Source organism: Pollachius pollachius (assembly GCF_949987615.1).
Source record: "Pollachius pollachius genome assembly, chromosome: 15".
Taxonomy (NCBI): domain Eukaryota; kingdom Metazoa; phylum Chordata; class Actinopteri; order Gadiformes; family Gadidae; genus Pollachius; species Pollachius pollachius.
In genome coordinates, this window is record NC_136948.1 from 12,120,327 (window position 1) to 12,264,505 (window position 144,179).

At 47.3% G+C, this 144,179-nt stretch overlaps 2 protein-coding genes and 1 long non-coding RNA gene across 7 annotated transcripts; all 3 read right to left on the minus strand.

Annotated features, from left to right (window-relative positions):
- Positions 1-5,214: 5,214 nt before the first annotated feature.
- Positions 5,215-84,268, minus strand: kif26ab (kinesin family member 26Ab). 4 transcript variants are annotated; one of them, XM_079752374.1, is made up of 16 exons: positions 84,097-84,268; positions 81,627-81,881; positions 50,999-51,517; positions 45,233-45,462; positions 23,547-23,730; positions 19,767-19,982; positions 18,194-18,287; positions 17,095-17,360; positions 15,756-15,939; positions 14,205-14,364; positions 13,797-13,959; positions 9,562-12,823; positions 8,822-9,015; positions 7,869-7,892; positions 7,510-7,660; positions 5,215-7,382 (listed from the first exon to the last, which is right to left on the minus strand). In XM_079752374.1, exons 1-16 carry the CDS (start codon positions 84,229-84,231, stop codon positions 7,195-7,197), a joined length of 6,225 nt encoding a protein of 2,074 aa, XP_079608500.1. In that variant the 5' UTR covers positions 84,232-84,268; the 3' UTR covers positions 5,215-7,194. The 4 variants fall into 4 exon arrangements, with proteins under 4 accessions (XP_079608500.1, XP_079608501.1, XP_079608503.1 ...); XM_079752375.1 differs by lacking the exon at positions 84,097-84,268 and adding an exon at positions 82,089-82,278; XM_079752377.1 differs by lacking the exons at positions 45,233-45,462; positions 50,999-51,517; positions 81,627-81,881; positions 84,097-84,268 and adding an exon at positions 39,996-40,103.
- Positions 84,269-87,191: 2,923 nt separating this feature from the next.
- On the minus strand, positions 87,192-110,576 carry aspg (asparaginase homolog). Its single transcript, XM_079751784.1, has 17 exons — positions 110,379-110,576; positions 107,907-108,036; positions 105,518-105,629; positions 105,089-105,214; positions 104,312-104,395; positions 103,566-103,692; positions 103,341-103,453; positions 99,977-100,162; positions 99,527-99,640; positions 99,189-99,308; positions 92,554-92,649; positions 91,284-91,447; positions 90,108-90,194; positions 89,478-89,577; positions 89,068-89,133; positions 88,809-88,850; positions 87,192-88,245 (listed from the first exon to the last, which is right to left on the minus strand). The coding sequence occupies exons 1-16, from the start codon at positions 110,545-110,547 to the stop codon at positions 88,830-88,832; spliced, it is 1,815 nt and encodes a 604-aa protein (XP_079607910.1). The 5' UTR covers positions 110,548-110,576; the 3' UTR covers positions 87,192-88,245; positions 88,809-88,829.
- LOC307086542 lies at positions 92,663-99,165 on the minus strand. Of its 2 annotated transcripts, XR_013812441.1 has the most exons (4): positions 95,682-99,165; positions 94,955-95,084; positions 94,265-94,612; positions 92,663-94,175 (listed from the first exon to the last, which is right to left on the minus strand). It is a non-coding gene; the product is annotated as an uncharacterized lncRNA (long non-coding RNA). The 2 variants fall into 2 exon arrangements; XR_013812442.1 differs by having other exon boundaries at positions 94,955-99,165.
- Positions 110,577-144,179: the final 33,603 nt, after the last annotated feature.

The following is a 144,179-nucleotide window of genomic DNA, read 5'->3' on the forward strand; positions in this document are numbered from 1 at the left end:
CACAAAGCACCCGCCTTTTAAAAGTGCCTCGCAGCGACAGCGCGTTCAGTGACTTACATTCTAGCAGATAAAAGCACGTTATTCACTAACAAGCAATCTTGGCACGTTTTTATCTTCAATGTGACCTTGCCTTGTCCCGTCTCTAGTACGAACGAAGGGACATAACCCTTTATACATTTCAGAAAGTGTCTGGTTTTTTTAAATGGCTCATAAAACTGCTTTAGAACTGGCTATTGTAAGGTTGAAATACAACGGTACTCAGTCAACATGTTGAGCACATTGCTCCTTTTGTATAGCAAACAAATCAAATGTTTCAAATGACCCTTGTGAATAGTTATTCAACTGAACAAAGATAAATCTAATTCACATGAAGCAAAGGAAATCATACAAACAAATTGTTTATTTTCTTGCTGGTCCTCAGAAAATACTGGTATTGTTTGAAACAATACCACTGGTTTCCAAAGGCCCAACAAGAAAATAAACTACACAAGTTAATAGATGACAAAATAATTGACAAAAGTACACGACAAAACTACAAAGTAACATAATTCAAGATCAGAAGAATCATGTCCATTTGACATAATGCCCAGATGATGTCATGTCAATAAAGAACCAGTGACAATCACCACCTTGGTATTCATTCCCTCAAAATACTTGAACCTGATTTAGTTGTCTTTACTAGAATATCAGGCGGAAACCTGTTGCCTTAAACTATTAATTTTCGCACACGGTAGGTCAAGTTGCGTTAACATAGAACTTTAATTGTATCCAGTAGATGTATGAAGTTTACATTTGTAGTCTTTACTTAAAATCATTACTTGACTTTATCAGTAACTATTTTAAGTTAAACATACATATCATGACTTATTGCTACTTAAAATTATTTGATAATATAATAAATATATTTTCATCAAATTCAATTATACTATTTTGAGATTAGTGTATCAAAACCATTATATTTCAACAACATTGTATGAAAGGGAAGATACTGACCATTTAAATGTTCTTCTTTGTTGACCAAATATTTCAAGGCAACACTTTAAATGTGACAAACCTTATCACCAAAATACAAGTAATAAGACATTAGAACTACTGGTATAAATTCAAACTTGTTCTGAGAAAGAATATAAATGCACAGCTCTTCCACTATTAATTCAACGACTTTAAAGTTAACACCAAGCTAACATTAGCCACACGCACTTGTAAACACCGTGCTAACCTTATAAACTGAACCGACAGAAAATGAAAAAAACGAATGTAGCACTTAAACACTAAACTTACTTAAGCGTAAGTTTAGTTACTTACCCCCTGTTGTTTTCAGAGTTTTGAATGCGCCCCTCTCCGTCTTCTTCTGTTAAGCTACAGTCTGCATCCCAAATCACAGTTTTTATTTTGACTTGTAGGCTACAACAGGTGATTTCACTGATTGGCCCAACTATTGTGCCAATCAGCAATTAGGCTGGCTTTGCATACTGCATTTGCATCCTGCACTTTTTTTTAGCAAACTGCATTTTCCATACTATGTATTGAGTCAAACTAAACATTTTTTTTGGCATACTACATAGGATGTTAGCATGGGTATTGGAACGCAGGGACAGTCTGTCTGTGGTTGGCATCATATGAGGAGCATTACTGATTTGAGTGGGCCCCTCTCCTCCCTTACAGAGATGTAACCTACTAAGTTATCTCTACTTCATGATCCTTGCACTGTATATTTCAGCAGAATAGTGCAAACATATATCTCGAGTGAGTAATGAGAATGTTTTTTGATAAAACATGAAATAATTAGTAACGAAAACTCAAAGTTGAATGATGTCCAAATCTGGGTTTTGTCATTGACGCATCACTTCCATGGATTATCTTCCTCATGCTCGTACGGACCAGAAGAGGTATCAGGTGAAGCCTGGTAGAACAAACTTCCCACTTGTGTGTCTTTAGCCAATGGGCCGTCCCACTGTGGAGGGAGGAGCCCGGGTCCGGGTACTGCGGTCCACCAGATGGTGGCTGCGCAGAGCCAGCTAAGAGCTCGCCTGCTGGTCAATGAAACCTAAGTGTTGCGTGGGCTGTCTGTTATGAATAAATGTCCTCAGACAGGCTAATTAAAAGGGGTCTTTTTCATCACTGCAGGCCATCTGCTGGGGAACACAACCTGATGGAATGACTCCGGAGTCACTCCCACTGTGCAACAACACATCCTATTATCAGCTCGTTTTTTTTTAGTTCAAAAAGAGAGTAAATAAATAAATAAATGTAAGTGTTACTATGGGAGAAATGACATTTTTTATGACTGCTAGTCTTTTGGGTGCAATCCACCGATAGTGAAAATGGCTGGCCCCTTAATAAAGCAAAGACCTGTTCGAATGGGCTGAGTTGTTAACCTAATAAAGTGAGATGCAATCTGACCAACTGATTTAATCAGGCCTGCAGAACCGCCTTTTTTTTAACGCAAATTGTTTAGAACTTTTTTATTTTTTATTCTTAAGATCATGAATATTCATTGCACATTAACTCCCCTACATCAGTATTCTTGTAGCATTTTAAAACACAGTCTCTAAACGAAGCTTTTATGTAAATCATGCGCTATCTACAAGAAAATCTGGACCCAGGGACACCCCAGCAGGACTGGAACAAGGTCAGTGCATATGCTATAGAAAACAGTGCCCCTCATCAGCCTGGGACAAGGTCATCGCATCGTGTTATTGCCAAACACGAAACATTCACGATCGTGGCCTGAACTATTAGCATTTAATAAGTCCACACGGCCGAATCAAGGGCCAAACTCTTTACCGCAGAATACAAGAGCAAACTCGTTTATGTCAGCTCTCTATCTCAAAACTCGAGTGTGACTTTGGCACACACACTAGCCGTTAACTGTTTGCTGTGGACAGAAAGACACACACACACACAAACACGTGCACGCACGCACGCATTCATGACGCACATGTCTACACACACATGCACACACACGCTGATGGGCCATCACATCCCCTTGTGAGGACGGATCCCCTGCGGCTCTGCATTAGTACCCAGGCCACCAGGTCTGCTGGATGACTTTGGAAGGTCCAGGAGATGCTTTGTGCTAATTGGCTAAATGGAGTGGTTGGTTGGGTTCACAATGCCAGAGGAAGGGGGGGGGGGGGGGGTTGCAATTGATATCAATATTGGAATTAATCATCCCTGTCAACGTGTTACAGCAACGCCACCCCATTTCCCCTGCTTCATTTTGCCCCACTGCTTGCTACATTGTTTACAGTAAAGAGGGTTAAATACCAAGCAATAGATCACTTCAGCTGTTTCAAGGATTGCAATTAATTCAGTCCTCCGTAATGAATTGCTCGGTTTGAATTACAGTCTTAAGTGCTATCTCGGCCCAGCGGTCGAGTGCTGGGCTCATATGGCCGCCCATCCAGAACCGTAGGAGGAAAACCCTGTGGTACCCTCCGACTTATAGCTCTCTCTAACACTACCAGCGCGTGCAAACCCTCCACTAATGCAATCCGCTGGGTGGGAGGAAATATCGATAGTTACAGCCCCCTAAAGCAGGGATGCTGAGCCAACATAGAGACCCATGTGGGCCTTACATCTCCCATAGCTTCTCACATAGCTTCTCTTCTACTTTTAATTACAACAAACAAGTAGCAGTGTTGGGTCAGCTTTATGGGGCTTTTTAAAAAAGAGCAAGCTTGGTGAGGGCAGAGTGGTTTCTGCGATGCACAACGACTTCTATTTACAATGTCAACGGTGGTTCAAGGAGGGGCCCTGTTGTAGATTATTCCTGGCACTGCTCCACTGTATATCTGCGCGACGACAGCCAATGACAAATGAAACCGTGCGGAGAGCAGCAAACATGTGTTCCAGCGGAGTACAAGTCAGACCGAAGCCAAAGTGGAATGGAAAAAGAAACAGAGAAAGTACAGGATGCATATTAAATCGATTTGGGATTCGTGTTGAAGCAGAATGGCTGGGTGATGACAGCCATTCATTTAGATTGTGTTTGTGAAACGCAGGAAAACAATCATTCCTGAGAGGCTGGCAGTGTGCTAATAGAGTAGAGGAACATAAATACTAACGCTGAGGAAACTTTCAAGGCAGGAAAAGGGAGGGCGGTGGGGGCGTTGGGAGAATGGCCGCATGGTGGAAGTGTGACTTTCTCTCCCCCAGAACTCATTGCTATTCTCCACCAACAGCAGGCTTCCTGCTAATAGGATGGAAGCCCCGAGGCAACAAGATCTGCCGCAAGACGGAGCAGACCGGTGGGCAAGCAGACCTAGGTACACAATCTCACGCCGCAGCCGCCCGGCCCATGGTCTACCACCCTGTGCCCCGACTTCCGTCCGGCCGGGGAGCCAGGAGGAGCCAAGAAGGGAAGAAACCATGAAGAACGGTGAGGAGCCATCAGAGCTGCCAGAGGTCTTGGGTGACTTGTCACGTGGGCAATTACAGTGTGTGTGCCAAACCTCTGAACGTGGAAGACTCTGAGAATACTAATTCCAATATGATGCCCGCTGGGCAGCTTTGCATGGCATTTAATGAGTTTGGAAAACACACACTCACACATTTGTTGGATCGACTTTGGATATACTTAAGTGTTGTTGGGCTTGAGAACACATTTAGGTTGCATTGATAAACTTGTTCCAGACCTGCTGATTTACCTTTGGAGCATTTGCTAATCGACAAGACCCTTGATCAAGTCATATATTTCGTAAGACAAATATTACCTCCTGTTACTTTAAATGGACTCTGGCTGCAGTTATACCATATTTTAAATACGAGTTATAAAATGTAAAACCGGAGGAGGTAAGAAGTTTTCTTGATTAAACCATCTCAACTACCGAAGGAGAAAGCTCTCCCTTGAAAGATCGAAGTCATTTCGTTCGGACCATAACTCTGTGCTTCCAATAAGAGTCTGCAAAACACGCTAACCTTGACCTAGAACCAGACATATATGCCTGCTGCTTTTCAATTTCCTAAAGTCAGCCTGAAGGTCTAAAAGTGACAACTGTGTGAAAATCATTGTGTGGCTCTACTTTTACGGTATACAAGACAAATATTTCTTCGGTAGCGGTCCTCTGCAGTAAACGTTCTTAGGACTGATCATATCAGAGCCCTCGAGTCATTCGCTCTAATAGCAACAATCCCTTAGCTTTGACACAAACATATTTATCTTTCAAATGGGCAGACAAAAAATATCACACTTTGTGTCATCGTTAAGAAGAGACATTTTATTCACAGGTACTGTAAAACACAAGCTGCCATATCATACATTTATACACAGGATTTGAAAAATCCTATAAAAAACCAATGATATTTGAAAATATGGGTATCGATATGAAATATGACCTTACATACAATAATTTCTTGGAAAAAAAGGTCTCTGTTGGATAATAGTAATTTAATTTTATGAGCTTTACCCTACAATAGTGAAAACAGAGGTTATTATACAAAAATTTGAATGGTAAAATTGGAGTACAACAGTATTAAAAATGATTAAAAAAATCCCAAGCAGCATCTTCAAAGAGGGCCTGAGAAGGTATTACAAAGTAAAGTAAAGAAAAGGAAAAAAAAGGCGACTGTCATAGTTGGAGAAATTTGTACCCATCCAAATACAATAAAATCATTTTGTTATTCTAAATACCCGAATTCCACAGCATCCTTTTTAATTGTATCATTCATCATCATCCATTTGGAGTAAAAGCGGGCAAATTCTAGCAGCTGCAAAGAGCCGATATAATGATTGAGCTCTGCTAAACCTCGACCATCGCAGTTGTTGGTAATGACACATTGCACCATTTCACAGCAATCTCCTTCGACACATTTTTTGGAGTCTTTGATTGAGACACTGAACACGTTAAAACCACCATGAGAAAGAAAATAATTGGGAGGATGTAACTTGCAAGTTGGTGTGCTTCTTCTCACGCTCAGATGGGTGTAATAGGCCGTGACACACTGCTGTCTACATATTCCCATTGAGGTTCATAAGTAGTTAGAGTGAATATAATGGTATGCATAGAACCAAAGATTCAGCACCGCTCCAGAGAGAACACTAGAAAAAGGCCCAGCAGATGCTAATCAATGTTCCTTGTATTGTGAATATAGTCAAAGCAAAACCCGGTCCAGAATCAGTTAGCGGTACAACTGGGCATGCTAACGAGCACTGCTGTGAGCGCAAATGAATTCCCATCGTCAAGGTTAGCTTGCCAACGCGAGCGTTGCTGTTTACTCTAACTGGAAAGTGTGGCAGCAAAGTGAACAGTTAAATCACGTTTAACAACCAACGATGACTGATATGTTTTGGTTTATTCCCACACTTTCAGTTATGAAGAAAACATGGCCGAACCCACGCCTGAGTGACCCCCCCGCCACCTAACTGGTGCTTCAGCTAAGTGCGTCCACAGAGACCCATTGGATCAAGGCAACTGGAGGAGAGAACACATTCACTCCATCCTCGCGAGCCTCCCCAGCCCAGCTGGCAGTGGCTGAGTGATCAACAGCAACTGTAGTCCTTGAAAATATAAACCAGGCCGGTGTAGAAAAAAAGGCTAGAAAACGATAGAACCAGAGATAGAACATAAGGCGCAAGAGGCTGGATGGACATGGAACAAATGCTGACTGAGGTTTGAAACATGAGAAAAGGCAGAGAGAGCAATAGCATTACTGTATCGCCATCTTTTTTTCTTCTTTTTAGATATTTTTTTAACCTAAAAATGAATTTGTACACACAACATAATCATATAAATACACTATACAATGCAATATAAAAACCTTTTTGTTTTGAAAAGGAATATGATCGGAGTTGGATATGCTAATCAGGATACCTGCCCCCCATAAAAAAAAACTAAAAGAAAGACTCAACAACAAGACAAGTAAAGAAGGCACTTCTGGTTTGTTATTCATTGACTTTTGTGTAAATGATGGCCACTCGTTTGCCGTGCGGACAACAGCATTTGTGCACACGTTTCTCTCCATTTACAACACACTATAGAAAACGAGGCACTGCAGCTAAGTTGTTGAAATTCTCTCTTTGTCCATGCAAAGACTCACACGCTGATTGGGAATGGGGGTGCTGCCCTTTTCAAAGCATTCTTTTCATTCCAGTAAGTATCTATTCACTGGCTGCTACATTTCTTCATCCTTCCTCACTTTCTCTTCCTAGCTCCTCCATACCTCCTCCTCCTCCTTCTCCCTCTCCTCTCCTCAGACTCCTACTTCACAGGGACCTTCTCGTACGACCGCCGCCACCGCCGGCGTGCTGATGTCGAAGCACGTCACCATCATCACACGGGCCTTGCATAGGTTGACGCAGAATTCCAGCTCTTCCGTCGCCTCCACCAAGGCCTCCAGGTAGTCTGCGGATTCTTTGTCCAGATCCTGGTCCACCTCGACTATCAAAGCGAAAAGGCGTGAAGGCTGTTTAGTCCCATGCTAGCACTTCATTCAAATCTCCTAATACACACACAGCATGTGGTCAACCTTGTTCTGCACGCACGTTCGAAAGAAGGAGGTACTTACACTCTCCGATCCACTTCCTGGGGTCCATCATTAGCCGTGCCTTTGTGTCCTCCAGCTCCTCCCACAATGCCTCATGTTTTACCCGAAGCTCCTTCACCTGCTGCTGCCTTCTCTCCAGAACCTTCAACTTACTGTTGAAGTATTGCAGGCCCTGAGGGGGGAACACGCACACCGTGAGACGCTGGAGGGGGATGGAGACGGACATGCCTAACCTATCGTTTAGTTTGATTTAGTATTTCCTCGATTCCTGAATATATATTTTTTAACTGAAGCCCATTACGTTGGAGGACGATAAAACTGACCTAGAAACGTACAGTATGACAAATGGAAAATAAAAACCGTAATAATGTCATGCGTACCTTTTCAACATCCTGAAATGGTTGCTGAAAGAGAGAAGAAACAAATTAACATATTTTTCATCTTATTTGCATGTTACAAAATAAACATTCACAAGGAGAGTATAAACAGCATGAGTGTACTGTGTATGAAATATATTTGCACATGATTCTAATCCTAGTTTTGTGATGATGAGTAGGTCTAGGCTAAAGCTGTGCCTTTTCTGAGCCAGTCAACCAGGGATGGCTGGTAAGGACATTGTAAATCCTCATTAGCTAATTGAGAGTGAATCAAACGACGATCCAGGGGGTTTAATATGTCCTCTTAACAAGTCCTTCTCTCACTGCCTGACTTGCCGATGCAGTTAATGGCCCACTGGAGAGGAGCAGGCCATAAAGAGCCAAGCGCCCAGATACGAGCTCTGCTGAACGGCTAACAGGGGCTGGTGGTAGTGGCAGGCGTGCCTTCATCCAACATTTCTCTTTACCACTAAACTTTGCTGTCATTTCTCTCACACTTCTGTTCCCAATCCGTAACCGCCAGTGAGCGCCAGCCACCGGGACACAGCGTTTCAATCCCAATTAGTCCCAGACAGTAATTGCCTGCTGATCTTTCCACATTCCTGGGAAGCTCTGGCAGAATCCCAAGCCTCGAGGTCTGGTCCCAGACACTAACACTAGGATTTGCTACCAGGCAGACTTAAGGTCAGACGTCTGAGACACATTTTTCCTGTCTTGTACTTTAATAAGTTTCTGGGAAGGAGTCAGCGAAGACTTTCCCACAATGTAAGCCATCGTGTCGTATGTGGAGCACGTATGGACTCAATGTCGCACATGTAAAGCATGGACGGGGCTTTGCATTGCAATAGGATGTGTTAAATCCTGAGATAGTGCTTTGGGAGATCTAAAATAACTTTAGACATGTGACGCCCCTGGTCACTCACGGAGAACAAGCCAAAATCGTCCCCTCAGCTCACCTCTGCTATTTCCTCCTGTCTCCGTCTTTGGAGTCTTTCCACATCGTCGATCTCATACACCTTAATCTCAAAGGGTTCCTTCAACGGTCCGGACATAGGAGGTAGATCCACCCACTGGCCCGCCGTGCCAGCCTTCTTCCCAAGGGAAGATGTGTCTGGCATGGGCGCGGGGATAAGCCGTCTCCTTTGGAAGCCTACAGGAACCAAGCACAGCAGACACAGTTATAGAGCAGAAATACAAAAATGGTATTTGCTGGCCACTGTGTGTGAATATGTATCAGCCTCGTTCTGAGTTGTTGAGAGTCGAATGAGGCTCTAGGCGGGCCTGCTGTGGTATGTTGATTACATATTTATAAGGGCTTCATGACTCCTGATTCTCTAGCTCCACAGTATAAACAAATTGAAAAGGTTGGTTTGCTGCAGACAAAAATCTTGCGCTGAAACCAACACTCTATATTCAAGTCAGTGTATTCGATCAAAATATGCAGAATATAATTATATTGCATATCTTGATGAATAAAATTAAGTTAAAATAAAGTAATTCAGCACCTGTGTCTGTCGAATTTCCAATGAGAATGGATGAATTTGTTCAGTGCAGAGTAGCAATGGATCTATTCATTTTGATCTACTCAACAATAACCCATCGACATTGCTGCATAATAATGTAGCAACGGTGTGCTATCAGATAATGTAGGACCTAGATATATACATCAATATATTCAAACAGGTTGCATCCTCACCGTTAGACCTCTTCTTGGGGGGCTTAGAGCTCCTCATTCGGCCCGACGACATCCCACTCTCGCTCATCGAGTCCAGGGCCGAGGAGGCGCTGCCCGTGGCCTCGCTGTCGCGGATCATGCTCTCGTAGCCGCTGCTACCGCCGCTGTGGTAGAAGAGGGCGGTGCGGCCCATTGCCGGAGGGAGCTCCCCGCTCAGCACGCTGCTGTTGTCGCTGCCGTGGCCGCTGCTGTAGCGCTGCGGCCGCCTGGGAGCCGTGATCTTACTGTAGGGGGAGGGCAGCGCGGCGTTGGGGGACTTGTCGTCCCCGACGTTCACCCCGCTGTCATTCCCGCTGTCCGAGTCTCCCGATGCTCGGATGTGCTTGCCCGACGTGGTGCTCGACGCCAGCTCGCTCACCCGGCTGTTGGCGGCCCTGATGGCCTGCTTGGTGCCCATAATGGTGCCCCTTCCAGGCTTGCTGCTGACTGCGGTAGTGGTGGTCCTGGTGGCCGATGTCCTCCCGGATGGAGGAAGGTTAGCGTTGGCACCTTTGGTCACTGGTTGTGCTAATGACTTGGTCGAGGAGCTCAGACCTTTAGAATTGCTGGCAGACAGCGAGCGGGCCTTATTTACATTCGTCACTCCAAACGTCCTGGGGTTAACGCTGGCTTTTGCCTGCCCAGGTTTACCGATCCCTCCGGGGCTTCCGCATGGAGATGGTGGGGAGGTAGCGATGGGAGTGCTTGATGAGCTAGAAATCCCAAAGCGTGGAATAGACCTGCTGGACTTACTGCTGTTGCTACCCAAACTGGCCCCACTGTTTTCCCTACTGAGAGCTGGTCTTGAACCTGATAGGGACAGGTTGTCACACCTCTCCAGAGACATGTGACTGCCGTAATGTAGCCCACTGTCTCCTCTGGGGCCTTTGGCCTTCAGGCTTGAGGTAATTTTGGGGTCAGACTTCAGACTGGAGGTTTTGAAGCTGTTGATGTCTCCCCTGCAGCGGACCTCCAGCTCATCCTCTGAGACCAATGACCGCAATGAAGATCCCATCCCTGCCTCCCCATAGGCTAACCTTAAGGCACTTTGGGGTAACAGAGTCTTGTTCTTCTGGTCAAGACTGGACTTTCGCACCGGAGGGGGAGGAGGGGAAATGCCACCAGGCCTCGGGAGAGCACTGGCTTTCTGTGTGTTTGCCTTGCTGTGTTTCCCGAGAGAGGAATACTTTAGGCTACTGGTAGATCCAGTGATATCCTGTCTCCCCTTGGACTCTGTTGCGGCATGGATGACAGGCACAGTCCCCAAGGTGGTGGCACCTCGCCTGAGCAGAGGCATTTTGCTTGGGGGTTCGGTTTTCCTACTAGCCGACTTCTCACAGCCATCGACCACCCTTTGGGATGAGGTTGAACCCTGGACCTTGGGTGGACGAGGTACGCTGTTGCTGCTGATAGGTGTTTTGCGGGACGGGATGCCACTCGCAGGGTTTTTGATAAACCTGCTGGTGATAGTGGGCTCAGGTAATTGGGGTTCTGAGTGGTTGTCTATGCGATGCCAAGGGTTCTCTTGCCTGGAGTCCTTACCCAGAGCCTCCCTACTACTACTGTGGCTACTGCTATTATGGGAAATGGATGAGGTAGGTTTAATTTTCCTGGGAAGACTGGAGTGGACTGTGGAGGGACCTTGTGAGGGTTCAGAGGAACTAAGAGATTGAGCTTTAGTGATTTTAGACGTGTACTTCGGTGACCCTTTAGCTGACTGAGGAGTTGGAGGACACTTTGTGAGGGATAACTTGCCTGACGCCGCGCTGTCACTGTCAACGTCGGAGAAACTGAAGCCACTGTCGTTGAAGGAGCCCTTGGCCTCTCTGGGGGATGGCTCACAATGGAACATACCAAGAGAGTCCAGGTAAAAGGTTCCCTCAGGTCCTACATGCTTGGCCTGTGGTAGAAAGACATCTGTGGAGTGAGCGCCTTCGCTCTCCACTGTGCACACGCTAACCTCACTCAGCCAGGAGCTGATGGACGAGCCCCTGCTAGCCATGCAAACCATTGTTTCCTCCTGGTAGGGTGAACCCGAATCCGTGTTAACCTCTGACCCTCCGGCAGCTAACGTGTACGCATCAAACTCATCGTTGATGCTGCTGATAATGCTGACAGGCCGGGAGCCAGAGGCCAGGGCCTGCAGGGAACAATCACTGTTGAAGCTGATGATGCTCGAGGGCCGACCCCTGTCTACAATACTGCCGATGGCCAGCTCCTCCACCACAGTGAACACCAGCTCGTCCTCTCCGTTCAGCTCCACCGGCTGCTGCAGGGTGACTGTGGCTCTGAGGATGTCTCGATCCAAGCATCTCTCTCTCAGGGTGGGCCGCATCTGGCAAAGCTCCAATGGTGTCCTACCCATGTGGGAGGTGAACGAATCCCCCTTTTTCCCAGCTTGGTAGCTCATTCCGACAGGAGGCATTCTGGTGCTGCAGCGTTCCTCATTGTCTCTGTGGTCATTTAGCTGGGGAGGAGGTGGAGCTGGCTTTGGCAGAGGCTTCTTGTTGAAGTATACCTTCTCCCTCACTACAGGCTCTGAGACCGCTGCTGCAGCTCCACCCTGTTTGCTCGGGCTTGTTTGATTTCCAGACAACAAGATCTTCTCGCCATCAGCACTGGTCCTACACATACTCTGAACACCTTCGACAGGGATGGATGGCCTTAGGGCATTGTCTGGTTTAGATTTAGGCTCAGGGTTGCTGACTGATGGAGTGGCCACAGCCTTAGGAGACGGTCTGGTTGAGACGCTCTCTTGAGAGGAATCATTAGCAATAATCTTCAAGGGACTATTCCCTGAACCCTCTTTAGGCTTGTCCATCTTGGGGCTGCCCTGGTTCCCCTTGCCTTCCCCAACAAAAGCAGTGGGCTCCTCACTGCCGTCGATGCACTCCAGCCTCTCCTGCAGTTCGGCAAACGTGTTGCATTTGAAAAAGTGGTCTCTGTCGAAAGGGCCGTCTCTCGTAGACCTCCTTCTGTTCAGAGAGGGAATGATTGGAACGAAGGCAGGGGGGCCTTCATTGTCACTCAGCTCCCGGTCTGAGATAGCAGCACCTCCGGGCCCCACGTAAATCACTGTATCACAGGACTGCTCGCTGCTGGAGGAGTATTCCTGGTCACTGAGAAAGGAGGGCAGGTCTGGGTCGAGTGCCACGGTCCGGGGGTGGAAGGGCCTGAGGTGGGGCGGCCGGCGGATCCTGCCCTCCTCACAGGAACTCTCCCCGCCTGAGGAACTGGATGCATACTGCGAAGCAGAGGATAGAAGGGACCTCACTATTTGTTTGCATGTGCATGGGAGATTAGGGTGGATCACATTAGTAAAAAATGTGCAGATCGTTTTTGCAATTAATATTTATCCCAGTCCCTTGTTGGACAAAATCAATTACAAACAGATATAAATTTCTCTGAAATTGAATCAGTCAATATATTCCGAAAGAGTAAAAGTGCACGTCAATAGCCATACAGGAATAATGTCAATAATATGTATTGCGCTGTGAGTGAACTTCATTATAATACTGCCTCCGACCCATACTAAATAAATACATGCTGTCATTCCATCTAATTATTTGAGCCCTATATTTCCCTAATCTGAGGAATGCATTACAGAGATCCTTAGGCAGGAAGTATTGATCACATGATTAGCTGTTGAGGAGTGGGTGGAGAAATTAGAACTAGCCCTGAATTATAGGGCTAATAAACTTTGATTTGAAGAAGCATACATTCATACAATAATGAGCTTCAAGATACAGAGGAAGGAGACATCGAAGAGCGCAATGTCAGTCAATTTAATCAATGTATTGAATTCTCTTTGTGCACGGTAGAGAAACAAATGCTCTTGCAGCCCCATTAATAACATACACAATAACTCTGCATTGGATAATTAAATAAATTGAAAGTTAGGATTACTACAGCATTGCTTCTTGCTAACATTTAAGCACAATAAACCTTGTATTGCGATTCCAGGAACATGTGTTTCAAGACTTTCCATGGAAACTAAAATGGCTGCAGCTTAACTGATATGACACTCGTATCGCTGGTATATCAGTGTTTCACGCACTTTCCATGGAAACTGAAACGGCTGCAGCATAACTGATATGGTACTCATATTGGTGGTATATCAGTGTTTCATGCACTTTCCATGGAAACTGAAACTGCTGCAGCACTCCCCTAATGTGACTAACATGTTTGCTCCGTGTTTAGTAGTTTCCACTGTGTACCTTCGTCTTCTTCTTCCTCATGCGGTGGATGCGGGAGGCCAGCTGGATGGTGTTGAGGGAGTCGGCGTAGTGGGCCGGGGAGTCCGAGATGTGAGCGATCATGGTGGTCCTGCAGTTGATGTTCCCCAGGGATTCCCTGAGCAGCATGGTCAGCTTGCTGTCCCTGGATTGGTGTTCACGCAATAAATATCATGATCAGTTGAGCGATGCTTCAGCGAGTGCAAGGTCATGACAAAAAACTGAAGGGCCCACTCATATCGTATCCGAGATATAATTTGGAACAGCCTTCAAACTGCGTTAGTGGAAGTTAGATGTACGCTTCGAAGGCGTGAGCAGCGACCTTCCAGATAAATCTAGATTACACACAAATATCATGGCAGTAAACAAAAAGGACATTGGTGTTCTTACCTATAAGGTACATGCTTGGCTCCGTTGGCTAGAGCCATGATGACGTTTCCCAGCGCGTTGAGAGACAGACACAGGCCTCCCCCGCAGTCCCGGCTCTTGCTCAGGTCCTTCTCGCAGCTCCCCAGGTCTATGAGGTGCAGCCGGCTCCGCCCACCGGACACTGAGGGGAGAGCAGGAGAGGGCGTGACTTTGGTGCACACTGCATTGGGACAGCTGGAGCTTGGGGGGGCTGGGGGTAACAACCCTGTAAGGTGGGCCTGACTTGTCGGGTAGGATGAGCTCAGGAGTAAGAGATGTAACCTGAGGTTGCTAGTTTGATCCCCAGCTCCTCCTAGCCGAGTGTCGAGTGGTCCCTGAGCAAAACAACTAACCCTAACTGCTCCTGATGAGCTGGCTGTCACCTTGCATGGTTGTAAGTACCTTTGGATAGCCAAAGTGTAGTGAGTAGGGCAGCCTTTAGGGGAGTAGCTCACCCACAGGCGGGGGAGAAGGAGGCAGGAGCCTCGTACGTCATTTAAATAGGGAGAGCTCACAGTCATTGTAGTAAGTCATCGAAGGCTGCTGTCACAGCAGAATGTCTGATGATGGAGTCTAAAAGATTAAAGGGGCTAAAGGTTAAGAAAATAAATTTGTAGCTATACTTTGTTGTGTGCCTGACTAATGTGTCGTTCCACATGACTTGTGAGAAAACAATGAGTTCTGGGGTTTTGCAACAAGAGGAGAAACCATTAAGCTCACATGGGCATGACTTGGAAATTGACTGATTCACACACTTATTACTTTGAGGCAGAAGTGCAACGCATGAACGCCAACAGTTTTCTTTCTTCTGGCAGAAGCCAGAACCCATAAACATTGAACATGGAGACTGGGGAGTTATTTATTTTATTTATACTTATGCTGTCTAGCCCCCAATAAATAACTTTACGGTTATCGGGGCCATAGGAGGCGGGTCACACTTCAAGAGCAATAATAAGAGCTCACTGATCGAGGAATACATGCTGAAACACAATCCATTACACCAAATAAGTGTTCAGAACCAACATTACTGAAAGTGCTTCTGATTATCTACTGGATTAGATCTATAATTAACTGATTACAGAGCACTCTCTTGTGTTCATCATCAAGTCTTATTATTGTTAATAAGAGTAACACGGGCATGGAGTACAAAGACGTATGCCATACAGAGAGCACACAGAGTGTCCATGAATGTTCAGATCCTAATTAAGGGAAACGACAAATCCACATTTACAATGTAAAGCACAAGGACAAACCGGCTGCATAGGGGCCTGTCACCAACAACATAAAAGACGACACAAAGTGGATATCCACTTAGGTAGTCCGCCGTCGCAGGCAGGCAGTCCACTCCCGTGCCTCCACAGGCAAGGACACGGCCTAATGGCACCGAATGGGCCCCCAACGCCATCCCTCCTGCAAGACCCTCCAGAGGATGCTTTAGCTAAAGGTAACCAGCGACTCGAAGCTGCTCTCGTCCTATTGCAGATACAAGGACTCCCGACCGCTAAAGCGGAGCCGACGGGGGACTGTACTCACTGCCTCCCTTGCCGCTCTTCTCCATGCGGTACTGGTACACGTGCAGCGTGAACAGCATGTGGGAGTTACGGCGCTCCTCCTCGCCGGCGTCCGCCCGGTTGGTGCTGCGGGCTTCCATGGCAGCGTCTAGGAGGAAGGCCGCCCTCTCGGCCGTGGGGGCACGGAGCTCGCTCTGGTTCTGGAGCTGTTTGGGGGAGGGGGGTCGAGGGTGGAGGTTAGTGGAGGGACGGAGCAAAGACAAGGAAGATCCTCACGGTGAGTGTGTGTGTGTGTGTGTTAGAAACGTGGCCAGCATTGGATCAGGAAGGCATGAGGCTGGGCAGGATACAGAGGAGGAAGGCTTGGGAGCTGTGGGAGCTGGCTAATTGGAGCCAGCCACACGTTTCTTGCCTGTTATGCATTGGGTCTCATGGGCAATGAAAAGCAACAGATATGCACGCTGGGAGGGGGATTAGGAAGGGGTCTGATTGGGAGCAGGAGGCTGGGGCACGTCCATCACCGCTCCACGGTGAGAGAATGGAGGTGGCAGACAACAAAGACCAAGATGGAGGAGGGTTGGAAGAGGGCGCCCTAAAAGAGACAGCAAAGACCGAGCAGAGAGCTTCAGAGGAGCCCAGCCGTCCTTTGAAGTCCCAGTCCACACGGTTCCTCCCAAAAACAACATCTGACGGCAACACCTGCCAGCGCCTTCAGAACTACGCACCCCCCTGCACCCCCCTCAGAAATACCCCCCCCCAAAAACACCTTCAGCTATTGTGTTTGTGAGGGGCCAGCCCCGACACAGGGGTAGTAAACGCTGATGGATTCTAACAGTAATCATCAGAGTGAGGCTGCAGAGGGAGCCATCAATAGTGGGGATAACGTTGGTGGGGAAAACACAAAGCAAAGGATTACAGCGGCAGGTCGACGCAGGGCACCAGACGGACTGGAGAATGGTGAGATGATGAAAAACAAACACAAAGGCAAAAGGCGAAGACTCTGTGGGCAGGATGATAGACCGCGGTGTGGATCAGATCAATAGGCAGACACAGTAATACATAGACAATAATACAGAGGGAGGAAGGGAGGGAGAGAGAGAGGGAGTGGGAGAGAGAGAGAAACAGAGAAACAGAGAGTGAGAGCGAGAGAGGGAGTGGAAGAGAGAGACTGAGACAGAGAAAGAGACAAAGAGACAAAGAGAGAGAGAGAGAGAGAGAGAGAGAGAGAGAGAGGAGAGAGAGAGAGAGAAGAGGTAGAGGTAGAGAGAAAAAAAGAAAGAAAGAAAGAGAGTGAATGCGCGCAAAAGAGATCAAAGAATCAATGGCAGCACGGCCCTAGGTCCTCCCCGTGTCCCCCTCACCTGAGTGCCACAGATGGGGTCCTCGCTGAGGTTGATCCCGGGGGTCTGGCCGTCCTGCGCGCTGCCTGCAGTGGACACCTCGGACAGCAGGTCCTTTAGCTCCTCGTCCTTCCCGAAGATCTCCACGGCGGAGACGCGCACCGAGAAGCGCGTGGCCGCCTTCTCCTTGCGCTCGGTGATCAGCTTGAAGAGCCAGGAGATGGCGCAGGGCACCACCCCCAGGCTCTGCGCCGAGCCATCCTTGCCCAGCATGGTGTACGTCTTGCCTGGGGACATGATTAGTCGCTGTTAGTGTCTGAGAGCTGGGGAGCAACACAATTACATTTAGGGCATTTAGCAGACGCCTTTATCCAAAGCGACGGTTCAGACACACATTCACACACCGACGCCGGAGGAGGCAACCACGCAAGGCGACAGCTAGCTCGCCAGGAGCAGTTGAGGGTGAGGTGTCTTGCTCAGGGACACCTCGACACTAGTTTGATACCATAGGAGCAAGGGATCGAACTGGCAACCTTCTGGTTACAAGTCACCCCCGCTGTACCTCGTGGGCAGACAACCCCCGTGTGTGTTTGCTTCCTGCTCCGAGTGAAAGGGTCGTGGGAGCAGTATCACAAGCAACAAATACATTGTGCAAAAATGTACAAAACGTGATGAGGTATGAATTTTAAAAGGGTGCACCCAGTAAAAGAAAATCAAAGGGCAGGATGAAACGCACGGGCGGCCTGTCAGGCGGTGAGGAATTACAGCCAATGGCAACGGCAGCAGGAGAACTAGCGGCCGTGGTTAGAGGCCAGGTCAATGACTACCGCTTTAATTACCGACCTGAGCCCCCAAGGCTTGATTCACGATTAACACACACACACACACACACACACACACACACACACACACACACACACACACACACACACATGCACACCCGCACACACACATACACACGACCACCATCCATGTTGCTTTCTTTGACACACACCAGCGCCCACCACTACTAAGCCCATTGTGGACATTGGGAGGTGCCAACAAAGGCTACAGAGAGTTTTCTTTGGCTAACACAAAGACCGCGCTGTGATCTGGGAGTGGGGCGGGGCGGCGGACCTACCCAGCTTGACGTGGCCGAAGCAGAAGATGCAGCCGTCCGCACCGTTCACCACCGACTGGAGCACCTCTGCCACGGTGCCCGAGCAAACCTCCACCTGGAGAAACACACACACACACACACACACACACACACACACACACACACACACACACACACACACACACACACACACACACACACACACACACACACACACACACACACACACACACAGGCGTTACACTCCATCTACACAATGCACCAGGAATAAAGTATTTGCTCTGCTTGGTTAATGACAGCTACTGAAGACAGCTACTGAAGTGTATGCTTTTACGGATTTGGCTAACACGGGTAGGAATTCTCATTATGTCTGCGGTTTTTGTGGGTGCATGTGAAAGTATGTCTTTTGTGTGCTTGCTTGCGTGCGTGCGTGTGTGTGTGTCTGACTGCACTTGCGATAGTTGTTCATATCTGTGTGTGCGCGCAGCTGTGTGATCTTGTGTGTTGCAACACGCGGCTAATGTTTTGCAATCTGTTTGCGCGCCGGGTTCCTCTGGGGGCCAGGGTTTGTGCAGCGGTGGTCTCCTCCTCCCATACATCACACAGCAAACAAGGCCTCTTAGCGCACAACAGCTAGCTGTTAGCCACCAGCGGTGCTCTCCCTGTAGCTCAAGCTAGAAGCTAAGGGCCTGGGCTTCCAGCAGCATCAAGGCCTGCAGGCAGCAGACACTTTCTGGAGGAGCAGGCTGGGCAGCAGTCTCCGTTCATCTCTGAACTCTGCTGCACTCTAGCCCGGTTGATTTTTAAATGTGAGTTGTGCAGCTCTTGGGTTTTATTTTAGCTACTTATATTTTGATTGGATGCCTTGATTGTTTTCAACCTCCCTTGTAAGTTGATTTGTATAAAAGCAAAGTCTGCTGCGTGATTATATGTCAATGTAAAAACAGCTGATGAAAGCCAGAAGAGATTCTGGTGCCCTCATTGGACCAGAGTTGGATAGCCTTAAGTATTCTGTTCCTTCTTTTTTTTACTCAAGACAAACCTATCATATCGGCACATGTTTGTTCTCATACTTATTTTTTGGGATTTATAAAACGCATCATCTCAAACATATTTGACCAAGCAGCCACAACCGAAAGAAGCAACGGTCAACATCCATCGCACTTTTGAAACGCCTACCTCCTAATAGTTTTGGATCCTACTAAACATGGCTTGTCTGAATCAATGGCAGGATTAAGGCTGGCCAGTCCCTACATGTGCTAGCTATAACTGGTATCAATGCAATGTCGTTCCCATGACTTGAAAGCCCAGCTGTTTGACCAACGCTGGGAAAAATGCACCCACCTCCTATTCCCAGAGTTCCCAGAGCACCATGCTCTTCCCCTAAACCCTACGGGCTCAACCACACCAATGGTGAGACCCCCCCTCTGCCCTTCTGAGATTAACACCTTGCTGCCCTTCCCATGGGCCAATGCATGTGTTAGATCAGATCACTTCTAAATATAGCCCTATAGTGTGAGAGTATATATATCCCCAAGACGGGCGTGGATGGGTCCGTATCGCGGAGAGCATGAAGAAACACGCAACGACTTACTTGAGATGCATCCTGGGTAAACACAGCGTCAAAGGCGAATATCTTGGGCACGGCCACGGTGGCGGCGCGGCGGTGGCTGGAGAGGGAGTGGGGGCTGGAGGCGGGGTCGTAGAGGGTCAGCTGCTTCTTCCTGCTGTCCACCTTCAGGAAGGAGCCGGACTCGGAACCAGAGTCGCCTGCCTCCAGGGACGGGCAGATCCGCATCATCACCTTCACCTGGAGACACATGGGGGGGGGGCAGGCTGTCAGAGCAGAGACTTATGCTGATGACGATGATGATGATGATGATGTTGATGATGATGAGGACGATTATGATGATGATGGCGATGAGACTGAGTCTGATGATCATCATCATCATCATCACTTTCACCTGGAGACACAAGGGGGGGAGGGGTGGGGCAGGCTGTCAGATCAAAGACTTATGATGATGATGTTGATGATGAGATGATGATGATCATCATCATCATCATCACTTTCACCCGAAGACAAAGGGAGGGGGGGCATGCTGTCAGATACACAGACATATGATGATGATGATAATGATGAAGATGATGATGACACAATTATGACTATGCTTATATTACTACTGCTACTGTATCATTCTACTAAAAATTTAAATCAATAATTTTGAATATCACTAATATATGTATGGAATAACAAAGCCTCAATAAACCAAAGCAGAGGAAGAAGAATATGAAGGAAAGAAAATGGATCCAACCCAAGGAGAAGTATGGCTCCGCATAACATATCCTGTCCTGAACAACGTGTCAGAGGGGTGACTGATGGCTGCAGTTTCCATGGAAACCTACAGCCCTGCATTGACCAGTGATCCAGCTGGGTCAATACAAAAGCGTAATGGTGTCAGCAAAGGACTACTAAGCCAGGACTGGAATCCGCGGCGGTAAATGGAGGTAGGTGTGTCTCTATCGCTCCGTGCTGCACGATAATCCATGCAGCAGGCTGTTTTCTCTGGAACCGGGGCGACCTATACCAGCATGGGAATGTGAGAGCATATGGGCCCCCTCTTATCCCTCCTACTCACACAACCTCCCTCTCTCCCTCCCTCTATCGATGTCCTTTCCCTCTCTCCCTCCCTCCTTCCTTCTCTTTTCCATCCCTCTCTCCCTCCCTCTCTCTCTTTCCCTTCTTTCTTCCCTCCCTCTATCTCTCCCTCCTCTATCGCTCCATCCCTCCCTCTATCTCTTCTCCCTCTCTCTCTCCCTCCTTCTCCCTCCCTCCCTCCTCCATAGCTCCCTCCCACCTCCATCGCTCCCTCCCTCCCTCTATCTCTCCCCCCTCCATCTCTCGCTCCCTCCTCCTCTCCCTCCTCCATCGCTCCCTCCCTCCTCCTCTCTCTCCCTCTCTCTCTCTCCCTGCTTCCCTCTGTCCCTCCCTCCCTTTATCTCCCCTCCCTCCATCTCTCCCTCCATCCCAACCGCCCTCCCTCCGTCTCCATCTCAGCCTCCCTCCATCCCTCCCTTCCCCTCAATACCCCCCTCACGCTTTATCCCTCCCTTCTTCCTTCCATCTCTCTATCTCCCCCTCTCTCCCTCTCCCCCTCTCTCTGCTTGTGCCTCGAGATCTATGTCGACACAAACACAGTTATAATCGGCCATTGGTATTCTGGTCTTAGCCCAGAGTCTGAAGAAGACCACAAGCTATCGGTCACAGTGCATCATGCCTGAATCATATTAACAGAAACACACAGCTTCCCCCATTTCCTCGGCTCTCCATCAATGCATGACAGTATGAGAATACGTGATATTATCAGTGGTCTCCTATTCATCTTTATAAATCATAGCCAATCTGGTTACCTTTTATACACATAGATATTATAGGTAAAGCCTAGGCTTCGTTTACCAACATATAACTTAGAACGAAAGATATTCCATGAAACATTCAGTTGAAAATGCGATATTTCTGACTGGGCACTTCTGCTCCCAGGCATGGAAAATACCCAACATGCTTCAATTGCAACTAACTCCTCTCCTTCTGACAGAGGGCTGGTTCTCTCTCCCTCTCTCCCTCCCTCCCTCTCTCGTTCAGCCTTTCTTCTTCTCTCCCCTATGTTTTTTTACGCCCACACACACAAAGCTCCAGTCTTCCCCCCAGAATACTGTTTAAATATGGCAACATAATACAGGCTGCAGAACCTCCAGTTCCATGCAGTAGGCAATCAATCCTATGTTTCTCCCTTGCTACAGCATAGGCGCTGCAGTATCACCTGAACTCCCAATTAGCATGACTGACACATACATATGTTGATGGAATTACATTTGCTGTGACATTTAAAGTGGACCTAGAGGCAGCCACACTGCGGGGCCTGCAGAGCCTCACCATGGAGCGAGAGCACATGGGGCCAGGGGGGCTAGCAAGAGTAGCATATATGTTGGCAGAGATTTGATTTCCAGGGAGAGCGAGAGGATTGGCTGAAGCATTTTCACACCTCCGACCTCTCTGTTAATGGGCCCTGTTCCCTTGTTTCTTGAACCACTCCAAATCCATTAGTGGGGCATTTTTACGGCCCGTAACGTGTCTATCGGCTAAGGGAGCAATGGGTCTGGGTCAAGAGTGGCTCCGACCCAGATAGTGGGAAAACAAGAATGTACCAAAGGGTTTTCCTGTGGGAGACGGTCCAGCACAGTCAAAGCTGTGTTGGCAAACGTGTTGGCTTTGGATTTTCTAACGCGGAACTGTTTCTAAAGATAATCTTTGATTGCATGAAGCACGGGAGACCTAATCCGAGCTAGTTAGACTTGGAACAATGCCATGAATCGTAGTATGTTTATTTTATCCTGCCAGATAGACTATCCTATCCTCAGGTGGCTGCCCGAGCAAGCTTTTACGATGTCCGTCTGTCTGTCGGACGTTTACAGTATGCGGCAAAAGGTACAGCCGTCTGGTTTCTCTGGCTACCGAAGCGAGGACTTCCTATCCAGGTGGGACCTCCACTTGTTAGGGGACTTCTGCTACTCTATAAATACAGGACCGCAGCCCAGATAAACAATACCCCATAAAGCTGAGCGGAAGAGCCCTGTGTTTACCCAGCGCCTCCCTCCCTCCCTCCCTCCCTCCCTCCCTCCCTCCCTCCCTCCCTCCCTCCCTCCCTTCCTCCCGCCCGCCTCAGCCCGTAGCGTGCAGATCCACGCAGCATGATTTTTAAACCCTGACGCTGAACTTGTCAACAAATTCAACCGCATTGTGTTGTTCTCGTCCTTTATGCTAAACCGGACCGCTGGTTGCTTAGCACGTAGCACTGGAAGTTCCACAAAACGAGTGAATTCATGACATTCCGGCAGGCTTATCGGACTCCATCTCTTCAGCCCGGACGGGGGGGGGGGGCTGCAGGCTGGTGCGGCGCCATGTAGTGTTCTCCAATTCCAACGAGGTTGGTGTTTGTACGTTGTCTGTATGCGTGTGTGTGTGTGTCTTTGTGTTGCCGTGTCTGCCGATGTGTGAATGCGCGGGTGCAGGCGTGCGCCGTCCATCTGATGATGCTTGTGCCACATGTACTGAACACGCTGTGATACGCATACACTGAGGGGGTGCCCATGCCCTCGATTCATGCACGTACACACAGAAACTCTTTCACACACACACACACACACACACACACACACACACACACACACAAACGCCCACGTACACACTCACGCGTGCACACGAACACGCACACTCACACAGAGTCACACACACATACGCAACGAAGCGCGCATGCACACACACTTGCACTCACACTCGCACTCATACACACAGCCTCGCCGGCGTGTGGCCCCTCACCTTGCCCATCCCGGGGTTCTCTTTGACCTTGGAGACGGCGCGGAGCAGGCATGGGGGCGCGGGGGGCGGGGACACCTGCAGGATGCCGCTGAAGTTGGTGGAGTAGACGGAGGGCTCCTGGGGGTGGAGCAGGGGGGGCTGGTGCTTCTTCCGCTTGGCGGACAAGTTCAGCTTCTGAGCTGCCCTGCAGGTGAGGAGAGGGGGAAACACAAGGGAAACCATGAGGAAAAGATCTACAAAACCAACACCGCCGTCCCGTTAGAGTCTGAGAGCTTACACACGAGATTTGCTAGCAGATATGTCTAGCAGGGGCGTTCTCCACCGAGACCTGATGGAGTTTAAATGTCTGGTGTGACATTTCCAAAGGTGCTGCGCATAGCCTTTGGAAATAACACGATACAACTACAAAAGAGAAAGGTCAATAAGCCCTTTCTATTCTCTGCCCAAGTAAACAAGGCCAGCAGGGGGGCTGATATGGCCTCTACTCCTGGCTATGCCTCTGTATAAAATGAGTTTTCTCCCAGACAAAATGCCTGAGTATTTCTTTTACCCCCGAGCACTGAATGAATCATCTTGTCAACCGCTTTTTCCTTCATCCACCGAAATTGGAGACTTATTCTTGATAGAAAACTTTAGAAAAAATGTCCTCATGCCCTAGTGTTCTCATTGTTCTTATGGGACGCATGTTTGTTAGACTCTTCCATGTACATCTGTACCCCAAAAAGCCTTCAACTGAGGTTGATTCAGCAAATTGCTGATATCACAAATGAAAATTCAGTCAGTCGCAGGTTGAGTGCAAACATTCATATTATTCTGATTCAAATCCTGTTTCATAAGCATGGGTTTCTGTAAGATTATTTTAGCTTTCTCCCACACATCTAAACAAAAACTTCATGAAAGATTCACTTATTAGGTCTTGGTGACAAGTAATACAACTAGGCAATCTGCGCACTGCTGCACAGAAAAACAAAGAGCTCTGGCATTCCAACCGCAGTGTTGTGCTTCTGTAAAGCGCAGGTTGTCATGATAGCAAAACAGTCGACATGCATTCATTCATATTTATCAAACACACGATAAGTATCACAGGCGGGACGGATGAAAGAGGAACAAGCCGCCTCCTTCTGGCCTCTCAACACGCCTGTTGTCAGCTTCTGCTGTTGAGTGGTAATGACAGAATATTTCCCCCGTCGTTCGCCTCAACGGGGCTGGGATAGGTGTGCTCTTGTCCTTTGATCATCCACAGAGAGCAGGCGTGGGGAAAGGTGGGCGTCTCACCTGAGGCTCGTATGATCATATGATCATATGAACCGTACACAGCATCATCTCATGGTATGTATGTGGGATCTGACTTAGTAAGGTCCTCTAAATGAGTGGTTACACCACACATCCAGCTTTATATTAAGAGATTGAAATATGATTCTGCTGCTGTTTTCGCCGGCGGGCGTCGGAGCTGTTTGTGCAGGGGAACATTCTGGGTCACTGGGCCACATGATGAATAGCACCCGTCCCAGCCTCACTCTTTCCCAGGGACCTAGCCAAACGCCTCTCTGTGTGACCCCCTGCCGACAGACCCCCGCTGAGAGAGTGCCTGGCCAGAGATATGGCTTTGCCCCGGCTGGATTACCGTCCCTGCAGCAGCCCGTTTGGGAAGCCAAGGCCGGGGCCGGGAGAGTGATTTCTCTCCTGGAAACCCAAACGCTCCAGAATGGCGTTCAGTCAAGCAGTCAGGAGGCGGGAGAGTCTCAGGTGAGACAAAGGAGCCCTTGTCAACATGATGGGGGGATGGGGGGAGGTCTGGCAGCGAGAATGAGAGAAAGATGGAGCCCGCAGATGAAAAGGGGATAAATCTGCCGAGCAAGGGATTCCTGGAGAGACAAAGCGAAAAGGAGAGAGAAAGCGAGAGAGAGAGCGAGAGAGAGAGAGAGAGAGAGAGAGAGAGAGAGAGAGAGAGAGAGAGAGAGAGAGAGAGAGAGGGAGCTTCTGCCAAAGGAGGAAAAATGCAGATACAGAGGAGACAGAGAGACAAAAATGCGAGGGAGGATTGCATACAGAGGGAGATTGAGAGGTAGACATAGACATAGAGATAGAGAGAGAGAGACATACAAACATAGGGAGAGAGACAATGCTGTTTCCTGTGGGGGAGGCCCCGGCTCATTAGACCTGCTTTAGGCTTTCCTGTGGACAGAACCCCCCCCCCCCCCCCCCCCCCCCCTCCCCCCCCACTCCCAGACTGACAGCTGCCCCACCCCCGACATGACACTTCCCTTCCCCACCGTCGCCCCCTGCAGCGACAGCCCAAGAGCACAATCACGGAACACACCGCTGGCTGATGGAATAATTATTGCATCCAAGAGGGCCGACAGCAGAGGGCCCTCCCCGGGGAGCGGGCCGTGTGTGATAGCATGCGAGACGGATCGCCGCGTGAGCGACGGGGAGGTAGAGGAAAACGAGATGGAATAGATGAATGTGGGATGGAGGCGAGAGAACAAGTGTGCAGGAACGCACGGTATTGTGTGTGTGTGTGTGTGTGTGTGTGTGTGTGTGTGTGTGTGTGTGTGTGTGTGTGTGTGTGTGTGTGTGTGTATGGGTAAGGAAGTGCTTTTGCCTCTACAGTAGGTGTAGGAGCGATTCTATTCAAGTGTGTAAGTGTGTGTGCTCATGCATTTGCACTCTGGCACACATTTGCATATATGTGTGTGTGTGTAGGTGCGTGTCTGTGCGTGCATGTGCATGTGTGTGCGCTAGGCGTGCATGTTCCAGGCATGTATGTGCATGTGCATGCAATACTGACGAGAGCACATGTTCATTCAGGATCCAAACCCCTCACACCCCTCCTTCTCTTCTCACCCACTGATTTTTATCTCCCACAGAAGAGGGACATCAGATAAGAGCCATTACAGGGGCATGGCTGTTTTATTCTGCTGCCCGTTCGGTCTGGGGCACACACACACAACCACGCAGACGTTCTGTAACCTTGGCGTTTAATGGATGATGCACAATGAGGCTGCATGCGTTTGCTTAAAGAGGAGAGGGAGAAAAGCCAGGCTTGCACACACAACCACAGACACACACACACACACACACACACACACACACACACACACACACACACACACATACTCACACACACATACATGCAAACAGACGCACACACATGCATATGTATACAGACCCACACACACATGCATAGACACACACACACGCACGCACACACACACACACACACACATACACAAACACACACACACACACACACACAGACTAATGGGAAAATTAATTGCTTGTCATAATCTCTCTCCTTTTCTCTTACCTTTCACCTCTTCTTTATTTCTCCTTCCCCCTACTCCCTAGCTCTCCCCCCTTACTCTCTCCCTAACTCCCTCCACCCTCTCCCTCTCAAAAGGGGGAGGTGCAGGCAGAGATTCCCTCACCCACAACAGCTCGTCCACCTGTTCAAGTCCCACAATCAAACCCACGCTAATCAAGTGTTTGTTTCCTCAGAGCCCGATCAGAGCCCAAGGCTGGAGCTCCAGCGCACGCTTCCCCTCTCAGTCTCCAACGGAGCGGACACCAGCCTGGCTGTGGTGTGTGAGCCGCACCGGTGGCTGAGTATGTGCGGCTCCACACCAACAGCTCTGTGACAACACGCCTGTGTGTGTGTGTGTGTCTGTGTGTGTGTGTGTGTGTGTGTGTGTGTGTGTGTGTGTGTGTGCATGTGTGCGAGACAGACCCAGCATGAGAGCAAGAGAGTGTGAGACGGGGAGAGAGAGAGGGAGGCAGAGAGAGAGAGAGTACTACTTACAGCTCTTTCCAATCCATTATCTAGTGAATGATCATAGTCAGAAAGCCTGCAGCTGAGCGAGATCTACTCCGGCGTCCGGGCCACCGGTCGCGGCCGGCTTCTCCATGACTTCCCGTTTAAAAGTGCCCGTCCCAAAGCACGGTTGTTGGGGTGGAGCGGGTGGAGGGGGAGGTGGGTGAGGTGCGAGGAGGAGTTGGGGCGGGGGTGTGGCGGCAGCGGTTCACAAGCTGCGGGGCTGTGGGGGGGAGCTTCTCTTCTTCACAGCGCGGATCCTAATCATCGAGGGGTTCCACTTGATTTCACACCGGTTTGTAAGAAGTCAAAGGGTGGGAGGGAGAAGGACGAGGAGCAGGTGGAGGAGGAGGTGTCCAGGGCGCACGAGGAGGAGGTGAAGGTGGAGGAGGGGGAGCCGGGCGTCATAGTAACCAGAGAAGCGGCAGGTGGGATGGAGCGGGGGGATGAGGTGCTACCTTGGAGGAGCAGGGGTCTGTGTTTGGGGGGGGGGGTCGGAAGGAGGAGGAGGAGGTGGACTGAATGCAGCAGGGAGGGGTTCCCGTTAGTCCGGATAAAAGGAGGAGGAAGAAGAAGGAGAAGTTGAGGCTTGGTTCAGAAGCCGCACCTCCTCTGTTCATAATATTCCAGTGTGGCGCGCGCTCCGCCGTGCAAAAGTTCAGTCTCAGTTCAGGCATGAAACACCCCCCCTCCCTCCCGCCTGCAGCACCGAGAGCCTCTCCGGCTGCTGTTCAGACACACACTGCTCCCCCGGTCCACTCTCTCCAGCGCTGCTGCAGTCCGCCTGGGGGTAGCCTGGCTGTTCCCTCCCTGCCGGTCCGCTCCGTTAGTCCATTGTGAGCTCTGCTGCCTGCGTGCCCAAGCGACCGCCGGTCCTCCTGCGAGTCGCTCGCTGCGAGCTGTCGGCGGGGAAACGGGGGCAGCGGTCCCGGCCGGACGGTTGGGTTTCAGGGGGCGGTGGTGGTGTGGGGGGGAATAGGGAGAATTCCTGCTCCTGTTCAGCCTCTCGCTCTTTCTCCGGCTGTCGGAGAAATGCTGGCAGCTGTCCTCTGCCTTCTCGCGCTCTCTCTACCTTCCTCTCACTCGCTCTGCCTCCCGCTCTCTCTCCCTCCCGCTCTCTCATCAGCCCAACCCCTCTCTCGCTCTCTCTCGCTCTCTCTCTCCGGCAGCCAGACGAGGTGTCAGCACTCGATTGCTGGCTGCTCGCAGCGCAATTTGCTCTCTCTCTCCTTCTCTCTCTCTTTCTCACTCGCTCTCAATCTCTCTCTCTCTCTCTCTCTCTCTCTCTACCAACACGCACGCACATGCATACAAAGAACACACACACACACACACACACACACACAGGCACACCCCAATGCCCGTCACATGAATACTTAATGCGTACAGAACCTCTCTTTTCTTTTGGGGTCCCTCACTTCAAACAGATTTGGATAGTATGCCTACAGTACATCTATGCTGTGTGTGTGTGTGTGTGTGTGTGTGTGTGTGTGTGTGTGTGTGTGTGTGTGTGTGTGTGTGAGTGTGTGTGTGTCTTTGTGTGTCTGTGTGTGTGTGTGTTTGCGTTCTGCTCTGCACCCTGGTGAATGGACACACGTGCACATTTGTTTTTTTGGGATTCTTTGTTAAAGGACGTAATTAAGCAGATGACTGAGAGTGTTATTAATCAGCGGGGCCGACACGGAGATAAGGAAGGAAAATGCTTAAGTGCACAAAGATGGATCGCCTGAACGAGCAAATCTCACACTCAATAGAAAGCTGAGTGATGGAGAGAGAGAGAGGGCAGAGCAAACACAGAGACAATGAACCAATGACATCCACAGGGGCAGTTTGCATGGGAGCCTGGCAGAGAGAAAGAGGGCACTTGGTTTCTGGTGAAGGGTAAAAGGGGGGGAATTAAATGGTGCGAGTGGGTGAACCAATACTGGGATCTGAGTGCCCAGTATTCCCAGTACTGCCAAATTAGCAGTAAGCCCTCTCACCCGGCCATCAACCAGACCTGTTTGAAAGGCTGCCGCCTTGGCTGCGGACGTACTACTGGAACATAAAGGCAGGCAGGTTGGGTGGGAGCGTTGCCGGATGAAAGTGCATTCAGCAGAAAGCCACAGCACGCAGTGCGTTCGCCTCCGCCGCTGACACACTGGCCCACATTTGAACTCCAGCGAGCGTGAACTGAAGGAAGGGAGGAAAATAAAAAGCGAAACAGAACACAGGCGCCGACGGTGGCTCCACGGTCACAGAGAAGACAAGCTGGGAGCCTAACGAACGGCTTTGATATATCACCTAACCTTCACTTCCCTCAAGCTCCACAACACATGTTTGCCTCAGCTTTTTTCTGCCCTGTGTCCGATTTCACTACAGGTTCTATTTTCTATTCTACAGACTCCACCACCGCAGACCTTACCACCTGCTGCACCACCTCTATCAACACCGCCCGCCCTCGCTAAATCCCCTCAGACTAGGAGTGGCAGCGATCAATGGGCGCAGGACAAAACTAATGTGGACATTGGTCACCTTGACAGTAGCCCACAATAGCAGCAGAACCATTCGTCTCCCTAACCTCAATATCTATTCCCTTTAAAGCCCCTCGGTCCGCTTGCAGCCAATGAGCATCAGAAGAGGTGGTGAGAGGGGATGAATGGAAGAATGGTGGTGGAAACCCCTCAGCTCCATCAGTGTCTCCCTCCGCACAGAGCTTGAGCGCAGATAACGACTCTAATATATACAAATGGGCCGTCGCGAGATTAATGCAAAAGAGCCCGTCGTTAGAAATAAAAGCTCCTCCGCTGCATCTTAGATTTGAACCCCCTCCACCGACCTGCTGGGAGGAGAGGAGGAGAGAAGAGGAGGAGAGAAGGAGAGGAGGGAGGGAAGGAGGGGAGGAGAGGGGAGGAGGAGGGGAGGAAGGGAGGGAAGGAGTGGAGGAGGCAAGAAGGGGGGGGGAGTGAAGGGGAGGGGAGAAGGGCAGGAGGGAAGGAGAGGAGGGAGGGAGGGGAGCAGAGGAGAGGAGGAGGGGAGAGGAGGAAGGGTGGAAGGGAGGGAAGGAGGGTGGGAAGGAGGGGAGGGAATGAGTGAAGGAGGCGAGAAGGGGGGGAAGTGGAGGAGGAGAGGAGGGTAGGGAAGGGGGGAATGAGGAGGAGAGGAGGAGAGGAGTGGAGGAGGGGAGGAAGGAGGGAAGGGAAGGAGAGGAGGGGAGGAGGGGAGGAGAGGAGGGGAGGAGGGTTGGAAGGGAGGGCAGGAGGGGAGGAATGGAGGAGGAGAGGAGGGGAGGGGGGAGGGGAGAAGGGCAGGAGGGAAGGAGAGGAGGGAGGGAGTGGAGGAGGGGAGGAGGAGCGGATGGGAGGAGGCGAGCGCCTGGCTGCGGCTTTCAATGCTTCATTTTGGACTGCTGTCAATAAGTGCCCCCGCCTTCTTTTCAGGCTTTGTCAAATTAGCAAGAGAAATTCCTTTGGCTCTGACTCTCGTTAGCCGCCGCACCCATTAGCTTGTTTGTGCTGATTTCTCTGTGTTCCCCGGGCCGGCTCTACGGCTCTTTAGATTGTCTATCCCTGCCGCTAATTACCATGTAGGCCACATTTGCCATCCTTGACACTTCCTTTCTCTTGACTTTCCTCTTTCACTCCCCAGACAAGATAAGGCTGCCCCTGCCGCTGGGCCTGGATCGGTCCTCCTGCTCGCCCCAGCAGTATGTCTGCCTCCCCCTAGTGCTGATTAGCAGGCCAGCACGGCCCCGTCTGAATGGAGATGAGACTGCTGGGCTCAAGCCAGGTATCATATGACACGGGAAACGACAATTGGTACAATAACAAAGGCTTGTTGTTTATTAATCGGCAAACCGGCAGACTAGATGTTCAGAGATGGTTTCCAACAGGATGACAGATGAGCCACTGAAACCGTGTTACTGTTGTGTTCTTAAATTATTACTGATACAAATGTGCGATACCTCCATTGATTGTGCTTGTGCGTGTTTTTGAATATAAATATAATGAATCAATAGCAACCCTCCCAAAAGGCTTCAGATCCACACGTTTCCTCATCAATAGTCAGTCCTTGACTCAACACATCTCCCACCGCACCAGAGGTGTGAAGAAAAACATGCATATATTACGATTCAGTGAACATGAATTTAATATTATTCTGTGTTTAGACCGGCGAATCAGACCGGTGGGCTGCCTGTGCGGAGCTGACGACGTACCCGGTAAAACTCTCTGGACCAAACAACAGGCAAGATTAAAACTCGTCTGCATCTCTGGGATGGCCTTGTTGTCCAGCGACGCAGCCCGCCTCTCTGCTGACCCTCCTAGTGCTGAGGCTCCACACTGATGACGCCTCCGTGACAGACGCCACTCACCACACACCTTGGGTGGGTGCACAGGCACCCAGTGATGTCACACCCCACCCACTGCCAACTGGCGGTGAGCGTCCCCCCGCCCCCCCAGACAAGATTTACCACCAAGGTCAAACACACCACCATTAAGCAAAGCGTTTCAGAAACACACTCCATACCATAATAAGCTCTCCCTCGCGGACGCCCAGGCGATGCTGTCAGTTGTTTGTATCGCCGTGGCCCACGGAGCCCATTCCAGGGCCCAACGCAGTCTAGGCTCCAAGCAGTGACAGACCCCCCACTCCCAACCCCCCTGCCTGATGTATGGCCAGGAATGCATAAATATATGCACTAGCCTAACGCTAAAAACATGTGTACGTGGGGTCACACAAACACATGCCAGCCCTTGAAATAACGTGAGGCGTATAGGGAGAGCGCCGGCAGTGTGGAATGGAGTACAGTTACCTGGGGCCCCCTGTGGGCGGGGGGAGCCAATGGGGGACAAAGAGGGAAGCGGAGAAGGCGGGGCGTTGCAATGCTAAAAACTGTGAAGTGAATAGTAACCCTGATCCTGATGGCGCTGGCCCTCAGTCTGTCTCCTATCTCCTGTCTCCCTTAAGCACCCTTCAATTACAAGGGACACTGGCGTAAAACATGACATTTACATTTTGTTCCTTTCTGCCTCGGCCTTGCACTGAATCGCTCCTGACATGTGTGTCTAAGCTGAAGACGCCCTGATTCCATGGTAAGCTGTACCAGACAACACACCGTTTCTGTCGCTATTCAGTCAGAATGAAACCATATTGGAGAGAAAAGGCAACGTTATTTTCCTATTTACTCACAGGTTTGGTGGAGAAATGGCTGGAAAGCCCGTATGTGTTCACTCACTTTGTGAAAGGTGTTTTCTCCTCTGGCTCCAAAAGGAGGCTGAAACCATGTGGTTTATCTGAGCACGCAGTCCACTGTATGAACTGACGAGCTGCCCCTATCAGCAACCTCGCTGCTTCCTTCCTCCTGTTTTTTTAAATGCCAGTTTGAAGATAGCGCTTATATGCAGCAGCATCCTGCAGGGAAATGGCCCAATCGCCCCCAGGCAACGGCTTATAGACTTCCTATAAATCTCCGGAAAGAGATACATTGATCACAGCTAAAGCAGACAGCCGTGAATGAAGCGGCGGCTACCTGAGCAAAGCTTTGCATGGACAAACACACTGGACGCGAGTGTTGCCAAGACGCCCTTGATTCCAACATGGCGTCCAACCAGGCCTTTTGTTCCCATAACTGGCCTTGTACACAGAATACAAAATGGGGCTCGATTTGTGTGCCGCCGACTGCCGACAGCCCAAGGCCACGAGCATGTCTTCACAGCATTGGGGTGAGGCTAATTAGAGAGGGCCTGATGTATAAATGATGTCAAAAGGAGTGAAATAATAATTTGAAGGGTCGATATTCATCGGACATATACTAGCTATAACGCAGCGGTGAGAAAGAGAGCTCTAGTCCTGCTGTAGTGAAAGCAACGTGTAGCTTTAGTGTGAATAGATGCTGAACTAGTGGCGTTTTGTGAGCTTTGTTCTGTCACGCTCTCCTTGGCTCCCATTCAAAACAGTTTGTGGACTGAGGTGGAAAACGAGGGATTAGGGAATCGTCGGGGGAATTGCTGGAAAAACAGGGGATCATCAGACATAAGGGGTGGGGGTGCAGGGAGGAGGGACACAGGGACAAACACGGAGGAAAGCAAAGGGAAAGATTAGGAAGATAAATAATAAATGAGTAAAAAATGACATGGGCGAGGGGGGGGGGGATTTACCCCATGAAGGATGGGGGAGGGGGGAAGAGGAAGGTGTCAAGGAGGGGGAGAGAGAGGGGGGGGGGAGAGGAGGGGGAGAGAGGGGGGGGAGAGAGAGAGAGAGAGAGGGGGGTGGGGGGAGAGAGGGGGGGGGAGAGGGGGGGAGGGGGGAGAAAGAGTGAGGGGGGGGAGAGGTCCTTGCTAGGATCATTGGGCTGGCTCTGTGCCAGAAGGAACTGTCTATGAGGAGGCAAATCATTCTCTGCCATAGAAATAAACAGGGAGAAATGATGTTGGGGCTAGGCCACATTCATCTTGGAATTGGTTTATTCCGGATAATTCTTAAGAGGGGAATTGCCAGTGTGCCAAGAAAATTGAGATTAGCAGCCAAAAAAGTTAGAAGAAAAAAAAGTAATTAATATTCAACACATCCTGACTTAGTTTCCCATGAGTGTAAACTAAAGTACCTTTATGCATTTTATCGTTCCCGTATAAGTATGAACATGTTCCTTTGTTATCACCACTCTGTCGACATTACTATCATCGTGTTCTTTAACACAAAAGTCACGCTCCACATTGCACTGTAACACATTGCAGCAGCGGTCTCTGAGGACATTAAAATGCATACAATCTGTTGTGTGGGTATCCCTGGTCTGACCTTGTCGAGGGCCACCCTGCTGAGGGATCCCTCTGCACAGAACGGGCCAGATGTGCGCGTTCTGCACGGAAAGCGGACGTTTCACAGCGCGGTACGACGGTAGGAGTCTCGCCGAGGTGTAATCAGCACTAGATTTATTGTCTTTCGTATTAAAATGCAAACAGAGCACTCTTTGGTCAAGTATTCATTGACTGTCCAAACAATGCAACGGTGATCCATCATGGACCCCGGGGAACGGCAGTGTTTTGGACTCGTCTGCGGTCCAAACGTAACACAAGTCTTCATAGATCCCTGCAGAACCTTGGCTCCTTTGAGAAATGAAGGAAAAAGTCCAAACCCATAGGGGAGTCATGACTCACTGTCTCTGTGGTTAGAGTTGTGTAACATTACACCTATCTTAAGAAACACAGCACAAGTACAAACTTCCGGGGTAAAGACAAAGACATAACATACGTTTTGTTTGCTTGCTTTACAGTAGAGAATTGTTTCATGTGTAGTGATGCTTTATGAGCATGTGTGACGGTAAAGTAGTGTGGTCACAGTGTGACCACACTACTTTGAAGATGGCTCTCGTTGCTTCCGCCTTTGCTGCTTTGCCAATAAACACAAGCCCCCAACCAGTGGCCCCCATCAGTAACTTCCTGGCCCCATACAATCTACAGGTTCCTGGCGCAGAGGGGCCCCTCAGCCTAAATAGGGTTTTAAACAGGGATTAGACCGGCCAAAGAAACGGATTTGGGGTTACGAGTCAGAGGCTATAATTCCATTTGCGTTTCCTTTTATTGTTTCCTAAATTGCTCCTCAATGGCCTCCACAAACACATCCAGCTAATGTGTTGTAGCCCCAAGCTATATGTCCAGGAGCTGTGAGCCAAGTGCAAGGATTTAGCCAAGCAGAACCCATTTGCCAGTTAAGAGATAACAAGGCCAATTCAAGACCCGCAGAGAAAAGGAGTGGAAAAAGGAAGGAAAAGTTAAGAACATCTCTCCAAATTGACTTTTAACTTCATAACAAGCGGCTGAGAATGCCACAACACCATCGCTTTTTGAAGCAGAGTATTATAATGTAAGGTGAAAACTGGAGAGGCAAACAAATCTGCTAAGAAAAAGCCGTTGATAGGTGACAGACGATAATGAAGACGTGTTCCATCTCCTCCTCCTCCTCTGCAGGCTCTTGCCTCCCCAAGCCCCGGCCATGCTGACAAAGATTAACAACTCCTTTCATCTTCTCCGGAGCACACTCGCTCTGTGCCAGGCTCCTCTCTGCATTCTCCTCAAAGGGCCGCCTGCTATGGAGCGTTTAAGGGATGCTCGACGAAAAACACGCAAATGCATCCACACACACCACACGACCGCAAAACCCCCCATCCTCTCATCCTGAAGACCTGTGGAAGACCGTCTCTCCATGAGGGCTCCATCGAGAAGCGCATGAAGACATCTCTGATTGAGTGACGTTTCATGGCGCAGCAGTCAGCCACGCACACGCCAGAGGCAGGATATATATCCAGGTGATTGATGAGAATATCAGAAGAATATCAATACCCAATATGAAGGCTTATTAAGGTGATGCTCAGACCCACCCACATGCGGCGTCTTCTCAGATGAATATATAACAAAATATCATGCCAAACGGGATACATCAAGTGAGGACAGGATGGAGAGACAGATGGATGGAGAGACGAAGAAATGGAGAGACAGAGAGATGGAGTTACAGAAGAAAGGATAGGAGGGATGGAGAGACGGAGGGGTGGAGAGACAGAGGGGTAGAGAGACGGGGGAGAGAAGAGAGGATGGAGAGAGGATGGAGAGACGGAGGGGTGGAGAGACAGAGGGGTGGAGAGACGGGGGAAAGAAGAGAGGATGGAGAGAGGATGGAGAGACGGAGGGGTGGAGAGACAGAGGGGTGGAGAGACGGGGGAGAGAAGAGAGGATGGAGAGAGGATGGAGAGACGGAGGGGTGGAGAGACAGAGGGGTGGAGAGACGGGGGAGAGAAGAGAGGATGGAGAGAGGATGGAGAGACGGAGGGGTGGAGAGACAGAGGGGTGGAGAGACGGGGGAGAGAGGAGAGGATGGAGAGAGGATGGAGAGACGGAGGGGTGGAGAGACAGAGGGGTGGAGAGACGGGGGAGAGAAGACAGGATGGAGAGAGGATGGAGAGACGGAGGGGTGGAGAGACAGAGGGGTGGAGAGACGGGGGAGAGAAGAGAGGATGGAGAGAGGATGGAGAGACGGAGGGGTGGAGAGACAGAGGGGTGGAGAGACGGGGGAGAGAAGAGAGGATGGAGAGAGGATGGAGAGACGGAGGGGTGGAGAGACAGAGGGGTGGAGAGACGGGGGAGAGAAGAGAGGATGGAGAGAGGATGGAGAGACGGAGGGGTGGAGAGACAGAGGATGGAGAGACGGAGGGGTGGAGAGACAGAGGGATGAAGGGTAGAAGGAGGGGCGTGGGTGAGTGGGGGCTGCCAGCATTACTTCTGCCTCACTTCTCTTCCTCATTAATCAGCAGCTGCCACGCTGAGACACCTTGCGATTATTTATTTTCACTTCTCCTTGCAGAGGCTATCACAACAAACAGGCCCACAGGCTGCTGTGAGCGTTTGGGAGTGATTAATCAGTGGGTAGTCCGAAAAAGACAGCATGTAGGGAAAGGGAGGTGAAGGGGGATTCTTACATGTGTTTCTTAATCTGCCATCTATATTCCAGTCAATAGGCAATGCCGGGGATAAACAAGAGGGTTCCGATCCAGGTAGAAACAGGTTGGGATTCAGAGGCGGTGGAGTGCAGCTCCTCAGGAGAAAAAAGGAGGCAGCTCTAGTGTTTGGTGAGTGTTAAATGGTAAAAAAAAAGGAAGACAGTGTCTACAACCATAATCTAATGGGAGTAAGTTTCCCTGTATTGCAAACACTAATAAAGTCACCCATAAAAACAGTCTAGGAAATGGGAACATGGCCACATGGAGCGCAGGGGGTGTAATGTGATTTTTAGCACTCACGCGCTGGGTCATGAACTGATTACAGCCTATAATCCTTTCTTTACAAAGCCCCCCGCGCGCGGTGAAACGTGGTGACATCCATTAGGGAATAAACCTTGATTTGGTTGAGTCTTGTGCCCCCGATCTCACAGCCTCCTCTCATTAAAAGTCTGGTACTTATCGAAAAAGTATTCCTTTATAACAAGTCCCTGTTACTGGATCTATACACAATTCCCACTAGGAACTACACATTTCTTTTTGGAACAGAGAACATCAGTGTTGATTAGGTCTTTCTCCTCCCTTCCATTGATCCTGGGGGTAAAGCACTTGATTCATCGTTAGTCATCCAACAGGCAGTATCCGAGCTAAGGTGAGGGCAGCGAATAAAGACTAAATGTGAGTTCTTTTTTTGTGTGGTTAATGAGATAAACTTGCAACTGCCTGACCTTACCACGACCTTCCCCTCCGAGAAGATCCTCTACTCCATGCCGAGACATTCCCCTTATTGGACGGACGGGTGCAGGTGCTATTTGTTTGTGTATCGAGACGCTGGAACAAAACTAACTGGAGGTCGGGGAAATCAAGCAAGCAACCTTGATAAGGCCTAAGCAACAATTACTTATTCATTTGTACTAAGAGGCCATTAGAGTCTGCAGTGGTGGGCCATCATCTTAGCTTCTGGGACAGCGGGGAATAAAACGGCAGCTAATCGGAGCTCTGTCTAGCAGACAATAGGCGATAACCGTTTCCGCGATGCATATTCCGCACGACCGGGGGGCTGAGATGAATGCATGCTCTCATCGCAGTCTCCCCTCGTGCCCGCTCTGGCATTGTGACCAAAGCCTCACAGAGAAGAAGCTGCAGTGCTAATGGCGATGATAATAGAACGCATTTACATGACACCTTCCACCGAGGGGCCCATAAGAGCATTGTATCGCGGGCCTCTACCCCCTCCAGCGCGATGCATAATATCCATTCAACAGGATTGGGGGGTTGACAGGAGTTCTCCTGCATAGACTCAGTAGCTGCACGCTATTGCCTGCCATACGCACCTCCTTGGGGCTGCTGTGAACTTCATCCAGGCCGTTCTGCCACTTAATGGGAGCTGCTTAATGCAGGGTGGGCTAACGAGGCCGGTAATGTACCGGAGAACTGCCGAGGGGGCGAACCCTCTCCGACCTACACACTGCTGGGCCACGCACGCTCCTGGCTTCCTCACGCCAGTACGACGCGGAGACAAAGACGTGATTATGCTAGGTGACCGGGTGCACAGGATGCATGGGCTCTTGGCTTCTGTCCTCCATTTCCTCTCGTTTCTCCGTCGCTGAAAGGGCCCGTCGGGGTGGTGTGTGTGGGGAGGGGGGTCCCCTATAGGCCTTCCCCCACAGGGTTTAGCCCATGGGCCCACGGTGAGCGCTCACACGCGGGTCAGCATTTCAGCCTTTTGTTTGGCAGCTGGGACCCTCGGCCCCTCCCCCCTTTTGGTTGTGTGAGTCTGCCAGACAGACTTACTGACTAAGGGCTTTGGGAAAGTATGACCAAGAGGGGGGTTTGGAGGGGGGTTGACAGTGGGGGTGGGGGGGTTTTAGAAGGTGGCTGGCTCCATGTACTGGGTAAGCCCTGAGCGAGACTATGAGGAACCCTCTGCCTCCCCGCCATCAGCGGGACGGGGGGCCCGACGCTAGGACAGGCAGAACTGCGTTCACTCCATCTGTCACAACAGCGCCGCTCAGCTCTGCTCAGCCTCACAGGGCCGACGGCGTCGGGACACGTGCCAGCGTATCGCGGGGAATCTAGCTGCAGCGGGGGGCCGCAGTACAGGAGTAAAGAAAGGTCGAAAACCTGTCTGTGCTGGAATGTTTGACTGTGGTGGATATTTGTTTGAGAAAAATCACAGCTTAGAAATCTGAAGGTGCCAGACATCTCCGCATCTCCTCCATCGCCACACATCTGTATGGTTTTCTATGACACATGGCGTTAAAGAGGCCCGGAAGCATCAGCGAGGCAATAGCGTGCATTGCCTCCTGTGACAGTTGGCAGTATCGCTGTACGAGCTGGCTGCTCATATCCATGGTAACACAGCTAAAACATGTTATGAATACCCATGCATCCGCGTGCATCCACAGATCCTGACAGTAAGACATGCCTCAGCAGGCCAGGATCCGCATCCTTCACACCTTCCAGCTCACCACCACTTAGACGGCCGCAGACCGCTGGCTGTATCTGGGCCCCAGCCCCGGGCAGGGGCCCGTCACCGCAACCGGTGGGTCAGGCCCCGGGGCCCTCACAGTGCTCACATAATGACTGTCTGACTACAGCAGGGTAATAGCAGCTGGCTGCAACAACACAGCGGCTAATACCACCACGGCTGAGTCCTGTTCGCACCGCCAGCACCACCAGCACCACCCACTCACCGGTGGTGTCGGATCCTCCGCTGCCCTGAGCCTGTGTTGCTCAGATGCAACAGATTGTTTTTGAGAAAAAATAACAACACACACACACACACAGGAAGAAGCATCCGTATGAAACAACAGCCCCTTGTCGCACTGAGGGGGAGGAAGGATCCAGCACCAAGGTTTCACAGCAGGCGGTTTCATTAATGCGAGTTGTTCTTGTTCTTGTATTTTTGGAGATGTTATGCCTGGACCCACACAACACACATCCTTCACCGCATGATTAACCTCTCTCTCTCTCCCGGCCAGCAGAAGCCTCAGTCCCCCTGTGGCCCCGACCACATACCGTCGGACCTAAGTCCAACTTCAAAACATAATGCGGAAAAAAGAAACACTGCAGCTCAGTAAACAGCATCAGAACACAAACACACACACACCCACACACGCTGCCGCAGCATCCTAAACAAGTACGCTAGATTTCATATAAGGGAACTTACTTGACTCCCATGATGGTCTGTTTGTGTTTCTCTGAAGGCCACTAGAGCTCTGACTTCCAGCCCTGACAACAGACTGGTGTGTCAGCCTGCCGGTCCGACTGAGCCTGCCTACACTAAACTGTTTGTGTCCATCCCATCCACCCTGCAGCCCTCCTCCTGCTCTGCCTCCTCCTCATCCTCACCCCCCCCCCCAGCTCCACACCCCTTCCTCCCCCCAGCCATACAGAGCAGCTCACAGCCACTGAGCTCTCGGCAGATTCCTCCACTCAGCATTAATCTGCACGGCCAATTTGTCACCGACAGAGATCAACGCTGTCACTCAATCGCACACACACACACACACACACACACACACACACACACACACACACACACACACACACACAGACACACACACACACACACACACACACACACACACACACAGTCTTTCTGTCTGTATTCTCTGCCCTGCAGGCTCACTGCTATCTCCCAGTGTGAGGAAGGGTTGTGTGATTGTGGGCAGTCTGGCGGATCCTGCATGGACACACACACCCACACTCGACACATAGATTCAGATATTGTACGCCCTTGTTAGTATTTTTAATCGTTGCTTTTATGTTTTGTGTGAAATTGTTTAAATTTAATCCTTCGTCTGGACCACAACTCCCTGAGGGAGAGGTCTTGTATCTCAAATGAATCTTCCTGGCTAAATAAAGGATACATAAAAATATAAATATATATACACGCGCAAACACTCAAACGCCCTCTCTGTGACACTGACACACTCAAAGCAACCAACGGAAAGATCTGAAGACGAGTTGGTCGAGTTCGACAAAGTTTCATAAACACACCAGTTGTTCTCCGTTCTGATAGGCCAATCCAATCCAGTGAGTGGTCCACCATGGGGAAGGTCCAATAAGAACTTCATAGACAGAGAGCTGAGGCAGAATCACTGCTCTCACAGAGAAGCATGGAATCATTGCACACATGTCATTTTGTTGGCTTATTATTCCTTGAGGTTAAAGTGTAAGCCAATAAAATCCGGTCCGCATTTTAATTTCCTGACTCAATTGGCACCTTGCAACATTTGATGCCGCAAGTTAATGACTTGTTACTATGGTAACGCAGAGCCAACAGCCGAGAGTGTTTCTGACACAAAAGCAGCCCCTTGTGTACGAGGGGCTGGGGGGAGGGGGCCGGCTTGCCAAGGCCACAATTACAGGTGAATTCCTCCTTCCTCGATCACAGTGATTACAGGAGGAGGAACGCTCACCTGGCCAGCAGCTGGAGGGGATGCTACGGCCCGCCGTAAAAACCTCCTCCTGCTGACACTCCTCCAGGCCCACATTCCTACCAACAGCTGTCAGCCGGGCTCCTGTGACTGGCCTGGGTCCCTGTGACTGGCCTGGGCCCCTTGGCTCCTGTGACTGGCCTGGGCCCCTTGGTCCCTGTGACTGGCCTGGGCCCCTTGGCCCCTGTGACTGGCCTGGGCCCCTGTGACTGGCCTGGGCCCCTGTGACTAACCCTGGGCCCCTGGGCCCAAGACCGGCTACCCAGCCCGGCTGTGCCACCACCAACTAAGCCTGGCTGCTCTGATCACGGCCCCTTCTTTAACTCTCACTATGTATGTAACACCGCAGACTTCACATGCATTCATCCATGCACATGCACACACACACACACACACACACACACACACACACACACACACACACACATACACAAACATACACACACACATGCACTTCACCCACTTTAATTCATTAGCGTTGGCAGTATTTACGTTCGGCACACGCTCTCTGCATCGTGTGACTCCTCTATTCCCAGCCGGCAGCAGACAGCACCAGCTTGTTCTCTGTTCACGAGCTCAGTGCTAACGACGACACGCCGCTTGACAGCAGAACCAAAGCCGCACCACACGTGTGCGTGAGGAGGGCCCTCGAGGAGGGCCCTTCTGAGGCGATACAGGAGCACCCGTCTGAAAGCAGACATTCACTCTGTGTTCCCATCTGCAGGATGAGCAGGCTGACCATGGATGCAGGGCCCCTCCCTGTCCATGTGCCTCTCCTCGCCGGTCTGTGGTGCTGAGCGGCTCCGGAGGCAGGTTCCCCCCCGGACAGGGCTGCAGCGCGGGGGGGAGGACAGGGGGAGGAGGGCCGCGTTGTTCGAAGGCAGCCTCAATCAGCAGGTGTTAATGGAACGGAGAGATGCCTGGAGGGGAACAGACGAGGCGACATCTAGGCGTCCACAGTCTGCCTCCTCCTCCTCCTCCACACCCCACCCCCTCCACCGCCAACCCCCCCCGCCTGTGCTGGGAGCGGCTGCCTGCTTTCATTACAAAACGCCATGTCAATGTACTAATCATATGCTCTGTCACAAGGCAATCAGTGTTTAACGTGAAAGTCAGCTGAACGCCCGACCCCTAATTCATCACCCCCCCCCCCCCCCCCCCCCCCCTCAGCCATCCACATTAGATACACAGACACATGAGACTCATGACGTGCACACGCACCACATCACCGCAGAGCCTGACCTTTACACCTGCCCTTTCTCCCGGCCGCTATATGGTCCGAGCCAGAGACAATTGGTCATTATTGATCCCGGCGGCTCTTTTTTGCAGCACACTCTGCATGATTGGTGAAAACAAATGAACAATGAGACCAATATATGAATCAAGGGGTTTTCAAATCAGGTTTTTACTTTGCGGAATCAGACTATTGTTATTCAAGAGGTGAATTATGTAGATGTTGAGAATGAGAATTGTGCACTTGTTGATGTAGAGAAGTACAATCTAAAGGATTCAGACTTTGAATTCACATACGAAAGACGGTTTTGGTAAAAGCATTTGAAAAAACAACAAAATTAAAATGGTTCATTTGTTCTTTACAAACGCAGCCATTTCCTGGAATGAATAGTGCTGGCAGAATTGCTATGCAGAGGGTGAAACCTCTAGACTGTACAGTCTATTAAATTGCAACGTTTCAGTTTCAGTAGTTTCACTCTGCGCCCCACCTTTACCTCCATATTGTTACCAGCTATATAACAAGAAAAATGCTTATAAATAATTTCCTTCAGGCTGGAAAGAGAAAAGTTATAAAAGAAAAAAACTCACCAACCCGAATAGCGTCTGGAATTGTTGTGGTTATCAAATACACATCCATAATGAAATTATATTTTAACAGCGCTGACATTTTAAATGAACGACCGGTGAAGTGATTTTTTTTTCCCCAACCGGTTAAACGGTTGACTTGTTTTCCTTTATGAAAAAAAAACTAATTAATTCACTTGGGTTCTTTACTCCCATTTCTTTCTTTCTTTTTCTCATTGCCGCTAATTAAAATGTGCTCAGAGAGGAACAATGTTAGTGGATGTCAGAGAAAGTGCCCGAGGAACCTCCCCTACTCCTGGCTCGCTCGGCGCTCCCATCCTGGGCTCTCAGGGTCTGCACAGGCATCCCCCTAATTGTATCTTTAGAGAACCAAACGGAATGCTAATCAAAAGTTGTATTTTCAATCAGCCTGAAAAATGCAAAGCACATGAATATGGTCTCTTGGTTCCCCCTGCGTTCCCTCCTGCCTCACGGAGCACAGATGAATGATGGCAAAAAACGCTCGATGGATCGCTAGCACGCACTTCTCGATGACCTTGACGGTCTGGCGATGCAATCAGAACTGATATTTGAGGAGAGCGAGATACCATAGAGAATAATGGTGATGGTGATGTTGATGATGATGGTGATGTTTGTGTTTGAGGCAACAGCTGCGGCGGAGCAGGAAGAGGGTGGAGCAGCACATCACCACCACCCCGTCCTGTGCCTGTGGAATGCGATGCAGGTTAACTCCAGCACCGTCATCAGAGAGCTCTCTCCGGCCAAGCAAAACACTGCATTCCTGCCAGGGAATTATCTTTGGGATGAAATGAAAGGTGGACCCCCCCTCCCCTCCCCTTCCCTCCCTCCTGAACCACTTCCACGTCCTCCCTTTCCGCCCCGAGGACCTCTAAAACAGAGGAAAAAACAAGATCGCCCCAATCCTGGTGCCTATACTTAGTCCACATTGAGGGGACCGTGCCACGCAAGACCTTTCTGCTCTGCGCAGGTCCAAGGAAAACAGGAAAACCGATACATCTCTGTCTGGAATTTAACCCTGTCCCGCGTCGGGGTTGCGTCTCACTTTTGTCCAGGCCTGACCAGATGCTCTCCTCCCAGGAAGACGAGGGGCGTGCAGGAAGTGCCATATTAGGCTGATGATTTGGAACATCCTCCTCTGCCAAAGGCGTGGCTCCACCGTGCTGCCGTTAATGCACTCTGATCCCATCAGGGTTGTTTTGTGAAAATCGCAGCTCCACCTCCGATATTCCCCGCAGACCCCCAATCCCGACGTCTAGGGCTCCGTCGACCCGCTCTCCCTGCCTCCCGGTGGTAGACGCAGGCCCTATGCATCATCCTTAGCCAGCTTCCCCTTTCTGCTCCCATTCATTACGGCGCAGCGGCCCCCCAGGAACAGGGGGCTGTCAGCAGGGGACGCAGGCACTGACCAACCTGCCTGGGAATCTATCAATGACATGCTGGCGTATTGCAGACGCCATCTGCCCGCCTGGAGAGAGAGTGCCAGGTATTCTCCAGAGAAGAGAGGAATGGCAGCAGCTAGGCCCAAGGCTGAGTAAGCCCAAGTCAGCACTGCAAATAAGTTTCCGCCTCAAGCCAGGATACGCTTACACCGCAATAACGGCGTCTTCTATTTCTACCTCGGATTGATTGTGAATAATCAGCACAATGGAAATAGCTGAGCAATAGGGTGATGAGGAATACGATGATGAGGAATATGATGATGGCCACGGAAACGGCACGGTTTCCCCGGTGCGCCGCGAGGTGAGGCACTCTGTCTTTATTATCAGAATTTGCGATCCGATCAGCCATTCACGGTCAGCCGTGCCTGGGGGTAAAGGTCCATTAAGTCCCGTGATGGAGGGGGATATATCGCCAGGCACGCTGTAGCTCAACCACGGCAAGAACAACAGCGCCATGCCACCACAGGCCGGATCCGCCCGTGAAGCATGACCTTGAGGGTTCTCCAACGCACAGGTCGCTCTTTGTCACGCATGAGGCCTTTCGGTGAGACGCAATGCCTTATCACCTCATACAATGCAAAACATATTCAAGCCCGAATTCACTCAGACACGCATCAGAGCTCCACGCTCACATGGACAAACAGAGACGCATACCCCGGCAGGGGTGGATGCTGGTGCGCCCTTACCTGATGAAGAAGGAGGTGGCTCCGGACGTGTTCTGTATTGAGGAGAGGGCGGAGGAGGCGGTGGGGATCGTGGAAGGCCCCAGCTGGCCGGAGCTCCTCTGTCGACAGGGTGTCAGGCTGACGCTGGAGGTGCCGGAGCCGCTGGCCGAGGCGCCGGCGGTGACGGCGGTAAGCGGGGGGGCCCCCGATGCCGTGACCCCTCGGTCTGCACCCCCCATCACACCCTGAGCCTGTTGACACACAGATACAGAGGTAACAACGGAGGGTCACCCCTTTGGTCACCCGAGCAGCCCCTGTCTCCCCACCACCTGCCCTTCCAGTCGCCCTAACCGGCTCTCCCCCCCCCCCCCCCCTCGCCCCTGCTCATGTCCGCAGATGGACAGGCAGCTGCTGGGGTGGCTGGTTGTGTTGTGTTGTTGTGATTGTGTTGTTGTGTTGTTGTGATTGTGTTGCGTTCTCATGTGTCTGGAGAGTATCCGACATTGATGGTAGTAACTGGAAGGACAGATTGAAATGCACTGTAATACAGCGTCCATGAACCCTTTTTACATATATCTAAATGTACTAAGTCTGCTAATTGACAATTCATATGATCACACTGGCCTTCCGCTAGTGGCTTCATGTTTCATTCATGACGCACTTGCATCCCAGAGAAGCGAAGCCGATATTTATGATTTCAAATCTATAGCTGTGACAAAGAAAACAGCAGGTATTCTATCCTTGTTTAGCTGATGTTTCTCTGCTGTGTCTTGACTGACTGGAGCAGTGTGTGAAACTGTCCAGCGTCTCCTCCTCCGGCCCCAATAACCAGGAGCCCTGGGCTGGCTCGTACTCCACCACCAGCCCCTGCGCGTCTCAGTGGAACGGCAGTGAAGTGCACAGGGGGCCTCAGCTGGACCTGCGAGAGCCGCTGTGTCCTGCTGAGCTTTCCACGGTCTGGCGCACTCTGGGCCACAAGGAAGGCTAATTACAGCGGGCTAGGACCCCAGTCTGGAAGAAGAACAATCCTCCGCTTGAAGTCACCATGGTGACCCAGGGTTAATCCTGGTCGGTGCCACTTGTCTGTCTAACAGGAGAATAGGAGTCAATGGAAACGGGCAGGAACTGGTTATAAGAGAGGCTTCTGGGGAAGATACGTGTGTGTGTGTGTGTGTGTGTGTGTGTGTGTGTGTGTGTGTGTGTGATACAAAATGTGGTCCATAATATAAATAAGAGTGACACTTGAGGACAGTGTGAGTGGGCAAAACAAAGCCCTTGTTTGACAGGATGCGTGCTTTTCAACACTGTTTCAACACAAGCCCGTGGCGTATTCTCTGGCTAAATATTTGTCCTATATTCATGTTGCCCATCGTTATTTTTATATCTAGTGTGGGCCCCCAGACGGCATATGCCAATGGGATATATGTCAACAGAGAGCTATTTATACGTAGCCAAGGACATGTGAATGCTATACATCATGCTGTAAGGACACATGTGCGTTCCGACATGTGTGTTCCTCCACCGGCGTCCTGCATGAAGCTAGCACCAGAGGCAGCCGAGACTATGCAGTGTGTTATGTGTGAGCTTCATCCACATGATTAGTATATTATAAATGGATGCATTCACATAAACAAGAACAATAGTTGTGTTTCACACAGCTTGGTTAAGGACCTCTGGTTGTGTTTTTGTTTTCTCATGATGGTATCTGGGACGATCCCGTGTTATGATCTGCTCCCGGTTCCTCTCAGGAGGGACCGGGAGCAGGTTGAAATGAGCCAGAGAGAGAGCGTGGAGGCGGCGGCAGCCGAGCACAGCGCTGAGCAGCGCCATGCGGGGGTCCGTGACGGGTTAGGAACGCCGCGCCACATTCCGGGGGGAGTGCTCATTACAGGTCGGCACGAAAGACGAGAGCTCACTTCACAGGAGCGGAAGTGCGTCCGGACAGCTCCCGACAGCACCGAGGTCCCCGGACGGGCCGGCGGCGCGGTGTCGGGTTTAAAGCCGAGCGGAAGCTAACCGCAGGGGGGCGTGCACGTGAGCCACATGTGTGCACGTGAGACAGCCGCTCAACCGAAGATCTGCCTCAAGGAGTGGCTCCCAAAAGAAATCTAATGGGATGGATTCAGCTCAACCCCCCCCTCCTCTAAGACATGCACAAATCTCCACCCCCATAAGCACTCTGTGATGCCTGTCAATACATGCCCCCCCCCCCACTGGGGCCTGGAGCCGCAGGTCATAAGCCACACTGCTGGATGCTCTCGGCAGCGCTGGACCTCGGCTGGCCCTGGTGAGGCCGGGCAGCAGCGGGCCGATCCCCTGGTCAGGTCATTAGGCTGTCAGTGGAGTGTCCTCCTCCTCCTCCTCTTCCTCCTCAGCTGAGGCTCCGTAATGAGATGGCCTCCCACCCCTTAACCCTCCCTCCAGGATCCCCTCACCTCGACTCCCCTTAAAGACAGATCTAAAGTGGTGGAGAGAGTGTCTCCAAGATATAAGAGGCAATGAGAGAGGGAGAGGGGGAGGGAGAGAGAGAGAGAGAAAGAGGGAGAGAGAATGTAAGAGGTAAGAGAGAGAGAGAGAAGGAGATGGAGAGAGAGAGAGAGAGAGAGAGAGAGAGAGAGAGAGAGGAGATAAATAGAATGCGAGAGGTTGAGAATGTAAGAGGTGAGAGTGAGCTAGTGTGAGAGAGAGTACGAGAGCAAGAGAGAGAGAGAGAGAGAGAGAGAGAGAGAGAGAGAGAGAGAGAGAGAAAAAGAGAGAGAGAGAAAGAGAGAAAGAGAGAGAGAAACTAAATCTTACATTGCCAGTCAGCGCCAGCAGACCATATTTTTAGGGGGGTCTACGCAGCGACAACCTTAGGACCCAGTGATCAAGGCAGTATTACAGCCGAGGTGAAATAGGCTCCTATAATCCATCCTGTCACACATGGCTGGCCCTAGTTACCAAGAGAAACCGAGTGAGAGAGAGTATTGACTTCTCACATCCACGGCGCCTGGGCAGTCTGACTGTATGAGAAAAGGACTAAAACGTCAATACAATTTTATATGACATTTAGCTCCCTGCTCTTATAATGTATATCAACATTATGCCTGCTATAAATAGCACAGCACAGAACCTCTTAAACAGAAAATCGAAATATATAAAAAAAAAAAAAAATCATTTGGCAAGAATGGGAGAATTCTGTCTCTCTCCATTGCGTCTCTGTTCCTCGTCTTCCTCCTTTGGTGACATCAGTCACTCAGGGCCAGCTGGAGCCGCCCTACAGTCTGTTGCGTTTCAATCAGGTGAGTGCTCACGGCCCACGCTCCCCCTGGCACCACCCACTACACACACTCAGACTCCCATTGGCCGAGAGCAGAGGAGTGCCCATGTGGTCCTGGGTCCAACGTGGCAAAGTGATCCGGTCCAGGGTTTGGATCAATCAGATGGTTGTATTGATTGTGCACACACAGTAAGCAGCAATAATGTGTTCTTTGCAGTATGACTTTCCATAATGCTAGTTAGGTTTAATTCATTTTTTGAATCGCTTTCTTTTATGAATCTTTACTTGCAAGCAACAAGCAGCAACAGTCATTGAATAAATAACGTGATATGGAGGTTGATTCTTTGGGTGTAGTGAGAACCACATGATTGCAGTTGGAGAAAATGGAGAATTTGCTTGACAAAAGCAAAGCCCCAATTAAATATTAGAAGAGTGGAATTATAATCACTACTTCAGATATTGTGATTTTTTCAGGCGGGGGAAGAGGCAATTAGTATTCCGGCTGCGTTCAAAGCATTACACGTTTTATTCAAAGCACCAACAAGAGGGTTTTCTACCAAAGAGAGATTCAAGGTGCCCTATAATGGGTAGGGGTGACAGCGAGCCCCGGGCTGCGTGATAAACACGCTCCATGGGCTGGCAGTCTAGCACATCATCTTCCACCCTTTGTCTGAACAACACAGCACAAACCAAGACGCAAGCGGGACTTCAAGCTTGTGCGATGCAGCCGAGCAGAACCCCCCATCCACGGGGTCTGGAGAGGGTTTGATCATTCTGAAGCATCCAGCTCCTTACTAAAGAAATCGGCTTTAAAAGAGAAATGAGAGGAGACCATTTGGTTTTAGCTGTTTTTGTAACTGAAGATGTTGACCACTCTGTGGAGGCCCCCAGACTCAGCCAGGAGGCGCTGAGAGATGCATCAGGGGCACCCTCTAATTGCTTCTTAGAAACCGAGATAGGGCCACAAGTCAGCCCCTTTCCTTTCCTGCCGGCCCTTTGATTCGCCCAAGATTGCCCACACGCTGTTAAAAGCTTCTGGTGTCCTCCCATAAACTGTGTCTAATGGCATTTATGGACATTAACAGGACAAGTTAAAATATGTGTTTAATTTCCAGGAAAACAGAAAGCAAAGGAGCAACGCTGACGAGGACAAAGGATCAATGATTACCCTTTAAAACATCGCCAAAGCAAAGGTAGTGAGAAGCCACGAGTGCAGGTCATGCTGCAACGCCTACGGCTGATATTTGAACGGCGAGGCATGAATCAAGTCGGCACGGGCGGCTGGTTGTGTCTGCCTGGTGTGAAATGTCGTAGGGGCCAGTCGGGGGGAGGGGGGGGGGGGGGGGGGGGGGGGAGAATCACTCCTCACCGATCCCGTAGCATTACGTTTAATGAAACCTAAGCAGCATGAATCATTTAGATGCATGGGCTAAACACAACCGCACGGCATTGTGTGAATGCTGTGCTCCCAGCACCACAATATGAGGGGAAAGCTCATCCAAAGATCTGCAGGTTGGTGTCACATCAAAAGAGCCAGCGGCCCCCCCCTCTCTCGTCCCTCTCGGCCAGGGCGTGTGAGGGGCTCTGGGGTGGTCGTGCTGACACACCCTTGACGAGCCGGTCAGCAGATTAGTGCTGCGGTGACCTCTGACCTGAGATCCTCCCCTCCAACCCCCCCTCACCGCTGAGGTATGAGGGGTCAGTGGTCAGTGGTGGAGCTCTGACACACAGACACACATCTCCCTAAAGGCCCTGTTTGAAGCAAATATATTGACTTGGCAACACCTGACCAGCACACGCCACTTACAGAATGTAAGTGGCGAAGCCACTTGGAGAAGCCACTTGGAGAAGCTCCCACACTCATATCTTATCCGTGTAGCGCTCATGAGGATGACTACTCTGTTGGTATTTATTGGTCACCCCCCAGCTGAAGATATTCCCTCTGCTCCACTCACACTAATGGCACTGAAACATATCTCCCTGCTGGCTCATCTCCCCGAGAAATGAAGTGATGAGTCAAGCTTTCCCGTATTCTTACTTCTTTCTTTAGTTTGTCATATTAAAAGGAAGTCTACATGTTTGACTTCACACATCCTCTGCTAAGAGGTGTTGTACAACGTTCATTCAGATTCATATACATTGTGAGAAATGGGACTGTGTGAGATGTCATGAGAGTCATTGCCAGATGCATCAAAGGCACAACTCTTCTCTGTTTAGGCACCGCAGTGGTGGAAGGAGCTCCCTGCCGATGTCAGGACCGCAGGGTCGCTCACCAGCTTCTGCATAAGGCTCAACTAGACTCCCCCCGACCCCTCTTACGCAGTTATCGTATGTTTTAGGTCCTGGCACTTAAAAATAGTACTTAGTATGGTGTAGCAACTTATCCTTGGTTCTTTGAACATCCTAACTGTACCGACAGCGATGTATTGGTTCTCCTTCTTCTGACCAATGTACTAATTGCAAGTCGCTTTGGACAAAAGCATCTGCTTAATGCGCTAGTTGTAAATGTTAGAGCGCTCGGAACCCACCGGGCCTGGCTGCGGGAGGAAGTGGTTGACGCGGGAGATGCTCCACATGCCCTCCAGGTACTGCTGGGCCTGGACGGTGACCGAGCTCACCGTCCCCGTCAGCGGCCCCCCGCCCACCGTCACCTGGACACTGGTCTTTGGGCCCGACGGCAGCGGCCTGACGGAGGAGGAGGAGGAGGAGGAGGAGGAGGAGGAGGACACCTGAGGCCAGAGCAGCCCTCTCTGCCTCTCCCCGGGGGGCAGGGCGGGGCGGGACTGGGACTGGGCTTTGGCGGGCGGCTTTCCTTCGCTAGCGGACGAGGAGATGGTGATCCTGGAGGGCTGCCTCAGGAAGCTGCTGGTGGACAGCGCTGGCATGTCGGCGCTGTAGGAGAGCTGAACCGGGCTGTGGATCGTCTGCAGCGCCTCCTGTTTCAGTTGGTGGAGGGGCGTGGAGCATACCTGGCAGCAGCCTGTCCCTGCGTCATGGCCCCCGGGCGCTTGGATCTGCTCTAGGAGGAAGGCAGCGTAGCCAGGATCCTGCAGAGCACAGAGAGAGAGAGAGTGGGAGCCAGGTCAATAACAAGTAGAGCCAGCCAATCAACAATCGTAACATCCTTTTAGAACAGAGAGGTTGTGAACTTTAATGCAACTAGTATTGCAACTATTGGAGAACTTGTGAGGACACAAAATCATGAAGAACAAATTAAGAACTGGTACACTTAATGTAGGCACTTATGTAGGTTGTGCGTCCTTGCACTTAAACATAGCACTTAGCATCGTTTAGCGTCTTATCCTAGCTATCTTTTTTGTAACGGGGAATGGGTTAATTTAACAATTGTTAGTGCTTGGGACTTGGTTCTATGAACCTCCTTACTGTACCGACAGACAGCGATATATTGTTTCTCTATCTTCTGACAAATGAACAGATGCTTTTATCGCTTTGGATAAAAGCGTCTGCTCGATGCCGTAAATGTAACAAATGAGGTTAGTCAGGCAGAGTCTCAGTCAGTTTAGTCTCTCTTATTGAGGTGTTCCTGCCCAGAGTGTATATGACGCAGCATTTCCTGTAGGTTTATCTCCCCATGGGTCCCACTCAGCTCAACAAACTTCAAAAAGTTTACCCCCCTCCGCCCCCCAGGACATTTCTAGACAAGAAACTCACTTCCTTGTGGTTTTAGGGTGAATGCTTCACATGAGAGAACGGAACAATTCTAATAAAATAGTCATGAAATGCTGGGGGGGAAAGCCTCTTAATGCTCTGGATGTGGTTCCAGGCGTGTGAGCCTGCTTGTGGTCCCTGACCGCATTTTCCTCCCGGGAGTGTTTAGACGGAGGGGCTATGTCTGACCGGGGATCAAGCACTCCAGGCATGTGTGCGTGTTTCAAACCTCAGTGTGCTTTGAAAAAGCCCACAATGGAAAACAATGGAGCCAACGTTTGGGCAATCCTTCAAACACACAGTTATATTTTAAGTTGTTTTGAGTGCTTTGACTTCAAATAGAGCCTGCACCGAAGAGAAGGTAGCCAGTGGATTCAAACAGCATCGTCTCCCCGGGGCATCTATCTCAGATCGGGAGAGGGTCGAGAGAAAGTAGAAAAGAAACCACAAATGAGAGTTTCTCAGAGCCGGGAGCCATACTATTTACATACGATAAGGCTCCCCGCATGAAGAACACAAGATAAGACCCCCAATGTGAAAGGAACAATCTGCTCCAGGAAGCGAGGAACCCCACAGCGGACCACTGCGCGGCCTGCGATTACTATTCACAGCCTCCCACAGCTTATGCGCTAGCTTAGCGAGGGGCCTCGCTAACACATACACACACACACACACACACACGCACACACACACACACACACACACACACACACACACACACACACACACACACACACACACACACACACACACACACACACACACACTCACTCACTCACTCACACACACACACACATACACATACACACACACACACTGGCTGCATCGTCAACACAAACATAGCTGTGCACACAAACTGAGCTGGAGACACACACCAGAACAGGGGAGTCTCTTAAGAGGTGTAAAGGGGGCACCAGGCTCTGGCCCGGCGGAGGGATGGCCAAAGACAGGGGCCCGCGGCCGATACATAAATGTTTATGAGGCCTCTGCTCCGCGGACGCCCGGAGGTGATCACCGGGAGTGAAACGGTGGGCAAACAACGATCCGCTTCCTTAATGCAGTGCCTCCTAATACCGTCAGCCCAATGGACTTAGAGACGGAGGAGAGACACGGGGACTGTAACCCTTCCTTTGCGGGAGAGCAGATCAATAAAGAGACATTTAGTTGACCTTTTTGGTCCGTCTAAACTCTTGCTAGTAATAGTCATTAGTCTTGGTAAATGTGCACCAACATGCAAAAAGTAGAGATGAGAAGAAGCATGTGATATGCTTTAACAAATGAACCGGAATCAGAGCACACGGAGACTGAATCCTACCAACCCGATGACTATTGTCAGTCTTTGTGATGTTTCTATTTGATCCATATCCCTGGGTTAGTAGGACATTCAGTGGGCGGTGTGGACAGTGGAGCGGAGTTGACGGGACATTCACTTTGAACTTTTGAACATTACATAAATAGCGACACTAAATCCTAGCCACTGAACGTGGGTGATGGTTTAAATGCCTGCCCTTTACTTTATGCGTCGGTAGGCATGGATAGGATGTAATAATGGTACACTTATGAAGCATAAAAAAGCTCTGCTTTCCCTGGGATGACCTCACAGAGCTAGTCTCATGAATCACGACAGCGTATCACAGGCTCCTGTACACTAAACCGTAAGAGGCTTACAGAACACATATTGTACAGCTTTCCAGATTTACACCGAAAACCTAACAGTACCGACATTCAAAAGATCTCCACCGCCAGGTTGAAGTGGAATACATTTGCATCAAAAGGCTGTGCCCATGTTCAATAGGCCCGTGTCAAATTGGATGAGGAATCGGAGAAGCAGAGAGAAAAAGAAAGCGCCACAGGCTGCGGTCTGGCTTCATGCATGCATCGGTTCTGAGTGAAAGAAATTGAAGGGGAGTTATCACCGGCCGACACAGCCTTTCATCAGCATCACCTCCTCACCCTCTGACCAACCCGAGCCCACCTCAGAGGCAAGGCGAGATGGAGGAAATCAATTCCTTTCTGTGTCTCGCTTCATGCCATACCTTCCCCTCTCAGTGCATTGTTGGCTGTTGATTTAGGGGAGCTAATAAAATAGAGCCACACAAAGCAGGGAGCCCATCTGCTATTCTGTTAGGGTACTGGAGGTTTCTGAGGGCTTGCCAGCCTTCTCCTGTATGGCTTCATGCTCAACGCTCGTGGGGAACAGAAGGATGGGAAGTTACCGGGATGATGATGATGATGATGATGATGATGATGATCAATAAGTCTTCCTCGCAGAAAAGCCTTCAAAAAGATTACCGGAAAGTTTCCCAAAAATAATAGAATCATTTATCAACAGTAAAACGTTGACCGCATTGACCTTTCATGGTGTGTCATGACTTGTTCATGGTTCGCACTATTCTGACCTAATTGGAAAAAATGTAAGTCAAAAGTACAAATGCCTGGAGGGAATCGTTTTGTCAGAGTAACAGTCACAACCAGTAAGGGATTTAGCAGCAGGAAACCAAATGACCAAAACCTGAACTGTGATACCAGCCCATCAGGAGAAAAACTAGGATACGATCCAATGAAACAACCATGACTACAAAAACCAAGTGTGCATTCAGATATTGAAATGGCCTTGGGTTAACAATACTCAAACAAAGAGTTTAATAAAACACAATCCAAGTGGAAACTGCTCACGCTATGCTTCACTAGAAGCATTTTATCGACCGACCAGGTGATAGGCCCTGCGGTCAACACACACACGACGAAGAAGAAAACACGAAGCATATGCATGCATGCGCCCATCCCCCGACCATATCCCTCCTTTTATTGTCCGAGTGATCTATGACTGACAAGTGCAAGGGGGGACAACGTATGGCTTCTTCAGAGACATATGCAGTGTGTGGCGTCAACACAATGCCAATGTTCAAGGCACTCTCTGCAGAAGATGTTTCTCACCACCGCCATTGTTCTGATGCGTGTGTGTGTGTGGGGGGGTGGGGGGGGGGTGGGGGGGGGGGGGGGGGGGGGAGACAAGAGAGTGGTCTTCATGCATGGAGAGGGGACTGGGCAGAAAGAAGCAGACGAGGGAGTCAACGTAAGACACAGGGAGAGGGCAGGGGGAGTGGGGCTGAGAGAAGGGTGGGAGGGGCCCAGGGTGCCTGGGGTCGGGGCCCCCCCAGCCCAGGGGCCGGAGGGTTGCTGTTTGCTTTACAGCCTGTCAGCGCTGGTCTTTATGAAACTCTGGGGACAGATGTAGTGCGATGCTCCGTGGCCTTGTTATGGCAAGGGGGGGTGTGCCCCTGCATGCATGCCTTAGAGGGAGTGCCCCTTGGGGACACAACTTGGTCTCTGTCCCTCACGCTCGCTCCCGGGCTCTGTGATGAAAAGCAGAGAACGGAGCAGTAGGGCGGCCTTACCGGGACTTCCTGAGTGTAAATGGTAAATGGACTGTATTTACTAACGGCTTTTCTAAGCAGTGGCCACTCAAAGCGCTTTACAATTATTGCCTGACACTCACCCATTCATGCACACATTCACACACCAAGTGCGGTGTCATGCATGCAAGGTGACAGCCAGCTCATTGGAAGAAGTGAGTGTTAGGGGTCTTGCTCAAGGACACCTAAACACTCAGCTAGGAGGAGCCGGGATCGAACTAGCAACCTTCCTGTTACAAGTCAACCCTCTCTAACGCCCAAAGTGTCTCTCCTGGGGGAGGGATGAAGGGAGGAGGAGCTATGAAGGCTTGTGTTGGTGGGGAGTGCTAGTACTGTGAGATGTGGAGAGGTTTGTTCAATCACTCCAGCCCCCCGCCCTCCCGTTGCATACTGAATCAGGAGAAGTCATTTGGTCAACCCCGGTTAAGCCAGGTCTGAAACAGAGCTGATCTGAATAAGGAGCAGGTCAAAGATATTTGAAATGCATGAGCCGTCTCCGCCGCACTTGCTGATATATTTTGGGGCATGCGCCATTAAATAGGAACCAGGAACTCTGGGAAAGCTCATTTTCTATCCCGGTTAAGCCCAACACACATTTCCCTGGAGATTCAAGCCTGGAATGATAAGCAAGTGTAGAGAAATGTAATCAATGTGCATTTGTGATTTGAAAATAATGACACACCTAGCAGCCTGTGCCTTGGAGCGGTTTCCTGTGAATGCCAAGTGCTTTATGGCATGTTTTAAAAGTGGGTTATTTCATGAACTTGTCTAAGCACATTGAGAATTAGCCATTATCCTGAACTGTCTTTGCGTGACATTGCCTCTTCGTTATCGTTCAGCCATCGATTCGGATGACCTTCCCCACCGGCCTCCTCTGAGCCCCGGCATGAGACAGAGCTGTTTAACTCTCAAAAGATGACCTCATGAAGTCCTCCAGCGAAGGTTTCCATCTCCTTTAGGTTCCAGGCCCTGTTTCTAACGTGCCGTTGGGGAAACATTGCCCGTTACGGCTTCAAAGCGCTGCAGCGGTTCTCTTATCACCCCTCCTGTCCTCCAGCCACACTGAGGCACTGAGCACATTAACAATACCTGGGTACTTCCTGCCTGCAGAGCAGCGAGCAGCTGCTGCACCACTGCCCTGGTGCCCTGGTGGCCTGCCACCCTCCCTCAGCCCTCTCTCCCATCCTCTGCTTTCTCCTCTGCGTTTCAGGCTGATTTGTTTGCCTGCCACTGTGATCCCTCCCCTACACCGCCGACCAGGGGTCTCCAAAGGAATCGGGCGTGCTCTAAAACCACCAGGACCCCCCGGGTCCCCTGTCCACAGTGGAGGGCTCCCAGCAGGCTGCTTCTCCCACCACAGGTCGCCCCCGCTCGCTCTGACACGGAGCCCAGAGGAACATGCACGGCTGCTGGCCCTGCCCGGGGTGAACGCAGGGCATTAGGAGAGATTACATTCCCGGGATAAAAGGAAACACATCCAGTGTTATAATCCCCTCACTGCAACACCTCTCTCTCTCTCTCTCTCTCTCTCTCTCTCTCTCTCTCTCTCCGCCCCTTGTGAGACTCAGCTCTCCCCATAAAGCCCCCCAGGGCAGCGGGGGGCTGGACAGCCCCGGCTCACTGACTCATAGATCTGATTAGATATCAGGTCAGGCTTTGCGGTTTCTTTTAGTGCCCAAACACAGGCAGTAGTAGATCTGTGGGACACAGACCATTAAGTTTAACCACTGCCTGCTTGGGGCACTGAAGACAATGACTCAGGATGTCACACTAGCACGCTATTTACCTCGGCGGGGGCGGCCGAGGTGGAAGACAGAGACCGCCCAACAGATGTTTGGGGTCCCTTTCTGCTGAATCGACACGACTACAGATTACATGTTGCAAGTCTTACCGAGGGGAATGAAAACAGTAATGCGTCGTTATCTGCAGGAACACAAGCTCCCTGTCATTAAGTACTTGTTGATAATCTGGAGAGTAGACAGAAAAACTCGGTAATGAAATGAATTATTTATTTTACCCCCCAGGACTCGTGCTTTTCTGTGTTTGGTGAATATTCCACCCTGCTCAAAATGCAAAGTCTCGCCCCAAATCACCCTGAAGTGAAATAGACGACAGCCAACTAAGTGTGCACATTATAGTTTTTAACTCGGCTCAGGAACCGGCAAAACCAACATGTTCATCATGTCTTTTCTTTTATCATTTATACTGAAAGTGGCTATACTATTTTTTCTATGACTTACTTTGTAAACAAGACATCCAAGCTTGAAAGTCTGCATGGCTGAGTGCAAAATGGATCCCATTATATGCAGCATTAAGAGCGAACCCTCCAAAGATAGATACACTCAAAGAACTAAGATGACAAATGACTACTGGGCACAGCGACAACAATGCTAAGCACCAACCAAACATCACATCGGAGAGATTCTACTTCCAAACATTTATAACAAATACCAGTCCAATAATAGGCTTACCTTTGCAGAAGTGCATGGAATTGCAATTAGTACTCCAAAGAAGAGCCAGGCAAGATGTTTTGTGTTCGAGACTCCTGGGACTAATCTAAAAGGTACAGAGGCAAGCCTGAGATTCCCTGTCGCTAAGCCCCGCCCCTCACTTACTTTGAGTGACACAGAGGTGCTGAGTCAAATGCTAATACCCCCAGCCCCTAACCATCTCCCCCCCAGGGGCACTTAAAACAACCACTGTCCTCACCTGTCTTCATGTTCATACCATAAAAGTTATGCATCTCATGACAAATACTAAAAGTGACAACGTACTTAATGTGAATGATACGTGTGGTGCGCGGGTGTGGAAGTAGTATTGTAGGTAACACACACACAGACACGCAAACACACACACAACTAAACATACACTTACACACACACACATGTGTGTGTCTGTTTAGTCTTGTGTGTATTTGTGTGTTTGTGTGTGTGCGTGCGTGTGTGTGTGTGTTTGCGTGTGTGTGTGTGCGGTGTGTGTGTGTGTGTGTGTGTGTGTGTGTGTGTCGTGTCTTTCCTGAGTGTCACTCCTGTGTTCCATGGCTTTAGACCGCACCAATCCATCACTGCAGCCCGTCACCACTTGACCAGTTAATTACCTTTTCCTGTTCACTCACGCACACAAAGAAAACAAGCTCCCTTCAGACTGTTTGGACAGACTTCATTCCCCTCCGACCCCCCCACCCCGTTGCCCCACCATTCTCTCTCTCTCTCTCTCTCTCTCTCTCTATCTCCTCTGTCTTCCCTCTCCCCCCCCCCCCCCCCCCCCCCCCCCGCTCTCCCCCCTTTGCTCTCTGTTGCTTGCTGTTATAAGGCCCAGATCCTTCAAACTATCACCAGCATGGCCAGGCTCTGTCGGGGGGGAACATGGAGTCCAGGCCAGGGACGACTCAGTGGGGGGGGGGGGGGGGGGGGGCAAGGATGGGGTCCCAAGGTGCGGAGGGGTCCGGGATGGGCCGTGGGAAGAGGGGTCGGAGACGTCTTCGTTAGGCAGCTGCCAGCGAGCACATCCTCTCTACCACTCAACCGTCAGTCCAAACACGAGTTAACGGGAGCGACACTAACATTCGTCATGCTGTGATGGGGCGGCCTTTTTGTGTTGCATTGAATCTCTCTCTCTCTCTCTATCTCCCTCTCTCTCTCCCTCTCTCCCCCCCTCTCTCTCTCCCTCTCTCTCTCTCTCTCTCCCTCTCTCCCTCTCTCTCCCTCTCTCCCTCTCTCTCTCCCTCTCTCTCTCCCTCTCTCCCTCTCTCTCTCTCTCTCTCCCTATCACTCCCTCTCTCCCTCTCCCTCTCTCTTCCACTCTCTTTCCCTCACTCCATCCATCCCCGGATTTCTCATTAGCTGCAAAATTCTGACACATCACTAAAGCTCAGCTCACTTGTTGTTGTTGTTGTTGTTGTTATTGTTTGTGTGCTTCTCCTTCCGCTCTCAGCAGGCCAGGAGAAAGTCTGGCTGCGGCCCGAGAGCTCAGCTGTCTCCCCCGCGGAGCCCCGGCCGCGGGCCGTGTTTACGTAAACTCCCCGCGACTACGCCGTGCCTCTAATGAGCCGGGCTGATGCGCAGCTGCCAGAAACTGTCGAGGCAGGTTCCACGTGTCACCCTGGACCAGGGGAGGGGGGGGCGCTGAAACTCAGAAGATGAGTCGATAATAAAACGATGAAGATGATGAGGAGGAGAAGGGAGGAGGGGGGTGAAACAGAGACGGTGACGTAGGGCAGGGGAGAGGGGAGATGTCTCTGAGTATTCCCATCACACTGCAGAGGAACCGACATAATGAAGCTCCTGTATAGACTGTATATATTATATAAACGCTGTTGCCTGCGTCGTGTCTTATTCCAATCAGCAGGCAGGATCCCAACTGACAACACGCTTCCAGCACAAGACGCCATGCATTAAAACTGCTGACGTTGAGGATTTGGAAATTCATTTTTTTCTCTTTCGTCCAATTGTGTTCGTCAAATGTGTGTTTTCCATTTCCTACACGTCACGAGTCCCTCGTCAGCCAGCGTGGCGTGGGGGCTTTAGGGGAACAACCAGCAGCCCGGCCCCCCACTCTAGCGATTGTTTGTGGAGGTCTGGAGCCCCCAAGCACTCTGAAACCAAAGAGCTGGATACTGCTGAGCAGGCAGTTATTGTACACAGTCTCCTCCCTACTGCTCCTACTCTCTATGCATCCTGTAGGTGGGGGGGAGGGGGGGATGGCTCTTCCTATCAGCTCCATCGCCGTCGTGTCCTCTGTCTGCTTGAGTTCATAATGGAGGACTCTCCATTTTTCATCGCCGGCGGCTTGACAACAGACAGTCTTTTCACTTTGTTTCAAAGGGGAAGACTACTATTATGAGTTATGGCCTTTCAATCGCACGCCTGCTGAAGACTCAATTATAGTCAACTAGTAAAGTCAGGCAGACACCTCAGCCACAGTCACACGGAGGTTAGGCACAAAGATGGAAATAATATTGTTTTTTTACACTTTCGTATCTCGTCTGTTTTGTGAAAGTCACAGTCGAGACCCCATGATTAGAATATCATTGGGTGGGCCAGAGTCGAGTAATATATCATCTTTCTATGGACCACCGTTTGGTATATATTATACATTTTCTCCATCTAAATTCCACCTTAATAAAAATGATTTCCCTGAGTTTCCTGAGAACGGAGTGAGGCTGAATAGAAGTGATGACAAGGTGAAATATTGAGTATTCGGTTACAATTATTCTCCCCACTCCCAGTGTGGAATGGACCAAACAGCAATTACTCTGGTGCACGGCAATGTGGTTGAATATTATTAGGGAGGCTCTCTCTCTCTCTCTCCCTCTGCCCCTCTCCCCCTCTCTTCCCCTTTTTCCTCTCTCTCTCGTCCTGTTTGGTGGGAAAACAGACATGATAAGAGACAATGTACGTTATTTGCATTATATATTTTTGACCTTCTTATAATAAGTACGACCGTGTGAGCCTCAGCAGACACTGTCCATAATGGACATGGATCTCAAAGCCATATGGTTACCGTTGCTCACTTTCACAGCCTGAGGTGAGGCATGCTTTTACCCGTGGTATCTCTCCACCGAAAACCACCACCACCAACCCACCTCCTACACCACCACCACCAACCCACCTCCTACACCACCACCACCAACCCACCTCCTACACCACCACCACCAACCCACCTCCTACACCACCACCACCAACCCACCTCCTATACCACCACCACCAACCGACCTCCTATACCACCACCAACCCACCTCCTACACCACCACCACCAACCCACCTCCTACACCACCACCACCAACCCACCTCCTATACCACCACCACCAACCCACCTCCTATACCACCACCAACCCACCTCCTACACCACCACCACCAACCCACCTCCTATACCACCACCAACCCACCTCCTACACCACCACCACCAACCCACCTCCTATACCACCACCAACCCACCTCCTATACCACCACCACCAACCCACCTCCTACACCACCACCCCACCTCCTATACCACCACCACCAACCCACCTCCTATACCACCACCACCAACCGACCTCCTATACCACCACCAACCCACCTCCTACACCACCACCACCAACCCACCTCCTACACCACCACCCCACCTCCTACACCACCACCAACCCACCTCCTACACCACCACCCTACCTCCTACACCACCAACCCACCTCCTACACCACCACCCCACCTCCTACACCACCACCACCCTACCTCCTACACCACCACCCTACCTCCTACACCACCAACCCACCTCCTACACCACCACCCCACCTCCTACACCACCACCACCCTACCTCCTACACCACCACCCTACCTCCTACACCACCAACCCACCTCCTACACCACCACCCCACCTCCTACACCACCAGCACGGCCCCCACCTCCACCACAAGCACGGCCCCCACCTCCTATAACACCACCACCACCACCACCACCACCACCCCACCTCCTATACCACCACCACCACCACCACCATCTACTACATCACCACCAGCACCGCCCCGGTCCATGGCCCATTATGGAGGAGACTGACATCCATTGTCTGGAGCTTGGTGCGTGTCAGCAGAACAATGAGACAACAAGAGTAGCCGGTGACAGTGCAGCGGTCTGGGTAGAGTGGGAGTCAGCACTAATCACCATCATGGAATATGCCATTACCTCCTCAGAGAGACACAATCACCAGCGCTAATGGAAATATAGACATCAGTCTAGGTACACGCAGGAAGATATTAATGGAATTGTCACCGGTTTATGAGGACGGTGCAGTCAAAGCGTGCCAGTGGGCTGATAGCAAAACACAGAGCCGATAAGCCCAACCGTCACTAAATATTGTGTTGTATTTTTTTGCTAATTGAGATGTCTAGACATGTTCGTTTTAATCTAGGCGAGATAAGGAGCTAAGCTTAGCTATCCTGAGAGTGAATAGCAACCACTAATCCACGAAAAGATTCTAAAACGGAAAATAACACACACACAACAGACGACGTCAGAGAGAACACGGTGCGCGTGCTTATCGCAAGTGTTTTGTGAACACATTTCGGGACTTTCTTCCAGGAACAATAGGCTGTGGCACGTGGCCTTGTGACGCTACACAATAGAGAGGAGAAAACCTTAACCGTTTCAGCTAACGTTCGCATGAACCGGCGGCCATTGACCCTGGCATTTTGGGAAGAGGATAATTTCAGAGTCATAGTTTTGTGGTAGATATTAATCCTTTTCCACTTTCATTAGTAGTTAACCACTTAATGGCCATTTTTTTTTCCTGCTGATGTTGACATTTTGCATTTCTTTGCTTCTCTGAAGAAGTCAATGAAGCAACTCAATGATTGTGGCTAATGCTGAAACAATAACATATATAGCAGGTTCATATGCACAAGCTTATCGTTCTAATCCACCTGGCTCTGCAAGCAGCTAGGGACTTAGGTAGATTGTACATGATTCAGAAAAAGAAAATCCTAAAAAATATATTCTTCACCATTCAGCGCTAAAGCCACTCAGAACAACACTTTTGTTCTGCCAATCACAGAGGATGACCCAACATGCAAAAATGGTTTCTTTTCACAAGTCAGGGCCACTGACAAAGACACACAGACTGTCACCAGTCATCACAATGTTAATAGAAAGCCTTGGCGCTGTTCACTACCAACATTTCATTTAAAAATACTCTGTTCCATTTGTTCAACCGCTTTCTGTCTGCTCAGAGGAAATGTCACCGGAACCCGAAGCCCGGAAAAAGCAAGCAGGGACACACACACGCACGCACACACGCTAGACACACACATTTACACACACAAACACACAAACACACACACACACACACACACACACACACACACACACACACACACACACAATTCGCATTGACAATCACACAAATCCATATTTTGAACACACACACACAAATTCATATTGACACACACACACACACAATTCACATTGACACATACACATACACATACACACACACACACATACACAAACAAGTCTACAAACATGCACGCACATGCACAAACACATGCACACTCACACAGATGCACAGTCACACACACACACACACACACACACACACACACACACACACGCATATGACACCCAGACCGGCCAGTAGCTGCAGAGCGTTGAGGGAGGTCCTGTCACCTGTGCACGAAAATGAAAACTAAACGTCGAGAGAGACGCAAAGCAGAGGCTGGCGTCGAGAGATTCAAAATCTTGGCTCAAGGGTTCAAAGGAGATTGGCCGAGCCATTGGGTCTCATCTGCAAGACCCCACTGAGACCATACACGGTGAACGCAGAACAGAGACAGGGGTAACACCCCCTCTACAGGAACTAGCTACAAAGCGCTGCAGACTCCAGCAGACTGGCCCTCCCCAGCCCTGATGCATCTCTCCAGGGTTCTATGTATGTATGAGATGAGGAGGAAGTGATGCTGGGGTCCTTGCTGCTTATGCGTCACGGCGCCGGCCGCTTTGTTGGGTTCATTTCATTCAGCGGCGCGGCCCTCAGCATCAGGACCAATCACCCACCACATCCACGCCTGCAGAAAAATGACTTTGGTAATGACCTACGATACTAGGGATGGGCAACGATCGTCAAATAGTCGAGTAGTTGGAGTCACGTAGAAAATCGAATAATGAATGTGACTATCGTTATTTATTACACGGCTCTTCTCAATGCTGTTGAATGCTCCGTTCACTTGCATGGGCCTTCACAACTTCCAGTGGTGAATACTTTTTTGATAATTCACCGTTGCTTGACCGCTGTCAAGCAAGGTTTCTTTTTCTTTTCTGTCGTAGCACTCCGCAAGTAGTCCGGTAACTTATAAACCCCAGCGTCCTCAGTTGCTAACCGACGTCAACGTCTTTGTCTGACTATTTCTCAGCTGATCAACACTAGTTATTTTTTGGGCTATAGTTTCCATATGCCTAATCCACCGTCATGCAGGCTGTGTTCAGTAAAATAAATAGCGATCTGTTTTCTGCCTAAGCCCACGTTGAAATAATTTTGATGTTGAATGTTGATGGCGCAGTTGTTGAAATAAACAGATTGATTTCATACAAATCATAAAAGCCTCCCCCGTGTCATTGTGTGTGTGTGTATACGAGGTGCGTGTGTGCGTGCGTGTGTGGAGGGTTCTTGTTTGACCAATTTTCGGATATTATTCGAATACTTCTCAGCGAATATCGAATAGTATTTTTGCCAGAAATGCACATCCCTATACGACACACACACAAACACACACACACACACGTCTCCAGTACAAACACACAAATAAGCACATACATGGCCACACACCGTATATGCAAACACACGCACACACAAAACTGCAAAGACCAATCAACAAACAATAACACACACACACAGGCACACACACACACACACACAAACACACACACACACACGGTGTAAATGCGGTCTGGGGATGCAGGAGCATGCCCGTCCGTGCTCAGGTTTGATTGTGCGACCGGGGGTCAGAGGGTAACTAATTGTGCGGCAGGAGAAGGTCAGCGTGGGTGTGGCCTTCAGCCAGAGCCCTGCCACAAAAAAAAACATGCAGTGATGACATCCTCCCCCAGTCAGCAGAAAACACCCACACACACACCCACACAGGGGCGCACAAACACACACACACACACACACACACACGCACACACACACACACAGGAGAGCATACACACACACACACACACACATGTGGGCATGCACACTGACACACACACACACACACACACACACACACACACACACACACATAATCTGGGGACCCGAGTGGAACGTGTGCCGGCCCCGCTGATACCTGCCCCAGACGGCCCGTCTGGCATCGACCGACCTGTCGGCCGCATTTTGTCAATCCCTCCGTTTAAGGACGCATGCTGTTGGGTTATTCATGACATCTCAGCCGGCCGACTCACTGCGGCCCCGCTGCATCCACCTCTCTATCAGTCAGAGCTGGGGCGTGGCTCTGCAGTCCGTTGATACGCCACCGGCCTGAATGAGGCCTACGCAAAGCCCTCACTGAGGCCCGGGACACCTGGCCCTGGTGAGGACGGCGTGCCGGCGCCGGTCGCTCTCTGGGGGAGCAGGCCAGGAGGGGCCAGAGGAAGGCCTGACTCTTAACCCGCTGCATTCCTCAGGAGCAGCGCGGGGTTCAGAGGCCCGGGGAGGGCAGGCGATGGTTATCCCTCTGACCGGTCAATAATTAGCCGTCTCTCTAATCAGCTGTTAGCGCGGCGTGCCCTCGGGCGCCTTGTCATTTGGAGCTATGACGAAACGGCTCCCAGTGGCTCAGAGACGGCGGGGTCACGTTAGGGGTCAACGCTGAGCATGGGACGGTAACCACCGATGGATACATAGAGCGGGAGAACAGGAGGTCACATTGGAAGGAATTGACGAATAGGGGTTAATAACCGAGAAATAATTTTAGTGAGACAAAAAAAAGCGTGTGAGTAGATGCCTTGCTGAACTCCATTAAAACCGATAAACAAGAGGTTTCATTTGTTGTCTTTATGTTGAATTGTGATGAGTGGGGTGACGTCGCGTAAAGTTGTTGTTCAATGTATAGGATGCAGGGAGATGACACACACACACACCCGTGGCTGCTGCTCTGCGGTGGAAGAGGATGGTGCTGCAGACCTGTGTCAACAGCTGGTAAAAAGCCTCGCTCCCAGCTCGTGAAAGTGATAAAATGAGTCTGTACCGCGGGTCCCACCCCCCTGACAGCTTGGGTCCGTTCCCAGCTAGGAGGGGCACTGTCAAAGAGGAGTGGACCTTCAGCACATAACACACTACACATCAAGGCAGACACCCCCCCGCTCCGCACCCTCCCAACCCCACCCCCCGTCATTTCCTGTTTTGACAGGAAACTAAAGAAGGATAACGTAATGCAAGGATAACAAAAACACACCGCTGACTTTTTGGTTTCTTTTTTTTCCACAGAAAGTTCCAAAGGGTAGAAAGTCTGTACAAAAATATGACGCTACAACAATAAACATTGTGTATTATTTATTTATCCTCTATCCTCTTTATTTATCCTATTAGTTTAAATATAAGTTTAAATAAAAGCCAACACAGGCACAGACAGATATTTATGGTTCTAATATGCATACACACATACACATATATTTTTAGTTCTAGTTTTAGGAAACGAAACACACACAAACACACATACCACAGTTCATCGTTTCAGGCATCAATACACAGACACACACACACACACACACACACACACACACACACACACACACACACACACACACACACACACACACATTTATAGTTATAGTAGTACCAGGCATTTTGACACACAAACCAGCACATACACTTACTAATGCACACAACAATAGGTCTAAGCATAAAGGGACACACACACACACACACACACACACACACACACACACACACACACAAACACCTGTTTTCAGGCCAATCTTAAATCCCCCCCCCCCCCCCCCCCCCCCTGCCCCCCCAGCATTTCCGAAGAGCAGTGCAACCAGGCATTGTACTTGTGTCTGAGTTGGTGAGTGTGTTTGTCAGTGTGTGACTGTGGGTATGTGTGTGTGTGCGGTGGAGGGGGCACATCCTTCCATCCCGCCCCCCCCCAGGTCTTAGCCAGAGGCAGACCAGCAATACCGTGAACAAAAGACCAGGAGGCAATGTCAGGGACACAGAGGCCACCGCGGGGCCCACATGAAAGCCTTCCTCGTCGCCACGGGGACCCAAACCCAAACTCGGCCAGGGGGGGAGGGGGGCCATGTCAATACCTTCTGGAGAATCGGAGGAGATGGATGAGGAGGGGATAGGGGGGGGACTGAAGGCCAGGGAGGTTCTGACAGGACGGGTCGCTCGCACTGGCTCTCTCTCTGTCCCTCTGTCTCTCTGTCTCTCTCTCTGTCCCTCTGTCTCTCTCTCTCTCTCTCTCTGTCCCTCTGTCTCTCTCTCTGTCGCTCTCCTTCTCTCTCTCTCTCCTCTCTCTCTCCTCTCTCTCTCTCCTTCTCTCTCTCTCTCCTCTCTCTCTCTCTCTCTCTCTCTCTCTCCTTCTCTCTCTCTCTCTCTCCTTCTCTCTCTCTCTCTCTCTCTCCTTCTCTCTCTCTCCCTCTCTCTCTCTCTCCTTCTCTCTCTCTCTCTCTCTCTCTGAACTCTCTCACCACGCCCCCTTTCATGTGGTCAGGAAGTGTCGGGTGGGGAGACACAACAAGTGGAGGGACAGGGGTCATTAAGAGGGGCTTTGTGGATTTGTGGCGGTGGAGGTAGGGAGGGGGGAGTCAAATGGGAGCGGGACAGTCGACTGCACCCTCTGATCCCCCCCCCCCCCCTCCTCTGAATCACCCCCTCGCTCTGCTCCTTTTGTTGGGAGAGCTAATTAAGTATTGTTTTGAGTTTCATGGCCCTCCTCTCCCCCGCCTAGTGCCAGCGTCACTGTGGCTTTTACTGGGTACCGTCGCAGGCTTTTATAGCAGCCGCTCAAACCTGCTGACGGCTCCCCAGGAACCGCTCTCTGTGGCTGGGGAGCGATGAGAGCCGGGCTCAGGCCGCCCTGGTAGCAGCCCGTAGCTGCTGCAGCAGTTAACACATAAAGCACCTTACCTAGGTCTTCATGGAAAGGTCAGGTTCTTGCGTATGTGTGTGTGCTTGTGTATGTACTTGTGTGTAGGTACTCTTATGTGTGTGTGTGTCTCTGTGTGTGTGTGTGTGTGTGTGTGTGTGTGTGTGTGTATGTGTGTGTGTGTGTGTGTGTGCGTGCGTGCGTGTGCGTACTGTGGCATCCCGCCGCTGAACCTCGGACCGGGCGGGTCCGAGGACACGCAGTAGACCTGGTTTACCGTCGCCAACCTCCAGCCGGCGACAGAGAGCACCACGTCTCTCCCCCCAATCAGCGCAATCGGGGACACCTGGCCGGAGGAAGGGAAAGGACCAGAAGCCGGACTTAAAAGGGGCACGAGTCCGCACCAACGGGAGAGTGACACGGAGGGAGTAAGCACCAGACCGGGCGAACGGCGAGTGCCACGGAGAGAGTCCGCACCACATGGAGAGCGACACGGGGGGAGTCCGCCCCACGGAGCGAGCGACACGGAGGGAGTAAGCACCAGGCCGGGCGAACGGCGAAGCGACACGGAGGGATGCAGGGAGATGGCGCACCACGCCGGCGATCTAGAGGCTCACGGAGACCCTAGCACGAGTATACAGACTATTTATTGTGCTGAAATAAACGCCGACTGCGGCTTAACCCTTGCTTTCCGCGTTTTTCCTACCGGGTATCTGACAATCGGGGAAACGGGTTGCCACAGTACATTCCCTCACATGTTTTCAGATGCGTATGTGAAGAAACAAGCACATGGGGAGAAAGAAATAGACTTCACATTCACAAGAGTTCACATTCAGTTTGAACTTTATCCCGCGTGACCCGTGGCTTCTCTGGGTGTCGAGTTCAAGTGTGCCCTGGTGTGACCCCCATTGTAAGCACATGGGGGGGCGCCTCTTAGCCAGAGGTGACGACGCGTGGGGGGGTGGGGTAGCACAGAGACTCTTTGAATACGTTCACAACACAATCATGGTGGCACGTTTCCCACAAAACAGCAGCTGAAAACTGAGACCCGAACCATCACTACTAGTCGCAACTATCTTGTATGTTTAGGATCGGTCAACAAAGTGAATGAACAAGTCAATGTCTTATGTATTAAGACAGTTGTTTAGTTAATATTAGCATATATTACACATAAACATGTTACAAAATGTATTGTATGTGTTCAGATATAGGCTCCTGAGAGAAGCATGTGCTTTGACAAATTATTCAAATGTAATAAATATAAATGTAACACCTTATCCCCTTGAGGTCACAGCTGTGCATGACCTCGGACAACGGAGCAATGCTTTAACGTCAACGTGAACCTCACACAGCCTGTTAAAAAAAAATGTGCGTTTATCAAATCCAAACCCAAACAGACGAAAGCATGACCACACACTAGCTCCCTGTGGGGGGTCCGCCATGGAACGCACTGGTCCAGGCTGGACTCGCAGGAAGTCCAACTCGTCTGCTCAAGAGCGCCAGACGGCAGGGGGTGGCCCCTTGGGTGAGTGTGACACTATGGCGTCGGACCCCCAACCCGACTTCCTCTACTGTCACATGACCGTCTCCTCCCCAAGCAATACCCAGGGCTAATCCATCGTGTGGGTGTGTGTGTGCACTCCTGTGTGTGTACTCGTATGTGCGTACGTGTGTGTGTATTCGTACGTGTGTACTCGTGCGTGTGTGTGTGTGTGTGTGTATTTGTGTGTGTGTGTGTGTGTGTGTGTGAGGTGATGCAGGAATTTCTCCAAGGCCACAAGCACAGGTGTGACTCTAAAGGGCTTCCCTCCTCCTCCTCCTCCTCCACCTCCTCCTCCTCCTCCTCCTCCTCCTCCTCCTCCTCCTTCCCAGTGGGCATAGGGCATTGGGAGCAGGGGAGGCTGGGGGAGGGGTTCCCACGTCGCGCAGAACCGCTCGGAGGCCTCCCAGCTATGTTTTGTTTGATGCATAAAAAGCAGTAAACAAAAGCGGCCAACGTAGACGCGGCGTCTTGAACACCTCTCGTGGGGGGAGCGCGAGAAACTCCACCATGCCACACGGCCTGCGGCGATGACAGAAACCCTGCTCGGGTATCACGGCGCCGCAGGTAAGACACAGCGCATTAAGGCTACGGCGTTACAGAACAACACCCAACAGCCAATTAGCAAGCCGCGAGGCCCGGAGAGCACTGGTGACGGACTGACAGCAGATGACGATCTACACCCTGCGTTAAGGCAACCACGTTAGTCCAGAGAGGAGGACCGATCAGAGCGGGAGGCAGAGAGGACATAACCCGGGGGAGGAGGGAGAAACTGCTGGCCGTGATGAAGCCAATCAACACCTACTGGGCTCAGACTCCACAAATACACATACAAACACACACACACACACATGCACACACACACATGCACGCACACACACACGGACATACAGATTAATTTGCACAGCTGAGGATAGAGCAAACAGTAAACTTTACAAGAGACTGTGGACATTAATATGCACACACACATACACACACACACACACACACCAAACACTAAAGGAAATACACATACAAACGCACACAGCCTTTTTGGCTTACTGAAGAGTCAGCTAGCACACTGAATCACTCACCCTGACACACTCAGGGAGACACATATACGAGCAGTCGTCACGGGAGTCAGTAATGTGCTGGCCAGGGGGTCAGCATCACGGTGAAGTTGATAGGTGTGTAACCTGGAAGAGGGGCTAGAGCCGGCTTTTACTATCCCCGCTGAATTGATACAGTCGGCGGGGCAGCAGCTGGGGAATCGTAAACAGCACAGAGTGTAGTTAAGCACCCGGGACACAGCCAGGGCATAAAAGAAGGGCCACTCGGAGCTCCTCAGCCAGAAAGAGACATAAAATGGAGGTTGGGTTTTAGGGCAGCAGGATTATAGCAGGCGCACAGATCTGAAAGACGAGATCAGGGCAAGGTAGGAGAACATAAGTGTCTCCTCTCTGAAAGGTTTTCTCACCGTTCTGGTGGGACTCCTGTTTTTTGGCATACAGATCAGGAATCCTTATCAAACACATCTATTGTCCTGCAGTGTGATTATTTTTTGATGTTTCACTGAGGATTCATCATTGCCAAACAAAGTGCTGCTGGCACGGCCAACGCCACCGCTGCAGCCGTGCGTGACGCAGGCTTTGATGTATAATCCTGGCCTCACTTTCAATCCATTCATCTTGGTTCAAGATGTGCTCCCATCGTCGCCTGAGAATTTACGAGCTTGGCTCTTTCCTCTGCTGCTTCTACTGTTCTCTCGTCAAAGTGGTTACAAAGAGCATTCTTAAGAGTGAGAAGGAACAGAGCTCGAGTGAATACTTGACATTGTCGACCCGACCGCTGTTACCAAGAATCTGTCTGCGTTACGTCACTTTTCCCTGTCAGGTTTATTGATCTAAAGAGCTAATCTAACAAACAAGAATACAACGAGGCCACAGTTTAGCAGTTATGAAAAAAAGTGTTGAGAGTTCCCTGGGAAAGAGTGTAGATGGATTAACTATTGTCACTCCTCGCAGCATCCTGGTTGTGCCTCATGTAAATCTCTTTAAAAGAACATTGACCACTTCCTGACCTATCTGCTACCAGTAATTGACAAATGTTGCAACAATTCTTTCCAGAGGAAGCAGTCAAGTGAACTGCTATTGTGTAGAACGCTATACTGTGCTCTCTCCTTTGAACTTGTTGCTGCTAAGCAAACGCAAAGTCACAGCACTTATTGAAATGCAAACACACCCTGAAGGTTCTCTGCTCACTGGTCCTACTGGCTTCACGACTAACTGGGCCAGAAGTTGACCTGTCATGTTTGATTTAGTGTCCTAATTGGACAAAAGACAAACCCTTACATTTTGGAGATACAGTAATGACAGATAGCTCCCTTTGTGAGGGGACCTTCCACATTCCATGGAATAATAAAACGATGTTGTCAGCAGTACAGCAAGAAGGCGGACGAGAATCTCATCAACGTTCTCACCGCACACTCTCAATTAACCGAACAAAGACGCAGGCGGGCGACGCGGCAGTAGAGAGGAGACACTGAGACCCCCTCGAATCGGCGGTGATTAAACCCGAGAAAGGAAAACAGCTTTTACTGTATGTGTATAAAGTAATACCTCAGAAGTATGGCCTGGTTTAATTTGTGCTGTTACCCCGATACCTCCACGGCACACATGTTCAATATACTTTATCTACATGGACATAAACAGGACAGGCTTTTGTACAAGTTGTTATTAAGAGGGCTACAGTACTGCATCGAGTCCGTCCAGCAATTAGTTTGTTAGTTCAGTGATTTCTCTGCAATCTAGGAGGATGAATGCTTCACAGCACCACGGGAATTGTACAATCTTCTACGCTTGGCTACTGTGGAGTACTACTGGGGCGAAAAAAACGTATTTTGGTGTACATTTCCCAAGCCTGTTTGACATTGGGAGAGCAGCAGACCGCTCCTCCACCGCCCAACACGTTCAGAGAGCCATCCACCCCAAACAGGTCAATTACTGACAAACAAAGGCCGGCAGGTAAGCTCCGCTACGGAGAGGTGTTCCGTAAACGTCTGCCTGGCTTTTGGCTAAGGGGTGATGGCAAACAATGGTACGTCAAGTTCGGCTAAGCCGAGCGTAGCGCTGTGATGGACTGCAGGCTGAGAGAGGGGAGCCCCGCCCACCCGACCCCGGCCTGTCTGCAGCGTACCAACGGCTGCTGATCCGTCTTGGCAAGGAGACCAGCCATTGGCATTCTCCCTTTCAGCTCGTGGCTTTAAGCCGGCGATTTGTCTGCAGCTACAAGGCCTGCTGTCAATTGGCGATGCTTTATGAAGCCAGCAGGAGATTACCTCCGACTCAGACCTCCGCTCCCCGCGCCGTCTTGGAAATTTATTTCAACAACTTTATGCGCGGCCAAGTCTCTGAATCAGCGGCGGTGATGGAGTGCGGGCTGTCTGGATTGTGTACATCTCCGTTTGTCATGACATAAAAAGCAAAGCAGGGAGGTGTTTTTCACATGGGGATAGTACAGACGTGAACCAATGCACGCACACACACACACACACACACACACACACACACACACACACACACACAAAAAAAAAAGCACACAGACATTTCTTCACATAGAAGTAACTCATGCTTGCAAACACAAAACAAACATGCTGCATTGTGAGAACTGCATTGTATGCATGCACACATTTGAACAAATCCTCCACTAAGCGACAAATCCACAATTACTTTACCACTAATATTATACAATTTGTAGAAGGTCCTAAAATCAATGGCAAAGAAAACATAATATTATGCAATCACACATACAAATACATACATACATACATACATACATACATACATACATACATACATACATACATACATACAACATACACAGAAAGCCCAACTCAAACATCCACACCCACAGAAACACAGAAATCCCCCCACACACAGACACACACACCCACACAAACACAGAAACAACCACACAGACAAACACAGAAGTACCCACACACCCACAACCAACCACACCCACACAAACACAGAAATACCCCAAATGACACACACACTTAGGGGTCGGCACAAAAATAACAAGTCAAGCTGTGATTAATTCCCACTGGCAACAGTTGTTGTTGAATTCATGTTCTTGCTCAATGACATTAGTGGTTTTTGCTGTGCAGACCTGCTCTAACATATTGGCCTGTCAGGCCGGACCGCACAGCCTTTGTTTCCCCTTCAGTCTGGCTCATTGTAATACACCATCCTTCACCAAGCAGGAGCAGGCCCATTCACATGAGTACCTCCTCACACACACACACACACACACACACACACACACACACACACAAATACAGAAGTACCATCACACACACACACACACACACACACACACACACACACACACACACACACACACACACACACACGTGAGGACCACCACACACACAAACACACACACACACACACACACACACACACACACGATTACCTACACATACACACATAGTGCTGCACGATTTGGTGAAAAAGTCATATTGCGATTATTATGGACAATATTGCGATTTGCGATTGCGATATAATAAACAAATGGTGTCATGAGTCTACTTGTTTGGTTATCAAGGAAAATGCACACAGATTACTGATAATTTTAAAATGGTATTTTCTCAACTCAAACATACAAACTTAAATTAGCATAAAAAATACAAAAACTAAAAAACGTACAGTGCTGTTTTCAAAATAACAATATTTTACAAAATTAAATGAATAATAACAATATATATTTTTCAAAATGAAGGCATTTCTGCTGTGCAAACGTGTTTTCGGTTGTGCAAACGTGTTTTCGTGTTTTACGTGCGATTCGGTTAAACGTGCAGCATATATACACACACACAAACGCACACGAGTACCACCATACACACACACACACACACACGAGTACCTCCTCACATACATACACACACACACACACACAGAAACACGAGTACCACCACACAGACAAACACACACACACAAACACGAGTTCCTCCAAACACACAAACGCACAAACACACCCACACACACACACATGCTTTCTGACCAGCAGTCAAGAGCGCAGAAGGAGGCGTGGAGCAAGACCCCTCCCCCGGCGGCCTGACCAGCGAGAGGACGAGTGGAGGCGTCCGCTCACAGCCGTTCTAACAGATCTGTCACAACGAGACGCTACAGAGAGGGAACATCTGGAACCTTCTCGTCTGCCTGCCGCTGACACGCATTAGCAGCTACACTCAGATGGCGGCCGCCCAACACTTTCATCTGTGTGTGTGTGTGTGTTTGTGTGTGTGTGTGTGTGTGTGTGTGTGTGCATGTGCGTTTTTAATCGTGCATGTGCGTCTGTCTAATCATGTGTGTGTGTAAACATGTGTGTGTGTGTGTGTGTCTGTGTGTCGAATCGTGTGTGTGTGTGTGTGTGTGCACATGCGTGTGTGTGTGTGTGTGTGTGTGTAATCGTACGCATGTGTGTGTGTGTGTGTGTGTGTGTCTGTACGTGCGTGTGTGTACACACACGTGTGTGTGTGTGTCCCAAACGAGCTGCCAGATACCCACTCAAACCAACAAAGTGCATCTATTCCAGGTGTAGCATTCCTCAGCGTCTCTCCCCACCACCTCTCTGAGTACAGCTGAAGACCTACGACCTCTCCGAACAAGGCTGACCAATCAGCCTCTCAGTCCTTATCTCCTTTCTCCAATCACATCTCCTGGTTGTAATGTGTTATGTGACAGGTTGTTTTTCCTTGTGTGCATGCTGAGATGGGAACTGGTTAAAGCTGCATTTCATGACGGAATTCCACATCCTTTATCCCGCGTCTTGTGCCCGGAGGAAACAGGGATAGGGTGGTGCAGCAGTGAATGAGGACGGTGAATATATATTTCATATATTAAAGGTTACAAGGGATCCCTGGCAGATATTCTATATATTTAAATGGTGGAAATAATGAAGGACCTTGTCTTGCCGCAGGGAGTTTCAACATTCAGCTTCGCCTCATCCTCCACAGATGAAGAGAGAACGTGGAGGACACACACTAAAGGCAAAGCTGCCTACTGGTGAAACACACAAGCCGACACACACACGCACACATACACCCTCACACAGATATACACACACACCAACACACAGACATACACACACGCACACACACACACACACACACACACACACACACACAGATACGCGCAAAGATACACACACACACACGCATGCACGCACAGGGATACAGTGAAGCAGGGAGGTGCTGTGATTGATGCCCGCTGTCTCTGCCTCTGCTTGACACCAGATTATTGCGTGCAGTTTAATACAACCCAGCTGCCATAAAGCACCAACCGCACACTGCATGGAGGAGCGAGGCGGAAGGGACGTTCCAGCCCACATCAGAGAGCCTCTCTCCCTTTCTCTCCATCTCCCTTTCTCTCCGTCTCTCTCTCCCTTTTTTTCCTCTACATATCTCTTTCTTCTTCTGTCTGCACTCCCTTTGACTCCCTAGATTTCACACACACACACACACACACACACACACACACACATGCACACACACACACACACACACACACACACACACACACACACACACACACACACACACACACTCCTCACCAGCTCCGGGGGCTCAGATGCTTAGAGGTGTACTTAATGAAACGGTCGCCCCCTCTCTTCTTAACTCGGCTCTTGTTTCATGACTGGGGGAGACCCTCATTCTGTTTCTAGTACACCACCCAACCGCACTCCTCCATCCCCTCCTGGTGGCCCCCGGTCTGCGGCCCCCCTGTCCTCTCTCTGACCGGCCCCTGGTCCGGTGCACCTGTTCCAGCCCAGGGCGGCCCCCCTAATGAAACCCAAGCCAACTGCAGAGCCCCGCAACACTGACAGCCTCGTCTGGGGTCACTCAACAAAGGTAAGGAATGAGACCCCCTCCATCACACACAGACGCATGCATACACATAGGCATGCTTTCATATGCACACACATACGCTTGCATACACAAACCCAAACAGATATGTACCTAGAGAGACAAACACACACACATATGTCCATTGTTATTCAATACATGCTAATATTTTACACATATAAGTCTTAAGAGAAGATTTTTTTTGAGTTTCATGGCCCTCCTCTCAATAAGAAGCTCTCTCTCACTCTCTCTCTCTCTCTCTCTCTCTCTCTCTCTCTCTCTCTCTCTCTCTCTCTCCCCTCTCTCCCTCATCAAATGCTACTCTTGCACGGCCCACAAAGCAGTGGTCTTGCTGGTTCAGCGTCCTTGGCACTGCTGGGGGATTCAGCCTCAACCAGTCCTTCACTGGAACATTTAAACATAAATCTATAGGTGGACACCTTGAGCCCCCCAAGGTCAGGGACACAAAAGACATAAAAATAGTGGACTACGACTCAGAGATGTATACCGTACACATTCCTGCCAGTATTTTTGTGGAAACAAACACAGGCATATCGTGTTTAGATAAATCAATGCACGGCTCATTTCACACAATGCAGCGTGTCATATCCTGTTCTCCATACAATGCACAAATGGTTGGTATAAACGCCAAGGATCAAATGTTGGTTATTAATCAAATGTGCGGTAAGAACTGAAAATGTGCATGGCTCGGATGATAAACACAGCCCCCCTATGCCTAAAGTAAAACTTTATTGGCATCTTTATTAGACACATTCACAGCCTGGCATGTTTTCCTCCCATCTCTTGTCACCGTACGTACGGCCCTTAAGGTTCCCAGGGGCCACAGGACGTATCATAAGACATTTGCAATCTGGCTGTAGTTGCCCTCTTTATGCAGCAAGCCAACGTAATCCTCCTGTTCGTTATAGTGCTGCAGCCCAGGGCCACACTGACAAACAGGCCCACACTAATTCAAGCAGAGGAAACGTATTGAAACAATTAAAACCATCCAGTTAACTCGCCTTCCTCCTCTCCAGATATGGCTGTTGGGTAGACGAGTCTGGTGCGTCTCGATTGGCCTCAAGCTGTGTACCCAGCGAACACAAACACGGGCGCCCGTTTTAGAGCAGCTCCCGCTTAATGAATTGTTCAGGGGAGATGTCTGGATCTGGCGGAGGGTTTTCTCACTGGGTGATTAAGTTAAGTTTGTTATATTGCCTCTTTCCCAAAGTTCTCATCCTCTCTCTCATCTGTCTTCAGTCTTCCCTCTACAAAGGAGATATCATGTAACAAAGGCCCCTGTCTCACCTTTGAGTGAGGAGGCCTGGGACTCTCAGCATCGCCGTGGGTGAGGAATTACAAAGTCATCACAGGTCACCAGGTCTCCAGGCTACGCCGGCCTATACAAACCTAATAGCCTATTGTTGCATGTGACAGACTCTTAACTTCTTAATGACATGGCCCACGACGGTGCCACTACACTCAGTTCATCTCCTCACAGAGCACACAACCTCACCACTAAACACGCCTCTTCTGGCTGGAGGCATGAGGGAGGGTGGGAAGGGAGGGAGGGAGAGACAGGGGAGAGAGAGGCAAAGACAGACAGAGAGAGAGAGAGAGAGAGAGAGAGAGAGAGACAGAGAGAGAGAGAGAGAGAGAGAGACAGAGAGAGAGAGAGAGAAGCACAGATAGATAGACAGACAGACAGACAGAGAGAGAGACAGACAGAGCGAGAGAGAGAGACACAGACAGAGAGAGGAACAGAGAGAGAGACAGCGAGAGAGAGAGAAGATAGTGTTTAGTAAGCTGAGGACTGGATCTCTGCCAGGTGGATTGTTCTTATCAGGCAACAGACTGTTGACAGACAGCTACTGATTACAGCACAGAGGTAATTGGTCACTTTGAAGCTGTGGTGAGCTTTCTAAGTGATCGTCTTTTCCCCCTCATATCTTATCGCAGTGAGCCACCATGTCCAGCCACATTAAGGACTGTGCATAATTGCTGAATGCTGACTCTGTCTGTCTCCCCCCTCTCTCTCTGTTGCCCATTGAAGTCACTTGTTACTGTAGCCTCTAATTATGGGAATTAAATGCATAAAATGCCTGACAGTCTTTGATTAGACTGGAGAATGAAGTCTGGGGACTTCTTCCACCACTACTTGTTATTTCCTTTGAGGAGAAAGGGCTGTTTGTTTAAGTTGTCAGGTTTGTGGAGAGTAAAAAGCCCCTGTTTTCTGAGGAGCTGATACACAGCACAGGCACCTTAGTTTGCTGGTTTTTGTCATTACAGTTTGACGGTTAGAACGGCTGTGCTCAACATCTTATAGTACCTAACCATATGACAAACCAATGTGTTGTGACAACAGTCACTCGAGTTACTACATGTAGTCGAGCACACAAGTGGTAAAAAATAAACCAAAGAGTCAAACAAACAGGGTGAAAGAACTGCTCATCACAAGTGCAAATGAAAGCTGCAAACCACAACCATGACTAACCCGAGAGACACAGAGCTCTGCCTCATGTTCCGACTGCTCTTATAACCAGGTCTATCACAGACGCTCTCATAACCAGGGCCATCACAGACGCTCTGATAACCAGGTCTATCACAGACGCTCTCGTAACCAGGTCCATCACAGACGCTCTGATAACCAGGTCTATCACAGACGCTCTCATAACCAGGTCCATCACAGACGCTCTGATAACCAGGTCCATCACAGACGCTCTGATAACCAGGTCCACCACTGACGCTCTCATAACCAGGTCCATCACAGACGCTCTGATAACCAGGTCTATCACAGACGCTCTCATAACCAGGTCCATCACAGACGCTCTGATAACCAGGTCCATCACAGACGCTCTGATAACCAGGTCTATCACAGACGCTCTCATAACCAGGTCCATCACAGACGCTCTGATAACCAGGTCCATCACAGACGTTCTGATAACCAGGTCTATCACAGACGCTCTCATAACCAGGTCTATCACAAGATCACGGACCAGTGTCAAACAAAGACATATTATATTCAAGTTTTCTTTTTAATTTTGGAAAAAGGGATGGCTTCGCTCTTGACCTTACATCCATAAACTGATATTGGGAGACCCAACAGTCCCTAAGTGACCGGTGTGTGTTTGTTCACAAGAATCGCATCTCGCAACGGCCTTGCATTAAGAAAAAACACTTTTCCTTGAATTCTGTCCGATAGCTACGACTGTATTCAAACAATGCGTCTGGTGGGGGGGAGGTGGGGAGGTGGGGAGGTGGGGAGGGGGGGGCGTCTGAGGCCTGAGCAGACTTCCTTTTCATAAAAAACATAAAAACCAAAGGGCAGACAGATGGAGGGAGAGGGAGGGGGTTGGGGGGGGTGTTCGACCTGACATAAACAACCCCTCTGCTCCCTCAGCTCTTTCCCATGACGGGCCAGGACCTCCCCTCTACAGTCTGGAACCTGCACCGTGTCCCCATCCCGGGGCCCAAGGTTCAACTCATAGACCACTGGAAGAATTCCTCCACATAAACAACCTGGTCCAGACATTAGCCAGCAGGGGAAGCAGCTAATACTCAACCAGCCAGCCCCCAGCAAGATGATGTTGTTTCCTCTCCTACTGCCCCCCGCCCCCCAACTCTGGTACAATAACAGCAACCTACTGTTTACCACCCACCTAAATTAGGGCCCAATTAAGCCATTAACAAGGGCGACACAGAGCGGGGGGGGGTCTCCCCCTCTGTCCTCCAGAGCTACAGGTCTGAGGTGGGTGGCTGGGTGGTTCAACATCACAGCCCACCTGGCAGGGAGGGGCTAGAGATGCAGCAGGCAGGACAAAGGAGGGGTCAGCAGCAGCCTGCTGAGCAGCCAATCGGAGAGGAGATAAAGGAAACAGGGGGCGCAGTGTGGTCCAGGAGATGGCCTGGGGAGTGATCACCTGGTGATACTAGTGGTCACCCGGGATAGGAGTGATTGATAGGAGTGATCACCCGGTGATTGGAGTGATCACCCGGTGATAGGAGTGATCACCCGGTGATGGAGTGATCACCCGGTGATAGTAGTGATCGACTGGTGATAGGAGTGATCACCCGGTGATAGGAGTGATCACCTGGTGATAGGAGTGATTGATATGAGTGATCACCTGGTGATCTCAACACCTGTTCACCTAGTGATCTCACTCCTATCACTCCCCGTGGTGCACATGGATTGATCTCCAGACCCTCTGAATGTGATCCCAGCATGCAGAGTGTGGTCCTCAGCCAGAGTGGAGGCGGCAGTGGCGGACTCAGGGGGGGGGGGGCAGGGGGGGCGACTACCCCCCCTGGTGCCTCCATGGTTGAAAAAGTTCCCTCAAGAGAGGTGAATATGAGAGAAAGTGCCTCATTGGCTGCCCTTTACATGTGAAAAAAATGAATGGGTGCCCTCTGGTGCCCCTTCATACAATAAATGATGACGATGTGCCCTCTAGAGCAAGAATGTGGCCCTTTTATTTTTTCGCCCCTGCCCTTCAAACACTCTGAGTCCGCCACTGGGCGGCGGGTGCTGACCCCTGCTCCGCTCCCCCCCCCCCCCCCCCCGGGGGAAAGGCGCAGCCGTCCCCGCATTAGGAGCACCCCACCACAACCTCCTCTGTCTGAGGGCCTATGTTTAACAGCGGTGGGAATGGTGGCACGGCGTCGTACAGCAGGAACACTTTCAATGAGCGAGAGCGAGAAGGTCAACTGGGACTAGACTTCCTCAACCCCCACCTCCCCACAACCTCACCTCCCCCCTCTCCCCCACCTCCCTTTCTCCCAACAGCACAATAAAGAGGGAGAATTGTTTAGCCAACAACAATGGGTAATTCCCAGAGCACAAACTTTCCCGAATTCTTTTTAAAATGCATGACATTGAACAGCGACATTATTATTATGAGGATTCAGGAGGAGGGGGGCGATTCAAATTATGAACTTCGGTTTACTGGTTTAGAATGAGGTTGGCTCTTTAAACGGCTGGAGGCCTGTCGTGCACATGACAACAACTGCACTCTTGGCAGTGTACACCTAAAAGGATATAAAGCTACAGACTCTTTGGCACAAAGCAAGGGAGTTTACAACAAAAGCCAACTTGGATTGTTTTCCCACAAACCTTCAGTGAGCAAGGATCCGCCCAAGAGAGTGCTTGCTTCTTCAGCGCTGCAACTTTCACTTGACATTGTTGGCATCGTAGGTTTCTACCCTTCTCCTCTCCCCTCCTCCCCGTCTCGGACTCAGAGAGGGGCACCGACCCGGCGCCCTCCGGGGCTGGCCGGCTGCTGCATCGTGCGTCCTCCGCTGAGTGAAGTCTTTTCCTGGGAGTCACGCCGAGAGCTGTCGGCGAGTCCCCGCCTGGACAACCCTCAGCCTTGAGGGAAGAATAACAAAAGTCAATGTTAGCTTTAAAAATAAAAATAAAAAGAGCACATCAAAGCGCGGCAACAGCTCCGGCGATTGCAGTTTTGCTAGAGCCCCGACTCTCCCATCCAACAGCCCCAGCATGCGTTAACAGTGTTATTATGGCACTGTTAGTGTAAGTTAACTCGGAGAAGTGGCAAATTAAAACGCAACTTACATTAAACACGCGATTGTCCCTCTCCCTTCCATCCTGAATTGGATTGCGCAAAAATGACTTCATTCTACGAAACCTGGTCTAGGTAAACCCACAAGAGCGCCTATCCTGGCCGTCCCAAATGTCTTTAAATGGATAGGCAGACCCATGGAATGAGCATCTTTATCTCATTTCGTACGCGCGAACGTGGAAGCGGCGACTCATCTGTGCGTGTGTGTGGAGCTACTAGTTCAGTTCCAGCATGTGAAAAAGAAGTGGTTGAGTCCCATAAGTTGAAGCTGGCGCACCAATGCAGACCAGCGCACGAGAGGGGAGGGCGGCGTACTCTCAAATGGGTGGGGAAACTTTGGGACCGGGGGGGGGGGGGGGGGTCTACATGGAGGTTGCCGAGCAGGGAGTGGAAGTGTGCGTCTATTCATTCTCATACATGGCCGTGTATTGGATTACATTGTAATGTATTGTATTGTGTTGTAGCCTATTGTGTTGTATTCCATATACTTTTGTTCCGCAAGGCAACACAAGGAAAGAGGAGAGGAGATGATGGGAGAATGGAGTAGAGGAGAGGAGAGGAGAGGCTGAGAGAGGAGGAGAGGCTGAGAGGGGAGGAGAGGACATGAGAGAGGAGGGGTGAAAGGGAGGAGAGGAGAGTATAGGGGAGAGGGGAGGAGAGGAGAAGAGAGGGAAGAGAGGGGATGAGAGGAAAAGAGAGGGGAGAGAGGAGGGGGAGGAGAGGAGAAGAGAGGGAGAGGGAAGAGAGGGGATGTGAGGAGAAGAGGGGAGGGGGAGGAGAGGAGAAGAGAGGGGAGGAGAGGAGAGTAGAGGTGGAGAGGAGAGGGGAGGAGGGTAGAGGAGTGGAGAGAGGGCGGAGAGGAGGTGAGAGGAGAGTAGAGGAGAGGGGAGGGGTGAGGGTAAGAGAGGAGAGGGTAAAAGAGGAGAGACGAGGAGGGAAGAGGGTAGGAGAGGAAACAGGAAGAGGAGAGGATATGAAAGTAAATTAAGGAAGGAGGGAGGAGAGGAGGATAGAGATGAAGAGAAGAGCAGAAAGTACAATCTGTAGATGCATGACTTCATTGATATTAGTCGCTGCTCAAGTGATTAGAAATTAACTTGAGAACAAAGCAACTGTTGCCTCTCCCTCCAAGTGCACATGTCGGGCAGCTCGGAATCGTCCCTGTAGCTCTGGCGCCACCCAGGGGTTAATATTAGTATAGGAAAGCAGGGAGCGATAGACCAGACATAAAAGGGGTGTTGGAGATAATGTTAAATATTTATTTGGTAAACTTTAAATATTTCATGTGGATGATGTAACCTACCACTGCTACTTTCGTGTACTCCCTGAGTATGGTTTCTTTTTTCCAGCCGCACATGACCCATTTAGCCTCCAGTCTTTTGTTTCAGGGAACAATTTTACGCCTGGCAGCGCAACTGGTCGTGATTTAAAGCGATTTCTAAGTCATTTTCAAAGTATAATCGCATTTTATTTCATGCGTTGAATTGCGTCATCCATTTGTAATTTACCTAGAATAATTACTGAAATGATGAAACCATTGAAATCCATTCCTAATGAATATTAATATATTGAATGGAAAAAAAGGTTCAGCTCATTCCCATCCCTTTATCAGACTTGTGAGGGCATCTCTTATCCCTGATATAATGCCCTTTCTTAAGTCAAGTGGTACACTTTGCTATTATGAGTATATGGCCAAACTCTGCAGGCGTTCAGCGAAGCGAGCCACAATGTTGTTAGAGTTGATCCAATAAATACTTTTATCTTTTTCACGAATCCAACATGTGAGAGGAATCAGACGGAATGATTAACAACTGAAACTAAAAGGTACAATAGTGGGGAGGTGGTAGAGAGACGCACAGAAGTGAGCTGTTCGTGGTCCTGAATAAAGGTCAATTATCCACATGCATGACAAACATGACAATTCGTCCTTATAACCCATCCTATAGTTTTCTCTATTCTGGTGAATCACGTATATTGCGTTAGCGCATGCAGCACACTTACCCTCGCCTTTCTCCTAAGTAAATGACTTGTAAATCCAAATATAATATCGGAGTCCATGTAGAAAGTCCCCAGGTCTATGAGATTGGGGTTGGGTGTCCCCGCTCCGGAAGACCCCGCTGAGTTTGGTAAAGCCATGTGGAGTGAATGTGTCGCCAAAGACTCCTCTGCCTTGGGCTCCTATTTCATTTATTCATCATCGGACCATTATTGAGTCTCATTTCGTTTGTATTTAAACCAAAGCAAACACACGACCCACTAGACCACCGGGGATGGACCTCAGACCCCAAGCTCAATGCCCAACATGTTCAGCCAGCCCGTGCGTAAAACAATTTCTCAAGGTTCCGGTTAGTCCAAAAAAGGCGATAAATCCAACACAAGCCCCCCGAAATGATCATGATTTATATCCATTGAAACACGGTAGCCCCTTACGTTGGAACGGGATGAGGAGGTATGGGCACGGGAACCCGGTGCGTAACGGGACCAGAGTCTCTGTCTCTCTCTCTCTCTCTCTCTCTCTCTCTCTCTCTCTCTCTCTCTCTCTCTCTCTCTCTCTCTCTCTCTCTCTCTCTCTCTCTCTCTCTCTCTCTCTCTCTCTCTCTCTCTCTCTCTCTCTCTCTCTCTCTCTCTCTCTCTCTCTCTCTCTCTCTCTCTCTCTCTCTCTCTCTCTCTCTCTCTCTCTCTCTCTCTCTCTCTCTCTCAGCAGTCAGCCTCTGTTCCTCCTCCTCCTTCTCGGCTCTCTAGCAGCCCATTCACTCACTCGTCCAGGCGTCCCAACTCTCAATCCGCTATGTCCGTCAATGATCTGCTGCACTTGCATCCGATTTGCTGAGACCCCCGCCCGCCCCCCTCCTTTCCCCCCCCCCCAAGTAATCAGAAGATGGGAGCAGAGAAGGCGAGATGCGCAGTGAAACCCCTGATCGACATATTATTAAGGATTATATAAACTATTAATGCGACGATGGACTGTGGAGAGGCACTGGGCAGGCGCACAGAGAGCTTGAGGTCAAACGCATATGTGCTTGATGTCGAACCTACTCGTGTCTCCAATTAATAATCTGATCAATCGATCCTACCTGACAGCTGGGACTAATTGAACATATAGACTAAATCAAGACGTTACCAAAAAGTTATTACTTCCGTACTTACTACTCTACCATTTGGTGTTTGGCCGATAAACATGTTTCTACCAAGATGAGCATCGGATGTCGTGAATATGACAGTATAGCCTAAGAAAGAAATCATTTTCCTTTATTTCCGTGTTTGCGCACTCGCGCGTTTGTCTGTGTGTGCGCGTGTGTCACCATCCTACTTTCTCTAAAACAATGAAGCGCAACCTCGGATCCACGACCTGGTGTCTGCAGGACCCGAATATAAGCAGTCAGAGGCGACTTTACGGGGGGTATCTGCGGTGATAAGTTCGGAGGACCCCTTGAGGAGATACGGGTCACCCCTGCGGCTAATAACATCCCAAGGACCGGCTCCCACGGGACCGCAGCGATACATCTGCTGACCCTTATGCCCGTGGAGGAGTAATGGCTCCGGGCGTCTTATTAGCGCGGCCCGGTATTCTGTCCACGCCTGGAACTGTTGCAGCGCTTAAACCCGCAGCTTCACGCCGCTGCGTGAGGAACCCGAACACATATTGATAATGTTCTGAGTGCCGAGATGAAAGAAAGCACCTGAGGGTTCAGAGCGAGGGAACAATTGATGCTCCGTGATCCCATGAATGATTTATACTGCCAACAACAAAGCGAATGTATTCCCTGGTAATCTGTAGGATATTCAGCCACCAATACGGGCCTAGGACATCTAAGCTAAACGTCTTTCTTTCAGGGCGGGTTAACAATCCCAATGTTTAGTGAGTAAAATATGAACAGCAACATCAGTACAATCAGAGAGGAAAGAAGGTTACACTCAATGCAGAATGAAATTCAGCTGAACTACAGTTTGAACAATGATGGCTTTAAAACCATAGAACTGCAACTGGTATTGTTACCACAAGACACAAGGGGGCATAATAACAGAGACAGAGATGAAAGCAAAATCATTAAATCAAAATGAGGAAAACGACGCATGCATTAGTCTTTGTAGATTTATTCAGGTCCAGTAATTTACAATCCAATACAAACTCAGTAGCAGTTGCTCAGCCTGCTCCAGAAGATAATTCAAGTCAATGTAAAAAGTGCTTCGTTTCGTGTCCGTAGGCCTCGGACATGTGACGATGGGGTTTTCCTAAACCACAGGTCGCCAGCTATTACTCGAAGCAATTGTCTGATTGGTTAAGTGGTCCTAAACATTTCACAATTTTGGAAATGAACTGTTGAACTGTTAAGAACCACTTAATCAACAAGACTCCAGAATCTTCTTAGTGGCGTAAGACTTGTAGCTCTCTTCTCAAAGTCCTTTCATCATAAAGAAAAATACAGAGTATAAAATCAGGCAAAAAATACAAATAAAATCAAATTGAATAGACGCACACAAAAGATCCACACAACCCTGGCAACAGCACAGCTATATATCTAGAGGTCACGACCTTAATCCACTAGTTTTAAACCTGAAGTAAAGCACTCACCTGGTGGAGATCCTTCCTTATGCGGTCCTTGTCTAGACTGTGTGTGAGTGACTTTAACGCCTTGCGACTCTTTATATAGTGTAGGTTCATACAAGTCCTGCATTCAGCGAGGAATGAGGCCCGTGCAGGTTGAACCGGATGAGCTGGGTTCCACCGGAGAGCAGCTCTGAAGCCGCCCTAAAGCCCGGGATGGCAAATACTGCTATCTGAGTTTATCTGAGCTTTTGGAGTTCATACAAAAATCATGTATGGCTGATTTTCGTCAGACGGTGCTTTGTAGCCTGTTGAGATCAAAAGTAACGAGGCTTTCCCGTTCCTTTTACGTGACAGTAGTGACGGTCTGCGTCACTCCCTGCGATGGTTGAGTTACGTTTCCTTGGTGGGACTTGATACATTTTAATGTGTAGAGATTCATCCAGTACCGATCAAGCGATATCTAAATATACTATTACCTTCATGGGTTGGTTGCATTTATTAAAGCTGCTCTATGTGGACACAACATTTCACCATTAATAACAGGAGATTTATTTAGCATGGGACGTATTTATTAAATGTTTTTCATACATTTCATTTCAAATCAAAGAGGAAAAGCATTTAAACATAGTTGATATGACAGGGACACAAAACCCTTACCAAAACCCTGAATAACTTTGTGTGTTTTGTGGGACAGCAATTAAAAATACTCCCACAATCCTTAATTGATTGCTTTAGAAGAATACATTCAAGTTTTAAAAACTACTTTAACATTGGCTTTGGGTACAAACAATGGTCAAAAGTGATAATGAAGCGCTGCAAATATAACAACTCCTCTTCAGTTAAAACTCCAAAAGTCCAGCACAGTGCGCAAATAGTTCAGCAGCAGCATATCGAAGGCCGGAAACAATGGTTCAAGAATCTCAAGTGCAAGTGTAGCCATTTAATAAAAGCACACAAACACACTTAATTCACAGATGCTGATATCCTTTTCGTTGTTAGTTTGAACAAAAAATCAAATCAGTCAGATAGGGACAATTAATTCACAATATTAATAAAAATCATCTTTCCATTTCACAATATTCAACAATTCAATCTCGTATTCAATTCTAGTAAGTTAACACAAACTACCGACAGATATGAATTCATAAACCCCCACATGGGAAGGTCTCCGGACAGCAGATGTCTAAAACAGCAGGTGGGATACAGATTCCCAGACAAAGCGTGTCAATTTCTTTATCAAGTTCTCATCGTCACAAATCTTTTTGAGCCATTGACAGCAGATTCCCTGATTGCCTTGTTCAGACAAGTGGTAAAACAAAATTTACAAGAGCATACAATAGATGATCATAAAAATAACACACACACATAACATTGGGGTAAGGTGCAGCCAGAAATAAAGGTCCACAGGTGGTCATGTTTGGTGGCGTACGGAGACGCGCGTGACAAAGGCAACAAGGAAGAGCTGAAGCGGCAGGACGCGCTGGATCATGGGAAGGGAGGTGATGGCGGCGCTCTGGGGAGTGCAGTGAGTCAGCCTGGCTGGCGTAGGAGCCCTCCCGGGTCTAGCATCCCATCAGGGGGGCGCTTGGCTTGATCCCACTCTGAGGGAGAAGGGCGAGAGGAGATGGGATTAGAATGGGGCACAGGGAGGTTGGGGACGGTGGGGAGCAGAGGCTGCCTGTTTGGAAGACTGTGGCTGCTTTGTTCTGACTGCATGTATATGTGCACACAGAGATAGGCAGCTTTCAGGGACAGCAGGTTGCACAGGTTTGAAGTGTGCAGGCATTTCCTGGAGATCCAGCCCCCCGCAGGGATAGGTATGGTGGGGTAGGATTAACAACATGGTCCCAATGATAAATAATAATCATGCTTCTGAACTTTTAACTATGAGCTATTTAACAAAATTGGTCAACCAAGACCTCAAATTCATCAATACGAAAGTGTAGAAACTTTGCCCTCCATACACATGTAGGGATATACCCACAAATGAGACTAACGAGAGCTGAACAATTCTCACACAGATTGAAGGGAAAAAGGAACAATAACACAAATCCTTAAGGGAGTCAAAGGAAGATTCCAAAGAGCATGAACGGGCAAGGGAGGTCAGAATCCAGATACAGGACAATCAGATGGGTTATACACATAGACAGTGAATATCATTTACCTCACCCCCGTCACCATCATCCTACTCCTCACCCAGTTTGTCCTGGAATTGGAGACAAGACAAGAGTTGATGCCAGAGAAACACACTAAAGTTCAGTGGGTTTACTGGCTTGCCTTGTGTCTCAGGAGTGTGTGTGTGTGTGTGTGTGTGTGTGTGTGTGTGTGTGTGTGTGTGTGTGTGTGTGTGTGTGTGTGTGTGTGTGTGTGTGTGGGAGGGGGGGAGTGGCGAGAGAGTTGCTAATCCTGGAATCAGGGCTCACCTGATCCTTGGCACTCAGGAGGCGATTAATAAGCGCGACAGCATCCAACTTGCCAGCCCCCGTTGCCTGGAAGGACGAACACGTTATTGTCATGTTGAAACACTAGATGGTTCTCCTCCACGCTTTTATCCAAAGCGACTTACTTACAAGTACATTTGTCAGAAGAAAGAGAAACAATATTTCACTGGCTTTAAAGTAAGGATGTTCATAGAAACCAAGGGCCAAGCACTAAGAATTGTTAGGTTAACCCATTCCCGATATATACAACAAAGATAACTAGTATAGACCCTACCTGATGCTACGTACTGTTTTGAAGTGCCAGGACGTACAACATACAATAAGTGCGTAAGAGGGTTGTTTTTAGGAGAGTAAGGGAGGAGAAGGAAACGTAAAAGGAATCCAGTACTAACCACTGCAAGGGCCGTCTGTCCGTCGTACCTGGGGGTGTTCAGATTGGCCCCGGCTAGGTGCCAGATCTGCAGACCATCCAGGTCTCCGTTAGCCGCTAGGCTAAAAACACACAAGGTATCAGAGGTCAAAGTAGCCCTCGACGTACCGCCGCCGTTCCACTAAACAACCAGAATATTTAAACCGCTGCAGTCATATCAACCAGCAAGTAAGCATCAGCGAAAGGAATGCATTTGTTATATTTCTTAAACGACAGTGAAATGGAAGTAGTGCATGCACTTCATGATGGGCGACGTGGTAATCAATCGTTATGGACACGTTGCGGGCCATCTTCAACCAACACGTTTTACAGGACATGTTGTAACGCAGCGGGATAGCATCCGGACCGTGACGGAGCCGACAGGCCTAGTGACCCGAGCGAGGGGGCCATACGGAGGAGCCAGGCTCTACATGCATGGGGGCCAGGGAGAGCGAGAGATGCTGGAGATGAGGAGAGCCACAGTTATGCTGCCTGGGAGCATTCCTGCTGCCGCTCGGCGCCAGACTGGGGAGACTGGTCGTACCTGTGATAACGAGTGTGGGAGTGGTTGTTTCAACGCTTGTCCCCCATACCATCTCTGAGCGCGTCTCACCTGCACAGCTCTGTGCCCGAGGCGGCCAGCTGCTCTCGGGACAGGTGGGCTCCGCTCTTCCGCAGGACGCTCACGATGTCTTTGCGTCTGCAGGAGACCACAGAGGGGCGGAGGGGGGGAACATAGGAGTTGTGCATCAGTAACAACTGGGCACTAATGAGTATTAGGGGGGGTTGCGACAGAACAAAGATGCACTTGTTGGGAGGTGTCCGTGTTGTTGAGGTGCAAACGCAGGGGACAATAGAGCGTCTACCATCATATGCTCTTTTTGAATGAGTGGTGGTGACAAAAGGAAAAGGTACACAGGTTTGATTAATTGCCAGGCAAGTGGAGACAGGTGTCCTCCGCCCCCACAGTCAAACAACACACACACACACACACACACACACACACACACACACACACACACACACACGTCATAGTACAATAGATCAGGGCATGCAAGATCTGCTCTACAGACGATGACCAGATGCACTTGGAAACCTGTTTTTAAAAAAATACTAAAGGAGACAATCGTGAGGAGTTAAAATAAATGATCTATTTCCGAGTCTCCGTGAGTTTCTATCATGTGTGAAACCGGGTGCAGGCTGGGCCGACTGGTTTGGGAGGACACGCCTCTCTTTTGTACTCTGACTCTTTTCTCGCGTCGTTGGCTGACACTCCTTTTAGGGGCACACAGTGCTACGTGGAAGAAGAGAAAAGGAGGTCAGGCCCGCTAAGCTGGAATGTGATGAACTGCCTTGCTTCCCTAGGCAGGGTTACTGTAGGTGTCACTGCATGAGCGCAACCTTCAACCAAGAAAAAGACGAGTCTATACTTGCTATGCCAACCGTTGGAAAAAAAAGGACAACAGCCACTTGCTCCAGCTCTGACACCCTAAAGACTTGCTCTCCCTTGAGGCTCAGTGACTTCAGCAGAAACACCCAACACGTCCAGATACTAAAGCAAAAAAAAACGGGGACACACCAATTCAAACGGCTTAGCTATAAATCGAATAAATTACCCCAATTGCTTTCTAATAGTTTAACGTTTAAAGACCTCGGTTCCCCAATGACATTCAAAGAGGAACTCCTCCGAAGCCCGTCCTCCTTGGAGTTAATGACGAAGAACATAAAAGAGGCGGTTGTTAAAAGCCAGTTAAGCAGAGTCCTTCACAAACGTAATTGCGGGGCTTACCTAAAGCGCACTGCATTAGACAGGGGTGTGTCGCCATAGCGATCCTGGTTGTGGATGGTGGACCCCTGGACCAGGAGGTACTGGACAACCTTCAGGTGACCCTCACTCGCAGCGACGTGCAGCGGTGTGCGTCCGTCGTAGTCGCCCAGACTCAGGTTACTCCCCTAGTCCACACACCACGACTGCCGTTAGTGTTTTGGTTAAATGATGAAGACCGGACTATGATCTAGTTAAAACAGCTGACAGGGCGAGATACATTTACTAAGGAACGATAGAAAAACTGAATTAATGAAAACACGGTCGATCTTAGCCTCCAGGTCCCTCAAAGTAACAGAAGCGATCAATTTGAGAGAGAGACTAAATAAAGTTACATCAAACCATCAATCTTGTATATCTGCGTCAATCTTGTAGATCTGTCAAGCTGCTTCGTTCAATGTCTTGGCCTTAGGGGTGAAGCTAACGATTATTTTTATAGTCAGTGAATCTAACAGGATCTTTTTTAGATTAATAATTTTGACAATAAAATGTTGAAGCAAATTTCATCACAAGGTAACAGACTACAAAGAGAAGGCTTAAAGGTGCTTGCTTTTTCTGACAAGCCAACGAAAACAACATTTCTTTAAGGTTAGTCAATTTGGAGGTAGATTTTGAAGGCCTTCCTTCAAAGTGACTCTCCTGAAACACATTACTCACTCGCTAGCTTTAGCAATAGCTCTACCTAGCCTTGTGGAAAGCTCTGGTCATGCGTGATGAGTGCATGGGCAGAGTGTGTGCAGGTAGCAGGGTAGGTAAGTAGACAGACCGGCCTGGGACAACCACAGACCAGCCATTTCTTTCTTTTCGCAGTTTTTTTACAGAGCATTTGCTTTCTTTTTTTTATTTTACCCTTATTTAACCAGGCAGATCATTGACAAGAAGCACATTCTTCTTGGGGGGGAAGGCGGGGGGAAGGATTGATTACATTATCATGAAAATCACAGGCCTGAGCCAATATCAGTGGGTATGGGCATACAGATGAGACAGGAGACTGAGAGGAAGGTTAGATGGAGGGGGGTATTGATTACTGTTGGGATGTAAAGAGAACAAAATTAAATGCTTCTGAAATAAATTTCCTACTCTAGCTTTAGGAATTAATTGTTTTATACTTATACTTGATAAATGACTATCAAAATAAGATTTAATGAATTTTCTCGCTTGATCGACTCATCGTTGCAGCCCTACCTGGCATGCTGCATTACTTATTATATAAGTTTATTTCAGTGTTGCTTGCCATTTCCTGGATGGATTCCAGGGCCTCCACGTCTCCGATCTTGGCGGCGGCGCAGGCCAGCGGGGGGTTCAGGGCGTCGCGGATGGCTACCAGCTCCTGGGGAATGGCATTCAAAATCAGGGAAGCTTTATCCGTCACTTTTGACAGAGCTATCAACGAATCCTATTCTCACCTTATCTCTGCAACACAGTGAAAACGAGTACTAGCATTACTGCCACAGTAGTATCCCCTTTTCAATATCGACTGTATTCATAAACTGCACAGGAAAATGTTAGAATGGAGCAAGTTCAAAACCGTTGAATTCAATTCAATTAAGATTGAAGAACTACCATCAAATGTGACTTTAGTCACGCCCTTCAGTGGCTGTTTATCCCAAATCTTTTCTTCAGATACAGGTCATCTTGCTATCAACCTTTCACACTGCAAAAAAGGCCCTTCTAGAAATAAGCCTAATATTCCTAAATCCAGCCAAATGATCTTGCATTGAGCGAGAAAATCTTCCAATGGGGTAAGCAAAATTTACTAGGTTAGAAATCTTAAAACTAGCAAAAAAGTCTAGCCACTGGAAAATCATAATGTGCCATAAAGCTAGACAAATAGGCTAGAATTTGAGCAAACTGAGCTCAAGCAATACAATCATATTTATTTAAGACAGTAACTTAAAATGAGAAATGTAGTATTTTAATTAGTTGACTATTAGAATGTATGTCTTGAAATAAGATTATTATTCTAATAATTGAGCTGACTTTAAGAATTAATACCTTGAAAAGATTTTAATAATTAGCCAAAAAAGTTTAAAACAAGACACAATATCTTAAAACAGCACAATAAAAATAAGTTCATTTGTCTCAAATGAAGGCACCAGAAGCATCTTGTTTTTAGCATTTTTTTTTTTTTAATTAAGAGATTTGAGAAAATATGCAGCTATTCAAGCAATATAAAAACTAAAATAATAAAAACACTTCCAGCTGCTGGTTTGAATATTTGACAGAAACAAACATGTCATTTACACGAGTCTTCCTCAAACAGAAACATATTCAATGAAGGACCTCAGCAAACACGTGGCTAACACGGGCCTGACTCTCAAACTGAGCCGTTTTTTTTTGTTGGAGATATCAATAGTCAATCACTCAATGGCTTTTTTGAAGGAAGCAGTTAAATCTCGGTCATCCAGGGAGTCCTGGAGAACCTCAGTTTGCAATACTGAGAACAGTGTGGAAATGAACTTTGGATAAGTGAGGTGCAGGCAATAGTAATACCCCAAGAGGTAGAGCAGGCCTTCATGGAACTTCTTCCTGTCAAAGGTGGTGACTGGTGCATTTCCAATGGCGATCCTGCAGTTATCCTCATAGACGAGCAAAACTGGACAGGACAGGGGTCGCTGGCGCAAGTGTGCATCAAGTTTGATACATACATTCATCACTGCTATCCAGGTGTTGCACTGGGGCGCTGGCTCTGGCTGGGGACTGCTCAAGAATGGCCGTAGAAGCACTTGAATCCCCGTCGTAGTCACTTGAAGTTATTTCCCCGACATCACTCCGTTGTTTCTTTGCAGGAGGAGCGCCCTTCTCTGGGCTTCTTACATTCAATAGCCTCTTCATGAGCTCTTTGGCAACATGCTCCTGCCATAAAAACAGTAAAGATTAAAAGATGACACATGACAATGTTTTCACAATAAAAACACAAGCAAAAGGGAGATCAAAATTCTTACCCAGTCTTTTAGCATTGGATAATATTCCACCAATCGCTTTGCCATGGCATTGACCTCTGGTCTTGTGGGGTATCTGGCATCTTCTGTGGCTCTTGCAATTGAGATCATATTACACATAGCTTTTCTAATGAGCCGGCAGAAGAGCTCCTTAGATAAATCCACGATGTTCTCAGTCCCCAGCCGTTTCTGCTCGAAGTAGGAGCGTCGCACCTGTTCAAGTTCACTGTCTGTGTAAACTACGTATTCTGGGCTGGACATAACCACGAACTTGGAAGGGTTAGGCTCTTCTTGTGAAGGACCACCGCCTCCAGCCGCTGATGGTTGTAGTAGTTCAGCAGCAGTCTCCACCTAAAATACATTCACAATTATATATTTCATAGGATAACTTTCCGTCATGAATATATTCCGACAGAATGAGTTTTTTGCTCTGTAATAATCATATAGCCCAGCCAAAATGTAAAGCCCATACAACACGAGACCCCTGTCCAATAACAATAAACTGTTATATAACTGCCCACGAAGAACATAGATCATGCTGAATTTAGTTTAAATATGGACTTACACTATTGATACACTGACTGGTCAAGCCTTTTTTTAACCAAAGAATGAGCTTTGGCTAAAATAAATACAATTTTAAAATGAAAATATTTGTAAATTGATGCCATCACATAGGCCTGTGGATGCACTTACATTATATCATTATCTTTATTCACAACAAGCCATATAGCCCGCCGCCTGTGAAAATTTTCAGGACCAGGAAACAGATCCTTGATGTCATCTCGAGTAAGCGAAGGCAAAAACTCCTCTCCAATCTTGGCAGCTATAGAAAAAACTGTTAGTGCCAAGAGCACTAACTGAGCTTATCACAGACTTAATTCAGCCTTGTGTCCATAAATCAGAGTAGGCTACAGTAGTGCTATATCTGCATGTTTCAATTTGCCAAGGCGGATGACTTCACCGGATGGACACAGGGATTTTTTTTATGAATGGGATTTTTTGTTAAAGTCAGCACAGCTTGCAGTAAGAATAAAATTCAAGTTACCAGCATTGTTAACAATTACTGCTAAATAACGTTTTGGCAAAGACACAAAACATCTACCATGTTGTACTAGCCTGCTAGATAGCTAAGGTCCAACTGTCCTGAAAACTTAGCACTAAAGTTTCAGAGTTAGCTAACAGCTTAAATCATTTCCTTAGTTAAACTTCATGCATTTTTGCAAAAATAGTATCAAAATACTTAATGTTTGATAATAAAATGCACAATATTAACTGTAGATACATGCATAAGGATATGTTGAGCTTTACCATGCTAGTTAACTTCATGGGTTTTAGCAACCCGACCTAGCAAGGCAGGTTAGACACATAAAATTAAAAAAGTTAATGCTAATAAAACAGATAACTTAACCATATATCTTACCTTTTAGTGCAGCAATTGCAACTTCGTCCAGTTGACCCATTACCACGGCGCGATTCCAAAAACTATCTGCCTGCAAAAATATGTCGCACTACATTCATTTGAAATCCAACAACTGTCTTAAACGCTTCTCTGCAGAAAATAGCGGGAACACATTTGGAATATACCATTTTCAGAGTAGGGGTGGGGGTGCGGCCGGCGGGCCAAAATAACTAAGTGTTGCCTCGAATTTTTTATTGAATTGAAATTCTTTTAGATAATTTCACTAACGTATAATACATATTGAGCCTGTGTATAAGATAATTAATTAATGACTGGTTGCTACTCTTAAGAGACCCAGAGTTATGGTCACTTCCCCTTGATGACCTAATGTGATAAACCAACCAGGTCACCCCAATCATCCCATTCCCAAGCACAGGTGGTCTAAGAAGTGAAGTGTCGTGTCAACAAGCCAGTTAGTTTAGCTAGCTAGACTAGAAAAATCATGATTTGGCGTTGTGTAATCTGCTTTGTTTTTGTAGGTCTTACCCTCAAATCTTTATTGAGTCATATAAATTCGGCTCATAGTCGTAGTCCAGATTTCCGTGTTATTTGTGGAATCGATGGTTGTACCAAAGAATATCGCGTCTACAACTCACTTTGGTATCATATTCGAAGAACCCATTCTGAACACTTTGACAGTGGCAGCAACAACTTAAGGAGAGAAGGAAGGACAGCAACTTCAAGACTGGACCTCACATCAGCGATGGATCGAAACACTAACAACTTAAGTCAGCGGTTTTCAATTGGGCAGGCGCGCGTTGCGCATCCATTGGGAGTGCCAAAAGGTCCCCAAAGGGAAGCGCAGCGCGGCTGGGAAATATAGCCTAAGTATACGGGGAATGCATGAAAAACAAGCCTGCCAGTCTCTGAGAATATAGTTTTATTTTATTTGTGATGGTTATTTGTTCTACTGCCTATGGCATATAATGAACGAGACAGAGTAGAATCACTGAATATTAAATGCCAGCTTCGCCATCAGAGCTTTCACTACAACTGTGCGTTTCAATGTGTGCAAAAATAAACTGTTAGGTTAGCCTAAGGTCAAACTCACAACAGATCTATGAAGTGTGGCTTTATTATTTCAGCTATTTGCAGCTGATTTATTAATCCACCTAAAGAAGCCGTTACTTTGGTGCATGAAAGTGCACCAGAGAGAGAGAGATATATGAGTAAATATTGTAAAGCATAGGCTGATTTATTAATCCACCTTAAGTAGCCTTTACTTTGGTGGATGAAAGTGTGCCAGAGAGAGAGAGAGAGATTATTTTTAGAACTAATGTTTTGCCAATGTGTTTCTTTTTCAAATTGTGACTTAAATGCATGATGTCAAAGTCGTAGTAGGCTATTGGGCCAATATGATGTGAGTTGTTGTAGTATTGGATCCAACCCCAGTTATGGGTTTGTTTTAAATAGATACCTTTTATTATTCCAGTGTAGCAAACATATTTTGATGCACAAAGACTGCCTTTTATGAGTTTGGGCCCCTGCTCTTCTAATATTTTCATGTCCGTGAATACAAGCCAACTAATGCAATGGTTGAGAACAGAGAGAGTCCAACAGAGGATGCGGTGGAGAAGGTAGAGCAACCAATGGAAGATGCAATGGTGGAAAATGTAGAGCGACTAACGGAGGTTGCAACGGCGGAGAACAGAGAGCAACCCTGTCCTGATTTTGTCATCCCAGAGCATTTTGGTGCTTTTGACAATTCAGTGTTATTGTATTCTGGATTTGACAACAGCACCCTCACCTCTCCACGGCACCCTACTATGTCCCAGACTTGTGACTGTACCATACAAACAACTTTGAATACACCAGATTGTCCAAGTGAGCCTGCAGATGGCCCCTCTGCATCACACCAATCTGAGGTATGCATATGAATAGTTTTCTGAGCACACAATAACAATCTTTTATAATGCTCCATGTATCTTCTTGTCATTAGATTGTTCTGGTATGTGTGTTGGCCATGGTCAGCAGTTTATATTTTATCTATCTATCTGCCGTGGTTGGCACTAACAGCCCCCTGCTCCCCCACAATCAGCCAATACTGCGATTAGAGCAGGTTAATTTCTACCTGCTGCACTCCAAGGTTACCGCAAACATGTATGTAAGATATGTTGTTATGTATGTAAGATATGTTGTTATGTATGCGGCTTGGTCACTCTGAAGATGAAGCAGAAACACTGACAATTCATAAAAATAGGAGCAGTGAGTCTTATCCTGTTGGTCTTCCATGCAAATACTACTTGTCATGCCAATCATTAAAGCTACAAGATCTATCTGCAGCATAAAGTGTAACTCATTGTATGCGGACGCTGTTTCTTCAAGAAAGATTAAATGACAAAAGAATGCACACATCTGATGACTGTTTTTTTTTTTTTTTTTTTTTTAAAGGATGACTCCTGCCAGGACATTCTGACCAGACAAGCTACTGCTATTGTGTTGACTGCAAGAGAAAGACACCATCTTTCGCAGGTCTGTCCACATGCAACATTAATATAATTGACTCTTTGGCTTTGTTGATCATCTGCAACGTCAAATCTGATCATTTGACAATATACATTTGTCCATAAACTGTCACAAACTTATTTAGCATTATGCTATATTGCCCTGTCATTCAATTGATACGTTTATTGTTTCCACAGTTTTTTTAAAATAATTATTATAGTTTATATCTTATTAATCCTCATTGAAAGGGTGGGGGGGGGGGGGGGGGGTAATCTCTGTCCCTATAGAGGGCAGTACAAAATTATTTTTTTCATATATTGGACTATTGTGATGTAATGTTATATCATTTGTCCATTTGGACCTTCTTTTCAGACTGGTGTGAATGAAGTTGTGGCAGCAATGCGACAGTACCAAGCTTTGTTGGTAACCAATCTGAGGAGTCGGCTACAAAGAGTATTCCAACAACATCAGGGAAGTGAACTTGAAAAGGAGGCTCTGGCAGTATTTGACCGGTTGGAGGATCCGTTTGCCTCTGTTTCAACAACGTACAGGCAGGACAGTTTGCATCTCTGTTTGGGACAACGTATCGCTGTGAACAGTTCTTTTCAAAACTGACTCTTGCAAAGACTCGCTTCCGCTCAAGACTGACTGACTCAAACTTGGAAAACCAGCTTCGAGTAGCATCATCATCACTGCCAGCTGACATCAGACGCCTTGCTAGAGAAAAACAGTTCCAGCCATCACATTAGGTGAGTCTAGAAATGCAGCAAACATGAGGCTTAGTAACACAGCAGTTATAGACTTTTTTTGTCTTTTTTTTCATCTTTAGTTATGTGTTCATAATGGTATGGTAAACACTTGTGGATTTTAGAGTATGCCGCAAGTTACCTGCAAGTAGATTGTATGTGGTGTGCAGAATCCCTGGCTGATGGAGACAGAGGCTTGCGTTTCATTGAAAAACACAGAACTTTCAACATGCTGCATCTCACATAGGGAGTAAAGCATCTTCCCGTTCAGACTGACCTCCTTGCAGCTGATGCTGAGTGACTTGGCGATGACCTGGATGAAGCGGCTGTCACTCAGGTTGAGCTTGGCTCCCGCCAGGTCTGCCATCATCTCCCCTCGCAGATTATCGGCCATCATCTGGACCGTGTGAGGTACGTGCAGGAACCCGAAGATATGCATGCAAACGTGGAGTCAGCAGTGGTCACACAACTGCTTGCCACTTGGTTCTACGAACGTCCTTACTGTACCAACAGCGATATATTGTTTCTCCTCCTAACAAATGTACTTATTGTAAGTCGCTTTGGATAAAAGCATCTGCTAAATGCCCTGAATGTAAATCTAAATGCAAGACCCACCTTCTTTTTGGCCTGCAGGTCCAGCCCTTTAATGGCCAACACATAAGAGAGCTTGGAGAGGACCGCCTCGGGGGTCATGTCCACACCGGGCAGCAGCCCCGCTTTATACAGGACCTGAGAAGAGGCAGGCAGGTGGGTACCATCCAAGGGCTAATTTTCCTCGTCTGCCATTTTAGGGACTTCTCCTCCAAACGATTCCTCTTATTTCAGTTTTGACGACATTTCGACTGTATTTAAAATCTGTTAGGATTAAGTTAGTTCAGGGCCTTTTAAATTCCAATAAATTAAGATTGAAGAACCACCTTCAAATGTGACTTCAGTCACCCCCTTGGTTGGTTGTTTTCCCAATAGTACTTGTTTGTGTTGTTATTCATTCATACTTTTGTAACCATTTACTACTGACCCATTCAGCAGAAGCCCTTCTCTGATGGCTAGCACGCTAGCTCCTACCTCGCCCGTGGCGTAGATCTTGGACACGGTGCCCTTCAGACACTGGGTGGTGTTGATGATGATCACGCCGCGGTCGGTGGCTTCCTTCAGCTCGGCCAGGAGGTCGGGGCGGTTGTCGGGGGCGTTCCCGGAGCCGTAGGTCTCCAGGACCACGCCCTCCATGGGCGGCTGCAGGAACGACCTCACCTGCGCACACGGAGCAGATGCGTCAGAACAGGCCATACATGGACTCCACTGAACCAGCCAGACATACGGGTTGCATCATGAGCCGGCGAGGAGGAGTCAAGGCTACATGGGGCTTTGTGTTGGTCACTGGGTCTCTGTCCCCTGCAAAAGCTCCTAAGAGCCCCAGAGGTTATGTGCCCCCCTCCGAAAACCTACTAACTACAAGTCGGGGTGATGGAGATGCACCGCCAGCTTCGCCTATCCTGCTGGGTTTGTCGGTGCATTTATGATTAGTTTTCACACGTTCCTTTGTACGACACATCAGCTCCCCGTTAAAGAGATCACCGGATGTCACTGAATAAGTGAATTTCTGCAGAGAAGGCTCAGAACCACAGACGCATAATCCTAACTGCATCCCGATCTCGAGACCTGCTGCGTACCTACAACTCAACACACAAGTATAATTTGGCATTTTTGCTAAACCTGAACCTCAACTCCCCACCCCTCACCAGCATTATGGCTCAACTCCCCCATCCCAATCCCTGCATGTGACCCCAGCTCCTCTCCTAAAAGCACATCTGCTGTTGTCTTGTGCTGCTGCCATCCCCGTCAACGCTTGACTGGCACCGAGAGACTTCATTACCCGCCACTAACCATGGCATCTGGAGGTGAAAACGCTAAACGCCAGGAACAGGGAGTTGGGGAGGCGACCATTAACTTACAAAGACATGAGCAGAAAGAATGTAACTAGGCTTGTATCGTCACTCTGAACATAAATTGGGACATGTGCGATGCTCTGAAAAGCCCAGCAGGAAAGGCCATTTGCTAATACAATAGGCGGATACACTTTGCCCCAAGCCTCTCGTACAGACTGAAGTGCTACAAACCCAAAGCAAACTGCTGTGGTACAGTGAGCCGTGCGTGAGTACGACTTTTCATGTGACCCAGACAGACAGACAGACAGACAGACAGACAGACAGACAGACAGACAGACAGACAGACAGACAGACAGACAGACAGACAGACAGACAGACAGACAGACAGACAGACAGACAGACAGACAGACAGACAGACAGACAGACAGACAGACAGACAGACAGACAGACAGACAGACAGACAGACAGACAGACAGACAGACAGACAGACAGACAGACAGACAGACAGACAGACAGACAGACAGACAGACAGACAGACAGACAGACAGACAGACAGACAGACAGACAGACAGACAGACAGACAGACAGACAGACAGACAGACAGACAGACAGACAGACAGACAGACAGACAGACAGACAGACAGACAGACAGACAGACAGACAGACAGACAGACAGACAGACAGACAGACAGACAGACAGACAGACAGACAGACAGACAGACAGACAGACAGACAGACAGACAGACAGACAGACAGACAGACAGACAGACAGACAGACAGACAGACAGACAGACAGACAGACAGACAGACAGACAGACAGACAGACAGACAGACAGACAGACAGACAGACAGACAGACAGACAGACAGACAGACAGACAGACAGACAGACAGACAGACAGACAGACAGACAGACAGACAGGGTCTTTTGATGGTCGACGGGGGTAACGAGAGCAGACGGAGACAGTAAAGCACCTCTCTTTTCATCTCAGGATGAGAAACTAAATATTATAATGCCCGGGCCAACTGGGTTTTTAGTGGGTAATTGGTCATGGCCCATAACCAAACTTCATACTTTCCTGGGGCCAAAGGACTGCTGGCGACATCCAAGCAGAGCCAGGAAGTACTGGCATAAGTCAAATCACAAAACACAAAAGTAAATTGGAAAAATAAATGGAGGGAACTAGTATGGTTTTAGACTGGGATCTAACAGGCCAGATTGTGTGTGCATCTTCTTGGATTGTCATACAGTTTATCGAGCGCATGTGACAAGCCACGCAGTAAGACAAACATTTGGTGTCTCCTGGTCCTTCAGGAGTGTGGTAGATAAAGACATTTGATTTAAATACCCATTTGCCATTGCAGTAGGTGTCAATTTAGAGGCATAAACACCAAACGGGGAAGGGATCCTGTGGTGAGGCGAATTAGACTGAGTGGAAACGGAGGCTGAGTGGCCAATATTTTAAGTAAAAATGCAACATCGGACTCGGGCCATTTACAAACATGGGTCAGGCGACTAATTACAGGGAAGGAAAAAAACGAAATCTTTCTAGTGCAAATATTTGTGTTAAACATGGATGCTATTCTCAAATTCTGTAGGAAGTTGCAGAGGAAAGGACACTACCACTACTACCAATACCACTACCACTACTTTAGAAGACAGACGCATGGCTAGATGGAGGGCTTCCTTCATGCCATAGCCCTGTGTTGCTTTCTTCATGCCATAGCCCTGTGTTGTTTGGAGCCCATCGTCATAACAAAGTGAAATGTATTCCCATAACTGGGCAAAGCCTGTGCAGTACACATACACATACATAGTAGTAGACACATATGGATGTTAAAGAAGACAAAAGCAAAAGGTATTTTGACTAATTCACACGTATTGAGATAATGGAAACACTGCAGACAAGATCATGATTGAAAATGAATGATGTTTGTTTTTCAATTTACATTTCATAGTGCAATCTCGTTTAATGGACAACAAATATTCTCACCCACTAATGGGCTTGAAACTAATAGCAAAATATGAAAAGTATTTGGATGATTTTCAATGTCATTAATTTTGCCAATGAAAACAAACCAGAGACAGGTTATGAGTCATCTCCGATTCAATAGTTTTATTATGACCTTTCTGATCTCTCTGCATGTGAGAGAATGAATGACTAAAAAACTGAATGAGTCATTTCCAACTGATGACCAAGAACCATACAGAAGACTTCATGACTGACTCAACACCACCTGAGACAGCATACGAAACTACCTGTGGCCACAAGGTGCACACTATGCATCACTCTCTCTCCAATCCTCCCCCTCTCCCTCCCTTGTGGACTCCCCGTCCCTCCCTGTATATATACCTCCATCCCTTTCCCCCCTCTTTCTCCCTCCCATACCCTCTCTCCCTCCCTCCCTCCCTCCCTATGGCTTACTTACTTGCTCCCTCTCCCTCCCTCTTTGTATATCAACCTCCCTCCCTCTCTCCCTCCCTCTCTCTCTTCCCTATTTGTAGCTATCTCCCGCCGTCTCCCCGCCTCCCTGGCTGACTTACGGTTGCGGCGGTGATGCCAGGGAACAGCCTCAGCTGGCCCACGTTGCGGTTCAGCTCTGTGCTCACGTGGAACTTGAAAGAGGTGTTGGCTCTCCACACCATGTCCCAGTTGACTGTGGGGGACAGAGCATTAACTAAATCGCCACGGTAACCACAACTGGAATGATAAGGAAGCACCATGACCAGCCATTCATTCATCCATCCATCCATTTATTCATCCATTACTTGTTATATCCATGTCCAAGTTGGCCAGGGGGGAGAGGTTAGGGGAGGCAAAGGCATTGAAACTCCCAGCATCCACTTTGGTGACGCGGTTTCCCCTATACAGTTTGCTGCGGAAGTACAGGCATACCTTGATAGGAAGAGACGTACAGGTGAACAATGTATTTTGAAGAGGAATATGGTTTTAATAGTACAATCTTTCTGATGAGGACAGCAGCCATGAACAAAACGTCTGTCGGGAAGGACGTTCATTCAAGCTAATATATTTTAGTTTCATTCACTCGCTAGTGAATTCATCTCTAATAGTGTCAAACATATCAACTGTTTAATCTTACATGTAAAAAAAGGAAGTATAATCAGTTAGTTTTAATTGTCTTCCTAGTATTGTTGTTGTACTCGCTGCCAGTCTTCTTCCTGTTTGAGATAATCACCTGCTGTTGCGAAACACACCAACGTTTACCAAACAATCTCGTTAAACGAGAATGTTAGCAACGTTTTTGTTGCCTTTCCTCCACATTAAACTATAACAAATTGTCAATTACAACAATGACTAATTTTCTGTTTGACAATAAAACGGGGGGAAAAGTAGTTTCTTTTTTTGAACGTTCCTGTTCAAATGCAACCCTCAATGAAAATGTACAAATTGGTTGTTGTGCAAACAAATGTTAATAGAAGAATCAACTGACACACAGTAGCTACATGTAGTATCTACATGCAGTAGCCAACAGTAGCAGCCTCTTATTGCTCACCTCCGGAATGACAAACAGACCAGCGATCAGCAGCGCCCCCTGCAGGTTCTCCCTGCCATCACTCCTTATTTCATAAATTGGCACCTGGAAGAAAGTTCATGTTTTCAAATCAAATAATTACATTAGAAAGTGGCGCATCGGTGACTCACCCCACTGATGTGCAAACCAGTCGGGCGACAATATGCCTTGGTTACCCGGGTTTAAATGTCTTATGCTACATGTCACACCTTCACTCTTTCAACACACTCTACTATCCTGCCGATACAAAAGTAAAGTAGACAGACATTTACATTGACATTTAGGGCATTTAGCAGACACTTTATCCAAAGCGACCTACAATAAGTACATTTGTCAGAAGAAGGAGAAACAATATATATAACGACAGTATAAATAAAGCTTGAGCTGCTGCCCCCGCAACACGACCCCGGATAGGCGGATAAAGATGACGATAAGGATAGTGACATACATCTTTACTGCCAGTACAGTAAGGATGTTCATAGCACTAAGTGCCACCAAGCACTAACAATTGTTAGGTTAACCCATTCCCTGTATGCACCAAAGATAGCTAGGATAAGATGCTACAGACAGACAGACAGACTACTACTATAGCACTATTCATTCCCAAAGGAAAATTTAAGTGCCACAGTCATCAAATATAAAAGAGCGGTTTTGCATCAGAAGCCTCAACTTATCTGTCACATCTTTACTGGGGCCCCATAGCATTATCGAGGGGCTGTTGTGGTGTCAGCCCACACCTCGTCAGACCGCAGGCGTTACCTGGGAGCCAGTGAGGATGACGGGCTTGCCCAGGTGCTCACACATGAAGGACAGGGCGGAGGCCGTGTAGGCCATGGTGTCCGTGCCGTGGAGGATCACGAAGCCATCATAGCGCTCGTAGTTTTTCTACCGAGACAAATATAAGATGGTTTAAAAGGGTGAGATGACCAATCTATGGAAAACACATTTTTCTTTAGTCAATGAGCAGACACATCTATCCAACACGCACCAGCAATGCCTTCTTCTCAAATGTTTCACCTTATATTTAATTGCTGAGCAGAAGGGTGTGAAAAATCATGCTCTATGATGCCTGCAGGTAGGTTTGAATCCACAACCTTTCTGGCCTTGTTCATTCAACTAACATTTCGTTACCCAAAAGGCATGATAATTAATGTGCTGCAGAGAAACTGATAATTGGGCATCACATACTTCGATGTCCTTCCCGATTTTCGCCCAGTCCTCGGTCGTCATGTTGGAGGAATCCAGTAAGGGGCTGTACTCTAGAAAGGTGTACACTACCCGTTTCTTGTCCTTGTAGGCCCTGTGAAAAGACGTAGACTTTGCAATTATCAAATACATTACCCAGCTGATTAAATTAAAAAGTAAAAAGTGAATGCAGCAGTTACAATGAAGGCAGATATTCAGCATAACATTGAAAAGGTTTGACAAAAAGGAGTAATGGATCACAGGAAATCATATGTTCATTCTGTTAATCCTAATGGTGGAAGAGCTATGCTTAAACTGGCGAGTGTTAAGAGAACGGATGGAAAAATGAAAACCCAAGCATGTTCAACGAAACGATGGACTGTGCAGCAGATCCCCTTCTTCTTGATCTGCCGGGGGTCCCAAGGCATTCACAAGCACAGTCCGAACAGTGGATGTGCTGTCGGGAGAGACGGGGGGGGGGGGGGGGGGGGGGGGGGGTATGTAAACGGCAACGGCAATGGCATATATGAGCGGCAACGTCTATGTAAATAACAGGCCAGGCCGGGCCACAAAAGATAGCCGTTTGGCTGTTGTGCAAGTTTGCATCAGGGCGGTGCAGCGTCATGCGAGGGCAGCCGAGGTTCGCTCCTGCCTCCTCTAATTGGGTGCTAGTATGAGGAAGTGCATGCTAGCCCAGCATGTATAAACATATCCAAGTCCCTCCTCAGTGGAATTTAAGGTTGGGCCTACTGGGAACCCCGCCCTGTAGTCCCGGGGAAAAGAGGGCACCTACGAGGCAAAGCAGTTGGGAAAAGAGTCTCCTTTTAATAGGAAAGGCATTGGGTGTCTGCGGACCGCCTTCTGAATAACCAGGGCCCTTTTCTCTACAGTCACAGAGAGGAGGGGGGGGGGATGGATAAAACAGCAGGGGGGGGGATGCTCTATTTTTTTAAATGATCTGCAATTACAGACCGACTGACAATACCCCAGTCAGCCCTAGGTCCAACGTGCATCCATGGAACATATGTTGGATCAGCTCATGGTGCCACCAGGAACAATACGCTAACCGCCAATCATTTCTCTGGCTGCCAGTGTAGCCTTAAGGTGTTACAAGGTGGTGCATTAGCATACTGACGCTAGAATGTCCCGCTGTCTGATAAATGGAGGACTAACTTATGAGTCTGTGCTTGTGTGTGTGTTTTTTTTTTGGGGGGGGGGGGGAGAAGTCGATAAAGGTTGTGGGGGTATGGGCCGGCCTTGTGGCCTGCCTCTCAATAAAAAACAAAAAAAGCATCTGGATAACTCATTAGCCTAAACCAATTCCGACCCTGGGAATCAATGTTTAACATATTCTAGGCAAAAGCAAATGATCCACAGCGCCCCCATCAGACCGGCCTATGAGGCTTCCTCATTCGCCATTACCTCTCGCCATTACCTCTTTACTAAAAGAATTAGTAAAAATAATACATTAATTATTTAATCTGAACATGCCAACACATATCCAAAATGCACTGTAAAACACATCCATATTTTCAATTAGGATTATCTCAACTCACTATCTAAAAAGTGCCAAGATAAGAGCAGAAAAAAGAAGTTAACAGCTTTCAGATGGAGAGATACCCCAAGAGATATTCAACATCCACAAACACAAATTCTTTTCTTCAAAGGTTCTTCTTTAGCCCACAACCTGCCACCCTCTCTATTTGTATTGAAGTCACAGAGGGCTGATGTCATGATGTCATGTCTCAGGAATCTCAGCAAGGCCTTTTCTGAACTGCAAGCAAAATCATAAAACGTGCTCGTGGCACAAGGATTTCAGGTGCCAGTCACGCTAAAGCATAGTAGACGCACACAATGCCTCCATTACTACAATACTGTTGAAAGCACTCTTCAGCATGGCTGCTTGGGTTCCTGTCGGGGCAACACAGCAGTTGAGAGTGGGAAGGAAAGATGTAGAGTTTATCTGTTGCAGTAATGGTGGGAGGTAGTGGGGCTGTCGCTTTATTTTGTACCCCTGGTGATACTAAATATAAACCAAGAGATGAAAACAAAAGTATGTAACCATAACTTGGCCTGTACATAGTGCTGTGGCTTGCTAGAAGTTCAAAATGAACCTTCCGTTCTTTAGCACAAGTCTGTGACCATAGTGAAATGAACATATCTTCGACAATCTTAGCCCACACATCAGGTCGACAAATACTTACTTTTTAAATATTAATTAGTTAGTGTAGAACTTACTAGTCACTCGAGGGTGACTCCTAAATAGTCCAATAGGATTGTTAAATTCAATTTTATTTGTATAGCCCTTAATCACAGGTACAATCTCAAAGGGCTTAACAGGCAATATATTTTTGACATATTGAAGCGGTGTCTTGGTGGACGAAAGGCTTACGGCAGGACTAGTGTTTTGTCCCGGTTACCGTAGAACTCATACATGCACGTTTCCTCGGCATATCGCTCATCGTGGAAGGTGGTCAGCTTTCGCAGGCTCTTCACAAACACATCGGCCTCCGGTTCGAGGACTGGGGGTGAGACAAAAACAATCAGTCAAGTTTCAAGATTCAAGAATGTATTTGTCACGTCCGTAATTTGTGGAACAAAAAAGCAGTGAAATGGGGATTGCGACTGCAACTCCCAGCTGTGCAAAGTTTAATAATAATTGAAAAGTAAGAAGATAGAAAAAAATTGAATAAAAAGAGAAGGGGTGGGGATTAAATAAAATAAAATAAAAAGTTTATGAAGAGGGGGGCATTATGCATTCATTGACCGTTCTGGCCTTTTGAGAACGAAGCCGCTTTCCAGTCTTTGAGAGGCATGCACTTGTGGCTGTTACAATCAAGCAACCCAGAAACCTGGCTGACAGTGAACTCTGCTGGTAACAAGGAATATTGCACCTGATGAACATGCTTAAGAATATAATATAACTTTTATTTATTTTTTACTTTATTTACATGTTCGTGTTACATTACATATTCACAGATTGGGAAAAATCGTATGAACCGAAACCTAAAACAGAACCTAAAACTGCAAGAGATTAAAACTAGTAAATCTAGTCTCAGTTTACACACTCAAGTAGGGCTCCTCAATTGATTATATCGTACCATTTTCAATCATAATGCTAAATACAGAGATTTCTCAGGCAGTATATATAATTACATTTTCTTTGTCAATACAATGCATGCATGACTGTACTCATGGCATGCAAGCTTGTCTATCAAGCTTGCTTGCTTGCCATATGGCTGACAAGCTTATGCAAGCCTGAGAAGTTTTAACTACATTTGAGGAAATGTTTTCGTATTGAAGTACTTTAATGTACGATTTCTTTTTTTTAATACATATAAACCATTGGATCTTTCACTAAGTTGAGGAGTAGTACATTAGTAACCGTCAATTTCAGCTGTGACATTTGCAGTTGATATGTGACTTCAGACATAGTGCATGTCAGGAAGACCTCCATGTTTGTTAATGTATTTGGGCCAGGTCAATTTAAGCTTTCCATGAATCTGGGCCAATGTGTGGGTTGCTGTCAGTTCGAATGAACAAATCTTTAATAAGAACAAAGCTAACTGATTCTTCTCTCTCGTTTGTCTCGTTCGTTCTCGGACTCGACTCCTGCCAGAGCCACTAGTCGCTGACTCGCTGTTCGTTCACTGACTGAGTGGTGAAGAGGGAACAGGCTTAGTGAGCGGGCGTACGATAATACGATTCAATACCAGTGAAATGGTAAATGCATGGTGTCTTTGTATTTTTTGTGTCATGCCAGATTAATAAAATATTTGAATGTCTCGTCAATCTGTCTCGTTCTTTCAATAGTTCGTTCTCCACCCGGGACCCTCAGCATCATGCTAAATCAAGTCTATTATCTTGCTGATAGTTAAACATCCAATAATCAACTACACCCCCCAATCCCGCTTTGTTTGGTCAAAGTTGTGTTGATTGATGACCGACTTCCATGATCGTTTGAGAATGAGAACGAGGGAGGAACTGAGTCTGACTGAATCAGCTGAGAACCGTTCGTTCCATGATTCGATTCACGCTACCGGAGACGCAACCGAACGAATGAACAAACTAACAATTCTGAACGATTCTTCTTGGCGAACTGACCGACGTGAACTGAATCAAGGAAACGAATCATGAAATCCATCACTAGTTGCTGTTATTATGACACAGTTGTTGAGTAACCTTTCAGCGCACTTTGTGGTTACAACTACTACTAGGTTTGAACGCTCCAAAGAATCAGGCAAATTGTTAAAAAAACATCAGATATCACAAAAGGAATTGGTAGCATAGCACATATGAATTCATCCTGAGATGCATCCCCTCGACTTCACACAAACAAAATAGAAAAACCACAAAACTGATATTTAACAAATATTGTTTATGGTTTAGGACCAACATAATCTCTCATCTGCTTGCGTGTTATGAGCCAACTTCAGCCCTCAGCTTGGATTGGTCAAAGCTTGGTGAAGCAGCTTTTATTTTATTTCTTTATCGATCAAAAACACTATTTTTTCTACAGTCGACACGATGTTGATTTGAAACCTTCACAGACACATAGTTGACTGGCCGAGTTTTTGTTCTTCAATTACGCACTTCCAGATCCCCGCCTTCAGCGAAATGACTTAACAGCGTGCGTGTGTGCATGTCATCAGGAGTGAGACGCTTCAACCAAAACAGCAGTATATGTAGGTGTATGTCTGTTTTGTTTACTATTATTATTCCTTTCAACGAATTGCTCACTAACGCACGTAGTAGACTCAGCGTTATCGACATCTTAAATGTCCAAATAGATAGTCCATCAGATGATTCCCTAGAATCGTGATACTCTCTCCCGGCTCATCTGAGAACACGGATAAATAGTTACCGTCGTCATGACTCTTCATTCCGATGGTTCCTCCGGTGTTGATGACCAGTACCAAAACCTCATTCCTATTGCCATCCGGCGGGCATTTTCGCATCACGTTAGGGAGGCTGTCCAGAGACTCCGCGGGGCTGGGTTTGGGATTAGACAAAGCTTGACCGAGTGAAATCATGTTTACAGAGATTGAGGGAGGATTCGATGTAGACGTCTTATATATATTCTGCCGGGAATTAAAGAGGGCAGAACCTCTAGCTTGATATTTGCCACAACAGTGGAGTCTTAAAGGGGTAATCACCAAATAAGGGATGATCTATAGCAGGGGTCAGCAACCTATTGAATTTGCAGTGCCAGTTTTACATTTTCTCGTTAATGAGTGTGCCTTAAGCAACAATATATTACAAATTACGCTGAATTATGACACAGCGACCAAAAACATTTCCAGAAGAACTGAAATTGTATTATTTCCATATAGTCCACAATCATGCATCAACATTTTAAATGTTTTTTTGGTTGTTATATTTGCAACATGGGCTTACAAATTATAATTACATATGTCCCATTTTAAAACACCATTTTCAGAAACTCATTCAAAAACATATTTAAACTGTGAGAAATGTAAAAAATGAGAATATATGAGAATGTTGGAACCATCCACATCAATATCTTTAAGGCATGTACAGCTTTGCAAAACCATGTGAAGGCGATGCATAAAGGCCACTTGCAACAATATTTTAAATATTTTCTTCTCTATTACTCACAACATAGGTTTAAAAACTATTAATTGATCCCATTTCAGAACACTGGTTTCTGTAACTAATTTAAACATATTTGCACTGGGAGGAAATGCCCAAAACAGAATAAAGTGCTGAAAAAATCGGTAGTAATGATTATGCTGCCGCATTGTGCTGTGATTTTTTAAAATAATAATAATAAAAGAAAAAAAAAAAATATATATATTATTTTTTTTTAAGTGTGCCAATGATTATGCTGCCCCGTGCCAGTGGTGGCACGCGTGCCTAGGGTTGCCGACCCCTGATCTATAGGTTGTGAAATCAAGTCAAAAAGTTTGTTAGTCAGTGATCCTCACATGATTTTTTTGTGAGATATGCATTTCTGAGAGTACCCCGCCTACAGTTACCAAACGAGCGAGTTAGTTTCCTTTTTTAAATATTACTTTCAAAGAGGAGCGCTGGATCAATATCCTAATTAAAAAGAGTTAGTCGGCCAACGCTGACACATTTTGCAGATTGTAAATTAACATGAGATATTGTAAACGTTCACAATACTGCTCTCTGATATTTAATTTATCATAATTTCTATTAACTTGTGCGTGGCGCACACGCATGTGGTAATGCATGGTAACCGTTTTTTCCTCTCTGCTTGCTCATCAGATGCGGCGAATTTCAAAAGTGTCGGGCGCGGTTTGTTGGCCCGCAGCTTTTCAGTGCGTCAACAGACACTTTCAAATTATGTTAAATCTTAATAAACAACATGAAATTCTTGGGATTTGTTCTGTAAATTAATATATGCATATTATTATTTTATTTTAAACATTTTTTATTTTATATTTTTTTCATGAGAGGTACCGGATCTGCCCAAATAAGTACCGGAACACAGGGAGGCCAAAAGTAAGAGGTGCCGGATCTTGTTCCGGCAGGATCCGGCTCAAATTAACTACTGTTCGGCGGCAGTCTGGCAGCTCCGACGGAGCTGCCAGACTACTCCCGCCAGAGCTGCCGGACTGCCGCCGAAGCTTTTTCCCAATTGTATTTCAGAGAAACTTCATACTAAAATGCTGACGGCTGAATGAAAAGCGCAAAGCATTGCTTTAAATGCAGAAATGTAAAATGAATTGATCTGAAGAATCTGAGAGTAGTAGCAGTAGTAGCAGCTGAAGTATAAGTAGTAGCTGAAGTATTAGTAGTAGTAGCTGAAGTAGTAGTAGAAGCTGAAGTAGTAGAAGTAGTAGTATTAGCAGCTGAAGTTGTAGAAGTAGATGAAGTAGTATTAGTAGTAGTAGCTGAAGTAGTAGTAGCTTTAGTAGTAGCTCAAGTAGTAGTAGTACTAGCTGAAGTAGTAGTAGAAACTGAAGTAGTAGAAGAAGCTGAAGTAGTAGATGAAGTACTAGTAGTAGCTGAAGTAGTACTAGAAGCTGAAGAAGTAGTAGCTCAGCAGGAGCGGGTTGGCTGGTGACCTTAAAGTTGCTGGTTCGGCTCCTCCTAGCTGAATGTCGAGGTGTCCTTGAAAGGCACCTAACCCTAACTGCTCCCGACGTGCTGGCTGTCGCCTTGCATGGCTGACTCCGCCTCGGTGCATGAATAGTGAATGTGATGCAACATTGTTAAGCGCTTTGGGTGGCCAATGGTTAGAAAAGCGCTATATAAATGCAATCCATTTACATTTAGCTGTAGTAGTAGAAGATGAAGTAGTAGTAGAAGCTGAAGTAGTAGAAGTAGTAGCTGAAGTAGTAGTTGTAGTAGATGAAGTAGTAGTAGCTGAAGTAGTAGTAGTAATAACTGAAGTAGTAGTAGTAGTAGTAGCTGAATTTGTAGTACTAATGGTAGTATTAGCAATGGTAGTAATGGTATTTTCTTTAAGAGAATAGCGTAGCCGGGTACATGATTAAAAGTAGCCCAATAGGTCGGGAAAAACCGTCCAATCTGGCAACACTGCCGAACGTCCTTACGCTCCTGCGTAAATGTAAATAAACTAGAAAATGCATTACATGCGGACAATGCGGTGGGTGCTGAATTAAAAAGTGAGGTTGAAGGTCTCAGAAAAAAATCTAATGATTAACTGGGGAAATTCCAGGTAAATAGGATTCATTTGATTAGGAGTTTATGGGCCCTGTCGTGTGCGATCAATTATCTGATGCATAGTTTCTCCGTGATAAAAAGGCCTCCAATAAAGTGGCCCTCAAGTCGGCCTAGTCGGTTTATTTCTTCACATTTAGGGGGGGTATAAACCAGAGTTGTAACAGAGTTCAGAGAACAGAGGATCAAGCTTCGTCAGCAGTGCTTAATTTGTAAAGTGGGAGGTCCCGGAACGCAGAGGGGAGAGAGAGAAAACCAACAAACAATATATATTTACAAAGTAAGAAAACGGAGTCGCGCTGAACAACGCTCGTAAACAAGTGAACTCCCCACTTGTGTGGCGACCGGCGGTATTGCATGTAAAACACAATAATGGCGTGACCAGCTAGACATTCTAGGTTGCGAATGCTAGCAACGCCACGAGTGGGATTTCAAACATACATAAAACTAAAACAACTTATCGGTTAGCTGAACAATGGGTCAGCAAACATAAAGACAGGGTATAAGCATTTCCTGGTCCGCCTAGACAAAATAAATACAAAATTAGAAATTGCACGACAACCATGTGCGTGCAAACGAAAATAGAAAATAAAATAAACAATACTATGCTAAATATCAGAAAAATGTATTAAACAACCGTCTAAAGATAAGTGACAATGATAACATGACTTTTAACATATATTTCATGCGGACAAGTTTCATGCTCAACCTACCTGCAGCCATAGACCTATTAAGCCTGCAGCAGATACGTCTTTTCTGCTGCAGGATACCCAGGATCCAACACTACCAAAATATCTAAATAAAAGTCTTGAACAAATGATACAGGATTTAATTATTTACATACTCATTTTATTTACTCCGTTACATATGCATGCTATTTTAAATACGGTAGCCTTTGCAAGAGACGTGACGTGTTAGTCTTCCGCGATCTAATCGCATTTCTCGAGCCGGATTACACAATGCCATGTTCCCAAACTATGACTGCGGGTGGAGAACATGTACAGCGAAGCAGCAGCCTCCCTCCGTGAGATCCATCCCTTACGGAGTCGTACGTGACCGTGACCTCTTTACTGACTGGGTTGTGCAGAGTGCGATCCTGCAGACCCACTCAATACCAGAGAGGCACACTGCGGAAAACCTGGAATTTTTCCAAAATATCTTTTTTAATTTTCCAAATATTAATTTAGAAACTAATAGATAGATATATTTTTAGTGTGTGTATGTAAAATTAAATAGTTTTATTTCTTAAACAAATTCCGTTGCAAAGAGGAGGCGTGCCGGATCAATATCCTTATTAAAAATAGTTAGTTGAGATATTGTAAACGTTCGAAATCCTGCTCTGTACTCTGTGATGTTTAATTTGTGATAATTTCTATTAACTTATGTGGCGCACATGCAAGTGGTCATGGGGATTAGTCGTCTTCCGATCTTTTGTGTGGATCACACATGAGCAGATCTGGGGTCAGAATCTTGGCGATTCATTTTTCAGTGACACGGGAGGTGGCGGATCCAATAAAGAAGTTTCCGGATCCAACGTCGGAGGTGGCGGAGTGTTCCGGCTTAAATTAAGCCCAGGTTACGATGTCTTAAACAGTTGAACTACCAGAGGCAATTGGCTCATTGATTTATATTGTAAAGAAAAAAAAGGTGGAAAAACCTTAATAGTGCAAAAAGGTGAAAGAGTTCAAAAACGCTGTATAAATAGCCATCATGTCGTTAATGTCACGGTCTCTCCTACCGGATCCTAGCTGCCACTGGTTTTCTGTTAGTCTTGTCTGTCTCTGTCGTCATGTTCTGTTTCAGATACGGGGGCGTGGCCTGCTCAACTCCCCGACCCAGCCACGCTGATCAACCGCACCTGACCATCATCACCAATCACATCCACCTGCATATCTTCCCCAGTCATTCAACCATTCGTCGCCAGATCGTCAGCTATACTTACCTGGTGAAGTTATCCTCCGACTTCTCTTGCCTGTTCCAGTTATTCTTATTTGAGTCTCCATTCCTGATCCAGCTGTCTTCCTCCTCAGTCATCTTAATCACGTCCGTCATTCGACTCTGCTCTCCTGCCGGAATACCAGTTCCTCCGAACCATCGAGGGTGACTACCTGTTCGGCAATCTACCTGACCCACCAACTCCGGTTCAGACAACCCGGTCAGCGGACTCCGGATCCCCACGAACATTCTCCTCTGTGTAGCAATAAACTGGTTAATTGCTACCAATCTCGTCCTGTTGTCATTTGTGCCGTGCGTTTGGGTTCACTCCGTCTTGGCCCGTAACAGGTAAAGACCTGAAGGTTTTGATAGTTGAATGGTTTCTGTAGCTGAAAGTATGGCAGAGGAGTTGAAGACCAAAAATCGGGAGGAAGAATAAGAACTAGAAATTGTATTTCCTGCAGAAAACGTGTGTGAATGCTGAAGGCTGAATAAAAAGCGTAAAGCATTGCTGAAAATGAAGAAATGTGAAATTAATTGAACTGAAGAATCTGAAGGTAGTACTAGCTGAAGTATAAGTAGTAGTAGCTGAAGTAGTAGTTGCTGAATTAGTAGTAGTAGTTGCTGAAGTAGTAGTAGTAGTAGCTGAATTAGTAGTAGTAGTTACTGAAGTAGTAGTAGTAGCTAAAGTAGTAGGAGCTGAAGTAGTAGTAGAAGATAAAGTAGTAGTAGTAGCTGAAGTATAAATAGTAGTAGCTGAAGCAGTAGTAGTATTAGTAGCTGAAGCAGTAGTAGCTGAAGTAGTAGGTAGTAGCTGAAGTAGTAGTATTGGTAGGAGTAGTAGTAGTAGTAATGGTAGTAGTAGTAGTAGTATTGGTAGGAGTAGTAGTAGTAGCCACTAGAAATGTTGAATAGCTTTAATCACGTGAGAAATTTGAACAGAGTTCAAAATGTTAAAATTGAATTGGAATAAAGCTGTGTGTGTGTGTGTGTTAGAGATGCGCAGATGACGGTTTAACCAATCAAATTAAAAATATATATACATTGTTAAATACACACGCACTCCCGAAAGGAAACAAAAAGTTTAAATTAAGTGACGATCCATCCCATGTCGCGTCTCGTTGCAGCGCCTTCCTTATAGGCCACTAAGCAAACGGCTCGTATATGAGACTGCGCCTGGGTTATTTTGTTTCGATATAAGTTATATTTTAAAGCAGCCATTAGCTGCGTTTACATGGACACTTCTGATCCGATTAGAAATGGAAGAACAGCTCAATCGGAATAAAAAATGATCATATATACGCCTCAATCGGAATACAATTCTCTGATTGTGTAACGGGTCCCAGGTGGGAGCGCCCGTGGACAGATTATAGATAACCTGAAAACACAAGAAAAGAATGCTGACACGGGAGACGTGGCTTGTCTTTCCAAATCCTCATTAGTTATATTTATTCATTTAACATGTTGATTTACTGAAGGCTACTGTTTATCTTCACATTGTCTATACATTTTAAACTCGGTATCATATAACTGCATATGTTGTCTAATTAGACATATTATATGTTCTTAAAACAAACCAAAATACACAAAAAAAATACTCTTAATTCAAAACACACCTTTTCTCACAGTGTTGTTCTTTCATCTCTCTTGTCTCTGATACAATACAGTTTGTAAAAAGTGCATCTTTAATGCTCTTAAAACCCCTTAAGTTTTCCTGGACTAGTATTTTTAACAGTACCTTGTAAACTATATCAAACATTTACCTTTATATTTAACATACACATTTTCTTATTAATGAACTTCAAATAACTTTTCTTAACCCGTTTTTAACAGTATCTTTAAAGTACTTTACAACAATCAATAAACGTTTTAACACTTTACAAAACATCAAGAAGTGAGCCACGTGTGGTGTAATTACAATAAAACAAAATGATGGACATGAGCGTGGTCTGTACTAGCTTAAAGCTACTATCTTAACAGTAAGACTTCAAACGGCGCCGCCATTACAAATCTCTCGGCGAGCGTCGGACCTTACAAGCTACACATGTGCTCATTTTCACACTCATACTTTACGAAAACATTACACTACACATTCTCCAATCACTAACATCGACTTGTTTTACATTTTAAACACATAACCCACCTGAAAACACAAGGAAAGAATGCTGACACGGGAGACGTGGCTTGTCTTTCCAAATCCTCATTAGTTATGAGGAACTCACGGGGATTCAGGCAAACCACAATATTACTGTGCCTCCTACTGGCAGGATAGTGCAATTGCATTGTAAAAATGTAAAACTATAAAAGATATTGCTCATACAAAATAAGATCAATTTAGTAGGAAATAAAGTGTATTAATAATATAAAATGGTGCAGTATATAAAAACTTAATATACACAAATGTGGGCACACATTAGTGGGCATCACAATCGGAATAGAATTCCATGTGGAATAGAAGAGGTGATGTAGTCCACTATAATCAACATATATATACACTTATTCCAATTGGTTTGAGTGGGTGCGGATACTTTTTAAAGATCCCATGGCATGACAATTTCACTGAGGTTTTCTAACATTAATATGGGTTCCCCTAGCCTACCTATGCTCCCCCAGTAGCTAGAAATCTCGTTGGGTGTAAAACGAGCACTAGGCATTCTGCCCACCTTTGAAAAAACGAAGCTCAGACGCGCCGTTCTGGAATTTTCCCGTATGTCTTCATAAGGGGAGTGAGAATTTATGTGACTGTTGATAGTGTTTATTTTATCATGATGCTGCCTTCTTGGCTAGGTCATTCCCGTAAAAGAGATTTTAATCTCAATGAATTTCTACCTGGTTAAATAAAGGATTGATGATGGGAGATGCGACCTTCCCTTTCTGCCTTGCCAGCCCAGAGAATTTGGCCCGCCAATGAGACAATGCGCTACGACCGTGCGAGTGCCGTGTGTGTGTGTGTGTGTGCCTGGCAGCGGGCAGCCGGCAGCGCGCAGTTCAGTCTACTTCAGATTTATGAGGAAGTGGAAGAACCAGAGACGTCGGAGAACCCGACATAGTCGTTTGTGATTCATAATATCGTCTGGAGGCGCACACAGCTTTTGGCCGATATGTTTTTTATGATAAAGATATCTATGTATTATATGATATTAACTTGTAAGTTCATGTAAACAGACTTGTATTCATTTGTTTGTACCTGTGTTGTTTAGACTACTTCCTGCATACATTCTGTCCCACACCTGGAATGCAGTTCTCCATAGAACGGACGGACAGTGGATGACCAGCCGTCCTGCCTCAGCTGGCGGGACGGCTGGTTGTCTATAACATCAGCTGACACAACACGCATCACAGCAACAGCTGACGCTTCTGAAGAAGACTGCAGGAATTAGTCGAAAGATGTGTACAAACAAATTAATACTAGTCTGTTTACATGAACATACAAGTTCATTTATCAAGTTAGACTAAATGAACCTTGCGTTATTATATGATATTATTTAGATTTAGATAGAAGTGTTGTACGCTTCTTTGTTATTTGGATAACCGTTCTGCTGTTGTTGTTATGGCGCATAACACGTTGGACTCTCGTCTCTGGTATTTCCACAACGACACTCGTAGTGGGGGTTATCCCAGCCATGGTTGAGAAGGAATTGGGGGAAAGGAACTTTGGCTTTGACTCCCTGAAGTACATGAACCACGACATGGAGGAGAAAGGGATTGTTGCCCGCGATTGTCTCCCGCCTGCTTCCCGCTGCCCGCTGACGAGGGACCACTGCCTCGGCGCTGCCCGCTGCTGGAGGCGGTGGTGCCTAAGCGCTGGCCGGTGCCGAGGGACCACTGCCTCGGCTCTGCCCGCTGCAGGAGGCGGTGGTGCCTAAGCGCTGCCCGCTGCCGAGGCGGTGTTCCCTCGGCAGCGAGGTTCCGGCGGGAGTCAATCGCAGTCGACAATCGCGGCCAACAATCCCTTTCTCCTCCATGTCCTGGTTCAGTGTACTTCAGATTGATGTGGACGTGGAAGAACCAGAGACGTCGGAGAACCCGACGCAGTCGTTTGAGATTCCTATTATCGTCTGGAGGCACACACAGATTTTGGCCGTGATAGTATATATTATATGATATAGTTATCTATGTATAATATGATATTATTATTATTAATATGATATAGAGCTCCAGGACTCCAGCCGGAGCACCCAGAGTGTTCTAGAATATTTACAGAACACGGCCAAAGGCTGTGTGCACCTCGCCATTGCGATACATCCACTGTAAACAGAGCGCATGGTACTGTTGCAGCAAGCTGCTCAGGGCCACAACCCGCTCGTAGTGGCTGTAATTCTGCACCACGGCTGAATTTCGGGAACGTCTAAAAATACTGTGTTAGGAGCCCACTAATATCTATATTAAAGCATCCATGAAGTAGCATGCCATGGGACCTTTAACTTAAAGCGATGGCATCAGCAGCTGCAATAGTTCGAAATTGGTCCGTCTGTACTTTTATGCACACCATCTTGACCACTGTCAAGGAAAGTGGATTTTTTGCCTGATCACGTCTTTCTTAACACTCTGCAAGTAGTCCGGTAACTTATCAACCCCAGGACGTTCGGTTGCTAAGCAACGTCAACGTCTTCGGCAGACTATTTCCCTGCTGATCAACAATAGTATAATAATAATGGTAATTGTAAAAAGACACACCATGTGAAGACATTGTTTCCTTTTGGCAAGGGGCCGTGTTATAAGCGGGATAATGTATAGAACGTTGCTGGTCATTATCGAAAATAATACCCTTCAGGGCGCTTCGCGTCAGGGTCCGGTTCGTCCTGTCAGGGCTTATTTTCCCGATAATGACCGGCGTTATGTACAACATTATCCCTTACATATCATATAAGTCCAGACCAACATAACGGTTGTGCGCGAGAGACATACGAACGTACGCTTACCACTTTTGTAAATACCATCTGTACAGTAAGGGCGAGTTTAAGGGCGAATGCATAATGTTGCTTATGCACCTCGCGTATACACTTTGCTTCTCTCATCTACCTAGCCACTAATTCTTGGTAAATCATTTGGGAAAGAACAGCTGATACAGCGGTAATAAGTTGTACTTTTAAATCAATGCATCTGCAACCACCGTACAGCAAACTTACTTACATATTTTCTTAACACAGACATCGTGTACAAGCCCATAACTTTTAGGATTGATGAGTATTTGATCGTGAGAAAACATTGTTTTACCGCAAGTGAGTGTTAAAAAGAATGAATGAATGCGAGTGCTAGGGTGACCAGGCGTCCGGCTTTAGGCCGGACAGTCCGGATTTTCAAAGCCCTGTCCGGCGTCGCGTATTTGTCCTCCTTTTTGAGGCACTAGGCTTGAAGAGCGGAGTTTTTTCATCTTTGCTGGGCTGCAGCACAATATCCAATCATAGACTGTAAAAAATGCATCCAACGCAGTAACATATCTCGTCTAACAAATGATGGCTAAGAGCGGTGTCAGATGAACTGCTTATCATTGGTTAAAAAAGTAAACAAGGGTCCATGTGCTGATATGACATTGACAGAAAGTTAGCATCATGCCAAAACGCAAGACCTTGTTTAATTCTGAATGGACAAAAGAGTATGAATTGATAACAAAAGGCAGTCGAGACTCATTCCATGGCTTCTGCACACTTTGTCGATGCGATGGCGACGTAAGCAGTCAGGGGAAAGCTGCAATGGAACGGCATGCGGGTACCGATAAACATAAAAGTAATAGACGTGCGGCAGGTACCTCTTCAATGAGGACATTTTTTCGTGAAGTTTCGTCGCCCCTGGATGACAAAATGACCGCTGCGGAGCTGTGCAAGGTGTACCACGCTGTAAAGCATCACCAGTCCTACAGAAGTGTAGACTGCGGCTTGAAAGTCGACCGGGAGATTTTCAGTGACTCGCCCACAGCTAAAGGGATGACCTGTGGCCGAACAAAAGCCAAGGCATTGTGCGAGAACGTCATCGCTCCCTATTCGGTACAGTTACATACCGACTACATAAAAGAAAACAACCTACCCTTTTCCATGGTAACCGACGCCTCAAATAAAGGTGTTTTCTTGGTTGTTTTTAAACAACCAATTGTTTTCCCATTGTGGTAAGGTATTTTCACTTTGATGAAGGCATCCAACATGTCCTGTTGGATTTTTATAGTGACAGCAACGAAACGTCAGAAGCCATAACAAACCAGCTGCTGGCAAAACTTGAGATGTCTGGCTTAGAGGTGAAAAACATGTCTGCATATGCAGCAGACAATGCCAGTGTCAATTATGGCAAACATAACAGTGTGTATCAGAAGCTGAAACTGAGCCAAAAATATGTGCTCCCTGCAAACTGTTTGGCCCATATTCTGCATAATGCAACCAGATATACAGCAAGCAGCCTTGATGTTGATGTGGAAAATGCTGTGCTGAAGGTTTACAGCCATTTCAGCATATCAGCAAGCAGAACAGCACAATTGAAGGAATTCTGTGAGTTTGTGGAGGTAGAGGAATGCAACCTGCTGTGGCATGTTGTCACCAGGTGGTTGTCCCTGCTGCCATCCATTGACAGAATCCTGAAATATTGGAAGGCCCTGACCAGCTACTTCCAGAGTGAGGGTGAGGGGGACTGTGCCAGAATTGTGTGGAGATGTTTTGGAGATGAAAGAATTGAGGTGTCAGAGACATATTTTCTGTTTCTCAGCCTTGTTCTTAAGGTGTTCTGCGACACGATCGAAGCACTTGAGGCAAAATCCTTCAGCATTACATCAGTGTTTAAGGTAATGACTGAACTAAAACAAAAGCTGGAAAGAAGGATGAAGGATTTCTTTGGGTTTACTGTCAACACCAAACTGAAGCAGCTGCCCCCTTGCCAGTCAAAAATATGTGAGGCAGATTTTCTGCTTTTTTATGAAAGAGCAAAGAAATACATCAGTGAAAGATACGACTTCTCTGACACAAGCTTTCATAGCAAAGTGGCCAAGCTTGGCCTCACAACTGCTGTGCCATTTGAAGATTACAGTGCTGTTGTCCAGGCCTGCAATCTGGACATTGGATATGGATGGACTGTATGAGGAATATGCCATGGTGGAAGGTTCCTTCAGTTCACCAGAAATGGCAGGTTGCCACAGTGAGGAACGATATTTGAAACTGTTCTCCAAAGCAGATGTACCACTTGTGAATCTCAGGAAGGTCAGCGCCTATATTTTCTCCATCCCATGCAGCAATGCACACACAGAACATGTCTTTTCAATGATGGCAACTGCATGGAGAAATGAGAGGAATCGTCTGGATGTGGACAGTGTCAAGGCTGAGTCAATTTCACTTATCCCTGAACAGAGATGTACAAGAAGTTCACTGGAAACAAAAAACTCTTGGATGCAGCCAGGAAAGAACAGAAGTATTGCAGATAGACAATCAACTATTTTGGTGAGTACAATAATCTTATGATTTCACTGATGGGCTACATGAAATATTTATATTTATTGGGTTGAAAACAATACAGATTTTGGAAGGTTGATAACTATATTGTTGCTATGTTATTATATCTCTTTTGTTGTTTACATACATGTTTTTGTATTTTTTTATTATGTATGTTACCTGTTAATTGTTTTTTAAATTTAAGTCCACACGTTATGCTTTGTGGCACTCTGCACTTTAAAAGATTAATCTCAGTGGTCACTTTTTGAACACCACAATGTATTGAATAAATACAAATACTGTGAACAAACACTTTTTGACTTTTCATTAATATTTTTTCCTATTCAGCTCCACAAATATCCTCTTTAAACCACTCAAAATTATACTATAAATGAGAGTATACCAGAGTCCTATGTACACCGTTGTTATTTATTGATATGCCGCATAATGTCCTCCTTTTTGGTGTTATGGAAATGGTCACCCTAGCGGGCGCGCGTGTGCATATGTGTAAAATAATTAATGCATGCGGGCGCACGTGTGTGCGTCAATCTGTTTAAACACATGCAAACTAAACACGTAACGCATAATACAGTCCATGGCAATGTATATTAACAGGGGACACATGCATATTAGGAACACAAGTCGATAACGATAATGCATAAAATACTGGTAAGAAACTATGTTTGTTAATGTATTGCGTATATCATTAAATAGAACCACAGTTAGCGCATATCATATGTGTGTTAAGTTTTCTTTGCCGAAATTTATTTGAGGACTCAGTATTTCTGAAGTTGTGGAAGAAAATGCTATTCCATGTGTGAATCAGGCCATATTATTTGTCCATAAACTGAGCCATTTGAAGTTTCAAATAAATGTGGTCATGCATCTGTCTCATCAGAGACTGCAAACACGCTGTCAAAATATCGACTCGTCAGATTCAAATGCGCTCATGGCTCTTATGCTGCATTCACACCAAGACACATTTGTCGCCCGTTCGCGTTGTCGCCTAAGTTTTGTCGCGGGGCAAATCATAATTTGTCGCTTGTCAAGTTTTGTCAGACGAATTTGTCGCACCACATCTTTTGCCGGCCAACGGTGCTTCATGCCAATTCATGTTCAGCCATGGCCGTGATAACCACCATTGCATGTCTTTACCTGTTGTGGAAGAGGGAGAGACGTCGGAGAACCCGACGCAGTCTATTCATAATATTGTAATGACCACGGAAGAGGCAGTGAATGAAGTATTGATTAGACAGCGATTTATTAGATACCTTATAAACCGTTGGAACACACAACACCGGTATGTAACACCTTCTTGGATTAGCAGATTAAGATCTCTTTATGCAACAATATTCTGGGCCAGATTACTAGGTTCAACTACTGGAGCAAGATGGATAATTAATGAGACGACAGTTTAGTTTGCCGATTTATCATTCCAAAGTTGTTTCTTTAAACAGTGCAAATCAAACTTAACATAATACTTTATAAATCACATAAACTACATAACCTTTGGCCCAAGTAGGAAATAAAAGAGAATAAAATAAAATGTAACCCGGGATTGTAATTGTCTCGTATGTTTTGATCGTTCCATGTTGGATTCTCGCAAGATATTCGGAAAAGAAGTGGCCGTGCGGATCCTATCACTCAGTCGATAACTCACAACCGGTCCAAAGAATTTCAAAATGTTCATCACAGTGGATCCTGGTTCAATGGTAGCTCACCATCTTTGGACTGGATCGGTCAGTATACTGTATAACACAGTCAGAATCATATTCAAAAACCTGCATTCAAATTACTCATTCAACACAGTACGAATAAATCTATACATTTAAATCTACATTCAAAGGTCCTCATTATACATGTTGCATGAAACCGCCCAGCAATCAAGCAGGCACAGACGATCAGGGGGAGTGAGATCACCTGGGGGAAGGCGGCGGCAGGAGGGTATTAAAGGCCGAGCACACGGCAGTCAAGGGAGAGAGACGCAGAGGTGAGACTGACATGCTGTTGCCCTAACTCATGGAATACTTTCCCCCAGGAATAGCGGAAGGACGCCGGGAGCAGCATTCACGCCGGACACCAAGACGGGCCTGGCCGGAGACCCTACCCCCCCCCATTTCCCCATAGCGGAAGTCACCTTAGTTGATTTATGATTTTCCTTATTCCCCTGAGCGGTCCTTCAATAAAAACCCTCATTCCGACACCAGGCTTGCGCATCCTTTATTGGGAAACCCAGCCCCCGACCACTGGGGTTGCCACACAGTGCAAACATTCATAAATCAACAAAATAAACCAAAATATCAATGAGGCATTTCTCTTACCAAAGGGAAAAATAACTTGCTGCGGGAGGAACGGTGGCCGCGTGGCGGCGCGAGACAACTAACGGTAAAGAAGGGAAAACCCTCTTTTTAGTACATCACACAGTTCAATAAAATAACCCCAATGCACTACGAAATGTACACAGCCTCTCTTTTTTTTTTTTTTTTTTTTTTTTTATTAAGATTTTCCAGGTCCATACATTACAGTCAGAAACAATACATATATACTTCTCACTAAACCGTCCAACTATGTAAATAGTCCACATAGAAGTATCACAGGTTCAGTAAACAGCATAAAAGTGAACAGGGACCCATTAGGACCTCATACATACTGTATTATTTCCACATAAGCATTTTTTTTTTCTTTTTTAAACATAGTAAAATAAGAACAAGAACTAAATAAACAAACAAGTTGGGGTAAACCTCAGTGACTCAAAAAGCCCTCTACCGAGGGAAAATAATAAAAAAACAAAAAGGATACAACACTCTACTTGAGACAAATAATGGTCGTATTGGTGTGATATAAGTTATCCATCTTTCCCATCTTTTCAAAAAAGTTCCCTGTTGCAGTCTCAAAGCAAAAGTAATCCTTTCCATCTTAAAAATATCATAGATAATGTCAATCCATTCCTCCACAGTAGGTTTTCCTGGTTTTAACCACCTTCTAGTAATAGCTTTTCTACTAGCAGCACTTAGGATCCGAAATAAATATTTGACATTTGAAGAAACATTTTCTGATGTTAAGGCACCCAAATATAAAGACTCAAATTTAAATTGAACGTCTGTCTGAAAAATGCTTTGCATAACTTTATAAACCTCCCGCCAAAATGGAATCAATGATGCACAGGACCAAAATATGTGGAAATGATTTGCTACGAGGCACCCACACTGTCGCCAGCATGCCGAAGAATTTGTGTAGTGCCTCTTTTGAGCTGGAGTGATGAAGAACCTTATAAGGTTTTTCCAGCAAAACTCTCGCCATACAGTTGAGCTGGAAGTTTTCCACTGTATCTCACATAGGTTCTCCCAATCTTCGTCCTTTAGAACAAGGTTTCCTTCATGTTCCCATTTTTGTTTTACATACAGTGAACTACATTTTGTTTGTTGTAACCCCTTGTAAAATCTTGAGATAAGTTTTTGGTTAGAGCCAGTGGAATAAGCGTCTATAAACACTTTCAACAGAATATTATCCCAGCCTACTTGTGTACACCCCTTCTGTATCTGGTCAATATAATGCCGGACCTGAAGGAATCTGTAAAAATCTTCCTTGTCCAAGCCAAACTGCCCCTTCAGATTTTGAAAACTATTCATGGTCCCCTTATGCAAAAATGTGCAATACGCTGTTAAACCTTGCGACCCCCATCTCTTAAATCTTGCGTCCCAATTTTTAGGCAAAAAATCTGGATCAAATGCGCACCATCTCAAGACCTTAACCTCCTCCTTCAGGTTATTTTGCGCTATTACCTTGTTCCACATCTTTAGTGACAAACATATCCATGGGTTTCCCAATTCCTTTAAATTATTCAATAAGCGCTTATCCCCAATTGCAGCCTGGATTGGAAATTCATCCGATATAGCACTTTCAATCTCCTTCCACCTAGCGCAGTATTCCGGGTTGCACTAACATATTAATGGCCGCAATTGAGCAGCAGTATAGTAATCTTTTAAGCATGGGAGAGCAACCCCGCCCTTGTTTTTTGCCAATTGTAAAGTCTGGTATCTAATTCTTGGCCTTCGTCCCTGCCAAATGAACCTCGAAATATGCTTGTCCCACTCCTGAAATTGTTGGTCCGATATATCCAGTGGAAGGGACTGAAAGAGATAGAGCAATCTCGGCAAAATAACCATTTTGACTGATTCCACGCATGGTCCGAAATTAAGAAAGGGTATAAGGTCCCATCTCCTTATGTCTTCCCTAATCTTTTTGTTCAGGGGGAGGTAGTTAAGTGAGAACAATTTTGTCAAATCTATTGGAATGTTTACCCCCAAGTATCTAATTGAAACCGAATCCCATTTCAAATTGTACTTATCTTTCACATTTACAGAGGGGTTGTATTTGAAACAGAGAATTTGTGTTTTTGGAACATTCAGCTTATATCCAGAGAAGGATCCATATTGTTCCAAGAGTTCAAATAACCGTGCCAAAGATTGCTCAGGGCTGGTTAAATACACCAATACATCATCAGCGTATAACGAAATAATTTGTTCTCCCCCATTCATATCGATTCCTTTAATATTGTCGTCCTGACTGATCCACTGGCTCAGGGGCTCGATAAAGATTGCAAACAGGAGGGGGCTAATTGGGCAGCCCTGTCTTGTTCCTCGTTCTAATGAAAAGGGGCTAGAGACAGCCCCATTTATTTTAATTCTCGCCCTTGGGCCATCATAGAGAGCTCGTATTGTTTTAATAAAGGTGCTATGAAATCCAAATTTGTCCAGAACTCTATACAAAAAAGACCAATTTACACAATCAAAAGCTTTTTCTGCATCTAGCCCCACTAATACTGCTTCTAAATTATATTCTGTTATACGGTTAATTACATGTAGTGTCCTTCTGATACTATCTTGAGTTTGTCTTTCACGAATAAAACCTGTCTGGTCAAGGCTAATAATTTGTGGTAATAATCCCTCTATTCGTTTGGTTAGTATATGGGTAAAAATTTTATAATCCTGGTTTAACACGCTTACTGGTCTATAATTACCACATTCAGACTTATCTTTCCCCTCCTTCGGAATCAGGGATATAACTGCCTCCCTCCAAGAGGGGGGTATACTGTTCTCTTTAAGAACCCAGTTAAAGGTGGACTGCAACACAGGGAGCAAAGAACCCTCCATGGCTCTGTACCATTCGGAAGGGAACCCGTCCGGACCTGGAGCCTTATTTGGTTTAAGGTGTGATATGGCTGAACAAATTTCTTTCTCTGTTATTTTAGCTGCAAGGTTCCTACTTTGTTCACCATTCAATTTAGGCAGATTGATCTTCTGAAAGAAATCTTCCATCTTCTCTCCATCAATTTGAGGTTGGGAGTATAGTTTTTTATAATATTTTTCAAAACACTCTTGTATTTCTTTTAATTTGTAATGCATAGAATTAGTGATAGGATTTTTTATTTTATGAATTGAATTCTCTGCTTGTTGTTTTTTCAGCCTATAAGCTAATAATTTACTGGCTTTTCCGCCCCCTTCATAATATTTCTGTTTTGTAAAAATTAACTTTTTTTGTATATTTTTTGTATAGATCTCATCTATTTCGTTCTTTTTCTTCCTAAGTAGCTCTCTAAATTTCTGATCATTTGTATCTTTATGATTTTGTTCTAATTGTTTTAATTCCGCCTCCAACTGAACTAACTCTTTCTGCCTTACTCTCTTTATGTGAGCGCTGTAGCCAATTATTTTCCCCCGAAGCACAGCTTTACATGCATCCCATAATATTGGAGGGGAAACTTCACCATTATCGTTCTGTTCCAAGTATTCAGCAATATCCTTCTTGATTTGTTCCTTCATCTGATTCAGTACACAAGTGTTCAATCTCCATAAGGTGTCCCTCCGATACTGTTCAAGATTAAATTTTAAATAAATGGGGCTATGGTCTGAAAGGTCCATTCTCCCCACGTCGCAGCCACCAACCCTGTATAGATCCTTAGCAAAAGTAAGAAAATAATCAATCCTTGAATATGCCAAGTGTGGATTTGAAAAAAAAGTGTAGTCTCTCTTTGAAGGATTCAATTCTCTCCAGATATCAATTAACCCGATTTCTTTCAAAGCCATATTGATTTCTTTGTTTATCAATTTGGGCTGGGCTGTATGTGTATTCGAGGAGTCCAGTTTGGGATTTAGTCTAATGTTGAGATCCCCCCCGCAGATTAGAACCCCATGTGTCTCCGCTGTTATCAAATCAAATATCAGTTTAAAAAACTTCCAGTCAGAGTTAGGAGGAGCGTAAATGTTTAATAGAGTGACCAATGAGCCCCCCAAATTTCCCCTCACGAAAATAAATCTTCCCTCTGTATCCTTTTTCTCAAAAATGGGTTCGAAACTAGTATTATTGGAAATCAATATCGCCACCCCCCTTCTATGCCCAGCCTTATATGATGATGAGTACTGATGCTTGAAGCCCAAGCGTTTTAATTTAGCATGTTCTGTATCCGAAAGATGTGTTTCCTGTAAAAACGCCACCTCAACTCTCTTTTTTTTAGTTTAGTTAAAATCTTACTCCTCTTAATGGGATTGACAAGGCCATTCACATTATAAGTTGCTATTTTAACTGATTGCATTCAATGTACAATAAGGGTAAAAAAGATATACACAGCCTCTCTAACATTTATATAACCTATATTTCTCTCATAAGGTCTGCAGAACTAGTCAACTACTCCGTGTAAAAACTGCATTGCTTACAGACCCTCACATAGACAGGCTTAATTAGCGGCGCTAGCTATTAGCATATGTTTAGCCTCACACGTTTATGAGTCAGACCACAGTTAAACTGACCGAAAGGAATTCCGGTATTTTCATAAAAGAACAGCGTCGCTCTGACGGTTCATTCGTTTGTATCTGGGTTTGGATATCTGACAAAATGAATAGCACAGTGGCTTGTTCTGGCTCGGAGCATGAACGCATGAGTTTCTCTCTGTCTCATCTCCCTACGTGCGCGACCCACGAATCCAACTCCTCGCGCAAAAAACTAAGAGTTCAAACTTCAAAATAAAAGTAACTTAAATTGAACTTCAATCGAAAACCAACATACCCCTTTTCATACACTTCAAACTAAATAGGTATTCCAATAAAGCATTTTAACCAAGTATATGCCCTCAATAGCCCTCCAATTAATGCTTAAGTAGCCCTTATTAGAGGTGGCTCAGACGCGAAGGAATCAGTTTGAATGAACAAATCTTTAAGACGAACTAACCAAACTGGTTCCTCTCTCTCGTTCGTCTCGTTCGTTCTCAGACTCGACTCCTTCCAGACCCACTAGTCGCTGACTCGCTGACAGTTCGTTCACTCACTGTGTGAGTGGAGAAGAGGGACTGACTGAGAGATGTCACGACTCACGAGAGCCAGCCAATCGTATGCTGTTCTAGGACTGAGTCTAGGACGCTCTTGTTGAATTTTAGCCAATGAGAGACAGAAATCAACCAATTTCTTGGAAAAAAAACAACAAATGGGCTTAGTGAGCGAGCGTACGATAATACGATTAAATATCAGTGAAATGATAAATGCATGTGGTCTTTGTATTTTCTGTGTCTTGCCAGATTAATAAAATATTTGAATGTCTCATCAATCTGTCTCGTTCTTTCATGGTTCATTCTGCCGCACGCGACCCGTACACACATTCCAGGGCTTGTCGTATCCTTTTGATAACACGCTCTCTTAGGTCCTGATATATAGTTGAATTGCGTTGTTGTTCCATCGAAAATAGATGTAATGTTTTTTTCTTCGATGAGAGCAAGGAAAAGAATTACCTTTTCATCGGTACACACGTAGGCTATCTATTATTCACATTGGCCATCTGTTGCATGGACGAATTTAAAGGATACATTGTACATATTTATAATTCAATCGGCCGATGAGGCTTGAAGATCTTCCTTGGGGGCGGAGCGAAGGCCCAGCATAACCCATGGGAGGCGGTCAGCCCAGTCACTGCCCGTAAAGCTGGCCCTGAGCCTTCATGTCACGATGAAACCGCTCGCAAAGTCCGTTGCTCTGTGGGTTATAGGCTGTGGTACGGTGGACCTTCACCCCAAGGGGCCCCGTCTGCGCCGCACCCTTGAGGCTGAAAGGCATCCGAAGAAATTCGAAAAGGCCAAAGGGTGTGATGACTGCAGTCTTGGAGACATCCTGCGGCGGATGGGCACCTGATGGTAACCACGCACCAGGTTGACCTTCGAAAAGATGGCGGCGCCGGCCAGGTGGGCGGAGAAGTCCTGAATGTGCGGCACTGGGTACCGGTCGGGGGTGGTGCCGTTGTTCAGGCGACAGAAATCACCACAGGGATGCCAACCGCCATCAGCCTTGGTCACCATGTGCAGGGGGGAGGCCCACGGACTGTTGGAACGGCACACAATGCCGAGACGCCGACAGTTCAAAGAGGTTCAACAGGAATGTTTTGAGTGCGTCGTACTTGCCGACAGCTGGAGGAGCCTCCAACCGCGCCATAGCCCTGGCCGTGGTCGAGGCATCTAAGGCTGCTACAACATGGAAATACTTTGTAACGTCCTGCGTTATTCCTCTCAGCTGGAACCGGGCCTCGATCTGTTGAAACCACGGCCGTGGGTTGTGCTGCCAAAAGTCTGGTAACTTGACTGTGGCAGCGTAGATAGCACCGACGTTAGCTGCGACGTCAGCCGCGTCGCCAGCAGCGGCCGGCGCCGCAGCAGCATTTTCACCACTGTCGATGTGGGACATAACCCAGATGTAACCAACTCGCGTCGGGGTCACCAATAATCGAGTGCAATAAATGAGGAGACAAGAGACGGAGATGCGTAGAGTCAGCTTTACTCTCCACTTCAATATAAGACTTCACATCAAACGAGAGTGAGGTCAAACGGTGACACCAGGTTAAACCGGAACTGCTATGACATAACCCTTTCCCTTAAAGGTACATTCCCTTGGTGAATGTCTCTTAATCGTACTTGTGGGTCGCCACAATAGGGCGTATGTGTGAACAACATATCCTGACATTTGTACCCTGAAAATCTCCCAAATAATACTACCCCTGAGGTAGTATTTTCTCGGTAGGAAATGTAAATTACCTTATATGTGAATGAGGAGTAGAAAGTATGTATTTCTCACACCACTTCAGTGGGCGTGTTGTGGATGCTTCTGCATGTCATTGCGTGGCCCGCTAAATGATAATCAGCCTGTTGCCTTTTTTTTGCTGAATGGTTAAAAAATATTTAAATGTTGGCACTGCTTTTAAGTCATTTGTAGTGAACGAATGTTATACGTTGTAAAATTATAGGCAAAATGTTATATTATGCGCTCAGAAATTTGTTACATTATCGACTTGGGTTTCCACATTAGTGCTATCGGTTTAATTACAACTAGAGGTTGAGCACGTGCAATGCGCATGCGGAAACTAGTTTTCTTTAAAACATGTTTTTAACTGCGTAATTATCTTACAAATATGTTTTACATTGTGCCTTTTGACCTGAAACGATAGCTTACAGGTCAAAAGCTGAGCTAACGTTAAGGTTAGCTCAGCTGTAGCTAATTAGTTTCTATAGCAACCACACAAGGCTGCATCTGATCACTAGTTTAATAATGTAGTTGCTACATTGTATCTCGCTTGCGAAACTATGTATTGACTGTCCCTCAGAGATTTCCGACACATTTTAGAAACTTTTTTAAACAAGGTTTTTTAAACAACAAAAATATAAGCGGCGTATTAATCTACCATTTGGTGACGCTGTGCTCAGTCAGCAGCAAGTAGAACCGACAAGTCAGCGGGCAACCCGCTGGCTTAATGTCCTCCGAGCCAATCAGAATCAAGCATTCTTAAACAAAGTAGAATAATAAAACTTAATAACGGAGCAGTACACCATCTTTCAGTGGATATATTCATCCCCCCGAGATCCCCAGATCACCACCCGGAACTCCCGAGGCTGCAAAACGGAGAAGAAGACGCTGCGAGCGCCGACAGAAGAGAGGCAAGCGCGGGGGAGTGTGGTCCAGGTTATAGGCCAATCCATTCAAAACACTGCTTCCACCATCTTCTCATCGAATGCCCGCTTAATACGGCCCTCACGTGGAATTCCTGCTGCTTAAATGCAGACCATTTTACATAACCTGTGAATTCAGTGTTGTTTACATCTGCGTTGTTTACATTCCGCCTAACGCCAATGCTAAGCTATGTGGCAACCCGGCCCGGGCCAATTAAGGACATGCAGAGCACCTGAGGAACAGGTGGAGAAGCAGGGCTTAAATAGCCTGCTTCTCCACTCATTTGGGGCTCTCTTAGCCATGTGGCTCGGGCAAGGAGAGACCGGGATACGACCGTCGATTCCTCCCAGGTTTTCCGTTCTTTGTGTTTTTTCAGTGGGAGACTTTGTTTGATTTGGTGTTATTAAAACGTGCCTTTTTCTGTTTTTGCCCAGCGAAGTTGTGTCCTGTTTGGAAGGAGGTTGTTTCCTCACCGTGCAGGGGTTGCCACATATGGTGGAGAATGCAGGCAACTCGACCGCGCTATGGGACATTTTTTGAGTGAACGCCAACCAGCAGCAGCGACATGAGGCAACGCGATCCCTTGGCGAACCCCAAACCAGACCACGACGAAGACCACGCAGCCGAAGACGACGCAGCCAGAGACGACGCAGCCAGAGACGACGCAGCCAGAGACGACGCAGCCAGAGACGACGCAGCCTGAGACGACGCAGCCTGAGACGAGGGCGCGGGAGACGAGGGCGCGGGAGACGAGGGCGCGGGAGACGAGGGCGCGGGAGACGAGGGCGCGGGAGACGAGGGCGCTGGAGACGAGGGCCGCGGGAGACGAGGCCGCGGGAGAGGAGGGACAAGGCCGCGACAGACAACGCCGCGAAACGAGCCCCGCCGGCAGCAGAAGCCGCCATGCTACACGCCGGACCGCTGCTCCTCCGAAAGGCCACCTGAGGCTTCAACAAAGGGTGGAGGAGTGTGGCAACCCGGCCCGGGCCAATTAAGGACATGCAGAGCACCTGAGGAACAGGTGGAGAAGCAGGGCTTAAATAGCCTGCTTCTCCACTCATTCGGGGCTCTCTTAGCCATGTGGCTCGGGCAAGGAGAGACCGGGATACGACCGTCGATTCCTCCCAGGTTTTCCGTTCTTTGTGTTTTTTCAGTGGGAGACTTTGTTTTATTTGGTGTTATTAAAACGTGCCTTTTTGGTTTTTGCCCAGCGAAGTTGTGTCCTGTTTGGAAGGAGGTTGTTCGCTCACCGTGCCGGGTTGCCACAGCTAGCACTAACACAACTTCATGACTGTGTACACAAATGTCTGGTTGCACACCCCGAAAGTTCCCTTATTGTGGCGGTGGATTTCAATCATGCCGACTTGAGAGTGTGCGACCGAATTTTCCATCAGCAGTAAATTTCCCGCAGTAAATTTGCGCGTCAATGAATCCGGAATCTTCAGCAGGCCAATGAGTGTAAGAAGGATAGGGAATGGCCACTTGCTAATGTGTCGAGGAGGAGGGTCCTAGAGATTATCGAGTGTGAAGAAGAAAGATTTCACAACCTGCTACGTGCGTTTACAATGAGCAAGCAAACTATTGACTCTTCGGCTAGTGTGCCGGTGCAAGTCAGTCCTGCACGGGACTTATTTTACAAACCCCGCACCCACCCGTACCCGCAATACTTCAAACCGCATCCGACCCGTGTTCTGACAGTAGCCCGACCAGACCCACTATAAATTGATATCAACACCCGGCCCTCACCCGATGGAAAATTAGAAACATTAGACCCCCCAGGGCTGTGTGCTTAGTCGACTTCTCTACACACTTTTCACATATGACTGCAGCTCCTCCCCATCCACCCATGTAATAAAATTTGCAGACGACACAACAGTGCTCGGCCTCATCACCAGGAATGATGAGACTGCATATAGGCAAGAAGTCCAACTGCTGGCAGCATGGTGCAGCAGCAACAACTTGGCCCTCAACACAAAAAGGAGCAAGGAAGTAATTGTGGGTTTCCGTAGGACAGGACAACTGAGTCACTCCCCACTCCTCATTGGGATTGAGGTGGTTTTTAGGTGTGACTGTGTCGGAGGACCTGTCATGGAGAATAACATCGCCTCTGCCACAGCGAAAGCCCAACAACGCCTCTACTTCCTAAGGAAGCTGAGATGGTTGAGACTGCCCCAGAGACTCATGGTCAACTTCTACCACTGTGCAGTGGAGTGTGCATACCTATGGGTTACTGTTGTGGTTACCCGGCTGCACCAGCGCAGAGGAGGAGGCCATACACAAAGTGGTGAGAGCCGCAGGGAAGATCATTGGGGTCATCCTTCCAGACATCGCGACTGTGTACACCTCCCTGCTGCATGCACCAAGTGAAAAACATCCTCCAGGTCACTCTACACCCAGAACACCACCTTACTCAACCAATGCCCTCTGGGAGAATATATAAGTCCATCAGGGCAAAAACTAGCAGGCTGGCCAACAGTCTATACCCCCATGCAGTCAGGCTGCTTAATGGACAGTCTGCCCCCCCACTCCCCATTGGAAACCCCTCTGTGACATAATTGCCTCTACAACCCCACCCCCAGCAGATGTAGCTATCTATTTATTTATTTATTGCACTAAGCCAGGCATCACCAAATGGCGGACCGGGGTCCGGGTCCGGACCCAGTGACGGTTCTGCCCGGACCCGCTACAATACTAATATTAAATTAAAAAAAGTGCATGCGCAGCTAATGTAGTTAATACGACAGGAGCATCATCAATAGCCAAGCCAATCAAATTGATTGTTTGCCTTCCCACACGCACTAGACTCGAGTGAGGAGATGAGAGATGGCTTGCTCAAAAGTGAGAAAAGTAGATGGTGAAAACCAAACTTTTAAAGATGAATGGACAGACAAATACATGTTTGTTCTGCCTGCAGCCAGTTCTAAACCGCTGTGTCTCATATGCTGTGAAACTGTGGCGTTAATAAAAAGTGGCAACGTTAAGCGTCACTATGAGACCAAACATGGGTCGTTTGACGAAAGGTACCCACAGAAGTCCGCAGTGAGGGCAAGTAAAATGATCGAACTGAAAGCACAGTATGACAGGTCTACCCGTGTCCTCACGCATACATTTACAGGCCAGCAACGTGCAAATGAGTGTTCATTAAAGATTGCCTGGATTTCGGCTCAACACAAGAAAGCATTCAGTGATGGGACAGTTGTAAAGGAGTGCTTAAATGCGGCAGCAGAAACTTTACTTGACGGTCAACAAAAAGACAACATGTGTGGAAAAATCAAGCAAATACCATTGTCAGCTACAACAACAACCAGAAAATCTGAACTATTAGCAGAGGATGTACTGGCACACCTTGATGCAGCTGTTCAGAATGCAGTATGCATATCCTTAGCCATTGATGAGTCCACAGATGTAACGGATAATGCCCAGCTTTGGGTGTATGTGAGATTTCTTCACAAAGAGAAGAAAGAGATGTGTGAGGACCTGTTGGGTTTAATGCCACTTGAGACATACACAAGAGGAGAGGATATATACGAGTTGATAAAGGAGATGCTCACAAAAAGAAAGATTAATCTGAAGCAAGTAGTCTCAGTCACCACAGATGGTGCACCTGCCATGGTTGGGAGAGAGAAGGGGGCTGTGGCACGGATGAAACAAGACAACCCTGATCTCATAGCCTACCACTGTATCATCCATCAGACTGTTCTCTGTGCTATTCTGTCTGAAACGTTTGCTGAAATAATGAATACCATGATGAAACTCATCAACTTCCTCAGGGCATCCTCATCCGTTCAGCATCGACTGCCAGGCCCGCCACTCCCTATACGCAGAGTACGCAGAATAATAATTATTACATTATTGAATTAAAAATATATATAAATTAGTTATGAAGAGGCCCACCGTTTTTTCTTAATTGCATAACCTATCACTCAATTTCCGCAATTATATGTTTTTACCTAATACAGTGGGGCAAAAAAGTATTTAGTCAGCCACCAATTGTGCAAGTTCTCCCACTTAAAAGACGACAGAGGCCTGTAATTTTCATCATAGGTAAACCTCAGCTATGAAAGACAAAATGAAAAAAAAAATCCAGAAAATCACATTCTCTGATTTTTTAAGAATTTATTTGCAAATTATGGTGGGAAATAAGTATTTGGTCACCTACAAACCAGCAAGATTTCTGGCTGTCACAGACCTGTAACTTCTTCTTTAAGAGGCTCCTCTGTCCTCCACTTGTTACCTGTATTAATGGCACCTGTTTGAACTCCTTATCAGTATAAAAGACACCTGTCCACAACCTCAAACAGTCACACTCCAAACTCCACTATGGCCAAGACCAAAGAGCTGTCAAAGGACACCAGAAACACAATTGTAGACCTGCACCAGGCTGGGAAGTCTGAATCTGCAATAGGTAAGCAGCTTGGTGTGAAGAAATCAACTGTGGGAGCAATTATTAGGAAATGGAATACATACAAGACCACTGATAATCTCCCTCGATCTGGGGCTCCACGCAAGATCTCACCCTGTGGGGTCAAAATGATCACAAGAACGGTGAACAAAAATCCCAGAACCACACGGGGGGACCTAGTGAATGACCTCCAGAGAGCTGGGACCAAAGTAACAAAGGCTACCATCACTAACACACTACGCCGCCAGGGACTCAAATCCTGCAGTGCCAGACGTGTCCCCCTGCTAAAGCCAGTGCATGTCCGGGCCCGTTTGAAGTTTGCTAGAGAGCATTTGGATGATCCAGAACAGGATTGGGAGAATGTCATATGGTCAGATGAAACCAAAATAGAACTTTTTGGTAAAAACTCAACTCGTCGTGTTTGGAGGAGAAAGAATGCTGAGTTGCATCCAAAGAACACCATACCTACAGTGAAGCATGGGGGTGGAAGCATCATGCTTTGGGGCTGTTTTTCTGCCAAGGGACCAGGACGTCTGATCCGTGTGACGGAAAGAATGAATGGGGCCATGTATCGTGAGATTTTGAGTGAAAACCTCCTTCCATCAGCAAGGGCACTGAAGATGAAACGTGGCTGGGTCTTTCAGCATGACAATGACCCAAAACACACCGCCCGGGCAACGAAGGAGAGGCTTCGTAAGAAGCATTTCAAGGTCCTGGAGTGGCCTAGCCAGTCTCCAGATCTCAACCCCATAGAAAATCTTTGGAGGGAGTTCAAAGTCTGTGTTGCCCAGTGAAGGCCCAAAAACATCACTGCTCTAGAGGAGATCTGCATGGAGGAATGGGCCAAAATACCAGCAGCAGTGTGTGAAAACCTTGTAAAGACTTACAGAAAACGTTTGACCTCTGTCATTGCCAACAAAGGGCATGTAACAAAGTATTGAGATGACCTTTTGTTATTGACCAAATACTTATTTTCCACCATAATTTGCAAATAAATTCTTTAAAAATCAGAAAATGTGATTTTCTAGATTTTTTTTTTTCATTTTGTCTCTCATAGCTGAGGTATACCTATGATGAAAATTACAGGCCTCTCTCATCTTTTTAACTGGGAGAACTTGCACAATTTTGTCTTGGTTTACCTATGATGAAAATTACAGGCCTCTCTCGTCTTTTTAAGTGGGAGAACTTGCACAATTGGTGGCTGACTAAATACTTTTTTGCCCCACTGTATATCTGACTGGGGATAAGGTAGGTTAATTCACTTGAGGTGGTAAACAGTCTGGTTATGTTTTTAAACAGTTTATTCTTTCAGAACGACTATCTAGAAGGACTTGGAAAGCAGAACTTTATAGACTTGAAGTCACTTTAGTTCCACTGTTTTAACCTCCAACATCGTGACCTGGTGGTTAATAGCTTTATAGGGACTTCATCAAACCTTTGCTCCTTCTTATTTTATCACTTGATAAGGTGTGTGTGCTAGTTGAAGCCCAGCCTTGACCTCATTATAAAGGCTTTACACGTAGTTCGCTGTTGTTTAAAGTCTACTTCCTCATTCGATCTGTCCAGTATCTCAATCTTTACTCAGTATAAGTACACAGGATACTAGCTCAGTTTGAGTATAAGTACACAGGATACTGGCTCAGTAAGAGTATAAGTACACAGGATACTAGCTCAGTATGAGTATAAGTACACATTCCAGGAGCATCTGACTTTATTTTGAGATGCTCCTGGAATCCCCATGTTTCTTTCTAAATAACTAACTACCATTAATGACAAGAATAATTTAATCTCTGTGACATAATTGCCTCCCATAGACCTCCATAACTGTGACCTGGACTTTGCATGCTGCAATACACTCAACAACTCAACCCCCAGCAGATGTATCTATCTATTTATTTATTGCACTAAGCACTTTACTGGTTATGGGGAATCTATGGGGTATTTATGAGATTCATGAGTAGTTATGTGCAAAGTGTGATTGATTCATGTAGATTCAATAATGTATAAATGTATAAATTGGTTGACAACTAAAATTATATGTCTGTGTTCTGCTCTAACAACATTTCGTTGTTATTCTGTAACAATGACAACAAAAACTGAACTGAACTAAGAGCCTTGGAGTATAATTTCGAAATAAGTTGTTTCCCAATTATATTTCAGAGAAACTTCCTACTAAAATAGAAACCGCATTTTGTGCAGAAAACGTATGTGAATGCTGACAGCTGAAAGAAAAGTGCAAATCATTGCTGAAAATGAAGAAGTGGAATGTCTGAAAGGTCACAAAAGGAGAAGTCAAGTCAAGCAGTAGGTTTCAAAAGCACTTGTCATGCTCGACTTGCTGAATGTCATGTACACTTGCCTTTTTGCCAGGCACCTGGCCTGATTAGCCTAGCTCAGACTGAAGCCGAATGTTAGCTTCCACACATGTACATGTTTAAAAAATAACAAACTTCTTCTTTGTTTACTTATTTACCGAATTGTCACATCGTGCCATGAAGTGATTTCAGTCCACCGTTGCAACCTATTAAAGCTATCGCCCAGTTATATGTAGACCTGCATGCTTTAATCTGGATTTTATGCAAATGTACATAACTAAATATCCAAGGTAGTAGCAAAGATATGTATTTTTTAACTTTCACGTTTCTTATAGGTCTAACTGAATAATCACAATTGCGTTTATAGTAGTGTTGCACGATGCTGGATTTTCTAACTTTGATACTATACCTGGAAAAATATGGATATTCTATACCATTTTCGATACCAGGGGAAAAAAGTTTTTTTCAGAAAAGAATGTACCCAAAGTAAATAGAGTATATCTCCAAAACTGAAAGGGCAATAATATGATATCTTGATGCCAATAGAAGGATTGATGTGCAAGTGGAATATTCAATGTGGATGGGGTATTTATGAGATTCATGAGTAGTTATTATGTGTAAAGTGTGATTGATTCATGTAGATTCAATTATGTATAAATTAGGGATGCACCGATACCGATACCAGTATCGGGTATCGGGCCGATACTTCATTAAAATACTCGTACTCGTATTCGTTTTTTAGTTGCCGATACCATGCACCAATATCACTATGTCAGTAGCCTTCATCAAACCGGTCGCATGCGGAGATGAGTTGTCCTACCTAACTTCAATGTCTAGGGGGAGATAATGAGCCGAAACTCAGTGATTCTGCCAAAGAATCATTAACAGAACAGTGTTAACGGAACAGTAGGCTAAGTCATGTCGGCGACTTGGGCATATTTTAAGATAAAGGATGACGACAAGAGTAAGGCAGAGTGTAAGATCTGTAATGCTACGTTGTCGAGAGGAGGAAAGGAAAGTACTTTTAATACAAGCAATCTGATAAAACATCTGAAGACGCACCATAGTGCAAAGTACACAGAGTTCAGTAATGATAGTGGAGCAAGACTGAAGCAGCCAACCTTAACTGACGTCTTGCAAAAGCGAGAGAGAATGTGCAAAGACAACTCACAGGCAATAAAAGTAAGAGAGGCACTTACTCACTTCCTAACGCTCGATGACCAGCCACTTTCAGTTGTTGATAATGTCGGATTTCGCCATCTTCTAGAAGTGCTAGAGCCCAGATATGATATTCCCAGTCGCCTCTACATCACAGATGTGATGTTGCCAAAGGTGAATGATAAAGTGAAAAATCCCGTTAGGTCCTTGGTGCATGATGCTGAGGCAATAAGCTTCACAACTGATATATGGACCAGCAGTGTCTGCCCAATGTCTCTCCTCAGCTTGACTGCCCAGTGGTTAGATGAAGCGTTTACCCTTCAACACATGGCCATACACGCAAAACCTTTTCAGGGCACTCACACTGGCCAAGCCATAGCTAATATCGTCGAAGACATGCTACAAATATGGGGTATCCAAAAAAGCTCTGTCCATGTTGTGCTCCGAGATAACGCAAGAAATATGGTCAAGGCCATGACGGATGCGGGGCTCCCTAGCCTGCCGTGTGCTGCTCACTCTCTTCAGCTGGTGGTTCACGAGGGCCACGAGGGCCTTTCCCGGACAATCTCGTGCCTGGCCAGTGGACTCTGCTGGAGAAGACTGCGTCTGTTCTGGGTCCATTTGAGGAGTTGACGCGAAGGGTCAGCTCTTCGGATGCTATGGCAGCAGACGTAATTCCTGCGATTACTGTGCTGCTGAGATTTCTTTCTAGAGAGATCGAGGAGGACCAAGGCATCAAAACTATGAAGCGAACGTTATCTGCAGCTGTCATGAAGCGATTTTGCGACGTGGAAGAAAATCCGCTCTACAGCCTAGCAACTTTGCTCAATCCAAGGTAGGCCAATACGCATCCATCTCTCTTTCTCTCTCTCTGCGTGCGTGCGTCTGTTTGTGCGTGTGTGCACTGAGCAGTGAACGCAACAATTCCATGCAAGTTGTTTCTTGGCTGGGATTTTTTTAAAATAGGAATTCCTAAATGGCCACATAGACTAATGACTGCAAATGTTGTCTGTTTTAGATACAAAAGTGTGTATTTCTCGAAGACCAACACTGCTGCAAATGCCAAGGAGGAGATGCTGATGAGACTGATTGCAGAACAGGACAATCAGGAAGATGACGACCACTGTGAACCACCTACCAGAAAACCACGCGGGGAGGACCAGGCCACTAGCAGATAGCTCTGTTTAATCTTGGCTTGGAATAGCCTTCTGTTCATTTTGTATAGCCTTACTAAAGCTTTGACATAATCTTCGGGGGAGAAAATAAAATCTGCCTTCAAATTAATTGCACGTCTTCTTTCATAGAGACCACATCTAGAAAATATCGGTATCGGTACTCGGTATCGGCAAGTACACAAATAATAGTATCAGTATCGTATCGGTTTGTAAAAAAGTGGTATCGGTGCATCCCTAGTATAAATGTATAAATTGGTTGACAACTAAAACTATATGTCAGTGTTCTGCTCTAACAACATTTCGTTGTTATTCTGTAACAATGACAACCAAAACTGAACTGAACTAAGAGCCTTGGAGCAAGGGCGTAGGAACCGGGGGGGACAGAGGGGGCGTGTCCCCTCCAATATCGGAGACAGGCGCATTTGTTCCACCTAAAAATTACACCGGATCTGTCAGGTTTCCGATATGTGTCCCCCCCAATGTTAAACTCATTCCTACGCCCCTGCCTTGGAGTATAATTTCCAAACAAGTTGATCCCAATTGTATTTCAGAGAAACTTTTGAAACCACATGTCGTGGTGATAGCTGAAAGAAAAATGCAAATCATTGCTGAAAATGAAGAAGTGGAATGTCTCAAAGGTCACAAAAGGAGAAGTCAAGTCAAGCAGTAGGCAGGGTTGAGACTAAGGTTTCAAAAGCACTTGCCCATTTGGCAAGTACAGGTCATGCTCGACTTGCTTTTTTTCTTTTTTGAAAAAATAACAAACTTCTTCTTTGTTTACTTATTTACCGAATTGTCACATCGTGCCATGAAGTGATTTCAGTCCACCGTTGCAACCTATTAAAGCTATTGCCCAGTTATATGTAGACCTGCATGCTTTAATCTGGATTTTATGCAAATGTGCATAACTAAATGTCCAAGGTAGTAGCAAAGATATGTATTTTTTAACTTTCACGTTTCTTATAGGTCTAACTGTCACGCCGCGTCCTGCTACGCGGTCCAATACCTCCATCTAGTGACTACTTGACGCCAGTGGTCCTTCTCCTGACACACCAGTCTACAATCAACAATCACCATTCCCTACTTCAGCCGGGGATTTCCTATCAGCCGGCGCCAGTTCGTCGTTACGTCTACCCCGTCAGTATCGATCCTACCAGCACTCTTGAGACATCTGTTTCTTAACCAATCCCTGTGGTAACCCTCTCTCCTCTTCCCTAGTTCTTCACTTGCCACCGAATCCCTGCCTGCCTGACTACCCGCATACCGTCTTGTCCTCGCCTGCCTGACTGTCTACCTGTTATCGAACCCCTACCCGCCTGACTACCCGCCTGTCGTCAAACCCCTTTCTGCCTGACTGCCTGCCTGTTACCGGACCCCTGCCTGCTTGACTACCCGCCTGCCTACCAATAAATCCCATTTCGCTTACCCCGCCTCTGCCTCCCTGTGTTCAGCATTTGGGTCCCCACGTTCTGTTCCTTAACAGTACGAACTGGCCAACATGGACCCAGCGGACACAGAGGCATTCCGCCAGGTGATCTCCCTTCAAGGGACTCTCCTGGGTCAGCATGACCAGATCCTGCAGGAGATCACTTCCAACCTCCATGAGTTGACCATCTCAGTACACTCCCAGCGCCCCGTCTCTCGGAACCACCATTCCCTGCCCCTGGTCCATCGGCTTCTTCCCGGGAGCCGTTCATCCCAGCCCCCGAACGCTACGAAGGGGACCTGGGTTCCTGTCGGTCCTTCCTCCTTCAGTGCTCCCTGGTCTTCGAGCTACAGCCCCAGACCTACCCCACGATAAGTCACGGATCGCATATCTGATCGGCTCCTTGCGAGGTGAGGCCCTCGCCTGGGCGGCAGCCGTGTGGGAACGTGGTTCCGCGGTGTGTTCGGACTATTCCGCCTTCACCGAAGAAATGCGCAAGGTTTTCGATCACCCGGTCCGGGGAAGGGAGGCCTCTCAGCGTCTTCACCAGGGATCCCGCAGCGTCGCCTCCTTCGCGGTTGAGTTCCGCACCCTTGCGGCCGAGAGAGGCTGGAACGAGGAAGCTCTGCAGGGGTTTTTTCTAAATGCGCTCTCCGATGACATCAAGGACCAGCTGACTTCTCGGGAGGAATCCACAAGTCTGGATCAGTTGATCGCTCTCTCCATTCGGTTGGACAATCATTTGCGCGAACGCCGCAGAGAGAGAGGTCTACGCTCGTCCTCCGCGCACCCGTTCGGACCATCTGCAACACCTCAGCCCTCTCCTTTGTTTTCCGCTCCACCCCGCCCCGAGCGGGGACTCTCTCCCGAGCCCATGCAAATCGGACGCATGCATCTCTCCCCCGAGGAGAGGGAATGCCGTATGCGCTCCGGTTCCTGCCTTTACTGTGGTCTTCCGGGCCATCTCCGGGCAGCCTGCCCCTCTTTTTCGGGAAAAGAACAGGCTTGCCAGTAACCCGAGGGATCCTGGCGAGCCGCTCCCGTAACCCCTCGGTCTCCCGTCCCCTCCTGGAAGCTGTCCTCCTGTGGCAGGATCAAACCCTCCCGCTCTCTATCCTCCTGGACTCCGGAGCTGATGAGAGTTTTATTGATCGGGAGTTGGTTCTTCGTTTGACACTGTTCCGCTTGACCCCCCCA

Bases quoted from the DNA above. Each gene is read 5' to 3' on its own strand.
- kif26ab (XM_079752374.1), bottom strand. From the start codon at position 84,231: ATGGCTTTACCAAACTCAGCGGGGTCTTCCGGAGCGGGGACACCCAAC. The intron at 13,960-14,204 runs GTAAGAACACCA...ACACCAATCCAG, and splicing joins GCCAAGCATGTACCTTATAG to GGACAGCAAGCTGACCATGC. The intron at 7,893-8,821 runs GTGAGCTGAGGG...TCTCTCTTTCAG, and splicing joins GACAGGAGGAAATAGCAGAG to CAACCATTTCAGGATGTTGA.
- aspg (XM_079751784.1), bottom strand. From the start codon at position 110,547: ATGATTTCACTCGGTCAAGCTTTGTCTAATCCCAAACCCAGCCCCGCG. The intron at 99,309-99,526 runs GTGGGTCTTGCA...CACACGGTCCAG, and splicing joins ACCTGCAGGCCAAAAAGAAG to ATGATGGCCGATAATCTGCG. The intron at 89,134-89,477 runs GTTAGTACTGGA...TCGTCCTTCCAG, and splicing joins GACAGACGGCCCTTGCAGTG to GCAACGGGGGCTGGCAAGTT.